This window comes from Hibiscus syriacus, unplaced genomic scaffold, assembly GCF_006381635.1.
Source record: "Hibiscus syriacus cultivar Baekdansim isolate YM2019G1 unplaced genomic scaffold, ASM638163v2 tig00110206_pilon, whole genome shotgun sequence".
NCBI classification, from domain to species: Eukaryota; Viridiplantae; Streptophyta; class Magnoliopsida; order Malvales; family Malvaceae; genus Hibiscus; species Hibiscus syriacus.
In genome coordinates, this window is record NW_024062627.1 from 2,525,806 (window position 1) to 2,669,984 (window position 144,179).

Genomic DNA, 144,179 nt, shown 5'->3' on the forward strand with positions numbered 1-144,179 from the left:
TCAAAAGTTGTCAAACGATCGAAGCCGTCCATCAATTTCGGTTAGAAAATAAACAAATCGGCATGCAAAGTTGGTAATTTTAAAATAATAATTTACTTTTTCCCCTTTTAATTTAGGGCATGAATTAGGGAAAAGGTTATCAAATCGATACTTGATTCTAACCTGATATTTCAATGACTAATTTACAGCTATAGCAATGTTAACCAACATAAACTTGTTTAAGCCTGATTAACATATTTTGTTCAACCAACAACAAGATGTTATTGTATCTTAGGAGATAGACGTTCAACGTTTTCAAACATCGATGAGAGGACAAATATGTCTTAAGAATGTTGTTTATACAAGCATCGAGGTATTGTTGTTCTATTATATAGTTGATTAGATAGATTTCAAAATTGTTGAAGAATGACTCTCGTTGACTTTTCAAATTAGAAGGACATCCTTTTTACAAAAAATTCGAGTAGCTGAATCAATTTTTAAAAGGAATCAATCAAGTTTTTATAAATAAAAGTTCAGTTTGTTAAATAAATTTTCATTTATAAAAATTGTCATATTTTAAAGTAAAATTTAAACTCATAACTTCTGATATCAAGACAACATATATAATTGATTATGTACAAATTTGGACGTCGCGGGGATGCTCACATTCTCCCACTTGTAATTGACTCCAGAACTCGTTTTTAATGTATCTATAATAACCGTGAATCTTAGAATTGTTTTTAAAAAGATATTTTCTTTCAAAAGACGATTTTATAGTTGTTCAGTCATACGCAACATCAACTGATCGATTGCGACTTCATTCTGAAATTTTTAAAATCGAGTTTCCAAATAAGCCTGAAATATTTTTTAAAATTAATTGAGAATTGTCCAGCTTAAAGATCATTTCGACATCAAGACTTAGAACTACAAAGGCTGGGTGTTGGTCCAATTGACCAAAAAATTTCTTCCAAAGCAAAGCAAAGAGAAAATGGGGTGGGTGAAAAACGCTGTAGCAAAGTAAATGTTAGGAGGGAAGTGTAATTGAATATATAGGTGCTGGTTGGAAGGACAGGGATGCAACAAGCAAAGTCAGCTAAACAGCTACGGTTGTGGGCCATTTATTTTCAACCCCCCTATTTGGCAGTTGAACTCTCAAGTATATTGTTTAATATAGTACAACCCTAGAAGTAGGACACAACATAATGTAATCTCATATAGAAATTAATTAACGAGGGTAGGTTGTCGTATCACAATCATCCACACCAATAACTTGGTTTGTGTCCAACTCTCTACGTTTATTCTTAATTTATTTCTGATTCGCTTGTCATATGATTTCATCAATTAAATTCATGCACTAACATTAAATATCATGGAATCAATAAGCTTCCCCCTCCATTACTACACCTTTTATAACGCACGTAAACATCCATCCCACCTGTTAAAATCAACCATGGGTTAACTGACCTCATATCATCAATTATTTTAAGGCTAAACAACACGTTTAGTTTTCGTTTTGATATCTAAACTTTATTTATTTTCAATATCATACTTAATGTTTAACTTAGGACTTTAGGTTTAATTTTGATACATCGCCCTTAAAAAACTTAATAGAACTACTGATATGACATTTTTTTTATTTTTTAATGATGATGTGACATGATCTTATTATGACACTTTAACATCACCGTTAAGTTTTAAACAACGGAGTACCAAAATAAAACTTATACTAATGTTAGGTATGATTTTGAAAAAAATATAAAATTTGGGTACTTAAATGGAACAAAAGTAATAGTTTAGGTACTAAATGTGTAGTTTATCCTTATTTTAAAATGTTATGTTACGTTAATGAGAAGCCAGTTTAGAATCCGAACTTTAATTAAATATACTTGATGCAATTAATTACAAATGTTCATAGAATCTCTTATTTGATCAATTTGAAAAGTTCATGCCTTGTGTAAATCACCTCTTAAAGATCAACCCTCAATCTGAATATATAAATGTGTCTTCTTTTACCTATAAACTAGGGGTGTGAAAAAATATTTGAGTACATTGATCTGATTCGTTGATTTTATCTGAAAATTCGAATATTTGATCCATTTTAAATTTTTGGATAATTTCGATCGGATATCAAAGAAAAAAGTCAAATAAACGGATCGGGTACGAATCGTGTAAATTGCAATTTCAGATTATTCGAAAATCTGATAAAAATCTGATAAAAAATCTTATAATCTATACGACTTCCAAAAGTTGTTGTGTGATCCAAGCAACTTTCAATAAATACTATAACAAATACCCTAATTAAAAAAAATTCCTACATGATCAAAATTTTGTTTTCAACATATAATTAGAAAAATTATCAAAATGAAGGAGATGAAGACGATGAAAGGATTGTCGATGGTGATCAAAAAATATTTATTGGCTGTATTTAAATTCATATACGTTTAATGTATCTATTACATATTATTTCTAAAAAAACAAATTTAATTATAAAATCTTCGAGAGTCAATTGCATAGAAAGTTTTCAAATCACGACCTTGTGCTAAATTAATCTCTAAACTTTAAAATATTCTATATTACTCCTCATGTGCCGTTAATTTTACTGGCTGTATTTAAATTAACGATACATTAGCAAAATGATAAGAATGAAATGATATTTATAATTAAAAAATTATTGTGAAATATTTTAAAATTTATTAATCAATTTAAAATGAAGATCATAATTTAAATATCGATAAAGAATATAATTAAATTTGAAGATGAATTTAAATAAGTGTGATAATTTGAAGATATCTCGGGTACTACCCAAAATTGGGGGCCCCGCATTTACTGTTGGACGGCTTTGATCTTTTGACATTTCCTTTCTAAAATTTTCTTTTTGACTTTCAAACCCAAATAAAAATGTACGCAACCAAAAATAACGCATCGGAAAAGGAGCGTGAAAGTTAATAAGGAACCAACTCAAATGAACTTTCTAAACTCACGCCATCGTCATGCGGGTGAAGAAGAAGTTTATTAAAAATGTTTGGGTAAACTACAAATTTAGCTCCCCAATTATCTATTGTTTCAAAATCATACATATCGTTATGTTTTGATTTTATTTTGGTCACTCACCATTTAAAAATAATAATGGTGATGGTGATGTGTCATCGTAAGATGATACCACATCATCATAAGATGTTAATAGTTAAGTGATTAAAATGAAACAAAAGTGATAATTGAGATACTCAATTTGTAGTAAATTTTTTGGGTTAAAATTAAAAAAACTTAAAATATTAAATTAAACTCTTAAAAGTTTAAAAATTATTCAACCAACATCGGTAGTAAATTCAAAGGTAAAATTGTAAATAATTATCTTTTCATTTTGGGAAACGTATGGATGGGAGATCATACAATCCCTTTATTACCAAAACGGAGGCGTTGTGAAAAAGAAAAAGACAATAAATGTGGCGTTGCTTGATTTCTATGAAACGGTAAAAAAATAAACTTTAGCTCCAAATCAATAATTAGTCCCTTTATTTTGATAAAGTTTAATATTTTGTTCATATATTTAAGAAACTAAAAGCTAAATCTTCAACAATAATATTTATACTGATTTGCTTCTTAAGTTGGTTTTATCGAATAGGTGTAAATGTATCAACAATTGAATTAGAACTTTAAAAAGAAAGGTAAGAGGATTTACTTTTTAACTTTATTAAAGATTAAGGACTGACATAATAGTTTCACCTAAAAGTTTATTACAAGAAGAAATACAGAGGACATAGAAGTGCGTGTCTATTTTAGGTATAGAAATCAAAGTAAAAGAAAATAGAAGAAAACGGAGAGTTGTCTTCTTTCTCTTCTTCCTCGACTTCTTCATCTTCGTCTGCAAAGGAAACACCGACAACATTGGTTGTGGTATTTACTCCTACATTGATTTTTTTAAAATTATTATTCTCTCTTTTACAATATTTTATTTTATATTTTTTTTACCTTCTTTCGTTGGTGCTTGGTTCAATTTCTGAAGCTTTTTGTTCATGGTGGGTTTTCATTGTATATGTCCAAGAACCTTCGTTCAAAACAATTTCTGGGTTGAAGTAGAGTGGTTTCCAGGGTGAAGCTATGGTTTTTTTTTTTGGAAAAAAAGATCACATCCTTCATTTTTCAAGTTTCACTTCTTTTTCGCTTTGCATTTAATTTTAGAGTAAATTTCTCTTTTCCTGTAGGTTACAGTCTGCTACTTCTCATTTTTATGCTTGTATATACATATATATGGGTTGATGCATTGTTCTTCTATATATGGTTCAAGTAGTTGATGTTTTTTTTTCTTTGATGAAGATGTTTTGGTCTTACACGATTTGATTGTTGCAGTGTCAAGTGGAAGTGAGTCCAAAGTAAAAGAAAAATGTATGGAGATTGTCAAGTGATGTCATCAATGGGAGGGAACGTGGTTTCTTCAGAAGCCTTGTTTTCATCAACATTTCAAAACCCTAATTTCAACTTCTTGCCATTCGAAGCATTACCTCCTATGATCCCTGTAAGTCTCCCATCTTCCCTTCTTCTTGCGTAAGTTGCACTGTTTATTCATTGTATGTTATTTTTCCTGGGATTAAACAGAAAGAAGAAAATGGGTTAAAAGAGGATATGGAAAGCGGGTCTGGTAGTGAACTACAAGCTGAAGACAAGAGTGAAGAGAATGGTGTTGAGAAATCCGTCAAGAAAAAACGTTACCATCGACACACTGCTCGCCAGATCCAAGAAATGGAAGCGTATTTCCACTTATCTCTAACTCTTTTTTTTAAGCCCTTCGTAATGTTTATATAGAGAAATATTTGGTATTTTGCAGTGTTTTTAAGGAATGTCCACATCCTGATGACAAACAAAGGATGAGACTAAGCCAAGAACTTGGCCTTAAGCCTCGCCAAGTCAAGTTTTGGTTCCAAAATCGCCGCACTCAGATGAAGGTGAAATCAAAACCAACTTATTTTCATCTCTCTCTCTCTCTCTCTCTCTCTACATGTACCGGAAAACAGAAAAGAAAAACCCGAATCCCAAGGAAACGCGTTGATGATGGGTTTGCATGAAAAAACCAGCTCAAACCCTAAACTGATGAGAAGGATTCTTTCTTTAATTTTGGGGCCACTGCAACTACAGTCTGTCTTCATAAATGTGGACTGGATTCAGCATTAAACTCATTTACCTGCTCATGTGCTTCTTCCCAAAGGGTTCTCACAGTTAATGCAGATTATGTAATTTACTAATTTATGTATACTCATTTTGGTTCTTAAGGATGTAATTAATTCTTGGTTTAAATTAATTGTCAGGCTCAACAAGATCGATCTGAGAACGTCATACTTAGAACTGAGAATGAGTCACTCAAGAATGAGTTTTACCGGCTTGAAGCGGAACTCAGTAAACTCGTTTGTCCGAATTGTGGTGGACCACCTGTGCCTGGAGGTGTTTCCTTCGAAGAACTTCGTATGGAGAACGCAAGACTTGCAGAAGAGGTTATTCATCACGATATTAATTTTCTCTATGTATTATACATACATTATCAATTAATATAGTGCCGATGTTGATATGTTTTAACAGTTGGAACGGGTCTGCGCCATTGCTTCACGATATATGGGACGGCCAATCCAAACAATGGGTTCATTGATGCCACCTTCATTAGATTTGGACATGAACATATATCCAAGGCAATTCCCAGAGCCCATGGCTCCTATACTGTCTGAAGCAGACTCCTTTCCCGAGAATAACAATCTATATTTAATGGAGGAGGAGAAAACTATTGCAATGGAGCTTGCTATGTCCGCCGTGGATGAACTGGTGAAGATGTGCCGAGCAAATGAGCCTCTTTGGATTCGAAACAACAAAAATGGGAAGGAATTACTTAACCTCGAAGAGCATGCCAAGGTGTTCCATTGGCCATTAAATCTCAAGCAGCGCTCAAGTGAGTTCAGGACTGAAGCTAGCCGTGACAGTGCAGTCGTTATAATGAATAGCATCACTTTGGTAGAAGCATTTCTTGATGCCGTACGCTTCCTTTCCTTGAATTTTTATCTAACAATTTCATTCGATAGCGCTATTGTTAATGACAGAAATCTCGTTTTGAAATGATTTCATTACAATTGTAGAACAAATGGACCGAGCTCTTTCCCTCAATAGTTGCTAGAGCTAAAAGTATTCAAGTTATATCACCAGGTGTTTCAGGGACTAATGGATGCCTCCTGCTGGTATACACTCGCATTTCATGCAATGTCTACATCATATTCATTAAACTTAGTCGTCCATCTGATAAGTTGCTTTTGTCTATTTGAGCAGATGTATGCAGAATTGCATGTTCTATCTCCATTGGTGCCCACACGAGAGGCATATTTCCTTCGTTATTGCCAACAACAAAATCTGGAGGACGAAACGTATTGGGCAATTGTTGATTTCCCACTGGATGGCTTTCATAATAACTTACAATCTTCATTTCCCTTATACAAGAGAAGGCCCTCTGGCTGTTTGATTCATGACATGCCTAACGGCTACTCTCAATGGTTACTTGGGTTGAACATGCAGAGATAGAGGAGAAACCAATCCATCACATATTTACTCACTTTGTTCACTCTGGAATGGCATTTGGAGCAAATCGTTGGTTAGCTGTTTTAGAGAGACATTGCGAAAGGATTGCTAGCCTCATGGCCAGAAACATCACTGACATTGGAGGTTCAAAAAATTCCACTTTTTTTTTTATGATTTGGTTTCCATTACAATCAGATTTTACGGCCATATATTCTTTCACTTTCAGTGATACCTTCTCCAGAAGCAAGGAAGAATCTAATGAGACTAGCTCAAAGGATGATAAGAACATTCTGTGTCAACATCAGCAGCTCCAACGGTCAGTTATGGACGGCTATTCCAGATTCCTCCGACGATACTGTTAGAATCACTACAAGGAAAGGTCAGTGAACCAGGCCAGCCCAATGGACTCATTCTTTGTGCTGTTTCGACTACTTGGCTGCCATATCCTCACCACCATGTCTTTGACCTTTTGAGGGATGAACGCCGCAGAGCTCAGGTTCCATTTAGTTTCCTCTCTCTCTCTCTCTCTCTCTCTCTATATATATATATATGCACACAAACACACACATATTGCATATGCATCTTTTAGCTTCCTCTCAAAATGCTGTATTTTAATGTAACATTATGCAGCTGGAGGTTCTTTCAAATGGGAATGATTTACATGAGGTGGCTCACATTGCTAATGGCGCCCACCCTGGGAACTGCATCTCACTTCTTAGAATCAATGTAATAATTTCCTTCTCGGATTGTTAAATGTTACATTTCCACATATTTCCCCTCTTTTATATAAAATTAACCCTATAGTTTCTAAATACGTTAAACGCAGGTTGCGGGCAACTCCTCCCAGAACGTAGAGCTGATGCTGCAAGAGAGCTGCACAGACCGATCCGGTAGCCTCGTTGTTTACTCAACTGTGGATGTTAATTCCGTTCAGCTTGCGATGAGCGGGGAGGACCCATCTTGCATCCCATTGCTTCCCTTAGGCTTTTTCATAACCCCAATGGAACTCATCAAAGATGCCCACAATACTGAAGAGGCAAATGGGCATATGTGTGCAGGCAGTTTACTCACCGTTGGACTTGAAGTTCTTGCCAGCACAATTCCATCAGCAAAGATCAATCTCTCGAGCATTGCAGCCATCAACAACCATTTACGCACAACCGTTCACCAAATCAGTGCTGCTCTGAGTAGTAGCAGTGGCACCCTTAGCTGCCCCGATAAAGGGAATGGTCCAGGCTCAGGTTCTTGCAGTGAGGCTGCTAATGCACCAGAAAAATAGGGTCTTGGTTCTTCGTGAATTACCCGTAACATCCCCATTTTTTAATGGAGTTGAAGATGGGATGACAAATGGGGGAAGTTATTGGTAATTTGTTGAAAATCAAGTAGTGAAATTGTCTAGGTAGTAGCAGGTTCAGTAAATTAATGTGGTAAATAAAGATGTAATATTTGTTGTGGGTAAAGACTGTAGCGGCAAAAGGTAGAGGAAGTCAAGAGCGCACCTGTTGTGACCCTTGCTTTCTGGTTGGGTTCTCACCAATTACAGGGGTGGTAGTACTGGTTCGGGTATTGACTTCTGCGTTATTGCCCTTCTTGTTTAATTTGAATGCCTGCTTTTAGACTTCTAATTAATTCAATTATGTTTGCCTCTACTTAATTATATACCTGCTTCTCGATCCATTCCTGTCTTCAAACATCTTAAGTCAGTTGATGGGGGTGAAGTTAGAATATTCATAAATCACATTTCATGTATGGACAGCGTTGAGTTGTATCTATGCAATTCTGTAACATCTGAATACTCAACTATCCCTTCAAATTTTCAATTAATTAATTTTTCATATTAAATTCAAGTCTTATTTTTCGGTCCAAATTAATTAAATGTCTGCCAGAGGCCCAGAACCCATTCAACACGTAACTCTTAAGAGAACGATTGCCTCATCCATCCCGAATCTATCCCTGAGTCGACGTCCACTAATAAACTACAAAATTGTGCCAACCCAACACATGTTTGCATCTGCTCCTTAACTATAAAAGAAGTTTTTAATATTTTTTTAAATTATGTTGATTTTTCGAGAAAAAAATATACTACTTATTAAAGTAACGTTAATTATTAATTTATTTTATTTTGATACTTGTATTATTTATTTTTTTCATTTTACATAAAAGACAGAAAAATTAAAGAACTAAAAATACTTTTAACATATTTTTTCACTTCCAAATTGTTTCAAAACTACTTAAGAATTCACCAAAATTAACGTCATATGATTCCAATTAAACCCTCAATTCTTCCTCCCAATTCCCATTAATTCAACAATATGTCGCATACATTTCTTTCAAATAAAAATAATGATACAAACTTTGATACATCTTATAATTGGTAACTAAATTCAAATAAATAATTATCTTTTACACATAATTGTTTCAAATTAAATAAAAATGTTTAAATATGGTTTTATAGAGACCGTTCACAGATAACGTGATGTCATTTGAAAAATAAATAATTATCTTTTTTATTTTTAGAACATTTTATATTTGTTTATAATTCTAATAATTAATAATAACATGTGTAATTGTCTCGAGTATACTCAGGGATAAATTTAGACGGAGAGCCGTTTCTTAAAAAATTTAAATTTTTATATATTTTAGATATTTTTTATATTTTATATTAAAAATGAGTAAGGATGTAAAGGTTGACCAGATGAGCAAGAAATACGTGCACCAATCACGGAATTTCCGCCGCTTTGCACGTATTTTTTCATCCGAATTTTCTAAAATCAAATGAGGAGATATGAAGACAAGACATTGGGAAGGTTCTAATTATTCATTTGTGGTAAATACAAGGGTAAATTACACCCATGACCACTTAACTATTGCCCGATTTTATTTTGATCATGTTGATCTTTAATTTTGTCAATCATATCCCTTAACTATTTAAGTATTGACAATCAAGCCATCAAATGTTAGAATTTAATGGAGGAGCTGAAGTGGTTATTGAAATAATGGCATAATTATAAATTTAATCCTCAATATTTACACATGCTATCAATTTTTTTAATAATTTTAATTCAATTTAATAAATTTAATCTCCAATTAGATGGTGATACATGTAAATATTAAAGATTAAATGTGTAATTATACTATTTTTAATAGCCACGTCAGCTCCTCCATTAAATGTCAATGGCTAGTGGCTTGAAGGATAATACTTAATAATTAAGTGATTTGATTGACAAAATTAAAAAGATTAATGGTCAAAATGAAATCAGACAATAATTAAGTGATAATGGGTATAGGTTACCCTAAATATAATAATAAACTTTGTCTACACAACGTGGACCTGTTCATAATCTTTTAAATATGTATGAATAAGAATCCTTGTATTTTCAAGAGAGTTTTGCTCAATCATTTTGTGCTGCTTTAGTCTTGACTTTCTTGTGTTTGGTTATACAATAGAAGCGATTGTTTTAAGATTTGAGGTTTCTGGTATATGAAAATGAGCGGCAAGGAACCAGTCAAGCTAGACGATGAGCAAATCACCGAACTACGAGAAATCTTTCGATCTTTCGATCGAAACAACGATGGCAGCCTAACGCAGCTGGAACTCTGTTCGCTTTTGCGGTCCTTAGGCCTAAAACCCAGCTCCGACCAAGTCGAAGCCTTAATACAAAAGGCCGACACCAACAACAACGGGTTGGTTGAGTTCTCGGAGTTTGTATCTCTGGTGGCGCCGGAGCTGATGTCGGAGAAGTCGCCCTACAGTGAGCAGCAGCTGAGGCAGTTGTTCAAGATGTTCGATAGGGATGGGAACGGATATATCAGTGCTGCCGAGTTGGCGCATTCGATGGCGAAGCTTGGGCACGCGCTGACGGCAGAGGAGTTGACGGGGATGATCAAGGAGGCGGATACCGATAGAGACGGGATGATTAGTTTTGAGGAGTTCTCACAGGCCGTCTCTAACGCTGCGTTTGATAATTCATGGGGTTGATTGAATTTTAAGCCGTAAAGGACTAGTTTGCTATGTTGGACTTGTTTATGTTCCGGTTACCCGCGTAGTTAATAAGGGACATTTTTCAATATTTTTGTTTTAATCGCATTTGTTATTTCAGGTGAATAAGTTCTTGGTTTTGGAATCGCTTAATGATTTTTTTTATATGATGATAATAAGGTCTTGTATAGGGATGTCACATATCGAGATATATTATTAAGTTAATAAGATAAGTTTTAAAATGGATAATAAATTATGTTAAAATATTTTTTTTGATATTATATTTTTAAAAATTATATAATAAGCGTTAAAGTTTAATTTTATTTATAAAATAAATATTGTATCTTTAATTGCCATATAAGAGGTAAAGTGACATTAAATTAATAAAAAAATGCCATTTGACCCTTTAATTGTAATTAATTTTTTTGAGATTTTTCAATATTTTAAGTAACAATTAAAAAATTATTTTTTTTTAAGAATACATAGAATTCATAATTCATTTAAAAATTATAAAAGTATTTTTTAAAATTATAACTTTATGAACTTGTTAATTCATCAAGTTATTTTATAAACAAATTTTATTTAGTTATGATTAAATTTTATAATTTTATAATTTTCCAAATCCACCAATTTCAATTATCACAAAGTGAAGTTATTATTATTATTTTTTGTTAAGCAATGTGATTCAACTATTTAATTTTTGTTTAATAAGTTTATATATAGTTTTAAAATTTTATTTAGAATTTCAAAAATAAATTGTGAAATTAAATATATTTTTAAAAACGATTTTTAAAAAAAAAATTATTACTTAAAATATTAATTTGATAAAACTTTACTTAAATATTAATTTAATAACATTTAACAAATTTCGAACCTAATTTAATTACTAACTGCATACTTCCCTTTCTCTTTAACGGGATAACTTATTTAATCTGGTTATATTTAATAAATTTAAATATAAATTTTAAACAATGGGTCATTATAAAATAATATATGTTCAAAAAATCATCAATTATTCTGACTATAAACGCTCAAACACTGATACAGACGTCGTACTTAAGCTTAAAACCTTTAAGATTAATAACTATCCTTTTAACCATTGGGTAACTCGATTCGTGCTCATTTACTAAGTTGTATACAAAGAGTTTTGGATTTAATTTCCTTGTTTTCCGACAAGGGTTACAAATTCTAGGTCTTAATTCAATGACTAAACACACAACTCTTGTATAGTTAACTATTATCCGACCAAACAAACTTTGGTCTTACTTCAAATAGACAATACTTCAACAGTTGAGTGATGCATGAACACCCCAATACTCCAGAAAGAACTTGATTATAGCTGCGGCTTTATCTTGATTGATTGTTCAAGCTGGCTGAATTTAGAATTCGATATGAGAACAAAATGCCTGCATTTTTTAGATGTCTACCGAATGCTTATATCACTCACTCGCAAGAAAACTATAATAGACCTCATAATTCTACTAAAATGCTCTGATAAAAAAAAATAACACGAGCATGGACATATTTTATTTAAGACGATAACAATGCAAGAACAGTGCACTAAACAATCAAGCAGTCCATTCTCTAACCAACGGAATGCCAGAAAAAAAAAAGCAGTTGTTGGCAAGGAAAAGACTTATTATCCCATATTAACCACTTCAGAAATCATGCAGAATCCAAAGCAACGAGTCTCTTCATAATAAGAGTCTTGCAGCACCCAGTTTAGTGCTTCTCATGAAAGCTTGATAGTTTTCAAAGTCCAAAAATGCTAACAGATATAGGTTTTCATCTGCACTACCGCAACATCCACTGCATTATATCCTTCCTAATAACTCCATCGCCTCTCACATAGTTCAGCCTCGATATGTAAGGTCCATTAGTGCTTAAATGCCTGCATTGAGTCATGTTTCCAGCAGCACTTGGTCGCCGCATCATCATTGCAATTGTAGGGAAGGAATTGGCCCACATATTTGTTGATGATCTATAAAGGTGTCTATCAGCTACATTGTTTCGAGGTGACTTGATGATTCGTGAAATTTTTAACGATGTTGAGTTCCTCACGTGCTTTGGAATGTTCATGAATGCTCTGCCAGCATCATGGTGGGGTTTCTTGTGAGTTGGAGCACGGATCTGCAATGACGGTTTCATTTTATTGAGCCAGCGGAGGATCCAGTTACCAAGATTCCGACCAACTTCCATGTCTCTGTGCTGTATGCTCCTGTTAACCGTGAGTGCTACATCAAATATGGCACGTGTTCGTCTGCTGGAAGAAAAAGATAACAGATTACGAAAGACAACAAAAGTCAAAGAATGTCTTTTAATGTCCTAATTCTTCAATGTTAGTAGTTGCAAAACATTTGACATTCAGGATTGTGCTCCCACTTGGAAATGAAGCTCACAAAGAATTGGTAAGTCAACTACTACCTGTCACAGAGTAAGAAAGGTTCTACCTTAGTGGCTTCATTTAGCAAGGCAAGGTTGATACCCACGTATAAAACAGGCTGAAATTGGAAAAATTAAAAATTGGAGGAACAACAGGATCGCAAAATTAAAGCTCCTGTAACTCTGATGGAAATCTAGGAATGAATCAAACATTACGAGAATGACAACATGTTTCACTAATATCTGTAGCTCATAGAAATGATGGACTAGTGGGATGTTTAAATAGTGTAGTAAGGAAACTCAAGGAGGTGTATATTCTCATCCTGCACCTCATTAGCTAAATAATCAATTCACTAATTGATTGCCGAGAGAAAATATACAACTTGCTCCATGTCTAGATATCAATCAGAAGTTTCAAGTAAACATGGACTATTTCTATACATTTTCAATGAACATCCAAGCATCTAATTGGAAAGGCAAAAGAAAAGAGAGGTTGATTGATGTACAAATATGATAAAACTTCTAAGTCACATTCTTTCAACTTAAAAGAGAAAAAAAATTGACCCTTTTTGACATATGTAACTGACTATTTAGTCATAACTGTCAGAAAAATATTGATTGTTATGGTATTCTGCCTTCGTAGTAGATTGATATGTTCGGTTAACACTCATAGGCATGTATGTAGGGAAAGTTTTGTTAAATAGAACAAAAAATACACAGTATTCACATGATTATCTCAAACTGAAATCATTTCTCAAAAACTAATGTGCTGGTTAGAAGAATATGACTCGCTAGCAATTCACGTCAGTAGACGTTGGGACTAACTCTGCCTGATTATGTGACTCTTCATCACGAATGCATTTACAATTTACCTCGTAAGAAATGATGAAACTAAACCCATACTATACCAAAAAATGGAATCAAGTACAGAAAATAATGGGAGAAATGCAAACCATCCCCCAAGTCCTGTGACAGCTTCAAGTTGTCCATTTGTCCAAACTAGAGTTTGTGACGAATGCAATTCTATCAATGATTATTATTTTTTAGATTAGTCTGAGTGATTACAATGCAGCATCTATTCGAAAAGACTCTCCAACATTTGTCACAGTTTGCAGACTTCAATTCTCCGAATTTCTTTAGGAAGAAATGCAAGTAATTTTAAAACATCAAAAGAACATGGAAACAGACACCCAGCGGAGCAAATATTGAGAAAATGCAGTTAATAACTAAGGATGAAGTTTTTGATGAATATATATTCAAGCGCCCACTGAGAAATACCTATTCAATTAAATTTCATAACATTCATTTCAGTAACTCCAGCGCCCACTGATAAATAGTACTTCAGGGTGCAATAACAAGTCTTAATACAACGCTAAAGCAATCAAAGCCTGAAAGATATTATGCAATAGATAAAGGAACAGTAAAAGAAGAGAGAAATCTCTTTACCTTTGAGCAAATTGTTGGAATCTAGGATGGTTGCGGCTAATAATCCGTCGCTGAATCTTCAAAGCAAGCCTGTAAGTTCGTTTAAGCCCCAAGAAATAAGCCGTTCCCAGTGCGATCTCCCACAGCACCATTTTTTCCCTCTTTAGTCTCTCTTTCTAGCAAGCTTCATTCCTTTTTTTTACCTCTCTTTATAAATCTTTGACCATGGATTTTCTTTTGCAGCAAGTTAAAAACTGAGGGCATTGGGAGGCGTCAGAATTTTCCAAACTCTCACTGATGACTCGATCTTATTATTATTTCTTAATTAATTGTTTGAGATCAGTGCTAACATCACGATCGCTGCCGTTGAGATATTTCTAGAATATTTATGGCCCAATTTTAGGTGAGCCTGTACCATTTTTGGGCCCAATATTAGGTGTTTAGCTTTTTTTTTAATAATATGAGATGTTTACGAAATATTTTTTATTCATAATTTTATTAATCGATTGATAACCCACATAAATCTTGGATGTGTCTTTTGAGCCCGAGATTTTTAAGAAGAATAACATTTTCTTTTACCATTTAATTCACTTAATGAGTTCTCTTAAGTGTTTAGTTAAGTCATGCGATAAATGTACAAATTGTATCGATATAAATTTAAAAAATATAAAACATTAAATTATTTTTAATAATAATATTATATATAAAAAAATTATTGAATAAAATTATAATAATATTATATTATATTATTTGATTTGATTTATTTAGTTAAAAATATAAAGTTATATAGAAATACATTTTGTTAAATTGTGATTGTTATATGATTTGTTTTCAAATATAAACTTCATTCATTATTTTTTAGTCTAAAAATTCTCAAAATTTATGATAAAAATATTATAATTTATATATATGATGTTGAAAAAATTATAAATTATAATTATAATAATTTGATAAAAATGTATTACCAATAATATTATAGAAGTTTTATGTTAGTAGAAGAATGTGAGAATTCTCATTGATAATGAAAGGTATTCAAGACTTGTAACATGTGAACAACAAGAACTTTAAAGATGTGCAAGAAACAAAGGCGGTAAAAGTGCAGTATAAAGAAACTTGATGCAGAAATTATCTATACAAAACCGATCCTCATTCAATTCAATCTTATTTCTATGGTTGATTCATATTAGTTTATATGGTGGACTAAAAATGAATAACAAATTAACTAATTCTTGATAATTGTTTAACCGCAAGTATATTGTTAACATTCTCCCTGCTCTTCCCTTCTTGAAACATAAGAGCACAAGATACAAAGGTTAACAGAGGAACAAGTTTTAGTGTGTGTTCGGTTACCGAGTTTACCGTATAAGTGCTACTCCAAATCCTTATTTCGTAGGATTACTGCTTCGGTTGGACGGGTTGTGCGAGTTGATTATAATACTCAGGCGGGTGGTAGGGGGAAGTTTGGTCGACTGGCTATAATTGTCGACCTTAACAAACCTCTTAAGTCTTGTATTGGGAACGATGGCTTTATCCAGAAGCTGGAATATGAAGGTTTAACCAATATTTGTTTTTCCTGTGGTACATATGGTCACTCCTAAGATAACTGCAGTAAAAGGGAGGTCAATTTGGTTACTGCTCAACAGCCAGAAGCTGTGATATTCCAGAAGTTCGGAGCTCTCCAACCTTTGAGTCTCGGGGTGTGGAATTATTTGGTCAATGGATGGTTGTTGAGCAGCCAAAACACAAGGCGAAGGGTAAGGTTAAGGAAGGTTCCGCTGCTGCTAGTACCTCTCGTGGGGGTGAAGCTTCTAGATTTGCGGTTCTACAAGATCATGGTAAGGAGAATGAACAAGTGCATAGTTTAGACAAAGATACTGGTAAGGATCCCAATGTGGAAATAGGGCAGTCATCTAAAGGCAAAGAAACTGTGGGTCCTCCTAAGCCTCTCTAACAGCAGCGTGCTTTCAAGCCTAATGCAGCTTATTTAGCCTCGAACCCAGAGAAGAAGAAGAAACAAGGTCCTAAACAAATGGAGATCCATTTCTATCTTTGATGGCATATCAAAATATTACGACTTCATTTCATGCTATGGATCATGTACCTGGTGATCACTCAGCGTTAGTTATTAAGGAGCAAGGTTGTATGACCAAGGGTGGTAATGGGATCCGGATTTCCAAGAAACAAGGCATGGTTGCTATGAGTTCGAGCGATAAGAATCGTTGTGGGCGTGGTTCGGGTGACGAAAATTCGAATCTGAATATTCAGACCCATGCATGGACGCAATCCCTGTCGCATCAAATAGATGTCATTGTCGCAGGGAATGGAAAAGATGCGATTAATGGTCGTTTGGTGGAAGCCGGTCTAATAAGCGATGATGAGTCTATGGAAGATTTGGATGCCACGGACGTTCAGGATGTTAGGTTCTAGCTTGAACCTTATGGTTTCTCCTCTATATTTAATTTATTTAATAATGACTAGTTGTATGTTTTGGAATTGTTAGGGTGCGGCGAGCCCTACTTTCTGTCGTTATTTACAGGGTTTTGTTCGGGAGTTTAAACCGAAGCTCATAGCGCTTTTTGAGCCTCGTATAAGTGGTACGAAAGCGGACAAAGTTATAAAGAGGTTATAAGGCTATTACCAAGTTGATTGTGAATAGTTTGAAGCCACTTCTTCCGTTATGGGTATATGAGAATCAAACTAGTTTCGTGTCGGGCCGTTCAATTGTGGATAACATTGTTATCACTCAAGATGTTATTCACTCCATGAATAAAAAGAAAGGGCTAAATGGTTGGATGTCGATTAAAATAGATCTTGAAAAGGATTATGATCGTTTCGAGTGGACTTTTATTGAGGACAATCTAGTTGACCTGGGTATTCTTGACTCTTTAATCCATATTATCATGCGTTGTGTTTCTTCGGTTTGTACTCGTATCTTGTGGAATGGGAGCATGACTGAAGAATTACACCTTCTCGTGGTATTCGTCCAGGGGATCCGTTTTCGCCTTATTTGTTTGTGCTTTGCATGGAAAGGCTAGCCCAAGCCATCACTCAAAGGGTGACCGATGGTAGTTGGTGTCTGTTCTGCACTTCGTCTTCTGGGCCTACTATTTCCCATTTAATGTTTGCCGATGATATGATTCTCAAGGAGAAGCTATTCTTTTGGTGCTTTTGGATTTTTGTAGGGGTTCCTTTATTGCATGGGCATGTCTCAGCTGCTTCGTATCAGTATTTGGTTCAGATGGATTGAAACATGTTGAGCGGATGGAAAATGCGGTCTCTTTCTTTTGCAAGGAGAGTGACTACTGCAAAATCTGTTTTAGCCGCTCTTCCTATTTACACGGTGGAATCGGCCTCTCTTCCGAGGCGGGTGTGTGGAAATAGAGAGCCTTATAAAACATTTTATTTGGGGAATCCAAGAGGGCAGTAGAGGCCTTCATCTTGTCAAATGGAGCGATATTTGTGCATCGACTAAGCTTGGTGGTCTTAGATTTCATCATTTAGTAAAACATACTGACGCTTTTTTAATGAAATTTGCGTTTAATATTTTGACCGAGCAGGATCATCTTTGGGTGAGGTTTCTTCGAGCTAAATATCACTGTAGGGATGGAATTACAGACTCTCTTCATGGTTCTAATTGTTCTAAACTATGGAGAGGTTTGGCTTGTATTTGGCAGGATGTTCATCAGAATATCAATTGGTGTGTTGGCAATGGTCGCTCGATTGACTTCTGGTTTGACGCTTGGTTGAATTAGTGTGGTCCTCTTATTAACCATGTCACTGCCGCTGGGGCGTTAGGGATGAGTCGGGTCACGGTTGCTGATATGTCCGATGCTCTTGGAAACTGGCGTTGGTCTCTTTTTGACCAATTCCTCCCATTGCACATTTTGTTGAAGATAGCGGCAAAAAAAGGTCCTAAAGCTTAATTTAAGGATGATGCGGTGGAGTGGCAACTTAGAGAAGATCGTCGGTTCACTGTTAAATCTGCCTATGATTTCTTGGCTGGTCGGACGAATAATGCTGGGGCTTGTTTTTTTTTTATCATTTCATGGGTCCTCTAAAGATCAAGTTGTTTTTGTGGCTTGTTTGCCCTGACCGGGTTTTGACTAATGCTGAGCGCACCCGGAAACATCATACAAACGACAGCAGGTGCCCTATGTGTTTCGCATCCGTGGAAGACTTGAATAACTTATTAAGGCTTTGTCCTTCTGCTCTTTCAATCTGGGTGTCTTGTATTTTTCGAGAACGTATTCAGGATTTCATGGCGATGGATTTGCAGGGGTGGGTAGCAATGAATTTAAAGAATGCTAAGGATTATGCTATTCGGGATAATAAGTTAATAACTGGGATATTTTATTTGGAGCGATTCTATGGAATATTTGGCTCTATCGAAATTCTGTAGCTTTCGACTCCCCGTTGGATGATAGTGGTTCAATGTTGGAACGGAGTAAACAGTTGCAAGCTTCTTTTTGTCGTGCATGGCTGCTGCGTTCGAACCAGTTGAGCTTTAGATCTCTTGAGGTAGTTGGATCGAAGCGTTGGCAGTCTCAACCGTTTGGATGGATTAAGATTAACTCGGATGGGGCTGGGAAAGTGGATTCGGGTCAAGCAACGTGCGGGGGTGTGGTCAGGACCAACGGTGGTGTTTGGCGGATGGGTTTCGCTAAATACATTGGTATTTGTTCGATTTTGGAGGCTGAACTTTGGGGAGTTTACTTGGGTCTGTCGCTTGCTCGGGAGATGAATCTTAGTTTTGGTTGAGTCGATAGTATGGAAGCTCTCAAGGCAATCCGAATGGCTGGAGAGGGTATTGTTTTTTTGACGATTATTGAACATATTACTGATTTGTTGCGGCTGGAATGGATTGTGGAGCTGCAACATGTATCTCGCGATGATAACAAAGTAGCGGATCGCTTGGCGAAGATAGCCACTGCAGATGTTTCGGATTTAATCACATTTGAAACTCCCCTTTCGAGGTGTTGCCGCTGTTACAGGCTGACGCTGTCAGCACGGTCTAAGTTATTATGCTTTCATGTTTCACCAAAACAAAATATATGGAAACTTTTTTTTAGGAAATAATTAAAGAAACTTCAAACATGCTAAAAATGTAAAAAAAAATCAAATATATTTAAAATAATAAACAATATAAATTTAGCTATAATTATATATTTTATTTTAAAATTTAAATTATGTTTTTCAAATTGTAGTAACTAAATTAAATCAAATCAAACTCAATCAAAACAATAAATATTTCCTATACAAATATGGTAGCATATCATTCCAATCCTTCCGAATAAAAATGAATCCATAATATTAATTGGTATCTTTATTTTTATATTAATTAATTTTAAAATTACACTTTCCGTTTTGTTAAAAAGACCCGGCGAATAATTAATGCTTAGTTAAGCTAAGCTGCTCTGCTAAACGGCGGCTTAAGGAAAACCTAAAACAGAACCAACTCTCCGATAGTTCTTTAAGAAAATACTGAAATAAGCAAAGGCCAAAGCGCATCTAATTCTAAGCCTTGTTTCTCACTTTCCTCTAACTACAAACATGCAAAGACAATCCTTAGGCTCGCCTACCTCCAAGCGCGACATCCATGGACGAGAAGAGATTAACGGTGCCGATGATCATAAACTCCGAGTAATCATCGACGGCGAGGACCGCAAAGACAGTAAGCCTCGCCGATTGTCGTTTTCGCCTTCATCGCCGTCGTTTCCGTTGACTCCTAAGTCTGAGAAGCTAATTCATCTCATTCCTGTTCTCACTCTCCTTTGCTTCCTCATACTTTACCTTAATTCTCACAGTCCTTCACAATCCGGTACATTTTTCGTTTTCTTCAACAACCAGCATCATTAACAAGCTAGGTTATTCAAGTGTAATCTTCATGGTTTATTCTTATCTTTTTGTTTCAGATTTGGCAGCTTTTAACGGATTCAAGTATTCCTCAAAGCATCTAGGTATAATGTAGCTTCAGCTAACCTTTTATCTCTTTAGTTCTTGTATTTTCGGTTTAGCGACTTCTTCTTTTGCTGCCTATTTCGTTTTATGCTTTCGTTATTCACAGATTCACGTGAAATCGGCGATTTAGGCCGATTTATGGAGACTCAGAGAGACAATGTTTTGGCTGTTCGAAGCCAAAGGAATTTGCAGGAACTTGATAAGTACGTTTCGAAGTATCGTCCGCATCGGAAAATCGCCGATTTCTAGGCGACCTCCTTGAGTTTTGCATCGATCGGTTTATCTCTCTCTCTCTTACGATTCCGGTGTTGGCTCATGCTCTAGCTGACTATAAGCCAACACGTGCCGGTCATACTTGCACGTGGGAGGCATTTTTTTGGTTGAAGATGTAAATTTAAATTGCATGTTAATTTGTTGGCTTGTGAAGCAAATATCTTAGCTGGCGCTACGTGTGTAGCTCTTGATCAGTTGTTTTACCATCTTTGTTCACATAAATTTATGTTTTCTGTATATAAGTTATAGAAGAAAATAAAAATCGAAGAAACTTTAGAATTATTGTTTTTAAAATTTCAAATTGGCTAATGTACGCCTCGGGAGGTGTAAGTTAGTGAGGGACTAAGGGTGGAATCCAGCTGGAAACTCGGACCGTTATTGCTCCTCGTGATGCGGTTGGGGATGCCAGCTAGAAAGCTGTACTGATTCCTCCAGCGGTGAATATCTTTGCTCTTCTTGTTTTTTCTATTACGCGTGTAATTAAAGTATGTTTAGTTATTTTCTTATAAAAAATTGGTAATTAGTGGGTTTTTGGTGAATTTTAAGTTTTTGTTGGTGGAGAAAGCAATGCTGTTTGGATAAAACACGTGTCAAAAGTTTAACATTATATTAAGTCAACAACAAGCCACAAAAGTTGTCGGTGGTTACCAGAGTCCTATTGGCTCAATTACCTTGTATTCCTTTTCTTTTCTCTTTCGACGTTACTGTTTGGTAAAAATCATAATAATTAAGGTGAATGTGCTGGGTGGTAATTAATTTAAGATGAATTTTAATTAAAATATTTTTGTTTTAAATTTTAAAAATTGTATAAATTTATAATATTTTCAGTTGTAACAGAAAATATTATATTATAAGGTTTTAGATTTTATAATAAAAAACCATTCAGTTTATAATAATTTTAGTTATAATTAAAAATGTTATAAGAAAATAATAATTTTGATTCAACTAAAATTATTACTATGTGTAACTTAAAAAATTACACTCTTAATAACATTTTACATAAACAAGTCGTGTTTTAGATTATCCTACAGAAAATATCATTATCAAATAGAATAATTTTTTTTGAAATTATATTTTTATGTTTGGTTTACGAAAAATATCATTATCAAATAATAATTTATTACCAATAATACTATTTTTTTGTTTAAATGGAGGGAATGCCATTAACTCTAAATTCTTAGGTACTACTCAATTATCGTCACTTTGGACGAAAATAACTTTGGAATAATGAATTCTTTTTATATGGATCATTCTTAATTTTTTTTCTTCATGTTTCACTCAAAATTATAAACATAATAATAACAATAATAATAATATAAAAAATTTTGATTTAATAAAATATTAATAAATTTGAATAGTTAAAATTATTTTATATTTATAATATTTATAATATTAATTATTTATAATTTTATGAGGTGAAAATGATATATTGTAATATGTAATTACTTAAAATAATATATAATTTTAAATTATTAAAAAATATATGATAATGAAAATTATTTAAAACACAACAGCAGAAATATTAGTTGGTCATTTGTCACTTTCACGGCCTTCCTTTTTCTTAGATTAAATATTAAACAATAAATCCTTTGAAGATAAGGTTGTGGGTAGGGTGGGTTGCTCACCATTGTACCTCAATGACGATGTGTTTCCTTTCCTTTTTCTAATTTGTGTAGAATTAATCTCTAGCCGCCGCAATGATTGGAGCTTTTTACTCATAATATATGGATAAGTTAAATACCACTTATTTTTATGTTTGAGATCAAAAATGTTTTAATTTTATCAATTTTAGCACGAATATTTATATTTCACTGTAATTTTGTCACTACGCCGTTAATACGTTAACGGGACAATGACATGATAATTTTATTCCGTAACGGCGATAATATGACTCCATAAAAACGATATCGTTTTGACACTACCGTTTTAATGTTCAAAAATCTCAAAACGACGTCGTTTTATTAATTAAAAAATATTTTTTATGAAATTTGAACCATAGACATTTTAACTATAAAATTAAATACCCAACCATCAAATTAACTTAAGAACTTGAAACAATAGTGACAAAACTATTATAAATGTTCATTATTACGCACCATTCACGACCATCACCACCGAGTCATTAGACTCTTCAGTCTATCTTCGCTATCGAAACCTGCTTCAAAAGTTTAGCCAACATAACAAACGGAACAATTCCTTTTCCTGCAACTCGCTTCCTTTTCCTTCTCTGGTGTTGACGAGCAACTACTAAACAGCTGGCGATTTGAGTGAAACGGATTTCCACAGGGAAACTCTCGTGGTTCATCTAAACACTTTGCTGATGATTTGAGTGATCCCCTTTCACCGGTGTCACTCTCGGCAACTGAAATTTACACCTGGGTTTGTTAATGGGTCCATTAGAGACTCGGTAGCATTTCTAGATCAGACACGAAAGGTGAAATATCTTATCAATGAAGACTTGTAGATTATTGTCTTTCTGATTGATCAAGAAAGTAGACATTTTCGGTGCAGATGGTACCAGCTGGACATTTGTCAATGAAGAAATTGACAACCAAGGAGCAAACTGGAAAACTCTGGAGGTGGAAGAGAAATCATCACCAATGGCTACTTCAATTCAGATGGAAGTAGCAGAAGCCATGGAAACTATCAGAATGGATCAAACACAGCGATGAAACGATCATGAGATCAAAGCGTCATGCACTGACCCTGATTGACCGAATATGATAAAAGCTTATATCGGCCAGTATTTTTGTTCTGTGTATGCATCTTGACTAGCAAACTTGATCTGCATGGCTCACCGGCAAAAATAAATGCAGGTCTCGCTGACAAAGGGGTGAGGCAAAGACAGTGGGGAAATGGGTGGCCGAAATTAGACTCTTGCAGAACAGAATACGGGTGTGGGTAGGGACTTACGAAATAGCTGAAGCCGCCGCTTATGCGTACGATCGTGCTGCTTATAAGCTTAGAGGGGAATACGTGAGGTTGAATTTTCAAAACCTCAAGGATCCAAGTAAACTAGGTTCTGATGACGGTGCTCGGTTGAATGCGCTAAGAACTTAGTGGATTCTAAGATTCAGGCCATTTATGAAAAGCTGAAAAGAGAGAGAGCTAAAAAGAAATCTAAAAAGGTCTCCAATAGCCCTCCTACTGCTGCTGCTTCCTCCCCTGAAGTTAAGTGAACCGTGTTCGTCGTCTTCATCGTTATCGCCGGCGATTTTGAGTGACAGTTTAAGCAACGACTGACTGTCACCGAGTTTATCTAAAGATGGGTCTTGGAGATGTGAGAATTCGGCGTCCAAATGATTATCTGATAACGATGGTGAAAAAACAACAATACGATGAGTGTTGGCTTGCAAAGTGAAAATTTTCAGCAGATAAACACTAGGAGAGACTTCTTTTTCTTTCTATTTTATGTTTCAGTAGTGTGAAAATGGTAAATTTCGTTGTTGTGTATAGTGTTTTATGGTAGGAATAAAATTTTATCAACAAAACGACGTCGTTTTACCATGTCATCGTCGTCACGAAATAAAATTGACATGTTATCGTCCTGTTAACGGATTAACGGCGGAGTGAAAAAATTGCAATGAAACATAAACGTCTGTGTTAAAATTGGCAAAATTGAAACGTCAGTGATATTTTCGAGCCAGAGCTTAAAGGTGAGTGGTATTTAACATAGATTACCCTATATTTTAAAAACAATATCTATTTATATTACTTGTGTGAAAATATGTTTTGTTTATCGAATTTTTATAATTAATATGATGTATCTTTGTCCTATATAACAAGTTCAGTTAATAAATTAAAATATTTTAATTGAAAAACAAAAGATTACTTTTAGGTAAAACCTTCAACTTTGCCATTATTTCCCAAAGTTTCGATGGTCGCTCAGGATCATGTAAGGGCGTAGAAGCCCAAGAGACCCTGATCTAACGGGGTAGGCAATGGTGACCCCACACACTAGCGTCCCAATGGTTACTCGTAATAGAGCCTCGGCATCAATGGGATGGAGAACCTGCGAAGCTTCCCTTCATCCCAACATGGTTGTCCAAGGTGCATGAAATGAACTGGGTTACCAGGGCTATCACCGTAAGTCACCAAGAACGACACAACTTCAATCCCTCCCCACCGATGTATACATCACATAAAATCAATTGTTACGTGAGACTTGCACACATGTTCTCTTATTTATAAAAACGATTTTTTTTAACTAAATACATTTAATAAGACTACATAAATATGTATTCATGTTTTATGATAAATTAATATATTTATTAAAATATTTTAAAACTAAATAGACTGAATAACATAATATAAATATGCGTTCATATTTTATAATAGATCATGACATAATATCTATATTACGCTTTTGAATTCCGTAACATCACTATAAAAACGATCTTATTTTTCGTTGATTTATAAGTCATTTTCTATTGATCACATTATTTTTCTATAAACAATTGATGAAACTATGGCTTTGAAGCAAAGAAACATAGTTTATTAAGGGATATTTTCATGTATCCTTTTCTAAGTTGTACAGCCAGAAACTATGGCTCTCCCTATCATCAATGACGGGTTGTTATTTTCATATATAGAGAATTATAGTATTAGTTTTGAAGCTTGTTTCTGCCTTGGGAACATGTTCAGATACCACCACCACAAGACCTAGGGTCCAATCGGCTTATTATCAGCAGCACATCCTGCATGAGCGGAACATGTTGTAGGTTCGTTGCCGACGAAGACATTATCGGCCGCCGTTGGATCGCCGTTATGGCAAGGGCAAGGTAAACAACAAGGGAGACAATCACAGATCATTACTTCTCTCCGGGAGACCGAAACTAAACTGCCTGCACTTAAAAAAAATCATACACTTAAGATGAATTTATAATGCAAAGAAGATGAGGGTAATTAAGAGGACTAACTGGATGAAATAAGCAACACGACGACCCATAAACCAAAGTTGAACGAAGCATTCCCCATTGGTATATTATATGGTATTGAAGTCCAAGGCTGCTATGCTTTTATTTATGGAGTTGTAGAGAATAATTTTATGGTCATTGCAATCGGATATAATTCTGAACTATTATAATCTAATAATCATTAAATTAAGTTTTAGAAAATGGCGGCACTAAGGATTCCCCCTTCAATCCCAACCTCTGGCCTTTTTGGTTTGGTTTTTATGATGTCGTCACTCAGGTAAATGATTTATATTCTTATTAATTTGTTCTTATTTATTATCATTGTATCTGTAGGGCTATTTTTTTTATTAATATAAGGTGATTATAAGGTAATATCAATTCATAATTTTTCTTAACCATCGACAATATATACACTCAGCAAACGTAATTGCTCGAACACAAAATCTATAAAGAGAATAATACCCCTTGATCATTGAGGCCACTTGATAGAATGATGTATCGAATTGGTTTTGAATCATGTTAATCTAGATCTGATCAAATTTGTGTTTAGCCATTTCATTTCGTTCAGTTGCTCGGATTTGAATTGAGCAAGTTCGAATCAGAAGTAACAACACCAATTATCATACATTTGATCCTCACAAGACTGAAAAATAATTACCTTTGCTCCATATTATTAAAAAAAAATAAGATAAATTATATTATTACCTCAATAAGTACTTTTGTTCAGTTTTGTTCACTCAATTAACTTTTTTGATCAAAGTTGAATATATGATCACTCACCGATAAAAAACTAACAAAACACTCACCGTTAAAAGATTAACAACACTATCGACATGATATTTTTAAATTTTTTCAATGATGACGTAACATTAACTTATAGAAATATATCAACATCACCGTTAATTTTTTAATAGTGACTAAAATGAAACCAAAACTAAACGTTAAGTATGATTTTGAAAAAATAATAATTGGATGAACAAAACGAAACAAAAGTGATAGTTTAGGTACTAAACATGTAGCTTACCAAAAAATACTAAGAATCTAAAGACGCCATCTCCAAATTGATATAAACTGACGCAACATATGATCGATCATGAACCTTTAATCATTTATAACATGGTTCAAATTTAAAGTTTACACCAATTCCATGTATCCTAAACACCTTTTCTAAGAACTACAGTTCAATCGGAAGAATTTATATCAGTCAATGGAATGTAAATAGAAAATTGAAAGAGCATGTAATGCAAAAGGATTCCACTTTCTTGCAGAATTTCAATCGCAAGTGAGGAAATAAAGAAGTCACTGCACCACCACTCCATGCTTGGTTCTCCACTGGTATTAAAAAAAACTATAGAGTGCCATGATCAATGATAAGGATGAGAACATCGATTTTAAGCTCACCCAACGATCTGTTCGAAAAGTGGAGGTAAATATTATTAATGCTATGCTTGCCAAAATCCGAACCCAAGGCCTTATTTCTTCTTCTGTTGGTCTGAAACTTTGGCTCCCATAATCTTACAAACAGGCTCATCTTTAGACTGCATAAGCTTTCGAGCAGGATGAACCTTGAGGTCTCCCATTACCAACTTCTGACCACCATCCAACTCACTTAAATCAACATCAATGTATGGAGGAATAATATCCACCGGGCATAAGAACTTAACGGTCCTCTTAATAGTGTTCAAGTACAACCCTGTTAAATATTTAACATATATGCATGGAAGAGGATATTAGTTATTAAAATAAGGGGATGCAACAATTAAGATTCATAAGGATAAAGTAAACTTGCGAAACATATTAAGACTCCATTAATAACTTCAGAAGCAGCTGAACGGGGTATGATAGGTCGACCAGGAGGCTGCCCCAACTCACCCTAGAGCAGATTTACAATAACCTTTAAATTCAGGATTTATAGAATGCATCGTAAGATTTTGAGACAAATATTTAACTCCCTCTAGGCTACAATACATGATAATGGTAATTAAAATAAGCCGAATATAATTGAATAGATAAAAGAAACATCAGACAATATGCTACATCTGAAACCATACCCAGTAGTACTGTACTCGTTCCATTCCATCTCAAACTATTAACTGTGATAGTGTGAGGCTGTGAGCACCGAGTATACTACTAGAGACTAGAGAGTGAGGAAATAATGCCAAAACTTAACAAGTTTTCACGTCAAGAAACAACGCCAAAACCTAGCAAGTTTTCCCATCAAGCAATCGCCAAATGTCTATCTAACTGAACATCCTTACGTAGCAATTCAAATAAATTTTGGTCAACAGAGCTGAAATTAAACACCAAAAGAATGCAATTACCAATCGTATGAGTGAACATTTCACACTGAGGGTTCAGTGTCATCATATCTTTTGGCCAATGGAATCATGAACAAACATATAGGATTTAAGTATATAATCCAATGAAATTATACTGACCAAAGAGAAGTTGATTGCAACATTTTACCTTTCCTTAGTCCAGGGCATACATCTTCTCCTCTAAAAACAAGAGGAATATCCACCTTCAACAAAGCATTGAAAGGCGCCCGTATGAAGGTCACATTAAGAGGTGCATCAGTCCCCGCATGTAAGTGAAGCTGAAAAGTGAATGTAAAGATATATAAATATATTCAAATCCAACGGAGAACACAGCTGATTAAAAAAATATTAATAAAATTTAAGAGAACTGAAAAGGAAAAAAAAAACTCAATTACCTTCCTAGGGAGAACCCGGACTTTTTCAATCAAATCACCGGTCCCAAACTCCGATCGAGCCTCAAGATGAAAAAGCCTAGACACGAAAAACGACTCGCCCAGATGCTTTACAAGTTTTCTGATCTGATTGGTCTGAACAGAAATGAGCCTCTTGTTGCCTCCGTGTTGCCCATCTTCTTGCTCGAAAACGATGCTGGGGACCCGACCCACTTTTCTTTCTTTGGAGGAGATGTTTTTGCCGGAGGTGGCGCGTGGGACAGCGAGTATAGTCTCGGCGTATTTGGGGTCGGGCCTGGGGAAACCTTCGAGGTAGATCAAAGGCGATGGTGTATGTGAAAGGTCGAGGGGGAGAGCAGGAGAAGAAGCGGAGGTGGAGGGTTTTGTTGGAGAGGGCTCGGTGGATCAACAGAGCCATAATCAGTGTTTGCAGAGAGCTTGGGTGTGGATTTGGGGGGTTAAGGGAGGTTTTCGCTGCTTTAAAATTATGGCCTTTTAGGCAAATGGGCCGATACAATATGATGCTATCAGGTTTCCGCCTATGTGAGATTGGTTGATGTTTAAACTCCTTGATTCTCATCTCAACTTCTGAATTTTGATTTATTGTATTAATTTCATCCAAATTAATTTAAATTATAAATTTTTTTTTTGGAATATTGATTTTTGAAAATTTAAAATTAAAATATCTAATAAATTAAGAAATAATTTATTTTTTAAGATTTCTAATGTGACTTGTTGATAGAAAAAATGGATTGCTTTGATTATTGATGATTCACTCCTTATTTGGATGAAAACCCACAAAATGTAAGAATAATTATTAGTCGGTGATTCTTCCATGGAGAAAGAAGAAAAAAGAAGATGTGAAAGAGAAGCTGAATAATGTGGACAAAGAGAGAGAGAAAAAAAACCCTTTTCAGTCGTAGTTAAGTGACCATAACTGATAATGTCAAGTATAAAATAATTATGATCACTTGTAAGTTGGTTTATTAAATAAATTTAATCATCAGTGCCTATTCTTCACTCGTTCAGCTTCAAGAGACATCACCTTTGCAACGCTACCCCTCACAAGGTCCTACTTTGAGTAGGCCACTCAGCTTGAGTTATTCAAGAGAACTATCCCGAACAAGGACGAACTTTGGCGCAAGTTTTTGTTCTGAAAAGGACTCGATTAGCCGTGCTGGTGCTGATGCAATTGATGCAGGGAAGCCAACTTATGTTTCACCTGGAAGACTGTATTCTATGCTGGTACTATGGGGTCTTTGGTACCATTACTGCGTTGATTGCTGGAGCTCAGATGCCTCTATTTGCTCTTGGGGTTTCTCAAGCTCTTGTAGCCTACTACATGGACTGGGAGACAACGTGCCGTGAAGTCAAGAAGATCGCCATCCTGTTTTGTTGTGGTGCGGTTATAACATTCATTGTTCATGCAATCGAGCACCTATGTTTCGGTATCATGGGAGAGCGACTCACTCATTGTTGTGGTGCGTGAAGTAATGTTTTCTGGTAACATGTTATCTAATCTTAGCAATCACTTAACATTGTGCTACTACGGTGTTTGAATTCTTATTCTATTCTCAAATCTGAAATTTGCAGCCATTTTGAAGAATGAGATTGGTTGGTTCGATGACCTAAACAACCCAAGTTCCACGCTTGCATCGCGCCTTGAAACCGATACAACTTTTCTAAGAGGTGTAGTCGTCGACCGAACATCGATTCTCATTCAGAATGTATGTTTGGTGATTGCAGCCTTCATAATTGCATTCATCTTAAACTGGAGAATCACACTTGTTGTCTTGGCCACTTATCCGTTGATCATAAGCGGTCACATTAGCGAGGTTTGCACGCCCTTCCCACCATGAATTTATATATACACAATGCATATTTAGTAATATACTGTTGTTCTTCCTATGATTCAGAAACTCTTCATGCAAGGCTATGGTGGTAACTTGAGCAAAGCATATCTAAAAGCAAACATGCTCGCCGGTGAGGCTGTGAGTAATATACTAATATGCGCACCGTTGCTGCGTTTTGTGCAGAGGAAAAGATCCTCGATCTCTATTCCATTGAGCTCATACAGCCTTCGAAGAGTTCATTTAAACGAGGTCAAATTGCAGGGTAATTCTATGACGTTTCCCAGTTCTTCATCTTCTCATCTTATGGCCTTGCCTTATGGTATGAAACTTGAGCTATAATGTACATACCAGGGTTTCAAAAATAGGTCCGCGACCGTGATTTCGGCCGCGATATAGCGGTTTCGCCGTCGTCCGAGTTACCCGTCACGACCGCAATAACACCCGCGACGGTCGCAATCACGGTAAATCCGAAATAACCGAAAACGCGACCGCGACCGCGATTTGAAACCCTGGTACATACATACACACATATATAGACACAATCAGTGAATATATGTAATTTGTGTAGGTATGGTTCTACTTTAATGGGGAAGGAGCTATCTACCTTTAAATCCGTCATTAAATCGTTTATGGTTTTGATTGTAACGGCATTAGCCATGGGAGAAACTCTGGCACTGGTCCCAGACCTTCTGAAAGGAAACCAAATGGTGGCGTCTGCGTTCGAGATCATGGACTGGAAGACGCAGGTTGTCGGGGATGTCGGAGAAGAACTACGTAATGTGGAAGGCAGCATTGAGCTAAGGGGAGTTCACGTTAGTTATCCATCAAGACCAGACGTAGTCATTTTCAAGGACTTTGATCTGAAAGTACGTTCAGGCAAGAGTATGGCACTTGTGGGGCAAATCGGCTCCGGTAAGAGCTGGGTTCTTGCTCTTATACTTCGGTTCTACGATCCAACATCCGGGAACGTGATGATTGATGGTAAGTTTATTTCAGAAATCTCCCGTTTCACTTTGATTCACATCTTAATATAAGATTCAGTTAATTTTAATGATTTTACCTGATCATACAAAAGTCAAGGGTTTTTGTAATTAAACTATTATTTTGATTCCGTTTTGGTATCTAAACTTTATATTTTTTCAAAAGCATACATAACGTTTAGTTTGAATTTCATTTTGATACACTACCGTTAAAATTTTAACGGTGATATTGACATGTTACCATAAGATAATGCCACATCATCTTTGAGAAAAATTTTCAAATGCCACATTAGCAATTCTGTTATTTTTTTAACGGTGAGATACCAAATTAAAACTTAAAGTTTTAAACTAAACATTAAGTATGGTTTTGAAAAAAAAGTAAAGATCAAATATCAAAACGGAATCAAAATAATAGTTTAGATATCAAAACGGAAGCTGCTCTCAACCTGGCGTTGAGGGCAGCCTACTATCTTACCTTCCTTTACCCCATTACATATGGAAATAAGGGTCAGCTAATTTTTAAATCCCTTCGGGAACCAGCCCTTTTTGCCACATCCATGTACGAAAACATCCTATATGGCAAAGAAGGAGCTTCAGAATCCGAAGTGATCGAAGCTGCTAAACTTGCTAACGCTCATACTTTCCTTTCATAAGTTCCCTCCCTCAGGGTTACTCCACCAAAGTTGGTGAACGAGGGGTGCAACTCTCCGGCGGTCAGAAACAAAGAGTAGCCATCGCTCGAGCCGTTCTCAAGAACCCCGAAATCTTGTTGCTCGACGAAGCCACCAGCGCTCTCGACGTGGAGTCGAAGCGTGTGGTGCAGCAAGCTCTAGACCGGTTAATGAGGAATCGAACATCGGTGATGGTGGCGCACAGGCTGTCCACGATTAAAAATGCGGATAGGATATCGGTTATACGGGGAGGATGAATAATTGAGCAAGGGACGCATTCAAGCCTAGTGGAAAACAAAAACGGACCGTATTATAAGTTGATCAACCTTCAGCAACAGCAGCTGGAACAATAGTGTCAATAAGAGAATAACAAGAAGAAGAAACAGGTTACGCAGCTGCTTTGATTAATATTTTTCATTTAATTTTGCTTCGCCGAATATGAATTTATCTGAGCTAGAGGCATTGTTTCCATTCGAAGAAAATAATACTAATATACATTGCAGAATACTGTATCAATACTCTCTATAAAATTCCAATATTACTTTAATAATAATATCATACTCTATAGAAAAATTTTCACATTAAATATTGATATCGGTTTTGAATATCGATACTCATTTATGAATATCAATATCTTCCCTTGAAGTATTGATACCCTTATACTTTCAAAAGTTTTTGACAAATTCTAGTGTACTAAATGGGTACTAATGTTGGTGCCTCAATTTTAATATCGATACTCACATTTGTTGTATAGAACGTCTATACTCCTCAATGACTATCGATATATAAAGTTTCTCACCCACATTTAATGTAAAAAAATAACTCTCCAACGATTATATTCAAATCCCAACAACTTCATGAGTTGTAAATCAATGGAAGAATAAAAATATAACTGCCCACAGCTTCTACAAGTAATAAGGAATATCAAGATGATGAGTATTAACAATCAATAGAGTAAGTTATTAAAAGTTTTCAATTAACATTTCTTCTCTCTTTTAGGTTATACGTTCAACACCTGTTAAAAGTAAAATGTCCATATTTATAGTTGTTCATTCATTCAAATATTTTAGACGTGTGCTCACTTTTATACAAATTAAGTGAGATTTACTTATTTTTTTCTCTCTTTTGAGAGAGTTTAAGTTTCGTTATTTGAGCAGCAATTTCTAGGAGTTACAAGGTTAAGTATTGTCCACAAATGTATTTTGAAAGGAAAAATTAATATTGTAAAGTTAAAGTAAGGAATGTAGACTTTAACGTAAATGTCGAATCATTATAAATCATGATGTATATTTTTCTCTCATAATGTTTCTAAAGGCCAATCTATCTCCTCTTGATTATTCTAACATTTTTCTTAAACAATAAATTAGCTTAAATAACGTTGTTTTATCCTTAGAGTTTTAAGGGTTCGTAAATTTTTGGTTTTGAAGTCGGAAACCGATGTGTTTTGACCAATCAAATCAAATGTGAAATCTCTAATATAAAAATCGATTGTTCAGTTCAAATTGTTATATTTGCCGTGTTAGTTTGAATTGAAATCGCAGAGTCACCCACATCCTCGTTTTTATCAAATTGGTAATTGTTTTACTGCAATTTCAAAGTCACATGTTGGTTGAACAGAAGGAGAATCACAGACAGGAATTAAATAAAAAGAGAGGCTAATTTACAAAAAAGGAAAGGCTGCTGCTTTGTTGGTTGGGTGATGTACCTATAAAGTAGTGAAAGAGCAGTTGGAGACTGCTGCAGATTTTTTGGTGGAAATTATATGAACATTGACCATATCAGAAATTATGGATGCCAAATATTGCTGGAAATTGACAATTTTGCTGACTCATATGGTGAGGCCATACACTTAAGGAAACTGCTTAGAAGTCAGTTGTTAAGCCAAACATATACAATATGATACTCCTGCATCCCTCAAAGATTATTAAATATAACAATATAATAGTTCATTTGAATGAGAAAAAGATTTACAGTGAAAATGTAATTTACATGAACAAGAAATTATAAATTTAATAGAAATATAGTAATATAATAAATAATAAAACTATTTTTTTATCAATTTAAAAGATACTCAAAACTCTATAGATTGCATTTGCTTAAATACCGTATAGTAATCTCTTAAGGGGTTGATATAAGATTATGTGTTAGGAGATACGAACTTAAAAATTTAGAGGATATGAAATTGTAAAATTTCAAGAGGATGATATTATATCATCAATAGAAAATATTAAAAAAATACATAAATTGTATGAGTATTTGAAATTTTCAGAAATTACGATCGTACTCAATGCTCCTCAATCAATCCTTAATTTTCCCAAGTCTTTCCCATTTTACTATATATTAATTAGATATATGAAATTACTTGATATAATCTATCAACAAAATTGAATATTAAGGCATGCGACTACGGGGGAAAAATTGACTTGAGATCATTATCAATTACTAATATTTAACTTTTGCTAGTCAATAATGTAATCTACAACATATCGAGTTGTCAACTCTGTATTATATAACTGTAAACCGAGGTTAAGGTTTCTTGTTGGCCAAAAATAAGCCCTAGCTAGGCTTCATAGTGACACGTGCTGAATAAAAATTCAACCAGTTTCATCCTTCAAATAAATTACAATTTTGAATATTTACCTAATCCCGGTTTTAGGGTTTTTCATAGTATAGTAGGTGATCGTGTGATTGAGTCGAGTAAAAAAATTCGAGTTATTCGAGTTGATGAGTCTTATTTTATAACTCGAAGTTGACTTTAAATTTTTTTGAGTCGAGTCGAGTTGAATTTTTGAGTTTCTATTTAAATTTAATTGTAAATATTTATAATATTATGATATTATTTGATTCCAATTTAAATGGTTTTTTATAATCATATATAATACATATATATTTCTTCATTTTTTATGTGATACTCAAACTTGAAAATCAATTCACTAATTACTAAAAATTTCTAGTTATTCAAGTTGTATTCTACAACTCTATTTGAACTTGAATTTTTTTCGAATCGAGTTTATGAAATTATAACTCATCTCTATAAGAAGATATCTAGATGTTCACGAATGGACGTAATATTTGATGTTTAAGTGTGAATTTATAAAATTTTAAGGATTTATAAGGATGAAATAAATTATTAATAAAAAATATATGTAAATTATAATATGAGAATTTGAAATTCTTGCCGGTCTTTGTTTTTCCTTGGGAAACTTGTAAAAGATATTATAATCCAAAAAGGAATGTTAATGACATCAATGGTTTGAACTTTGAATCACGTAGCGCATGCATGCACCTATAAAAACGACCTGCATCTCTCGTCTCCCTCACAATATACACCTTAATCAGCAAGAGGAGATTAATTTACCTTTGTGATCGGCTGAAATGGGTAGGTCTCCATGCTGTGCTGAGGATGCCAACGTGAAAAAGGGGCCTTGGACTCCAGAGGAGGATCAGAAACTGGTTGATTACATTAACACAAATGGCCATGGAAGTTGGAGGTCTCTTCCAAAGCAGGCAGGCTTAAACAGATGTGGGAAAAGTTGCAGATTAAGGTGGACTAATTATTTGAGGCCTGATATCAAGAGAGGCAAATTCACTGAAGAAGAAGAGCGACTTATCATTAACCTTCATTCAGTGCTTGGAAACAAGTATATTATAAATATTTCTTTTCTTCTTTTTTTCTTAGATCTCATGCTTAGGTTTCTTAAAAGATACATGGTTTTGTTTTTTTGCAGGTGGTCTAGGATTGCTACTCATCTTCCTGGACGAACAGATAACGAGATTAAAAACTTTTGGAATACACAGATTAGGAGGAAGCTATTGAATCTGGGAATTGACCCTCACACCCACAAGCCAAGAACTGATCTTGATCACCTTTTGAACCTTTCACAATTGCTTTGTGTGGCTCAATTAGGCAACTTGATGAACCCTCTGGACACTGCTTTTAAACTTCAGGCTGATGCTGCTGAACTAGCCGAAACCCAACTATTGCAAAACTTAATGAAGATTATGAACACGAATCAACGAAATCCCACACCTCAAAATATCCCTATTAATGCTGGTGCAGTCCCTCAAACATCAAGTGATTACCAGGGAGTGGAAAACCCATTGGGATATGTTCAAGGTGGATTGATAAACTATGAAAACCTTGACATTAAGAATCATCAGATATTGAGCAATTCCTTTGAACAAAATGAAAATCAACTTCCTGGGTTGGTTTCAATATCTCCTGAGATGGAAAACATGGCCGAGACCGCACAAGATTCCAGTATCTATGAAGCTTGGGAGAAGCTACTTATGGAAGATAAAGCCGATGGTGGTTCCTACTGGAAAGAAATCCTGGAGTAGGTTTTCTCCTCTTGGATTCTTTCATTCATTTTTCATTTCTTTAATTTGTTGCTTAATTAATTATATTCAAGTTGTTTATTTCTGTTGCAGCTTCAATTCATCAACCTCGTCACCCATCTCATGGTAAAGCACCTTTCGGCTTAATGGAGGAAAAAAAGTTTTCATTCAATATTTTTTCCATTTTATTTTGTCAGGGTTCTTTCATTTATTTTATTCGTCTAGGAAGCTTATAATTGAGCTACCTCTCTGTATATTTTAGATTGTGCTTTGTTTTTTGTTAAGCAAGTTCAAACTTTTATTCAATCGATAATAAATTTGCGATATAATATTGTATGTTTTGAATACATATATAATATATATTGTATTTTTGTAAAATATGTATTTTTATTAAATTGATGACGGCTACCTTATGTGATCTTTTTCATATAAGTAATCTTTAAAATTATTTAATCCGTAAGACTTTAAGTATAATGATAGAAAATATTTTAACATTCAATTTTATAGTCATTTTGGATTTTTTAAAGCATTTTGACCATAACATTTCATTTTAATACAAAAAGATAATTCCATGGATGGAAACCTTTAACTATCAACCCTCTAAAATTAGGGTCTTTTATCTTAAAATGCTCTGAAAAAGAATCAAAACAAAAGTGATTATTTAATTAAACGTTGAGATAAGTTTACTCTAAAATAAAATGATAGAGGTTAAAATATTCTAAAAGAATTCAAAATAATTATATCAATGTATTTTTCAACATTATGTTAACCTTTAAATAGGAGGTTATTACAACAAAAGTTTTATCAAATGAGTTAAGACATAATCCATATATGTGATAATTAAGATTAATCCTTTTGTATATGTTGGAGCAAAGTAGGAAAAATATGGAGAAAAGTGGAGGAAAAGAAGTAGAAGTAGAGAGAATTCTGACTTTGATTGACTGTTTTTATATCTATTTGATGAGTACAAGAGTTATTTATATAGGAGTGAGGGATGCCTTATAATAATTGTGATACAATGAATAGTGACAACCATTTAGCATTTCGACTACTCCTATCAACTCTAGACACTTCATATTCTCTTAATTAAACTTGACATATTCATGAACATAATTTATTGAGTAAGCTAAAAGGTCTTATTTACTAACACTCCTCCTTGAGACTTTTGGCCATCATACAAAGTTTGAGTCTTAGAAACTCAAATATACCTTTTGGTAAAGCCTTTTAGAATGTCAGCTAGTTGGTACTCTGAAAGACAATGGATCAACTTCACTTCTTTGTGTTACGGAGCTTCTTGAAGTGTATAGAAATTAATCTTTATATGCTTTGTTTTGCTGAAGCAAACTAGATTCTCTGAAATGTCTGTTGTTGATTTGTTGTCAACTAGAACTTCAATAGCTTCCCTTTGTTTGTGTCTTAAGTCCGTCAATATTTTCTGAGCCACATAGCTTGATTCACTGCTGCAATATACTCAGCTTCAGCCGTGGATTGAGCCACAATTTCTCTCTTCTTTGAAATCCACAAAAACACTCCAGACCCAAGTGAAAAATCATAGCCAAGAGTACTTTTCATGTCATCCACTGATCCACCCCAGTCACTAACTGAATATGCAAACAATTTTGAGTCCGCACATGGATTAAACATAACTCCAAAATCTGATGTTCCTGTTAAATACCTGAGCACTCTTCTTGCAGCACCCATATGAACATCACTTGGTTTAGTCATGAACCTTGAAAGCAAACTTGCTACAAACACTAAATCTAGTCTGGTTGTTGTGAGGTAAAGTAAACTTCCAACTAAGCTTATGTATTCCTTAGCGTCAACTTTCATCTGACCATCAAACTTGTCAGCTTCTCATTTAATATAAGAGGTGTACTAACCAACTTGCAGTTTTGCATCTTGAACTTCTTAAGAATATCATTGGCATACTTCCTTTGAGAGATAAAAATTCCATCATCTCCTTGATGAAATTCCTTCCCCAAAAAGTAATTCATTAAGCCCAAGTCTGTCATTTCGAACTTTTTCTTCATCTCCTCCTTGAATGAAAGTATCATTTTTGAATAGTTTCCTATGACAAGAAGATCGTCAACATAAAGTGAAACGATGAGCAAATCATTATTGCCTTGATATTTCACATAAAGAGTGTGCTCATTTTTTCTTCTCTCAAACCCCTTGTCAATGAGATAAGAGTCAATTTTCCTATACCATGCTCGTGGTGCTTGTTTTATGCCATAAAAAGACTTTTTAGCTTGCACACTTTTTCTTTTCTTTTCATTTGACAACAAATCCAGGAGGTTGCTCAATGAAAATTTCCTCCTCGAGTTCACCATTGAGGAAGGCAAACTTAACATCAAGTTGATAAATCTTCCATTGCTCATGTGCTGCTAAAGAAATCAAAGTTTTCACTGTGTTAAGTCTTTCAACATGAGCAAATATATCTCTATAGTCAATTTTTGCCTGCTGGGAGTATCCTTTGACGACTAGTCTAGCCTTGTACTTGCTTATAGAGCCATCATGATTCAATTTGACCTTGTAGACCCATTTCATGCATATCACTTTGCGATCGTTTGGTCTATCAACCAACTCTCAAGTTTGATTTTTCTTGATCATGCTTATTTCATTTTTCAACGCTTGCTAAGACCTTTTGTCTTCAGAAGCCTACTTATATGTTTGGGGCTCTTCAACTCCAAGGTAGCATTTTCATATTCCTCCAGATCTAAGAGAAAGGTGGCATGTGATTGTTATTATTAGCTTCTTAATCATTCTCATTGTTATGTTCATCAATCACTACATCGTTGGGATTAAAAACCAGCATATAGTTCCTTTTTTCAACCTTCTCTTCATCCCAATTCCAACTTGCATCTTCATTAAACTCCACATTTCTACTGATCGTGATCTTCCCAGTGTCAAGATTGAAAATTCGGTAGCCTTTTGCTTGAGAATCATATCTAGTTTCTTCATCATTCTCATTGCTATGTTCATCACTCACTACATAGTTGGGATTAAAAACAACACATAGTTCATTTTTCAACCTTCTCTTTATCCCAAATCCAGCTTGCATCTTCATTAAACTGCACATCTCTATTGATCATGATATTCTCAGTGTCAAGATTGAAAATTCGGTAGCCTTTGGCTTGAGAATCATAGCCAATGAAGATTCCTCTTTCAGCCTTTGCATCTAGTTTGCTTCTCTTTTGAGATGAAATATGAGCATAGTAAATTGAGCAAAATACTCTCAAGTGTTTCGCTGGTGGCTTTCTTCCAAACCATGCTTCAAACCGAGTTTTATCTTGAACCGCCTTTATGAGCAATCTATTCAGTAGATATATTGTTGTTCTCACAACTCCCGCCCAGAATTTCTTTGGTAAATTCTTCTCTATTAGCATGCATTAAGCCATCTCCATAATTGTTCTGTTTTTCATTCAGAAACTCCATTTTGCTGAGGTGTATAACTCACTGTAAGTTTATGCTAAATTCCTTCATCTTGACAGAAAACACCAAATTCTGTAGAAGTATACTCTTTGCCTTGATATGATCTGAGTTTCTGTAGTTTACATCAACTTTGGGTTTCTGCGAGTGCTTTGAATTTTTTGAAGATATTGAAAACTTTTTACTTTTCTTTCATGAAATAAACTCATGTCATACGAGTGAAATCATCAATGAAGAGGATGAAATACTTGTTTCCATCAAGAGACAAAGTTCTGTGAGGTCCACAAACATTTGTATGAACTAGTTGTAATTTTTCTGACGCTCTCCAGACTTTCTCCTTCGGGAAAGGTAACCTATGGTGCTTGCCAAGTTTACAAGGCTCACATAGATCATTGCTTAAGGAAATTGAAGGAAAGTCTCTCACCATATTTTTCTTGTGAAGTTCACAAAGAACACGCATATTTAAATGTCCATACCTCCTGTGTTATAGCCATGTATCGTTCGAGTGAGTTGCATGTGCTCCTTCTGCTGTAGAATCTCATTTCAAATAAAAGCTTTTGTTTTCCATGGGGACAACTGCAATCTCCTTTTTCTCCGGGTTCATGATAGTATAATGGTTATTTTCAAAGACAAATGAATAACCATTTCTGACCATTTGAGCAACACTAAGTAAACTCTCATTCAAATCTAGAATAAGGAGAACATCGTTAATGCATTTTGTACATTTCTTTGTTTGTACAGCAATCGTGCCCTTTCCAATGGACTTTACCACATCTCCATTCCCCATGCGAACTGGAACTTTGATTGAAGAGTCAAGCTTTACCCATTTATTTGTTCTATTCTTGATTATAATGTCTAAACCCAATAAATTGAATTTAGCGAAGAAAGAAAATCATCGATAAATTTTAACCATTATGCTACAACGGATTAATTGATATGGGACTGCAAATAATCTTATGTATTAGTAGAAAAATCCCAAGTAAATGGAATTGTTATTATAATTCGAAAATAGTTTAATTAATTCAACCTCTTACTTGCATAACCATGGAGCTTATTCCCAGGTCGTAAGTAAAGAAAACTTGAGATGGCTTAAAGTGTTCAAGCAAGTGTCTCTTGCCTTGTTAAATTTGTTATGCTCTGCAATGGTTGTCGTAAGAAAAATAACTTGCTTTTCTCATAAAACTACAACAGCAAATATGAGCTTTACTGCAAGAGAAAAGTTGATATCCTTCCTGATTTAACGAGTATCATTGCATGATGTGATTTTCTATGATGCACTATGGCATCTAAGGATGTGAAATTTGGCTGAATAAGAAAGCATGGTATGTAATCAAAGTTGATAGAAAGAAGCAAAGCCAAGCCTTAAAGTGCAACAGGGAAACCAAAACCAAAGCACAATCTTTGCAGCCTTAAATCCTATAGGCGTCTAACAGATTTGGGGTGAACAAAACTCGGTTCAAAATCGATCAAATTGACCAATTACTTTCACCCATTTGAGACATCTGTCTTTCTTTCTATATAAATTTGGGATATTCTTTTCTTTTCCCTTGAAAAAGAAGAAGAAGAAGTTATGGACAACGAATCGCTTTTGCTTCTTTTTCAACTCGTATATCTTTACACCAAGCAATTCCCTTTTCTTTTTCATACTTGAAGAGTTTTTTTTTCTTTCAAGTCTTTTTCCTTACTTGATCACAAAACAAGACCCCCAGATAGGTCTAATTCTTCAAACAAACAGAAAATGGCGTTGAGCAACAATGTGATAGGTGCAATCAACTTCGTTGCTACGCTGCTCTCGATCCCGATAATCGGTGCCGGAATCTGGCTTGCCAATCAACCAGACAATTCGTGTATGAAGATCTTTCAATGGCCCGTTATAACATTGGGGGTCTTAATCTTGGTTGTAGCTCTAGCAGGGTTTATAGGAGCGTTTTGGCGCACCCCTGTGCTCCTTATGGCTAACCTTGTTGCCATGCTCGTCCTCATCATATTGCTTGCATGCTTGGTTATTTTCATCTATGCTGTAACCATTAGAGGCTCGGGCCACGCCGAACCTAGTCGGGCGTACTCGGAATATCATCTCGAAGATTTCTCGGTATGGCTTCAAAGAAGAGTCCGAAGTTCTTACAAGTGGAAAAGGATAAAAACATGTCTGAGCTCAACACAGATATGTCCTCAACTGAACCAGAGTTATTCATCAGCTATAGATTTCTTTAATTCTCATTTGTCTCCCATAGAGGTTAGATTCTTCTATCATATCTTATTTTAAGTTAATATCGCTTTAATTATTTTTCCGTTGACAAAATTCTAATCATATTTTCACCTAAATCATTTTTCATAAATTTTTGTGCATGTGTTTTGTTTACAGTCTGGATGCTGTAAGCCACCAACAGCGTGTGGATACACATTTGTGAACCCAACAAACTGGATTAGCCCCATTAGCAACATAGCAGACCCCGATTACGTACAGTGGAACAATGACCAAAATCAACTCTGCTACAGTTGTAATTATTACACCTGTTTTGACTTTAAATTAATAGATTTAAGTCAGAGTTTACTATTCTGTACATGTCCTGAAATGTGAGTTAATTACAACACAGTAGTCTGGTCACCGGTACCTTACATCATTAATTGGTTAAACCAACTCCCAACTAACCACAATTCATATGTTCTTAAATGATGTCAAAGTGATATAATTAGCAGAAAATAATTTCATTTTAATTCCAGCCCACGTATGTCAGCTTTTAATAATCCACAATTTTTATGTACAACCTTTTTATATTCCTACACTGGACAATCTTAATTAAGGTTGATTCGATTAAAATTGAATATCTAATTATGAAAATTCTAAAAACATAAACACCCCAGCGTACATGACAAGTGGGACAACTTTTATGGGGTGACTCTTGCAGGCTTCATAGTGGTTACATGTTCCCCACCCTAAACCCTATCCAATAACAAAATAACAAGTGGTTCAACCAAAACCAAAGGCCACCCAAATGCATATAATAAAACACAATGAAAACAGATCCTATTTAAAAATTTTAAATTATTATATATTTTTATTAGTAATTTATTTCTATTTTTTAATATTTATAAAAATAATAATTTAAGTATGAATTTGAAAAAATAAAGTTTAAGTACCAAAACGGAACAAAAGTAATAATTTAGGTACTAAACATGTAATTTACCAATTTTTTAAACAACTGTGGCATTTCGTAAAGGGACCTAACATCAGTATGCCTGCCTACCATCTTCCTTCTTACCACACGCATAAAACTCCTTGGCAAAACTAGGGTTGCCCAATATTTTACAAGTTGTGGATACCGCAGTGTCCAATTCTATATGTGAAATACTTAGGGTTAAATTATGATTTTAGTCCCTATATTTATGAAAGCATTCTAATCAAAAAAAATAACGCTGTTAATTATTTGGATTAACTCTTAAGAGGGTGACAAAATGGCTTTAATTACGAAGAAAATGATTCGTTAATCATTTGTAGAGTAATGGAGGTTTCCATTCAAAATGTCCTATAAGCTTAAGGATATGGCATTGATTCCCTCCACAAGTGAACCTCCCTTAAGAGAGTATACATAACACATTGACGACAAAGAAAATGATTCATCAATCGTTTGTAGAGTCATGGAGGTTATCATTCGAAATGTCCTTTAAGCTCGAGGATATGGTATCGATTCCCGCCACAGGTAAATCTTCAAAACGAGTCTCCACGACTCTTCAACGATTGACAGATTATGATCTCTTTCGTCAAGGTACTCTCACAACACCTTTTTAACAGTGAAAGATAAAATTTCGAGATAAAAAACCTATAGATAAGCATTACTACTACTTTCTACACCACATTAAGGAATACAAAGTAGATGAAGTGCAGACATTCGAAATAAATGATGGCAATGAAAAATATCAAACATTTGTCAACAAAGATACTAAAGTAATACATAATAGTGTCACTTATGTCCGGAATATGCTTTATAAAGGACATTAGGAAAATATTTTGGCGAACCGATCACCAAGGACAAATGAAATAATTATCAATGTGACATTGGTGCTAATGGACCCATGCTCAAATTTATAAGCATGAGATAAGGATTATTTAAAACAAATAAAGGACAAGGAGGGTAAGATGAAAGGGACCCTGTTTTGATGTGAATTGTATTCAATAAAAGGCAAGCGATGAATCAAAAGGTATATTAGGATTTGGTATGTATTTCATATAAACAGCAACGCCATCAAATCAATTCAAAAGGGTGGTTCAGGATATCCCCTTAAGCACTTATTTGTTTTTATCCTATATGCTCATATTGTGATATCCTACAAAGCTGCCACTACCACCGCAGCCACTAATACATACCTAAGAGTTTTATATTTTGTAAGTGAATCTAATTCTATATATATATTAATTAAAATTTTGATATCATTCGAGCATTTTACCAATGGTATTGATCGATAAATATTGGTGCAAGTGAAATGCATCGAAACATATTAATACAATTGCAACATAAAACTGATAAAAAGTATTTTAAATGAAACAGAAAGCAAATTCTAATACCAGTTTAAAACAATACAATTAGTATGGATACGACATGAACTACATCGATCAAACTTCTCATAAATTTGGTTCTTTGTTCACCAAATTACGGACAAAGTTTTAATTTGTCAGTCTTATATGGTTTTGGGTTAGGATGCTTATTGTCATTTTATTTCTATATCTATTTTCTACAATTTATGTTTCTATATCTATTTTCTACAATTTATGTTTGAAATTTAGATTACTCCTTTCAATAATTGTCTCTAAAACTCAAATCCAATTTTTATAAACAATTATTTCATTTGATTTTTTGTTTGATTAAATTTAATTTTAAGTCCGTCTACTATAATCAAATTTGGGATTCAATTTGAAGACTATTAATTCGATCTAGTTTTACTTTTTTACTGTTTGAATGTCTTTATTTAACTTATATAGTATAGTAAAGATTAAAATATAGATTTAAAGTGAGTCGAAATCAAAAGAGTTATTAGATTATTCTCTCACATTGGTAGTTTAGCATGAAATGATGATAATTTTAAAATAAAAGTATTTGTACTTTAGTTAGAATCATGAAAAAAATAAATCAAAGAATGGGGTTTATTGGTTTCGCTACCTACATACCAGCAAGCCCCGCTAGCTGCCGCCTATGACCACGTGAATCTTTAACTACGGAGCGTATTCCGCAAATACTTACCAACAAACACGTCTATCTCATCTACAACCTTACAAGCGCATTTTACGATAATATCTTATGATTTCGTGTTGATGCAAGTGTATATTTGATGATAACTAAGTTGATATCATTATTTTTCTTAGAACGTCTCATCAACATTAATGTCACGACAACTCCTGATTGACATCTCCGGGACATAAGAAAATAATCATGCAACAGAGAACAAGAGTACGTACAATCTCAAACAATAAACTTATACCAAAACCATCTAAAATCCCTCTAACCATTATTACTATTGTTGTCTATTTCACTTATTAATAGACTCACTTTAAGAAAGCGTAATAATTTAAAGACTTTATTAGCATATTAACCGATTAAGCATTTTAATTAAAATATTTGATTTTTATTTCCCTTAAAATGTGGTCACGGTGTTAACCACTTACTCTAAATAATAAAATGAAAATATATTATATGAAATTAACTTAAGGCACCAAATTGATAATGTGGGTATCGTCACGTGATTTTAACATGTGAGATGGTGTAAACCACAAAGAACTGCCAGGGCGGCAAAGTCTTATGTCAGACTTGTCCACTGTGGTGGAGCAATGTGGAAATCACAGTGGCATCTAAGTTTATATATATATAATAAAAGAAAGATTATTCATATTTGAATTTGAAACCTAATTTAAATTAAATTTTAAATGATATGTTTTATCTATACATACGAGTCCTCTTTTGACGTACCTGTCGTAGTCGTCCTCTTTTGAAGTCTCCGGCGATCCATACCCACCGTCAAAGGTCTATATAGATCCGATGATTCCTGATCACACGCGCGAGTCTCTCCCCTTCGCCTTTGAGGGGCATCATCCGTTTCCACTTATTTCTCATTGTTTAGTCCGCATATCGCCTGCGAGTGACCATAAACCCACACTTGAAGCAAATATTATGAAGTCCTTTATATTCCAACTGTTGGACGGAGCCATTGATTTTGGTACACGGAAGCATATATAGGCTTGTTGAGATCTACCACCATTGCCAATCTTGTAAATTTACCTCGCACACATTCGTCCCCATGTAGACCAAACCCTAAATCTGTGCTATTAGTCAAACCTACATCAATACCCTCATTTCGACTCTTTGTTCTTGTTCATTGATCCTCAACCGCCACGGGTGACCCCGACCTCACAAGAATCGGAGGGGAGGATATTCCAGCCGTCCTTACAATCGACTGCATGGGATCGTTCAAGCAAAATAAAACCCTACCCAAGAGACAAAAACCCTCCTAAATTTACGGAATCATTCACAATTACACATTATAACGGGTCATGTAAGTTAAAGATTTGTTTAGTTAATCACACTTCAAAAATGTGATTGACAAAATGTGTATGTATCTCATGCGACATGAAGATAATTAAATAAATATGTTAATTTAAAACTAATTATTTTAATAATGATATTTTATTTAGAAAAAAAATAACATGTAACCGTAGGCTCCTACTAAAAGCAAACCGCAGGCGCAGCATTTGCTGACCTAAATCATAAAAAATATCAAATTGCGTGGAGGTCCCACCCAACGAACCGACCTTACTAAATTGTACTACTTGTCTTGGAGTTGTATTTTCAGAGCCCAGAAATCAATCATCAAAACCATGCTCTAAGCCACCAGTTAGCATATCCAAGGGTCAGAATCGTACGGCAGTTTGAGGGACCCATTCGAAGGAAAAAGAAAATACCCACTTGCCCAAGCATTCACTTCCCCCAAGAGGCGGCTGACCCATTCATCCTTCCAAGAATCAACGGAATTTAATTTTATTTTATATTTTAAAGTTGAAGGTTACTAAGATGCATCATTGATCAAATAATAATTCATTTTAAATTTAGATTAGTAATTATATTTAAGTCATTTAAAGTATTTCTATTATGTTTTACAGGAAATTTAAGTTGTTTTTAAATTATTTTTTCAGGTTAAATGAATATATTTTTAATTTTATAATTAAACTTTATAATCTAAAAATGAATACATTTTAATGTTATAAATAAAATAAAATCTATTTTAAAATAATTTTTATACTATCTAATATAAATTAATCAATTAAAATCAAATAGTAATAATTATATTATAAAAAACAAGGGTAAGCTACAGGTTTAATACCTAAACTATTAGTTTTGTTCTATTTTGGTACCTAAACTTATTTTTTCAAAACCATAGTTAATGGTTTAAGTTTCAATTTAGTATCCATCTGTTATAAAAATTTAACAAAATCATTGACATGATATTTTTTTTAATGAGGAAGTGACATTATATTACGGTGACACGTTAATAACAATGTTAAGTTTTTTATATCAAATTGAAACTTAAACTAAACCGTATGATTTTAGAAAAAAAATTAAAGTTTGAATGTCAAAACAGAATAAAAATAATAATTTAGGTATTAAACATGTAATTTACCAACAAACTAATATGATTCCACCCGCTAACAATAAAAAGTAAACCCACACTAAAACCATTGCACATTGGACACGTGCGAAAACTAAATAGCCCCAAAAGTAAAACTCATATCTCACACGTGCCATACCACCAATTGCATATATGGGGCCACCGAACATTTGATCAAAATCAATTTTATTTGTACGAGCCTCCATTGCCGCCTTATTTTTTTATTTGCAACTATGTTTTATTTTATTTTTCGTCACTAACCATTCTAGGAATATAAATGAATTGAGTTCTGATAAAACAAAAATTTATTCGTTTCTATTTATATATTTTTAAATGTATTTGTCCTAAATTTGTATTCATCAAAATTTTAAGTATCGTATTCATATATTTATTTTTTAAAATATTCATATCTGTTCATTAAGAGTTTGTGAACATATTCGTTTATTGTTTGTATAATATTTGACATACAATACTCTTTTTTAACTCTTTTATTTGTAAGGCAAAGAAAAATAGTGAAATTATACCATGACATAAACAAACTGAAAAATATCTACTCATCTCCATTTATTTATTAAATAAATATAAAATTATTCCTATCATTTATTTAATTTTATAAACGAGAATAAAAAAATATTATAGAAATGATTCATTAAAAATATTATACAAATAATTCATGAATAATTTATCAAACACTATCTTTATTTACGTAAAAATGCAATCATACAACATACAAAGTAGAATCATTTTTATTTATAAACACATACATCGTCCTAAATAACAAAGTAATATTTACATACTTCACTCATTCCCCAATCCCCTCCTAGAAAAAGAGAAAACAAACGGAAACCACCCTACTTTTATCTTATAGAAAAAGCTATATGTAAGAAAGGGGGCTTGTTATCCCACTAGTGCTGCTTCTATTTACACCATAACGGAGAATGGGAGGGGACTGTGACAGTGCCCGCTCTTTTTCGTGAAAGAGTTGGGGGAGCATTGTGACCATCACTTTGTGTATATATATGTGTGTGTCTCTAAAATTTAAGGCTAATATTGTATGATTAGTCCTCCCATTGGGGCTCGGTGGGGTATACCCTTTCTACGCTTGCCACTTCTGTAATTAACCGAATTCGGAGGGGGTGTTGAAGGACTAAAGCTTAGCACTTTGTTGTTGTTAGACTTGCCATGGCTACTGCTGCTGCTGTATGAATCCTCCGATTCAGATTCCATTGACATTTGCCTCTTCTTCTTCTGGAAATTCTTTGATGTCCCAACTATCTGCATTTCAGTTTACATACTTCATCAATACACACACACAAAAAGGATCAAATTTTAAAGTATAGGGACTGAATCTTAAATTTGATCTTTGTTGAAAGAACTGGATCATAATTTGACACCTTCAACTTTCGAAGATCCTACAGTTTCTCGGCTACCAAACAGCACCATTTGTCTACCAAGAAAATGGTTGAAGAAAAGTTTTTTTTACCTTGCAACCAAGAGAGCAAAAGCGGAAGGAATCCACAAGGCTTCGATCACAGACATCACAAGTGTTGATGACACCTTTTCCAGGCCTTGGTTGAGGCCTTTCATTGAGGAAGACACCTTAGCACTGTTTATAACGTACGTTTGAACTCCAGATATATCCAGGTATTTTTGTATCCGAGACTCTATTACATCATGGTACGAAGATCTCCTTATCTGTTTAAACCAGAGTAAACAGCTTTAGTAAAATGAAATCAACAGACGAATCCCATGAGAATTTCGTTGGGGGTTTTCAGTTTTAGCTGTCAAGTAATGCATTCATTCACGAGGAAAACATTTGTCTTTGTCGTTAGAAACAGAGAAAATGGCTTTGAAGATTGAGTCAGTGCCTGCTTGGATGCCCAGAAAATGTGTAGGAAAAGAAAATTGAAAGGCTTGCACAAGTACACACATCTCAGAAGCTTTAGGGAAATGTGATTTAAATTGAAAACAGAAGAATCCCAGAAATGGAAAGCAAAAAGCCAGAAATGGAATGAAATAACGGGATTCCCTTCGTCCTATAAAAGGAAATTTAAACAAATTTCAAATGGAAAAAAGGGGGTAAATTTAAACAATGGTTGATTACCTGAATATAACGATGATCCCTGTGATAAGCCAGACAGCAAGAACAGAGAGAGCCATTCATACAATCCAAGCAATACATATTACATTCACTCTTGTGAGAATCAATATGAAGCTTGCATTGAACGAAGAATTGCTCTCTTAACAAAGGTTTCAGCCATGGCGGCCACCTGTTGTCTTCTTCATCAGGCCCACCAGCTCCCTATAAAAAAAACCAAAAGAAATTAAACACCATTCCATCAACACACATTTCCGTTGAATACCCATATAAAAAAAAGGAAAAAATAATGCATCTTTGTCGAGGAGGATGGATAATACCATGATTCTTCTGTTCTTAGGCTTTATTTCACGGATAATGGATTCTTGATTGTCGATCGCCAGCTTGCAACTCGAGAAAGTATACTCTGTTTTTTTTTCAAGTGAGATTTTAGAGAGAAACAAAACAGAAGAGAGAGATTAAAAATGAAAATGGAGAAGGTGAGAGAGAGAGAGGCCGTCTTATCTATACAAAGTCACACCCGAACCTAAGTCCGAAGCTGAGCTTCGTGAATGAGAGATGCGTTGAAGTGCAAGGAACTGGCTAGCTTCGGCAAATTCTTCTTCCTTTCATTTTCATTCACTCTTTGGTCTTATCATTATGTAAATATTTTATAAAGTATGATTATTTATGCGATAATAGACCGCCATTATTGATGGGCAACATTTTATATACATTCATTCATTTCAATGCTGATTTATCATATTGGGTTCAGTGTTTGTGATTCTTTCTCTTCACTTCTTTCATTTCATGCGATGAGAGGATAGATATGAATCTATTTTCAGTGATGAATTAACATCGTAATCTTTAATTTAATTTAAAAGTATTTAGTATTTTTATACCTATTCTAACATGAATGCAAGACTATTATTTTTCTAATATATATAATTAAATTATTTAAAAAAACAAAGTCATTTTCTCCCTTATTTATTTAGAAATTATTCAATAGAAAAGGAATTCTAAAGTAAATATATTAGACTTGTAATTCTTATTTGAACCTAAATTTAATTAAACTATCAAATTTAAATAGACTGGAACTAAAATTTAAAACTATACTCATTTCTCAATTTTGAATAAATGCGTTACAAAGAAAAAAATATGTTGTTCATTGTCGTTGTCTTAATAATTGACATCTGACGGCGTATTGTGTGATGAAATTCTGACCGCTACTACGGTTTAGTTGACTTGTATTTTCTTTTTGTTCAATTTTATTTATGTTGTATTTTTTGCATCGAAATAAGTGTATTTCGATCTTCTTCTAGCTAGATATTCGTTGTTCTTTTATCGTTGACTTTTTCATTTTTCTAAATTTTTAGTTCGACCCCTAATGTTTGGTGTTTCATGGATGTTACCCAATGTTGTTGAGATTGTATTCCTCATTTTGTACTTAGATAAAAATTTCATCTATTTTTAGTCTTCTTTTTCATAATTTAGCCAATTATATTAGACTGAAAAAAAGAAAAGAAATGAAGACAAAATGGTTGGAAAGGAAACCTAATTTACTAGAGCTTAGGCATTTAGATTATAAGAGCTTAGAATAGGGAGAGGTTGATATCGAGGTTGGCCCTGATAGCTTGGACTTTGGGTTTGGTCGGCAAAACCATGCATTCAAATAACTTTGGAATTATTGCACATTTAGATCTAATATTTGTATGAATCAAGTGATCTCAGTAGTTAAGAGGTTGACTGTTATTTTTAGAAGCTTCAGATTCGAGTACATCATCTATATGGGTGTTTGAGCATTCTTTGTCAATGATTAAAATTTTTTAAAAGAAACATTACATTATAATTACCTTAAACTATACTAATTAAAATTATTTTTCCCCTTGTGATATGATTTAGGATCAAATTAAAAAAATATTTTGTCGTATCATAATCAAATCCGCTTATTGATATTCAATTCTAGTGACTCACAATAGGAAGGGGTGTGAAGAGTGTTTTTATTGGAATTTTAGAAGTGGTAGTAAATAAAGGACAAATTTACTAAAAATATTGGCATGCAAATGGTGCTTGAATAATGTGAAGATTTAGGTAAAATGACTCAGCCATGACATCAATCATTGTCAGGTATAGTATTGGAGTTAATTCAAGGCTGCCAATTAGTTGATCGAAGACCCAATTCATGAATAATCACTTCCAAATGCCACCCTAAACTACTTTAATGAATGTTCTTTGTTCTCATATGTAATGAGGTAAGGGGAGGTAAGATAGTAGGTTGACCCCAACACTAGGTTGATAGCAGCTTCCGTAGGAGACCTCCAAATTATGAAATGCCCTCCATAGGACTAGATCCCATGAGCTCAAGGTTAAGAACCTTGTACTCTACCAACTAAGCTGGATGGTCATTTCAAATGCCACCCTAAACTACCAAATTGGCAATTTGCTTCTTTTTCCATTATAGTTTCATTATATCTATCTACATTAATTTTTTTAAAGATCCAATTATATGTTTAATTGAATAGATTTGATTCGAATTTCATTAGATATAAAATTCAATTCAATTATCTATTCAATATTTGATTTTTGTACTATTTTATCTCATTATTGATCCGATCCAAAATTAATCTACTTTGCTTTATTAAAATTTGGATCGGATGGTTCAATATTTCATATTAATTAATGTACTCCTTTGTTCGTGTCATATTGCGACAGAGGTGTTGGGTGACCAAAATGTAATATCCTAAATTTTGGATTGGTGACTGAAAAGTAAATTTTGAAAATCTAGGGATTAAAGTGTAAATTTGTAAAAGCTTAAGAACTAAAAATATAAACTTTAAAAAGTTATATTTTGAGTCTATAAATGAGTAGTTCAGCCCAAGAATGGAATTATAATGGTTTCAGAATTTGGATTTAAAGTTGGTATAAAAGTTTATTAAGCGGTAGAGTCTGGTAAAATATTTGGATAATCGCATCGAATCAGAAGTTTACAAAAAAATCAAAGGAAAGTAGTTTGGGGCTATAAATATTATTAATATTTTTAATTAGTGGAATTTGATGTGAATTAGTGGAATTTGGAAGAATTTTCATGTTAAAGTGGAATAGTAAAATTTAGTGACTAAATTGAATTTTTGGAAAATTGGAAGGAAAAAGGTTGAAATTGATAAATGAGATTTTTATATTTATTTAAAGATATTAAAATGGAGATAAAAGGATGATATGTTGACAAAAATTAGGATTCATTAAGAGTAATTTTGACTTTTGGGATAAAATAAATTTTGATTCATTTTAAATTAGACTTTTAAGGAGATATTTTGTAAGAAATTTCAAGAGAACTGTTCTCTTCTCCAGCAACCTGCCATGACTCCATGGCCAAGGTGAGCAATATTTTTTGGGGGTCCATTTTAGTGAGAATTTGGATTAAAGTGTGAAATAAAAAAATGTTCTACACTTTCTCTACAAATTGTATAAGTATTTCATTGTTTCATGCTTAAATAATGAAGTAGGTATTTACGGTTGTTGAAGAGAAAGCTATATTTGATAGAATTAAGATTAAATTTTGATTTTGGGAGTGTTATGGAAGTATAATCAAGCGTGAAAATTGATTGGAATCAAGTAGAAGTTCATGAATAAGGTTTGACCACTAAGGGTTTCATGAAGAAATGTTGAGTTTGAAGTGTATTTGATATGAAAATAGATTGGAATGGTTGAAATTGATGTGTAGGTGTTGAAATTGAGCTTGAAACAAATTTAGAGACTATTTAGTAAAGATTCAAAGTATTCGACCTATAAGGAAAATTATTTGAAAAAATTTTCAAAAAAATTCTTAAAGGCTTATAATGATTTTGGAAGTGATCATATGTACCTGAAATAATGTTTTGGATTAAATTAAAGCATGAATAAATTAGAGGGCCATTTCATAAATTAATGAAATTAGAAGGATCCATGAGCACAAATGAGAAAGTTATGGTCCCATACTGAAATTTATTATTAGTGTGATGAGACGTTGAATTTAGGATTGATTTAGAATGGTTGGACTTTAATAGAAATGAATGTTGGATGATGATTCAAGCTTGAAAACAAATTGGAGACCATTAGGGGACTACTTTGTAATTTTCGGCCATAAGGAGGAATAATTGGTAAAATTTAATAAAAATGTCATAGGGATTAGATTAGATTTAAGGATGATTTTCACACCTTGGAATTAAGTTTTGGATCATTATGGAACCATGATAAGATAGGAGGCCATTTTTGTAAGTTTTGAATAATGGAAGGATCAAGTTGTAAGCAATTGAAAATTGAGACACTATTCTGGAAATTAATGATGGTATGTTGATTTTGGATTGAAATGAAAAGTTGTGTAATTTTAGAGGGTCTATTCAGGAGTTTCAAAAAATTAAGTGGTGAAATTTGCAAAAGTATAATACTAATATATTAATTGAGAAGTGTTGGATATAGTAGAAAAATGATAATAGATATGGATTAAAGTGAATTATTAAAGGATTTGAAAAGATAATTTGATAGAGTTAAGGTCGATTTCAGTTTAGTAATAAGTTAGTATCTAACGTATATGAATAGTATTTTTGGAATTTTGATTTAATTAGAATTTATTATATTAGTACGTGTACTAGTATATGTTTAAAATTATATATGTCAGGAAATCAATTAACGTGCAGATCACGACCGAAAACAAGCTCCAAGTGAATTAAAAGAAGGGGATAAAGCTCGAGAGTGAAGTGATTGTAGTATTAAAGCTAGTGAGGCATCAGGTGAGTGCAACTAACTTTTTATTAAAATAATAGAAGGAAGACTTGCGTTGAATCAACCTCTACTGATTTGAAATGAAAAGATTATCAAATCGTATTTTGATTTATTTATAATTTTATTTATTCCACGATCAATAATTATTTTTGGGTATGAATTGTCCAATACCGATTTTATTTATATTCAATCATATGAATGTTTTATATGTAAAACAATATATTATTTTGACATAAGCCCAATGTGTATGGATTGAGAGTTTGAGGTACAAATGGCAAGCCATGAGGTGGAGTGATTATATGATATATGTTATTGCACCCATGGTGCAAATCTATGAGGCACTTTCGAGTGCAAATTTATCTACGAGATACTTTTGAATGCATATAGTGCACACACTCGACGAAACTCACGTACTTAATATTCTCAGTCAAAATACATTGGGCTATGAATTAAATACAAGAAATGTACAAAATTTTATGACTGGAGTACGAAAAACGCAAGCTATATGGATTGAAAAATAATAAGTAGATAACCAAATGCGTAACTTGACTCAATATGTTTTATATGTGAAATAACTTTTAAAATCTTTATGTTATGAAATTTTGTTATTTTTAATAATTTTATATACTGTGATTTTATAAGATAATTTAGTTACTATTTGATTTTATTAGAATTTGTTTGATGCCTCACTAATTGAAAATTTAACGTGTGAGTGATTCACACGTAGGTAACAAACAAGTGAGCTAGGTAGAACGCGTACCAACTTCATTTTAGGGATATCAAGTTTGACACCAAAATCAGTAAGGACATCCTGTTTTGTTATATTTGTAGTTAGTGGCATGTATATTAATGAAGATTTAGCTACTCTAATATTTATTTTAGTTATATAACGATTTGTAATATAATATCTAAACTGTTTTAAAACAGAAAATATTAAGTACTAAAAATAATATAAAGGAATAGTACAATATTAAATTATGTTTTTAAATATTACATTATGGTTTTATGCGATTATTAGTTAAAAAACGCCAATAAGATTTGAAATAACAAAATTTTATTGGTTTTGAAATAAAAAAACGTTTTATACAATTGGTGTGACATCTTTAACTTGTATGCGATGAATATAGGGTTAAGGGTATACAAAATTATTTGGGTATCCCGAGAATATAACATGGTTGTGGACAAATTTACCAAGATTATAGGCCTAGATTCTTCTAAGGTTTTATTCTTTGATTCACCATCGTCAATCCTTCATGACCTATTTGATCCAGACATTTCTGTCCCTTTACTAGAAAGATGCTATTTAAATTTATAGTTTAACTCGAACCCATTAAGTGATTCGTTAAAGGAGAATATTGTTCTTTTTAAATATCTTAGGTTTGAAATATATATATATATATATATATATAAAATATATTATAACAATTAAAAATATTTTGAATAAAATTACTTTGCAATATATTATCTTTAACTCTTTCAATTAAAAAATCAGAATATGTCATTATAAAGTGTAAACTATTATATTAGTTGTAATTTCAAAAAAAAATACTAATGGATTTAGGCCTAAAATGTGTATTTTTGGGTTGGGTAAGGGATAAAGGTCCTGACTCGTTTCGAAGGCAGGGCTTGGGCCCAGATGATTTTATGGCAGCCAATCCAAATGTCAATAAATCCAGACCCCTTGTTTATTACCTTACATTGTGCGTTTGCTCATCAGCAGCTTATATCTCCATCGCCAATTGACATGGGTGAAGCCAAACAAATCCTGATCTTCACCTACGGACACTGAAACAAGGACACGGAAACCATCACCTTCACAAATCTCATCGTCAAAAAGAAGCCGTCTTTTTAGGTTCTTACTTTACCCACCAACCCTACCCACTGGTCATAGGACCACACGGCATCCCCTACTCATCACCTCCCTGGCCACGGCCACCGTGTCAAGGGGCGAGTTATACTCTGTTTCGGGCAGTGGACTAGTCCGACTGGACCAACTGGAGGGAACCAGCATCGGGCATTACGAGAGGTTGCCTATTCAAGTGTGTTAAGGAGGAGACAAAGAAGGCGTTTTGGTTAGTGCGGAGGCGTATTTCGCCATAGGAGCTTCGGCGAGAGACTTGGGAGAGGAAAGGGAAAGTGGGTTTGATTGAGTTTGGAGAAGAAGAGGGAAAAGGGTATGTTAGGATAGAGGATCGGCCACATGGATTTGATTTTCTTCGTGATATTACTTCATTTCTTACCAGTAATGACTAATGAGTGTCTTTGTTTCTCTTTGGTTTGGGTTTTCAATCTAATAATTGCATGATTAGTGAAAGGGTTTGGTTTTATGTTAGACTCTTTCTTTCCCAGCTGCTGTGAGGATTATTATTATTATTATCATAAAAATTGATTAAAATATAGTATTTATTTATTATTTTTTAACCATCGATAATATATATTCGCTTTATCTCTTTCATAAATCAATCACCAAAACTTAAGATGCAATTAATAAAACTCCTGCCCAGATTATTAATGTAGTCTGATTTGTTGAATCAACAAGATAAATACCTTGTAATTCTCAACCAAGCTTATTCAAAACCTGAAACTGACAATGCGGTTGTTGAACATATCCCGAAACAAGTAGATTATCAATACTTTTGATCTCGCCTCTGGGTGCGTTTAATATGATCATTTAAGAATGTTTAGTATTTATTTGAATATTCCGAGGTTATTGCAAGGGAATATTTCTTCAAAATCCAACCATAGGCGATGGTTCTTTTCGGTGCTTCTAGTGGTAATCATTTCAACCACCAGATGTGGGACGGGTATTTGTGTACAAACATTTTCTTTTCATTTTTCCACTTTAGGTTCGAGTAGCGTCCTTCGTAGGTATAGGATCAGTTTTTTCTTTTAATTAAAACCTTAATTTTAATATGTATTTCATCTTTCATAGAAACTTAATAATTATAAACAATTTTTTTTTATCTCTATTCGAGTTTAGATAAAATTACTGTTTAATGTTTTATATAAATAATGAAATTTTCCCATATTTTTATTTTAGAGTATATTAAATTTTAACGTTTCGATTTTCTGTCAAAATAAATTTTGTTGAATGGATATCATTAGTTGACTTTCAGTCAATACATGTTTTTATAAGACATTTTCGCATATGTTTAATTGCTGACGGTATATATCAAATCATCACTTTAGGTGACATGACACATACCACTTCAACAATTGACATATTTAAAAATATCACCTTAGCAATATCTTTTGATTGTTAGACAACTTATTATTTTCATCCAACATGATCAATTTTGACTAAAATTGAAATATTGGAAGGCTAAAATACTAAAAAAAATAGAATACAAAGTGATCATTGATACAAATGTTGGGGGTAATTTTATGATTATGCCAAAGATAAACCCAAACCTGCATACAATTCAAAGGCAAAGGGAGTCGGCATGTGTAGTTGGATACGTCAGAGATGATGAAGTGTGAAGAATATGGGGTGGAAAGAAAAAGGATCCACTAGCCAAGCAAAGTGTAATGGAGTGGACTCGCTAATGGAGGGATATGAGATTATTGGAGGTGCTATATTGCATGTGCTTTCCCACTACTCTCATGCATGCGCCATGCTTATTCCTTTCTTTTTCTATGTTTTGTTGGAGATATCAATCCTTGAAATGAACAAAATATTTCAGACCTGAAAGTGCAGAAACACACAGAGATGATAATGGCTTCCAGATAGTTGTTAACTCATTTTTGCTCAAGAAAATCATCGGATAATGCTGTTAATTTTCGATATGATACGGCAGAGATGGTATAGAAAATAGAACACAATCTTAAATTGGACCCATCATCTTCAGATCCTGTGCATTGTGTACAGAAGAGACCTCAAAATGGTTATCAAATCTCATAATTTAGCACTATGAGGTAATGGTGTAGTATTCGCAATTTGGTTTTGGGTGACATCAATTTAGGTTTAAAAATGTTAAATAATTTTAGTTTGGGCAGTTCTAGTTTGAACTATAAGGTAGTATTTGTTCATAATTTTTCTAAGTCATTATTGACAACACCCACACCCACAGGATATCTGGAGAGAACAATACTTCATTTAATCATCGAGACCACTTGATGAGTCTAAGATCATATCTTATTTTTAAATGTAACTATACAAAATAGATGGTGCAACAAATTAAAAATAAAATGTTAAAATCTTATATCAACGGACGTGTGATGATATTAACTAAAAAATATATCAAAATTTATATTAGAACAATACTTAAATTTATTGATATCGATTTAGAATTGATATAAATCACTACAATATTGATTATCATATCTGACTTGTTTTGCATCTGAGTTAAGTTGAATTTAATTGATGATTTTTTATGGGCTAATCAGATTGAGTGAAGGTTTGAGTTTAGGTTGATAGGTTGAATTTTTATGGCTATTTTCTGCCTTTGAGGGTACATAAATTGGTTTCGGTTCAATTTGGGTATTAAGAAAAGAAAAATGCCAAGTAAGATTTTCTTAAAATAAGGTGGCCATATTATCATATCCACAAGTAGGGATGGCAAACGGGCGGGTCGGGTGCGGATACCCCTTCCCCATCCCCATACCCACCTACTATTTTTCAATCCACCACCCGCCCACCACCCATGATGGGTACAAATTTTCAAATTCACACCCGCCCACGCGGGTACATTTTCAAATCCATCCCCACACCTACTACCCACTAGCGACATACCCATCTAGACCCGCCTGACAACAAACTAATGAGATGTTGGAGTTGGTTCGCAGACAGTTCGTGATGGGGTAGCAGCGCATGCTTCAATTTGTCAGATGAGTGGCTCTATGAATGTTATGGAGACATATTGTAGGGAGCATGTAGTCGCAGAGCTGGATTGTTTGTGTTGCTTTCGATGTTAATGCTCATAGTGCGCCTAATATGAGTTTTGAGGGGCTAAAGAACATGGAAACTGCTGCTTTTGATGTTAATGCTTATAGTACGGCTAATTTGTGTTTGGATGGGCAGCATGGGCTAAAGAACATGGAAAGTGACGTGGTTAGTGGGATTATGGGTTTAATCAAAGAGCCGAATATTTCCCTAATTAAATATCAGATTAAAGACTAAATATCCTTAATATTTAGTTAAATTATATGTTATATGTTATATAATATTCAAATTTATAAATTAGTCTCTAAAATTACACCTAAATTCATAATGGTCCAAAATTTAATAGATATTTAGCTGGACGGGCGGATGCGGGGCGGGCGGATGCGGGGTGGGTAATGTCTCAAACCCATTACCCGCCCACCACCCACGACGGGTACCACTTTATAAATCCAAACCCGCCCACTACCCGCTAAAATTATGCCCATCCCCGCTCCAATTGGAGGGGATGCGGTGCGGAATCCACGAAACTGTACCCGTTTGCCATCCCTATCCACAAGGCTAATTAAGGTATTCCAAAGAATTAAAGTTGCATTCCTCGTTGTTTTGTGCTTGGTTGGAGAGCACCGAATTTCACTTGGATGGAGTATATATATATATATATATATATATATGGATTGTTGGATCTATAAATAATTTTTAGGGGGAAAAATATCTTACGTTAATAACATAAAAATTTTATATAATAGATAATTAATTGAAAAATTTTAAATTTTAGAATAAACACGTAAATTCACCAATATTTATATATGCGCAAATGAAAAGTTGTAATTGTACTCCCTAATATTTCCCCACCCCCCCTAATATATACGGTGATGAGCTATTAATCTTGTAAAGATTGTATAGAGAGAAGTAGGAGTAACTGTATGTATAAAAATAAACCAACAAGTAACTATATTACATAGATGGTTTGAAAATAGAAACGAGCATTCTCATGAATGTTAACTCAAACATCCTCCTAATCAATTTAATTCCCAACTATGAAGCTGTTGAATCTATGTTTCATTTTCTTTAATGACTTAAGAAGCAATAATGGTTTTCCTTACACTTAGCAATAAACAATACTACTGAGAATCTAAGCAGATAATGAGATCAACAAGTTGCTACTAATTTTGTATGCAAACAGCCAATATCAAATCTGCTTTAACATGCTATACTTGCCATTGGTCTGACTCAGACATCCATCATACCAGAAGGATAAAGAAGAGTATGTTCTTTTGTAGGCATTATTACTTGAAACAAAATGTGGCATTAAGTTTAAATTTAAATAAATAAATGAATGAATTTGGGCGCCAGCAAAAGCACACTACTGGGTCTACTACTGTGACTGTGTGAGTTTAGACTTGTGTCTTACTGCCGACTTGACCATCTTGTTTGTGGGGCTAACCACAAAGTTACCTTTTTCATGTGCAAGCTACCTCCTATTACCCCCATTGAATGTAGCAGTACCACACGCGTATTTCGCTTTTAGGCTCCAAGCCAATCCCTATATATACCCACCTTCACTTGCACTTTAAACCAAGGTGGTCTAAAACATTCCCATGACTATCAACAAGATATTTGGCGCAGTTTTCTTTGTGTTGTTAGGTGTAGGCATCTGTTCTGCTACTAGAGCTCTCCTCACTCTTGATGAAGTAGCTCACCTCTCAGGTTTTGCTCATGGTGGTGGCACCCTTGGTGTTGGCTTCCATGGAGGAGGTGGGGGTTCAGGAGGTGGTGCTGGTAGTGGCTATGCAAATCTAGGAGAAGCGGGAGTTGCTGGATATGGAGGTGGAGGAGGAGGTGGCAGTGGAGGTGGTGGTGGTGGAGCTAGTGCAGCTGGAGCTTCTGGATATGGAAGTGGAGGTGGTGAAGGAGGTGGAGCTGGTGGTGGGTATGGAGGAGCAGGTGGATATGGAGGTGGCGGCGGCAAAGGTGGTGGTGGAGGTGCTGCAGGTGGATATGGAGGAGGAGCTTCTGGATATGGCAGTGGAGGTGGTGAAGGAGGTGGAGCTGGTGGTGGGTATGGAGGAGCAGGTGGACATGGAGGTGGCGGTGGAAGTGGTGGTGGAGGAGCTAGTGCAGGTGGATATGGTGGTGGAGCTTCTGGATATGGCAGTGGAGGTGGCGAAGGAGGTGGAGCCGGAGCTGGTGGGTATGGAGAAGCTGGTGCTGGTGGAGGTGGTGGTGGTAAAGGTGGTGGTGGAGGTAGTGCAGGTGGATATGGAGGTGGAGCTTCCGGATATGGGAGCGGGGGTGGAGAAGGAGCTGGTAGTGCAGGTGGGTATGGAGGAGCCGGCGGACATGGAGGAGGAGGCGGTGGTGGAAATGGTGGTGGCGGAGCTAGTGCGGGTGGGGCTTCTGGATATGGAAATGGAGGTGGCCAAGGAGGTGGAGCTGGTGCTGGCGGTTATGGAGGAGCCGGTGGACATGGAGGTGGTGGTGGCAGTGGTGGAGGAGGAGCAAGTGCAGGTGGATATGGTGGTGGAGCTTCTGGATACGGAAGTGGAGGCGGTGAAGGTGGTGGAGGAGGAGCAAGTGCAGGTGGATACGGAGGAGGTGGAAGCGGCGGTGGGAGCGGCGGTGGAGGAGCATATGGTGCTGGTGGGGCACATGCAGGTGGATATGGAGGCGGAGAAGGAGCGGGAGGAGGTTATGGTGGAGGTGCAGGCGGTCATGCTGGTGGTGGAGGTGGTGGTGCATATGGTGGAGGAGGTGCACATGCAGGAGGATATGGAAGTGGAGGTGGTGAAGTGGGTGGCTATTACCCTTGAAAGTATCTTCTCAGCATTACGATGTGCAAAGAGTATGAATGTTGTTATTACTGGTATTAAAAAACAAAAAATAAGGGTAATTTGGTACTCAAAACCAAAGTACTAAAAATCCAAGTGAATGATGTTAGAAGTTGTATCAATTGCTACTACTGATTTAAATGTTCAAATGCATTTATATTTTTATTAACCTAATACCAATTGGATGCATGAGGAATTATTATTACAAGATGAAGCTATCATTATTGCTAATGGAACACTGAGCTTTATTACCGGAAATTGTTGAAACACAAAAGGAAATAGTAAGTAGACTAGTTTTGTAAGGGATACGAACAACACTGGTTGGTTAAAAGAAACAAAGCCTTAGCCCATAGGCCATATACATACAGCTTCCTCATGTTTACATCCTACGCCGAGTCATACTATGCGGTAGCAAAAGAATGAGCTCATCATCATCGTACTTCTCCAGTTCTTGCTCCTCCAGGATTCGCTTCAATGGTTCAGAACATATCACCAAAGGAGTAGGCACCAAACAGGCCGGGGACTGGCTCGGGGTGTTCTCTCCGTCATCGATCATCGGACGCCCTTTGATCATGTCCATGTCCCCTTCCTCACTCATCATTACCATGTTGCAGGGTATTTTCTTAGCAAAGTAGGCCCTGTTCTTTCTCAAATATCGGTCGCTGCATTCCGCAAATGACTAGAATCAACATAATTAAAAACAAACAAATCAAATATTATGTTGTGTTGTGTACTTAAAACTCACTTGTCGAAAACTACCCAAGTTGCTCGATGGCTAATGATCCTTTCCACAACAAGCGATGGTAAAGGATAACCCATTACAATTTCCTTTTGTAGCGTAACCTGTTGAATTGCAGTTATTACTGTCAACTGCAAAAACCAAACCAGAGTGTGAAGATGAACCAAAGAGTTGAGATGTAATTACCCCAGGGTCTCTACAAAGGTCCAGCACTGCTTGTAGCTTTAGATATTTGGCATCATTCATACACTCGTTCTTTCTCTAATTAGAGACAAGTGCTCAAACTCCAGCATCCATACATCCTGCCAAGTCTTCGAAGACACTGCAACATTCACAACAACTTAATACCCAAACCACAAAACTCGATCTACTTAACTCGAATTCGACTATGTCTGTGGTGAGAAAATGCTTACAAGGGATATTCAACCATGGCATAAAACCCAAGAGGGTGACGATGTGACCGGAGGCACTGATGTTTTCAAGCACCAACTCGAGCAGCAGGGTGGTAAACTCCTTGAGGCGATCCATAACTATGACAACGTGTTTCGGAACGTTTACAGAGCCTGGGGAACTAAGGTCATTCCCCAGTTTTGATTCTTTCGTCTTTCTCTTTCCCCTGCTAAACCTGGGCGCGACGGACAATATTTACGTTGACCTCTAAATCTGATAAAAAGACCCATATCGGAGGGAAAAAGGGATTTGTGGACATGCCCTTGTTTTCCATTTATACTGATTTTCCAGTAATTTGTCTGCAATGAAATGATCAAAACCATTGACGGAAGCCACGATAGTTGAAAATAACTATGTTGTTGGCTTTATAGAATTCGTCATTTGAGTGGAATGGATATACAACACCACCAAGTGTGCCAAAATAATGAATTACCCTTCTTAGATTTCAATGAAACCTTCCAATTCGAATCATTAAGGGTATGAGATAAAGCCTAAAACCACCTTGCTTCCTTCAAATAAGTCTTTTTTTTTTAAAACTTATTCAACTTTATTCTTCTCTTATTAGTCGTTCATTTTCACTAAAATATAATTGGACCCCAACCATCTATATACATTAAATTATGGACTTAATCATAAAAACAAGTGTACAAATTATACTTTTTTTTTTCTAAATAAGTGTTTAATTTTTTTTCCGTTCAATCCAGATGTCTAACGTTACAAACGTTACCACTTTATGTGTCGTCCGTAAAAAAACTCCATTAAGTGTCACGTGTATCCAACCCTCTCAATTTTTTCAACATAAACATAAATAATATCTTCTAATTTAGCCAATATTTAACGAATTGTGTTAAAAAATTATAAACTTAAAAGTTTAATAATGATTTTTTATAGTTAAATGATAAAAAAATTATAATTTACTCTTCAAAAAGAATTTTGGGCCTGAAGGTTTTTTCTGATTTTTTCCACTTATCGAAACCCAAATTGTCCAACCCTTATAAACCCTGAGATCAATTGCTCGATGTTTGTTTGAAGCTTCCTCTGTCCTTTATTTTCTCTCCACAGCCGGAACTCTTCTTTCTCCTTTTACCTCTCGCTGTAGGTATTCAAAGGAGGTGTTTCCTTATTAGGCGACAGCCATGGAGGATGACGAACAATCACTCTCAAAATCAAGAACAGAAAGGTCCAAGAAAAGGAGCATTGAAGAGGACCTCCACGAGGCAATGGAACCAGTAAAACAAAGTCCTGGAGCAAAACATGAGAATTTGCAAGTCAAAATTCAGATTCTCCAAGAGCAATCAAACAAGATTCCACCTTTACTTGCTTATTTCCCATATGTTTATAATCCTTGCAAAACCCAACAAGAGGGAGGAGCCAACAAACCCAAGGTCAAAGTTTTTAGAAACATGGCTCAGAGAAAGAGTAATAGGCTGCAGGTTGTGGTTAGCCCCGGTGGATCGAATGTCGATTTTGTGGGATCGAGTAGGTGAGGCTGCTGCTGCACAAGTTTGCAGGTACTCACTTGGTGTTCTTGATAAGGAAGCCGGGACTCTCAAAATTATTTTACTTTGACCTTCGGTTTGTTATAATCCTATTGCTACTAATAAGGTAACATTTCTGTGTATTGAAGTGAACTACGTTATTCTTATTTGTTTTTGCTTTCTCTGTTTTGTTTTTATGTGGCGATGAATGAAAATGGAAACTTGAATTGTTTTACTTGCTCTGCATTGGATTGTAGAGGGTTTATACCTTAAATCTTTTTATTTTATTACCTGTATAACTATTGGATTTCTAGTTTTCTGATGGAGATCTTTGTGATGAGCTAGTTTATTTATCAATTCTTTAATTATTGAAAGGGGAAAAGGGGTGTGGAGAAGTAAGGGAAATTTTATTAATGTTGCTATTGAACAAGATGTTTCTTGTGGTTTTGGTTAATCTGTTGGCTTGTATGATATTATTGTAGATATTTAGATTGGAACCAAGAGTTAGGACCTCAGAGACTGGTAATGAAGATGCTTCAGTTTCCGCAAAGAGTGAACTTACTACCGATAAAAAAGACATGCTAGACAAGCTGGGAGGGCTTACTGAGCTTTACGGAACTAAGAAGGATAGGAAGAAGGTTTGGCTCTTTCTTGTTCCTTGATTCTTTAAGTGGAATTGTGGTGTTACCTGTAACTATAGATTCATTATGTTTGACCGGCTTTCTTTTATCTTTATGCTCAAGTGGTAATGCAATCAACTTTTGTTGGTTTATTTTTAGGGTTAAATACACATTACTATTGTGAACTTACATGTCTCTACATTTCTTGTTGTAGAATAAAAATTAGTATGTATAAGTTTCATTCCATCACACCCTTTAGCCTCCTCACAAGAACATAGTCCAAGGATGTCATGCTTTCTGAGACCAATGGTTAATCACCGAATTTCACCTGAGGGAGCAGCCAAAAGCAAGACTGCAGGAGTCTCATCCCACCAAACCGTATGAAACTTAAGCCACTGTTTTCTATTGGTTGGACTTACGGGGGATTCATTCCCGAAGTTCACCAAAAGCCTTTTGGCAAGTGGACAGTTAGAGCAACTCTCGTCGCTCAACGCTCAATGTCATTTTCCCTCCTATTTCTTCAATTTCAAAAATAGAAAAAAAATCCAATTTTTATTCCTTTGTTGCTTTTTTTCATCCGTGATGATTTTTCTGGATGTTTGCATGTCATCCTTGGACCACCAAATTGTGGTTTTTAGTACCAGTATGATAGAAGTGATGTACTTCATGGGGCAGAAGGGTATTTAAGTTTGTTTTAGTACAATTAAAAGGTTCAACAGCTGTATGTATAACTTCTGGTTCTTGTATAATGCAGAGGAAGTAGCTTTTGACAAGGAAGCTTTGGGAAACACCAGTGCGGTTATTGCTCGTAATATCCCTCCACACGATGTTTCTGCTGCTTCTCCCCCAAAAGCTTACCCTCTAGACAAGATTATTCTCAAGGGAGACTGGGATTTTCTTGGTGATATTTATAAGCTTCTGGAAGCAGGCGAAAAAGTAGCTAGCAATGCCTATACACATTTTGTTTGCAACAGAATCCGAAAATTGGATGCCACTCAGGTAAGATTATATAAGAGAAAGACGTCTGATGTGTTAGCCTGAAATTAATTTTTCGAGGGATTATATACTTTCTGAAAAGACACACACGCATAAGAACTCATTGCTCTTGATGACTGATGATATATTGTAATGATGCCTTTAACTGCAGGATGAGACACAGAAGTGGCAACTGTCTTGCGTGTTTTCATATATTACTCATCTTGTGAAGTTCAGAGATCAGTTCTCCATGGGGCAGACTTCTTCTGCAAAGAACCATAATATCCCGAGCATCATACGCCACAGATTTATTAACATGTCTACTGATCCAGGTTCAAAAGTACTGGCCAGTGAGAAAATCGATCTTCTGATTAGTTATGTATTTTTGCTCCCTTTACATGCCGATGGATTCCGAACTGACCCATTGGATATAGTCAAGGATCTTCGAATCAGTAAAGTAGATTTGAGACGTCATTTCCTGAACTTGGGGTGCAAACTCGGCCATCAGAGCAGCGTATTGTATGCTACACTTCCTGTCCCTCTAAATTTTCCTTCAGAGAATTTCAGGAAGAAGCGGAGACAGTAGATGGATCGGCTGCTGCAGATGTTATTGCAGCTATGTAACACGTAGGCATCCATGACAAATTTTTATTTATTGATGATGTTTTCTATATTAATTTATTTATTTGAGGTAAAGGGTTGTTGAAGATAAGGTGGGATGATATACAAGTTGATTGACAACTGATAAGGGTCAGCAACGTTTTGATTTGATTTTTATATCAAATTATCATCAACCTGTGACTTGGTTAGTCAAATAATCCAGGCGAGAAAGAAATTTGGGGAAATGTAGACGATTGAAAATTAGTTTGAGATAGATCATTTATTACAATGTGTTTGAAATTCATTGTGTAGAAATGATGAGTTTCGTAAAATATAATAAATAATTAAAATTTCGTTTACTTTTGAATTTTACTTCCTTGCTGCATGCTAATGGCAATGCCCCAACTTGTTATCTATCTACACAACAATCATATCCTACCAATAATGGACTTAAAGAACAAGCAAATGCCGAAACCAAAAGTTAAACAAATTAAAGTGGCAACGCAATGTAGTTCGCAAATTTAACAAACCTTTCCTAAATACGCACAACATCAAACCTTGATTGGTTTACATCTCATACAGATACGAAGGGACTACACTAATAAGACACCACCTCTGCAAGTGGTATAACAAGTAACAAAAACAATTGGACGCTGTTTCTTTTAAAATATTATTTCCTCTCTTCCGTGAAAGAATTTTATGATTAACTCGCTTTACATTCGCTACAGAACATATAGGCCGGTAATATCTTTAAAGCCCAGAACATTGAATTAAAGGATTCTGTCCTGCAGATCCGACATGAGAGTGGATGCTAATGAGCTCAGTTTCTTTCCAGTCTCCCCGGCTATGTTCTTAAGGTTTGATATATCTTGTTGTGCCTGCAAGTGATTTCATGATGATGATAAATCAACTTAACCCCGATGTAGAAAATAGGTAATGTAAACTCCCAGATTGCATATGCACTAATAAAAATTCAGGTGATGCATAACAGATGCAATATACAAAGCAGACCTGGAAAGAGAGTCGGTTGACGAGATCACTAGCAGCAAGGTCAATAGAACTATCGGCAGACTGACCGAAAAGATCAGCACTGGAGATGGCTGTTGAACCCTGAAAAAAAAAAACAAGGTGGCTATCAAATATCAGAACACCACATTTCACGTATAAATTACCACTTGTTACTGCTCTCAACAGATAAATGGATTACCAACTACTTCCGATTATCCCTAAACTTGTTAAAGATGATTAAAGAAAGCGTATTCCGAAAATTAGATGTCAACTAGAAAACTAAGGATGTTATCTTTCAAGAAAGCAATAGCTACTGCACGTACTGAGAATTTCTGCAAAGTAACTTGTGCATCATTGTCTACCCTGGTATGATCACCAAAATACTGGGCTGATGAAATAGATTTTGCATTAGAGAACTTTCTCCTAGCTTCATCAGTTTCCTGAACCTGAGATTAAAATGAAGCAGTAAGAAACAAAACCAAGAGGAAAAAGAAGATAAAAGCGGAAATGATAACTAAGATTGACCCCTTCCAAGCCAACATCAAACAAGGTGACACTTCCCAACCCCAATTCTCACACATTACTCTACATGGACATCTCCAATATGGGAACTAAAGTATATTTGGTTTGGTAGGTAAAAGTGACATATCCAAGTAGACTGAAGGCTATGTACCAAAACTTGATATTCAAGGGAAAGTTTAACTCTAGGCCCTAGCTAAAAGCATAACCAAAATAATATACCATGTTCAATCTCTTCATGTCAGACATCCTCGTAAAGTTGAAAACATCTCTAGCAGTATAGATTTTCGATTGATCTTAAGTGATAAGAAGAATCATAAAGTAAGATGTTCTAAAACCAAAAGAGATAATACAATCAAACTAACCAGCCTTTTATACACAAAATATTTAAGCACTTGGCCATGTTACTTACTTGCACTTTTGTGCTATTTGAGCTTGATTTCTTCTGAAAACCACTCTCCATTCCAAATTCTTCAAAGAAGCTTGATGACTTTGGTGGAGCAACATGGCCAAGAATTTGTGGGCCGCCAGAATTCAACTCACTAGATTGATCATTCTCTAGATACTCAAAACGAGATGGAAAAGCTGAACCAACGGGTGCAGTGTCCTTAGCTGGGGAAGCAACAGGGACAACTCGTTCTTCAGGCTTTTGATCATAGAGATTTTTACTTGGCTGCAAGTAAAGAAAATTATGTTATCAAGAAGCAGGGCATTTAAAATAACTCCAAAATAAGAAACCTTTCTAATCAAGATATCCTTATGATCCTTCTGCGGTAAGTTCATTGTTCAAGAGGGTCTGGAAGGAATACCTTTGAAGTAAGCTTTCTGACACCAAGTCCTCCAGTTTTTCCAGTTCTTTTTGCACCTAGAGGCTTCTTGACAGTGCTGGTAACAACTTTATGAGAAGCTTTCGGTGAAGGAGGAAGCTCTGGTTTTTCTTGCCCGCCTAAAGAACTTTCTTTAGGAGCTTCATCAGTCTTGCTATGAAGAAGTCCATTGGGTGCTTGAGGTGACTCAGAAGCAACAGGGGATGTAGGTAAACCTGCCTCTTCTGCCATACTCTTAGCAGCCTCTTTAGATAATATTTGCCTATATAAATCGGCAGCTCTTGAAGTGTATTTGGCCTCAATTTTGCCTACATCAGACCATCCATGCTGCTTAAAGAAAACCTGAGCACGGTTGTTTCCTCCATAGATCATCATTTTCAATTGTTCAAGAGACCAAGAATCTAAATTTGTAGACCTGCATAAAATATTCGTGCTTTTCAGAAAGAAAGAAAAAAGAGAAACACAAAGACTTGAGAATATAAGCAGCAGATGTAACGTGGTATGATGCAATTGACATCAAAATATTCAAGTCTTCACTAATTAGTACGTTTCACAGTAAACACCAAATATCTAAAAGGACACTTCTGTTGGCCAGTAAAGACGCTACTCTTGACTCCTGGGAAAGAGCACCGACAACATGAAATAGGGAGGCAACATGCACACTACATTGTTTACCCCCAAAAACTCATAGACAGGTTAAGTTAATAAAGATTAATCTCTACAAAAGGGTTTCTTCAATCAAAACCCCCCACCCCACCCAAAAAAAAAAGGTCCCTCTCAAAGTAAATTTCAAAACTACATCAAAGAGAGAACAAAAGCTAATGCAGGAACAGCTTGCCCCATTTAGGTGTATAAATCAAAAGGTGAGGTTACTACCACTCATAACAAAAGCCCAAAAGAATATTTCAGTTCAGGATTCTCTCCAGCACTAGAAACAAGAGTTCACAAAACATCTTTGTATGTGAAAATTAATAATTTAGGAGCACGTAAAAAGAATAAAAAAAAACAAATTTTCTCTCATCATTTATTCCTTCAATTGAATTTCAGGAAACCCAAAACTGCAGAACGTAATCTGCTCAATCAAACGTTTTCCATATTTTAATTCACAAATTTCCACACTAGACATATCAGTTTTATGCATAGTATAATTGAGAACATGAAAATTAGAAGGCATTACTAATTAATGCAAAACATGAAAACTAGATCCGAAAACATATTAAAAAAACAATAAGAATGAAACCTGACAAAGCTGATGTGTACACCGAGACTCCGATGAACAGCCGAGCAGTCGATGCAAAGAAAGATCCCGTAAGTCACTGATGCCCATGTTGGATTCTTCGCATTACAATCGAAACACATCTAACAGGAAAATAAAATAGTCGAAGATCAACTAAGGGAATTTCAGATCTGAATCAGATCTACAAATAAAGAAAGGAAAAATACCTTGTTTTCTGATTTCGCTTTCAGCTTTCTGAAAACAGCATTCTTATCGGTCATGTTATCGGACAACGCCATCGATGCTTTCCCTTTTTTCCTTCAAATTTTTCGAATTTCAGAACGAAAAATGTATTCTTTATTTAAATATTTAAATGGAATTTACAAAGAATGAAGGGAAAATCTCTATACTGAAGAGGGGTGGGATCGATAATCGAACACCTCCTCAGACTTCAACAATAAGGGATATAGAAACCACAAAGCTAATCAAATGCTATATGCAATTGGATTTTTGGTTTTTTATCATGTAATGTCGATTTTAGCCTTTTATTATTATTTTAGTTTCTGAAATGACGCAAAAGACCTTGAAATGGAGTGAGTGAGTGTGTGGTGAGAGAGGCGAAGCTTCCACCGTGGGTGGTGGTGACGGTGGTGGTTAAGTGACGGTTTTATTATCGACCGTGAATTGGATGTAAGAAGCTTAACTAAATAAGTACACATCTCATCGACCTCAATTCTATTTGATGGCTCAACGGCTATTCCTTCGGTAATTAACCAACCAACCCGTATCCAATGCTAAATAAATAAGCGTATAATGATAAAAATAATTCTTAATGCTTGCATAATTGATTATCTTGTTTATTTTTTATTAAAGATTTTGTATATTTTTAATAAGAAAAATTTATGTTAGATAAAATCTTTTATTAACGGACAATTAAATATAAGTTATTAACGTGATATTTTTGTATGTATTTAATTCATGATATGAAATATGTCACATCATTTAAAATGATGATATATTCATTTGACATGTCATCAGTAGAGCATATGTAAAAATGTCACGTCAACAACACGTGTTAATCGTAGTTAATTAATAGTTTTCATCCAACAAGAGTTATTTTGACCAAAATTTGAAACGTTGAGTGTTAAAATGCTCCAAAAAAAGTATAGAGGTAAAGTGATCATTTATGCGCTGTTAGGGGCTAATTTTATCATTATACCATTAATAAATATGATTAACTACCGAATTGATCGTTTTTCTTTTATATTTTTACACTTTTTCTTACCAAATTCGAAAAGTTATGTTTCAATCAAATTGATAATTATTGATTTATTAAATTTTAATCACTTACATTATTGACTGTTACATTTCATTGAATCGTTAACTCAAGTTAATTTGATGACATGACATTTTAGATAAAATGGATTAATTTTTTTATTTGACTCTTGAAATTTAGATAGAATACTAATTTGACCTTGGACTTTAGATGAAATCTCATTTTAACCCCTCAAATTTAGATAAAAAATCAATTTGACCCCTAAATTTGATTAAAGTCTCTCTTCACCGATCGCCACTCACCACCATCACTGTTGATAGCCATCAACCATCATCGTTGGCGATCGATGGATCCTAAAATTTACAATTCACTCGTTTTTGACCTCTTAAACGTGAATATGATGTTTATTTCATCAAAAAAAATCCTTGGACTCAACAAATTTATTCTAGAACCCTTCGACTTCCTCAAAATCAAACAATAATAAAGACACGAAACAACTAAATATATATCTTGATCAAAAATAGAAGATTGGGTAAAGTTGATCTAGGAGAATCCATTGATGTTTTGAGCTAAGATGGTGTACTCAAAATCTAATCGTGTTGTGTATCATGAACCTTATAAATACAATGCATTGTGTGTTGTATGTTGCTTGTTGAGAATGTTTGATTGCTAAGCATGTTTGGTGATCAAATTGTTGAATATGTTGTTAAACATAAGTATGAATGAAGTTACATGCCCCATGTCACCCATATAACCTTAGAAATAGAGTAAAACTTTAAATCGAGTGTGTTAAGGGGTATTGTGAATGATTTTCAAGCTTAAAATGTTCATTTTTTGATTCGAGTATAATATTGTTCTTGAGGCATTGATACCATATGAAATTATAATTAAAATATGGGCAAATCCCATTCATAGAATATTGATATCGAAAATCGATATTGAGATTAATTGATGTATTTCTGTGTGCCAATTCGACGATATAGACACTATTCAAGAGTATTGATTCCTCTGCTTAGCAGCGATACTAAAGGCTAATAAAGGCTTAGATTCCCTTTAAATCAATAAATGGAAATGGATTGTGTCTATTAAGAACATATGAGGTTAAAAAGAAGCATTAACTAATTAAAGGACCAAAGTACCCTTAAGAGATACAAAATACCATAAAATTATCGAAATACCCTTAATGTTTGAAAATAAATGTTAATGGTATAAAGATAATTGGTATATAGAACTTACTAATAAGCCATGAGACCCGTATGAGAAGAATTAATGATATTACTTTGAGAGTTAGATGTATATATACTCTTATGTGATTAGGAGTACGAAAACTCTTCACCTAAAATCAATCTTTCATAACATATGATTAATCTTATAAATGACATTAAGTCTCAATGTTTGGCCTTAAAATGCAATTGTTGGTATGTTGGCCTATGAGCACCAAAAATTGTGTGTGACAGTATACGGTTAATGAGACCAAACAACCGCACTTAAGTCTATATGGTAAAATAATACTTAATGGTTAGTAAGACCAAACAAGGCTCTTAACCTTGTGGTCGTGGGATCGAGTCCTATTAAGGGCAATTCATAACGGATGTCTTCCACGAAAGCTGCTCTCAACTTGGTGTTGGGAGCAACCTATTACCCTAACTCCCTCTTACCCCATTACATATGGGAATAGGGTCAGCTAATTTTTTTTAAGACCAAGTAGCACCACTATTGTTGATACTTGATTACTTATATGACACTGGATATCATTATATCATATCACTTGATAGTTTAGTGAGATAACGTGATATTGCTGTGTTTTCATGTAGTTGTGATTGTATAATTGTTATTGTTGATTATTTTCTGATGTTAGGTTAAACCAAATAATTTATCATTGTTGATACAATTTTATGACTAAGTTTTAAGAACAAGGATTAGATTATACATGAGACTTGTAGTATCGAATAACTTTTCATTGATTGACTATTAACGTGATATACCTTTGGATAGTGAAACAAATTGATACTCGATGCTCAAAACTTATATTTCTAGCAAGCTTATGTTTATGAATTTCATGGTGTATATTATATTAGTAATATACAATTAAGGTTGTAAAGCTCAATATTCGGTTGTTTATGTTCGCATACAAGCAAATTACTGTTGTTCGTGAAGCAAAATCGTTGCAATATTTCTAACATCCATATCTGAGTAAAATATCTAATTACTTTAGTGAACATATATATTTATAGGACCGTTATGTGTATTTTGTCGGGAACTGTGATTATATTTTGAACTTATTTTGATTTATACTATATAATGGTTGTAAAAATATTGTACGATCATTATGAAAGTTAATATTTTGGTATTAGTCAATGATTTTATATGTTTTAATCATGAGAAAAAAAATTAAAATAGTGATCGTTTTGGTGGCCCAATGTAACGTGTTAGGCTCATCTTATAATAGATGAATTATGTTTTTTTGTTTTAGTGATCAAGTGATATTGGCATCCTCTTGTATAGGATTAATATCGTGCTCCTTTAATTACAAAAATAAAGTATTTAAACAAACCAATGATATTATAAAAATAAAAAATATATATTGAAAATTAAAATAGTGAAATTAAAACTAAAATTAATCATAAAAAATACCAAAACCATAATTCAACCCTTCAAACCAGACGATCACGGATCTATTCTAATAATGATTAAAGTGGGCTTTTGGCAAACGATTGGGCCAGGACAAACGCCCACTGCAAGCTTGATCTTATATTTAGTTGCAGACAAGAATGTGTGACTGTGAGATGAGGATTGAGACGATATATCATCAAACTATAAGGGTAAATTACACATTTAGTATTTAAATGTGAAGTGGGCGGATGCGGGTGGGTAAGATCTCAAACTCATCACCTACCCACTACTAATGGTGGGTATGACTGTTTACATCCACACCCGTTCATCATCAACTAAACTTATACCCATCCCCACCCGAGATGCGAAATCCATGAGATATAACCTGTCTGTCATCCCTAATAACGTCATGTCAATATAGATTTAATGGATAATGATCAAAATGAAATCAAATCATAATGTTAAGTATGATTTGAAAAGCAATAGTTGGATGATTAAAACGGACCGCACAAATAATTGACAGGCTAAATATCTAGTTTACCCTTTATAATCACACAGCAAAATTTAATTTACTAACTGTATATAGATTTATACATCATGGCTGTATTAAATATAAATATTGTATAATTTATATCATAATGGATTAAAAGTTTAAAAACGCTCTATCATACAATAAAACCCAATTTTTCAATCGTTGTCTACCCATTTGTAGATGGGCCATAAACATTCCTTCCTCCACAAACAATTAATACAGGAAATTTTGTGGTCGGAATTTTAAATTTATTTTGTCTTCCACCCCCCCCCCAAAAAAAAAGAGATTGGACCACCCGGATGGTGCATATTATATGATGTTCATAACTCATGAGTCATTATATGGGTGCATTGTCCCATTAATTACTTGCATATATAGTGACACTTCACATAATTTATAAGCAAGTAGGCTAAAAATCCTTTGGAATATCTCTTGTCGTAAATAAATCACCTAGGCTACTATTTTGTATTATATTTACAAGTTTGATATTATTTTTATTAGTTTAGGGTGAATACGAGATAATATATATTCAAAAAAATTTCAATTATTTACAATGAACGTTCATAAATCTTTATAAATATCGTGTCCGAATTTAAAACATTAAGACATAATAATAATTTCTTAACCATTATTTGATTCTTACGTTAGTGTGATGTCAAAGCACAAATACATGTTTCTTTCTTTCTGAACAAGCACATGCTGAAAATGAACTCGACACCACAAATTAAACTGATAATTAGACATGTATTTTCATTGTGGGTGCCAAGTACGAACATCACTCTTCAATGTTAGAAAATGAACCGAATAGGACAAGCTAATCATGTGTGGAGATATATTTTATTGGATAAACTACATGTTTAATATCCTAACTATTACTTTCGTTTTATTTTGGTCATTAAACTATTTTTTTTAAATCATGCCTAACGTTTAATTTTAATTTTATTTTGGTCACTTTGTAGTTTGTATTGAAAAATTAACGATGATGTTGATGTGTCACCATGAGATAATGTCATATCATCATTCAATTTTTTTTAAAATGACACATCAATGGTTCTATTTATTTTTTAACGGTAGATGATCAAAATAAAGCCAAAATATAATGTTAAATTTTTTATGTTTTTATATAATTTATTAAAAAAACAAAAAAAAAACATTGCACAAAAACTGGACCTAATACTACTAATAAATAGTATTTTTGATAATAAAAAATAGTATTTAATTTTTTTATCATTGTACTTATAACAATTTTGTTAATTTCCTTGTACAATTATTTATTTTATATAAAAATATTAGTTTAACATAATACAATATTTAAAAATTATGATTGAATTTGATGTTATTAAACTCCGTGATTCCAAATCAATTGGATAAATATGTAAAATTAAAAATATAAAATATAAAATTAAAAAATATAGATTTATATTATATTTAGAAGTATTTATTATTATTATATTATTTATATAATTTTAAAATATATTTTGTATGACCTACAAAGTTAGAACCGAATGGTGATTTTAAGGAAAGGCCAATAGTCTGAAGAATAAAATCTACTGTTACATAAAAGATTCTTTCAGAAGCGGCGGCGACACTAAGGTCATTTTTTTTAGTTTCTTATGTTTTAAAGTTAAAAGTAATAAAATTATATTTTACATCGTTGGTGGTTGCCTCCCTACAATTTTTAGATTTTTATAGATTTTAATTTTTTTATATTTTATGTTAAAATTCTCTTTTCGTCATTCTTAAAATCCTTTAAAGTTTTATAAATTTGCCCCCTCTAATATAATATAATGCGTCCGTCTTTAGTTCTATTAAAATATTTAAATTACAATTAAAATAATGATACAATTATATTATAATTTTTTTTCAAAAAAATTATAATTCAATTTTACTCTTGATCATTTGTTTTTATTAAATTTATTCTTAATTAATAAACATAAATAAAATTTAACAAAAACCTTTATTATTACATCACAAATTTAATTGTTGAATTGTTTGAGTGTTATTTGTTTTTTTTAATTATATATTTAATTTTTTCAACTATCACTTTTGTTCTGTTTTGATCATTTAATTATTTTTTATTTACCAAATCTACTCTTTCTCTTTCTCTGAGGCAGTTACCAAATCTACTCTTTCTCTGAGGCAATTCAGGAGTTACAAGCAAATCGACGGGATCTTTAGGGCAATTTTGGTGGTTGTTCACGACCATCTCCATGCCCTTTTGTTCCCATTTTTCGTTATTTCTTTTTTACTTTTACTAATTTTCAATTTTAGTTTTATCATAGTTTAATGTTAATGTTTTCTCTTAGCCCTTTTTCTAGTAAATGATATCATGGCTACCAACGTTTGTGGACTTTCGGTGCAGGTTTTTTTTCTTGGTTTGCATTTCAACATGCTTCCATGGATGGAATTGCCTTTCAGGGGAGATCGCCTTCTCCGTTTGTCGTTTTGGATATTCTTCAAGTTTTTTTCCTCCATGGTTGGTGATCGGAGTAGTTGGTACGATCAATTTATATATGTCACTGCTTCATTTATTCATATTTTTTCTTATCAAACTATCACTAGGCGATTATTGTAAGATTTTATGATAGTTCAGACTATGTTTGTTCAGCATGTAATTGACATACGTTGTTGATACGGTTTTCGATAAATAAATATTTTCTCGTATTACTTAAAAAAACTATTTTTTGTTTGAAAATCATATCTAATTCCACGTTTTAGTTTCATTTCAGACACTTCATTAAAAAACTAACAATGACGCTGACGTGTCACCTTAAGGTAATTTTTCATCATTATTTTTTTTATAAAATGTCAGGCTAGAAATTTTGTTACTTTTTTACGGTAGGTGATCAAAATATAACATTAACAACAGTTTTGAAAAAGAATAATAGTTTAGTGATTAAAACAGAACAAAAGTGATATTGAGGTATTAAACATGTATTTTTCCCTATTTGTTTGGGATAAGACTGTCTTTTTGATATACGAAAGGGTAAACTACCAAAGATCACTAATGTTTGAGTAAGTTTTTGTTTTCTCCACTAGATTTTTAAAAATTGAAAATTAGTCCCTAACGTTATAATTATAACAAAATAGTCCCTCACTGTTAACCGCCGTTAACGTGGGTGACGGAAAACTACCGTTGACTGTTTACCTGACCCATCGACCGGTTACCCCACTACCATCCCCATTCACCATCTACTCGCTTTCTATTTTCTCCTCCTCCCTCACTCCATCATATCTGCCAACCCCTCTGCTTCCATCCCCAGAACCTTATCGCTAGGTACAAGGACTCAGATTCTTTCAACCATGTTATTAGAGAAGAAATAAACAAGCTCACACGCCGAACTTGACTCCTTACCTCGATCCAAGGTCTTGTCGATTCGTTTTCTGTTCAAGAATTCAATTTGGGCCGGGACGGAGTATAGCCAGTTACCTCGACCTTCCAATGCTCCCTTCTAGATTCAAAGACGAAAGGATCAATGTCTTGGGATTTGGTAAGCGACCCATCTTCAGATGCTTCCTCCAGAGCTTCTATGAGCATGTTTTCTTGCATTGTCGGAGCGTTGAAGGCTATATCCGAGTCCTCCCTCAAACTAGAATCGTTTCTTCTTCTGGTTTTCTTTTCTGCTATCAAAGGTGCACAATGATATTGGTTTCCATAATGAGAAGTGCATGAATACCTACCTCTTTTGCACTCTGTCTATAAAAAATCTCGACTAATAAAACCAAAGAAACTTTCTAGTCATGTAATTCAAAGAAGCCTTGAATAAAAGTAGAACAAGTTTCAAACCAAGGAAGTAATGCTGTTCAAAGATTCAAGCTTTAGCTTTTTGTAAATAGCAAACCACTTTATCTGCCTAAAACATTCAAGAATCAAAATAGCAGAAACGAATATTGCTGAGCCAAGAGTCTGCTTTTATAAGATCAAAGATGAAATGGTCATACAGAAGGGGAAAGTGAAAACAAAGTATCCATCTAATTAGAAATGGTCATGTACTATTTCGATCTTATACGACAATGGTAGTGATGACAATCTCGAGCGAGTTATAAAAGAGTTCAACGAAGAAGGAGATTACAACATCGAAAGAATTTTCTGGGTTCGGCCTAAAACCCAAGAAGTTGGATTCTCTCACACTGCAGTTTATTTCAAAGATTCATGCGCATGGATGATGTATGCATGTCGATGTCGACGAGTTCATATTCTCACCATCATGGCTTAAGAATTCATCTTGACCATCGAAAACAATGCTTAGAAGATCTATGTTATCAACACCATCCAATTGATCAACCGGTTAAGTTTTGAACTTTCGATCAAGTGCAACGATTTCGGGCCGTCGAAAAAAAAAACACCCAGAAAAGGGGGTAATACAGGGATACAAATGTAGAAGACAAGCCGAGCAACACCCATCTTTGGAAACTCACCCAAGCTGTTAATTCCAAAGCCATGTCGCTCATGCTCTTCATGGAGCGTGTTTACATGGGTATCGTCATCATCCTCGTCAAGCTCTTTATAATAAGAGTTGATCGGTAACAACTTAAGTAAGCAGTCAAAGGGCCAAGTAAACGTTTAACGGTCCAACACAACTTTTCGTTATACATGTTAAGGCGTCGAGTGATTATTTTGTTACAAGTTATAACATTGGTGTCTAATTTGTAACTTTTAAAAGTTCAATGGAAAATATGGAAAACTACTCAAACATTAGTGACTCTTTATGTAGTTTACCCTATTATTAAAAAAGTATTTTGTCGTTTCCTATGTTGTTTTGCAATTAAAAACGTGAGAATGGTAGGCTCCATGGTAATGATAAAAGATGTGTGGCTCCAACTCCGACTCAGCTGGGAAGGTTTACCATTCACAATCTGCCATTCACAATCTGCCATTGCTTCATAATTACTATTCTATTCTATCCTTTTCTTAACTAAAATTTTAAATTCATTCATATATTTCAAATAGTTAAAAAAATTAATGTTCTCTCTTAACATTATGAGTTTAAGCATTTATATTTACATGATATATATATATTCTCAATAATAAAGAAAAATTATAGATAAATATTATCTTATAATTACGTCACATTATTTTAAAAATTAAGATTTTAGACGAACCACCCATAATTATCCAAATTTGTCCAAATTCACATAAAAGCTATTTATTAATTACATTATATTAAAACAAAGCTTAAGGGGAAAAACAAAGCTTAAGGAATATGAACAAGATGAACGCACCATTGCAAGTTGCAATGCTTTTGTCGTAAAAGGAAAAGAAAATAGTGCAAATTAATGATTGGCTTTGATTTTTTTTATAAAAAATAACTAAAAATTATTAATATTATTGAAAACATAATCCTTTTTTTTAAAAAAGAGTTAGTTTTATTAAAAAAATATTTAAAATATTTATAATATAACGTTATAACCATAAATTAAACATATAATTAACACATTTTCTATCATCATTACACAAAAAACTAAATGTTTGAGATCATAAACAGACTATATAAAAAAAAAATTTAAAAAAACTAGCCAAAAATTCTAACGAAAGATAGATACAAACATATTTAATTGCATTGGTAAACGAATTACAAAAGGAGATCGAGCTACTGAAAGACCACCGATAAAATGTAAATTAGAGTAAAGTGAAGTGAGAAAATTATCTAATAACGCATATCGCATATTCAAATTCAATCCGAATGTCCAAAGCAGGAAAGATCAAAATGATAACAAATAAACGTTATATTAATCAGTTGTGGCGATGTCAAGTCTAACAATGAGAAAAAATGAAAACAATGATAAGATAATTGAAAACGTGTTAAGGGACGGAGAAAAACATATTATAAATGTAGAAAAAATGTACCATAAATACATAATTACTAAAATCTAAAAGCAAAGGAAAAACGTGTCAAATTCTAAGAATATATTATAACATAACAAAAATAAAATTATATAATATTACATTTTTAAAATAAACATAAAGCTCAAAAAATTAACTTAAACTCATGTATAGGGATGGGTACGAGACCCGAACTCGACAGGTTCTGAACCGATCCAATCTTATTGGATCAATTTTATTTAAAAAAATTGAGTTTAGGTTGGTTCAGGTTTTTTTAGAGGATATGCTCGAGTTGGTTCGGATTCAGGTTTAGGGTGAAAAAGACTCAAAACAAGCCCAAAAAATAATATAATTATACTTTATATATTTAGATATAATTACAATAATAACCCTCTCTATATTATTTTTTCAATTAGATCCCTATTTTTATTGAATAAAATTAATATTTTTTATAAATATATTTGTTTTCATTCAGGTTAGGCTAGATTTTATCTAAAAAATCCGATCGAATTTAAAAATTAAATCACCTTAAATTTAGATCAAATCAAATTTCAAATGAATTGTGTATATTTTTCAAGTCGGTTTAGATCGGCCGAAAACTCGACTCAACCTTACCCACGCGCACGATGTATTCAATGTTTAGAATCTACAATAATGCAAATTGGGAGTTTAGGCGTGTAATTGCTAAAAATATTTGGATGCTTGTGGCTTAGAAAACAATTATATAAACTGTAGCTAACTTTAATTATTAATGAAATAGACTGACAATCGTATTTTTCACACGAAAACAATAATAATATTTAATAAAAACAAACCTAATTTCACTGTAAACAATAAACCAAACTGTGCCTCGCTTCTTTATAATAAAAAATAAATCAAGTAATGAAAATCAATACACTCTGTGGGCGAAGTATTCCATTTCAAATTTTAATAATTATAATATATTTTTTATTTCAAATATTTGAGCCACGAAATATTTTGGGAATTTGTCAAAATCTAAACGAATTATGGCCAAGAAACTCGCAAAAGAAAACGAACAAAAAAATTCTTGGCCCGTTGTTTTAGAAATCATTCTTGTAAATTATAATGCTGAGGGATTATTTTTTGACAAATTGGAATATAGAATAATATCTTCTTTTTAGTTATAATTTCCTTTGATATTGCCATTGCCGACGACAAGAGTAAAACATGTAGATGGAAAAATATTTCTATTTTTACTTAAATATGAATTTAAATGGTCTAATTGTAGTTTTAGTTTTTCTATCATGTTAAACCTTAAGATTTGATCCAATTACTCTAATTTTATATAATTTAGTATGTGATTATTAACAATCATATACGTTTTAAGGTGTATGTTCAAGATTTACGGGTGTCTTTTTTGATAATATTATATGTAATGTTCGAACTTGAATTTTTTTAACCATAGTGTGTCTTGCCATTATGTCATGCACTTTCTGGTAAAATTATCATCAGTTTGATCATAATGCTAGCATTGTGGAAAAAGATGGAGCTATATTATGTTAAGTTTGAGTGGATTATGAACTCATCAAGTGATTAAAAAAAGTATTGTTCATAATAATTAGTTGATAGTGAGACGATGCACTTGATTCTTTAAGCAATGTCATAAGTTCGAACCTTGACATTTATGAATGGAGCAAAATGAGTTGGTAGTGTCGTCCTCATAATGGGCATTTGCAGAATACGATACGATGTTAGTTGGTTAATAGATCAAATACTAATGATTTATTAAAAATGTTATTTTTCTTAGAAGTCTTATATTCAAGCAACTGTATTTGTGGGTGTGTGCGCCTTATCAATGGATAATAAAGATTCTTAACATATGTTATCTTGTAATCACCGTAGACAATTCAAAAAATGAGTGGATTATTCTTAAAAAAGTAAGTGGATTAAATCAGTAATTTTAGCATGTAAGGACTAAAACAGGAATTGTACCACTGTTTTGTCGTTTTCTAATTCATCTCTTTTTCCTACCCACCACTGAAAATAAATAAATAAATAAAAAAAGAAAATTCACTCCGAATATAAATCAGGAAAAGAAACCGCAAATGATCCCAAAAAATATCCATTTCCTACTTTCTCTACCTGCTTGTTCTTCTTCTTCTTCGGAACCACAAACAAAATTACGAAAAAGTGACAAAAATCTGCCGAAATCTTATGTAATGACGGACTATCAGTTACCGCCGGCGCTGAACTTTTGGTCGGACGATAACGCATCAGTTATGGACGCTTTCATGAGCTCCGATATCTCTTCTTTGTGGCAGCAATCCTCTGCATCCACTTCCACACCCGTCGCTTCTGTTGGAGCCGACCCTTTTAAGTTCTCCGTCGCCGCCCAATCCCATCCCTCCGTTTCTCCCTGCAATCAAGACTCCCTTCAGCGGCGTCTCCAAGCCCTCCTCGAAGGCGCTCGCAATTGCTGGACTTACGCCATTTTTTGGCAGTCCTCGTACGATTACTCCGGAACCGCCTCGCTCGGCTGGGGCGATGGGTATTACAAAGGGGAAGAAGATAAAGGAATATCAAAGTCGAAAGCTTCTTTATCTGCAGTCGTGGAGCAAGACACCGTAAAAGAGTCCTTAGAGAACTCAACTCTTTGATTTCGGGATCCACCGTCACTGCCGATGACGGCGTCGACGAAGAAGTCACGGACACCGAGTGGTTCTTTTTAGTTTCCATGACACAGTCTTTCGTCAACGGCAGTGGCCTTCCGGGACAGGCCTTTTTCAATTCTAGTCCGGTTTGGGTCGTTGGATCGGACAGATTAGCCGGTTCGACGTGCGAGAGAGCGAGGCAAGGCCAGGTTTTCGGTTTGCAAACGATGGTTTGTATACCGTCGGCGAATGGGGTTGTTGAATTGGCGTCAACGGAACTTATAAACGAAAGCTCAGATCTCATCAAAAAGGTTCGAGCTTTGTTTAACTTCAATAATGGAATTGAAACTGGTTCCTGGTCTATTAATAATACTACTGCCGATCACTGCGAAAATGACCCGACTTCGCTTTGGATTACTGATCCTGATATCGGAGCTGCACTTAATCAAAGTAATAACAACAATACTAGCAATCAGAACCCCAGTTCTAGTAGTTTATCCTATAATCCCAGTTCTACTCATGTTGGAAATCATCAGCAGGGCACGAGTTTTTGCTTGAATTTCCCCAATAATGGCTTTGATGGAAATTCCCCTTCCCACTTGTTGAAACCAGAATCTGGGGAGATACTAAACTTTGGTGAGAGTAAGGGAATTGGTAATGGCACTTTGTTTTCAGGTAACTCTACGAAGAAGAGATCACCTACTTCGAGAGGGAGTGATGAGGAAGAGATGGTTTCGTTTACTTCTGGTGTAATTCTGCCTCCTTGTGATGTGGCGAAATCAAGTGGTGGAGCAGGGGATTCCGATCTTGAAGTTTCGGTTTTAAGGAAACTGTTAGTAAAAGGGTTGTCTTGGAGCCTGAAAAGAGGCCTCGAAAACGGGGACGAAAACCAGCCAACGGACGAGAGGAGCCTCTGAATCATGTTGAAGCTGAGCGACAACGACGAGAGAAGCTTAACCAGAGGTTTTATGCTCTGCGTGCTGTGGTTCCGAATGTATCGAAGATGGATAAAGCATCCCTCCTTGGCGATGCTATTTCATATATTAACGAGCTTAGGAGAAAGCTACATGATGTGGATTGGCAGAAAGAGGAGTTGCATAAACAATTAGAGGAGACGAAGAAAGAACTTGCAAGTAAAGACCAAGGCCACACGATATCGAACCACATCGACAGCAAATTGGCAGAACTAGATATCAATGTTAAGATTATTGAATCGGATGCCATGATTCGAATCCATTCCAATAAAAAGAACCATCCAGCAGCGAAGTTAATGTCTACCTTGGAGGAGCTAGAGCTGGATGTGCAGCACGCTAGTGTGTCTGTTGTTAACGAATTGATGATACAGCAAGTAAATGTTAAGATGGAGAGCCGGTTTTACACACAGGAGCAGCTCAACACAGCTCTAACATCTAAAGTTGGCGAGGCAAGGTAGAGAGAACTGAGCATAGTTTGATCTGTTTCGAACAAGTGGGATAAACCGGACCCGGAGTTTCATTGGTATCAACAGCAGAAGCAGTGTAAAGTATTGGTGTATTTTGTTCTCGGTGGTGTTTAGGATAATTAATAGTTTGAGTGAGTGAGAAATAGGCTTGGTTTTTGTGTGAATCATGTAGTATATATTATAAATGAGAATGTGAATGAAGTTCTGGGTTTGTTGTTCACTGATATGATAGGATATTGGATGCAAAATAAAATCTTATTGGGGAGTTTGCAGTCGTCAAATTATTAGTGTCTGGATCCATTTGTTCCTGCCTTCACATGCGTTCTGCTGTTGCAGCTGTTCTTTTGCATTATCCTCAAGGGTTGACGTTCTGGGTACCACTATGGGATGTTGAAACATTTATGTTTCTTTGAACCATTCTTATATAGGGGAGGGAAGGTGAATTTTGCTCCTAATAAGTATTGAATCACAACTTAAAAGAAATGAGATGTATCAACTTAAGTTTTTAATCACCTACTCTAATGATTGTTGATTCGACTCAATAATTTTAAATTTTAAAAAATATTATTTATTAGTGTAAGATGTATAAGACTTATGATCAACAGTTGATACATAGAAACATCTTCTAAGTTTTTTCCTTCATCAGCTCATAGTTTTATATTAAGATCCATAGGAGTAGATAATGGTTTGTAGTTAAGCGTCTCATGCTTATGTAAAATATTTTTTTGTATATTTCTATTGTCCCAAAAACAATCATTCTTTCATGTGCTCTACTTCAAGTCCAAGAAAATGTTTAAGTTCTCTAAGTTCTTTCATATGAAATTGATAGAAAGATTTTTCATTGTTTTTTGGATTTCTTCGTAATAATCTTCATGATTATTAAGTCGTCCATATATGCTAACACTATGATTAGTTTTTCTTAATTTTCTTCAGAAATAAATTAGAATCTAAAGAGTAATTTTGTAACATCCCTGAAACCAATTTGATAATTTTAACTTTCGATGATCGAAGATTATATTTTATATTAGAATCAAGCTTTCGAATCAATAAATTTAAGTTTAGAATAGATTCTAAAATAATTAGGTTAATTTTGAAAATCTATAAATAATGATAAAAAATGCAAGAAATTGAAATTAGTAGCTTTGAATGCAAGTAAAGTTTGAAAACATATTCATGTAAAAAAAATTGTTAAAAGGACCAAAGCTTTATATATGTGTCATGAAATGGTAATTTGTAACCATTTTATTAATTATGAAAAATAGTATTTTTTTTTACTAAATTAGATAGTTATTCACATCTAAAGTTTTGGTGGAAAAAGAAGGTGAAACTTCATCTTTAACCTTTAGATTCACTCCATTTTAGAATCCCTTCAAGCATTCAAAGCCTTCCAACCTTGAAATTTAGCCATTATAATTCAAGTCTAATCATATATTTGGAAAGCTCTTGTTCCTAGCTTTCGTTTGGTACCAATTTGATTAAGTTCGAAGCCTAAGTTGTTCTTGGGTCATAAATACTAAAGATGAAGATTTATGTAATTTAGTGATCATCTCATATAATCCAAGTGATTCTAAGCTCTATGATAATTTTTCATGATTTTCATGACTTTGGAACATCAAAGCCTAATTCCTTCAAGTTAGAGTTATTATGGCATGCAGTAAGTTTAATGCTTCGTGGTTCTTATGATTATTGATAACTTGCATGTTTATTTTCACGATGGCAAGAATTGGCTTAAGAAACGTCCAAGCAAAGAGGAAAGTCCAAGGTCTCAAGTATTGGCATTATGATTCGGGATACTTTGTGAACTTAGAGTAGTCGATGAGTGTAGTTTTACGTTCAGGTGATTCGATGTCATTTAGGTTTAACCCTTGTTATCATTTGATAGGTGTAATTATAAGTCATATTTCGGTTCACATAGAACAATAAATGACAAATTAAGTATCAATGTAAACATAGTAAGCTTATGTTCTACGATATGACATGTTTTGTGATGATATAATATGTGTTAACTCCACTGGTATAATTACGTGTTAAGTTCAGTGATATCAAACTGTTTCAAGCGATCCTAGCTCCCAGACATTCTAACTTAACATTTTCATATTAATTGATTGTCTTGATGACCCATACCTACCAATGATAAGATAGTATATGTAGTCAAATCTCTAAATAGAGTCTTCTCTTGAACAATCTATTGGATATATGGTCTTTTGAGACCACTCGATTGTATTATTGGGTTATCTTATCCCTCTAATCCATTACTTTGTCAAAACAAATATTCAAATACCCTATTTTATGCCCCATCCCTAACCAGCTTCTAAATCCTAAATCAACCCGAATGCATATTCACACTATGATTCGCATAGTGCCCTTATAACACAAAGCAACGACCCTTGAGACTTGAGTCATATTCCAAGAATTTTCCAACAAAAATCGTAAGTTGCTTTGCTACAACTTCTGACATGAATCCATAAGATAGATCATTAACCAAAACCCAGAAGTCAACCATGTTTAAAGGCACACCCATAGGCTCCTAATTGGTATTTAATCCATAGAGAATCAACGATTGGAATTGGAATACCGTGTGTCATAACCATTTTTTTTAAAAACAAATACCTTTGCATAAAAAACGATTACGACTCTAATTTGGAAGATTGGGTGATTTTGAGTTGATTTGAATTAAATTGAAAAGAGTCGCCATCGACCTTTAGGTTAGGTAGGTCGAATACCTAAAAACGTCTTTTAAAACAATTTAAAAAATCAATTTTAAAGACAAAAATGGTCTGCGTTTACCAAATGTTCGATTTGATGGGTTCGGGAGTCGGTTACGCGTGGGGAAGGATTAGCACCCCACAACGCCCAAAAACTGGTACTGTGTCGCTTACATGTTGTCGTAAAATGGTGGAAATTACAAATCGAATATAAAGTTAAAATATGATCCGTTTATTGAACATTAATTAATTTGCTTCGAATCAATTAATTAGAGAAAATTCCTTAATTCGAAAAGAAATCTCGAAATTAGCAATCCTCCATCGAGAAAGCTAACTCGACTATTTCTTATCAATAAAAGAATATTCCCTCGTTAATAAAAATATGAATCGACTAAAAATGAAAATCGACTATTTGCACTCGCATTCAATGAAATAAATTGATAAAAAAAAGATCGAATATACATCGTAGAATGAAAATTAATAACTTACATGAAATGAAATAAATTATTATTTAGAGACATTCATTGCAATGTTCGATTTAAAATGAAATGGATTAACAAAAATAAAATCAAATTAATTTCAAGTTCACATTTGTTCGAATGTCATATCGGATTGTACTACTTCGATCAAGCGATACTTTCCATGCACGTTCTACAAATTTGTGTTCTCAAAATTATTCGAATTAATTATGAAATATTTAACCAAATACGAGAGATACATAAAGTGCTGACACAAAATAAATTAATATGAATATAAAATCATGGAAGAAAAGCCAATATATATATATAAGACACAAAGGTGGGCTCCACACGAAATACACATAAATACACTTAACATAACACTTATATACATAAAAAAATAAATAAATCCCGAATATCATTCAATTTGCAAATTAGAAATCTAATAGGAAAAATAAAGTAAATAAATCACATTGCACATACAATTTATATATATATGGAAACCATAAATAAATAAATATAATTTAATCGATGTAAACATGATCTATGCGCTAATATAAATATATTTACCAAGCAAGCATACACGTTATAATTTAATATTAAGGCCTAAATGAACAAACATCAAACCTGGCAAATCAAAGTATGAAAAAGTAAAACTAACTGCAAGGAATAAAATAAACACATCACAAATTAATAAGTGAAATCAAACATTTACTAAAAACAATTAACAGTGCAAAATGACTAAAATATAAGAATGATGAAAGTTAAAGTTCGAAGTAAAATACACAACATTTCAATTAAGGACTGAAATATAAGAAAATAAAATACTATGATACTAGCAGAAACTTACCCAAAGATAAAATAACAAAAAAAAGGACTTAAATGAAATAAAACACAACCATGAAGGCCGAATCATAAATAAACCAAATGTAAAACAGTGACCATAATAATATCTTTACAAATACCATGACTAGATTCTAATATTAACAGAACCTGATAACACATTAAATCAGTGACTAAAAATAAAATATTTACAAATGTGATGGCCAGATTCGAATATCAAAGAAACATACATGAAATATTAAATCAGTGGCTAAGATGTAACATTTATAAATACTGAAACCAGAACCAAATATAAACAAAAATGTTATAATACCTAGGATAGTGACTAAAATGTAAAAGTGAAAAGATAAAGGCTCAAATCGAAATAATGTAAACTTCATTCCATGGCTAAATCGTGCGGTTACAAAGAATCAGGGACTAAAAGCGTGGTTTACCCCTTTCATGCTAAAACACGCATACCCTGAACCCTTTTACACGACGTCGTTTTGGGTCCATCATAACCCAAAATAGGGTTTTGAAACCCTTGTTTTGCTCATTCTCAGCCGCTCTCATCTCTCAAAACAGAGAGAAAACAAAGCTCTCAAGGTTCTCCCCCTCTCCCTCGCCGCAACAACAGAACAGAGGCTCCCCGGCCACCATGACGGTGGCCATGGGGAGCAAACCGACCCCTAAAGACCCTCAATCCTCTTTCTTGTTGCCGAAAGAGAAAAGAAAACCCCGGCCACCGTGAATCGGTGGCCACGGGGTTATACGAATAAAACCCTAAACTCTCCTCTATCCTCTGTTTAAATCGCTCAAAACCCTTGAAACACTCAACCCTAAACCAAAAACGATAACCCCTTTTGTTTACCTTCGGTGCGGTGGCCTAGCTTTGGTCTCGGCGAAGCCCACGGCAGAGGTATCACGAAAGGTAATCTCTTCTTTCCTTTTTCTTTTTATTTTTTCATATTTTTTGGGTTTTCTCGGATTCCTTCTGTTTTTTCAAACCTCAACCGAATCCCTCCTTTCTCTACTGCATGTGCTTTAATCCTGCATTTGGTTGAGATGATGAGGTCTAGGAATAGGGGAATTATGGGTTGTTGATTTAGGGTGATTGAATCCCGGATTTTCGGGATTATAGGGATTTTTTATTTAGGATTTGAATATATATATTTTTTCTGATTTGGGTTGATGGGGTTGCTGTTTGATTGATTTTTTTACTGTAGATGACGATGGTGGCGCGGGAACGGCGGCTGGACCATTGGAGTGGAGCGAGACGGGCCGGAACAGTGACGGCGGCGCGGCTGTTCACTTGCTGCTGGCGGCGGCGGCTGGATCATTTAGGGGATTAGGGTTTGAAACCCTAATTGATTTAGGGTTTGAAACCCTAATCTGATTTAGGGTTTGAAACCCTAATCTGATTTAGGGTTTGAAACCCTAATCTGATGGGTTGATTGTTGGGCTCCGGGATTGGGCCTTTGGCCTGCAAAAATTGTAATATGTAATTAATAAACATAATAATAATAAATAATAATAATAATAATAATAATAAAATAACGATAAAAAAACCCGGACAAAAACGGGTGTCTACAGCTGCCCCTCTTTGCACATTCTTGTGTTAACAAGAATAGGGCAAAGATGATAAGACAACACGTTTTTGTCTGGTTCTCTTCCATTTATACATAGAAATTGGATAATATTGGTTGTTGGGGACGACACTGCTCATACGTGATGAAGAGTTCTTGTCGTCTAAGGGTGACATGGTTCCTACGTGATGAGGACATCTGGTCGGGGAATGACACGGCTCATACGTGATGAAGAGTTCTGGCCATCTAAAGGTGATAACACGGTTCCTACGTGATGAGGACGGCTGGTTATCTATGGTTGACATGGCTCCTACGTGATGAGGAGATCTGGTCGGGGAATGACACGGCTCATACGTGATGAAGAGATCTGGTTGGGGAATGACACGGCTCATACGTGATGAAGAGTTCTGGCCATCTAAAGGTGATAACACGGTTCCTACGTGACGAGGACGGCTGGTTATCTCTAGGATAATGGTTTCAAAGAAAACCAACTCAAAGATTGGATTTTGATAAAAATTGTCTCAAGGGAGACGAAATTCATTTCAAGAGAAACGATCTCAAAGATTTTTGCTTTATTTCAAGTGAAATAAACTCAAAGATAAGTTTTTCCAAAGCAACTGACTCGAAAGAGACAAAATTCGTTTCAAATGAAACAACCCAAAGACGGCGTTTAAAGGGAATTGTCTCCACCGAGACAAAATTTGTTTTTTAAGGGAAACGTTCTCAAAGATCGGTGTTTCATGAGAAATTGGCTCAAATGAGACAAAATTCATTTCAAGAGAAACGATCTCAAAGATGTTTATTTTGTTTCAAGGGAAACAGATTCAAAGTTGGTAAATTTTATTTCCAAAGAAATAAACTCAAAGATTTTTCTCAAAGACTGTCTCGAGAGACACAAAATTTTGTTTCCAAAGAAAGAGATTCAATGATTTTTCAAAAGAAATTGTTTTAAGGGATAAAACATTGTTTCCAGAGAAACAAACTCAAAGATGATCTTGTTTTAAGAGAAAATGTTTCAAAAGAAAATGTTTCAAGTGAAACGACTCAAAAATGGTTTTATTTCAATTGAAACAAACTCAAAGATTTTGTATTTCTAGAGAAACTGCCTCAAGGGAGTCAACATTTGTTTTAATAAAAACAATCTCAAAGATGGGTAGTTTTAAAATAAATGGTCTAAACGATCTCAAAGGTTGGTATTTTCAAAAGAAGTTGTCTCGAGAAATTTTTTCAAAGGAAACAAACTCAAAGATTTTCTTCTCAAAAGAAATTGTCTTTAAGAGATAAAATTTTGTTTCAAAAGAAATAGACTCAAAGATGGATTACATCTTAAGTAAGACCAAATTTGTTTCAAATGAAACAATCTCAAAAGTTAGTTTTTAATTAGAAACTGTCTCAAGAGAGACAACATTTGTTTTTAAAGAAATAGACTCAAAGATGATTTTGTTAAGAGAAACAAACTCAAAGATTTTCAAAATGAACATATTCAAAGATTTACTTCAAGAGAAACGGTCTCAAGAGATACAAAATTCAATTTAAGAGAAACAGATTCAAAGATTTTTGTTTCAAAAGAAATTATCTTAAGAGAGACAAAATTTTGTTTCAAAAGAAACAAACTCAAAGATTTTTGTTTCAAAAGAAACTATCTTAAGAGAGAAAGAATTTTGTTTCCAAAGAAACAAACTCAAAGATTTTTTTCGCAAAATTGTCTCAAGAGATACAAAACTTTGTTTCAGACTCAAAGATTTTTCACGAAATTGTCTCAAGAGAGACAAAACTTTGTTTCAAAATAAATAGACTCAAAGTTTTTTCAAAAGAAACGACTCAAAGATTATTTATTCAAAAGGAACCAACTCCAAGATTTTTATTCAAAAGGAACAAACTCAAAGATTTTTTTAAGAGAAACTGTCTCAAGAGACAAAAATCGTTTTAAAAGATTCAAATATTGTCGATTTTGTTTATATGGAAATAATCTCAAGGGTGTTTTCAAAAGTGTTTATTTTGTTTCAAATGAAACAATTTCAGGATTTGTTAAAAGGGAAAACTGTCTCGTGCGAGACCAATCAGCTTTGAAAATCTCAAGTGATATTAATTTTGCTTTAAGTACCACAACCTTGAAATTTGTATTATGAGAGAAAATGATGTCTCAAGCGAGACGAAATTTGCTTTAAGATATAGTCTCAAATGAGACAAAATTTGTTTTTAGAGAAATTGTCTCAAGCGAGACAAAGTTTGTTTTTGAGAAAACGATCTCAAGTGAGATCAACTTTGTTTAATGTGAAACAAATTCGAAATTTGGATCTCAAAGGGAAAAGGTCTCAAGCGAGACAAAATTTGTTTTGAAAGAAACAACAATCTAAGGTGAGATTAATTTTGTTTTTAGTGAATCAAATTTAAAATTTGTATCTCAAAGGAAAAATGTCTCAAGCGAGACGCAATTTGTTTTAGAATTCTCAAAATTTGTGGAAAAATATCTCAAGCGAGACACAATTTGTTTTAAAGAGAAAGTTGTCTCAAGCGAGACAAAATAAAATTTGTTTTTAAGAAAACTATCTCTAGCGAGACGCCACTTTATTTATTTATATATATATTTTAAAAGAAAATAATCTCAATAGCTCAAAGTTTGTCTATTGATTCCTGCATGTTGAGGAAACGTTTTCAGAAGATCTGATTGTTGACTTCAGGGAGCCAAAATATGTGGATTGCATTGTTCTTTCAAGCTGAAACATCTGGTTATTTCCGAGCTCTTATTTCCTGAAAAGATCAGAATGATGCATTTTTGACTACTCTCTAGGATGTTATGATGGATGTCGATTTTTTTTTATCGAATTTGTCCTCCAGTGAGGAGAAAAATGTCTTTAATACACATGATGATAAATGTTTGATACAAATTTTATATATCATGTATGTATGTGTGTGTATGTATGTGTATACTTTTCTCGATCTAGAAGGAGAATGATCGCGAGAGCAGTCTTTACTCTATCATTGATTCAACTTGTCCGTATTTCCACCAATGTGTACTCTTACAAACCTTGACCTGAGACCATTTGTTTATTCCATCAAATTTTGCCCTAAAATTTAGCTTCTCTTGCCCCAGCTTCGATCTGGAGCTTCAGATAGATATTTTTTGAATTCCAAGATACGCCTCCAGAGAGATTATCTTGTTTGAAAATGTTTTTCTTCTTCTTTTATTTTCAAAAGTCTGAAAATATCAATAGTTTTGAAAAATGTTTAATCAAAAGTTTTGAAAATATTGCCCTTTTTTAGGTTTCACAATTGACAAATCATAGAACAAGAGTTCATTGGATATCAAAGAATTAATTACAATTGTAATCCTTCAATGAATTATAGCTATTTGACAAGTGTCAAGATCAATGCTATCTTTGAGAGATGGTTAAGTAAGGAAGGATAAAAAAGTCTCAAGTGGTTATTTTTGGTCAAAAGTATAGTGTTCTCATTTATTTGATGTTCTCTGATCTAATGGAGCAGCTTCTGTACTCAGTTATTGGAAGTGTTCTCTGACTCCCAACTCTCATGTTCTCATTCAGGTTGTGTGATGCCTCATCAAGGGATTTGAGCAATCGTCTCCTATGTAATAATCTTCATATTCGAGCCGCCCTTTCAGGTTTTCAACTCGAATCCTCCTTTGGTTTCAAGACGTTACTCAGAATTTTACGTCTTTAACCCCCCTTTGTTATTTTTCTCTATCATGCATTAAAGATTTTGGAAAATCTTTATAAGTAAAATATTAATCCTGATAGGCGGGATGAAATATGAGGATAATCTCTTCCGCTTAGAAATCCATGTATGATTAGAAGGGACTTGTAAGGCACGTAATGTAGGTCATAGTTCAGGGTTATGAAAGAAAGGGATAAAAGGCCCAAACATGTGTTTTAAGGGTATTTGAACCAAGGATCAATTAACTCTGATGCCTTCGATCTTGTTTTGCTCAATTTGAATCTACTCGCATGTCTTTCTCTTGATGTTTTATGATCTTCGAGTCAAGTGATTCTAGAGTGATTGTGTTTGATTAATCTCACGGTTTGAAGCTCAATGCGTCATTTGAGTCAGGAGACTCTTTGTCTGTGTTCTTTGTCCTCTTTTTGTTCTTTGCTTTTTCTTTGATTTTTGCCTTGATTTTTCTCTTTGCTCTTTGTTTTTTTTTTCTTTGGTTTGATCTTTGCACTCTGCGTCTGGTTCACCTTTCGGTATCTCATTTGGATCAATTTTCTTCACTCGGATTTCCTTCACATTGCCCCCCCAGTGTGGAGGGTGATCCTTGGTTAGGGTTGAATCAAAAGAAAATATCATTCAGGTTCAAAGGGGACACAAGGGATATATTTTCTCATTTTGTGAAGGGATAAAGAAAGAAAGCCGTTCATCATCTCATACACAGAAGTCCTTGCAGAAGAGGTATCCCCAGGGGGATAGATTTTCAGGATTAATTTTTATTTAAATGAAAACAGTAATTAATGCATGATAGAATTATTTTGAATGAATTCTATTTTTTCTTCGCTTCTTGCTCTCAACATGTCTCAATTGCTCATGCTCGTCTTCAGAAAATTGATGCGAGATGCCCCACACTGTGTCTTCTTTGTAGGAAGGTTTATGTTCAAGTGAACATCTTGTACTCAATGTCTGTAGGTTTTATTGGTAGAAAATGTTGGTTTTACGTCTAAGAAGACGATGGTGACTTTATTGGCTCAAAGAAAGGTATGGGTATGACTTTTGTGTCTCAGAAAAATAAATACAGTGTTTCAAGGTGGAAAGAATGTTTCAAGGTCTCAAAGAGATAGAATGTCAAAAATTAGTTATTTGGTAGTGACCAGGAATTATTTCGGGTAAAAATCGAGAGATTTTATTTTAAGGTTTTAGACAGGATAAAATAGGTCTAATCTTGCCATATGTCAAAAATCTATAATTCTTGAAGAATTAAAAGAATATGTAATTCATTCGATATTCAAAGAACTAAAGATTAAAATTTGTTCAATTATTTAACCTTAGAAAGTAGCATCATTTCAGTCATCAAAGATTAAAAATATTTAAGCAAATATTGAAGAAAGAACAAAAACGAGTTCAAACAAAACAATCTCTATGGATGCAAGTGGTTGATGCAATGACTTCTCTGGCTTAGTATTAGGATACCCCTGAATAAATCATATTATGGATTTTGTGCTTTAGTGTCTTGCAGTTCTCAGTGGAATGTCTGGAGCTTCTTAGATGGAAATGGTGCACTGGATCAACATCGTAGACCTTAGGGAACGATGACTCTTTTCTCGAACCATCCTGGAAGACTCAATCGAACAAACTTCTATCGTGTTGATTTCAGCTTCTTGTTTATATTCTCAATATGGTCACGTGATCAGGATTACTTCCACTGACTTCTCCACAAATTGATCTCATGTTTTTATGAATGATGCATATGAAAATGCTTAAAAATAAAAATAAAATATATATGCAACATAAAAAGATGCAAATGCAGATGGAAAAATGTTGACCCCAACGATGAATATCATAGAATAGTCTTCACCAGAAATAAAAGTTTTCACATTACAAGACAATCCAATTTACAAACATGTCTTCGCTTAGATGGTGAGCCTGGAATGGATCACTGCTTCATCTCGGATCTTCGTCCTCAATAATGATGCCCCTCAAGCGCTCTGTAATCTGACTCCGTTAATGCCTCGGTGGTAATGAGGTCGGTGTGTCGCTCTTTGATAACTAGCGATGAAATGATTGTAGATAAGACTCCACTGCTAGATTACTCCTTGAATCAGTGGATCATCATCTCAGTATTGAATGATGCACGATCTTCGAGCTCACTGCTTCGTCTCGGATCTTTGTACTTGGAACCGATGCCCCTCTATGCTCTGTAAACTAACTCCATTAATACCTCGGCTATGCTGAAGTTTGTGCTTCACTCCCTGATAGTTAACGATGGAATAATTGTGGATGAGAATCTACTGCTGGATTACTCGTTAGATCAGTGGATTATCATATCAGTCTTGAATGATGCACGATCTTCGAGAAAATCTCATTCTTGTACTCTGGACTTCTTTTTAGCCCTCGATGCATGTCTGTGCATGCGATCGCTTGATTGAAAACTTTTATCTCTTCTTGTGAAAATTTTCTCTCGAATATCCCCTTACGGATCAACACTTTTGCATTATGATGATGCAATGCAATGCAATGCAAATGACAAAATGACACAAACAAAAGAGAAGAAATAAGTTAGTATACACAAACAAAAGAGAAAAATAAGTTAGTACATGTAAAATAATTGATACAAATAAAAATGTAATTCAGAGATGGATATAACACCTACCCCATCATGATATCTACCCAAACATGCTTTCAATTAAATAACAATCCTACCCGGACATGCTATCTACCCAAAATGATCTATTTTCAAGAAATTGGTCCTAACTGCATGGTATCTAGTTCGCATGCTTTATTCGGAAAAAAAATATTCTACAAATTTAAATGGTTAAGGTTTAGAATCGTTCCTCCTTCGTGTACACCTATTTTGGGTACCTACTAACGGACAAAGGTTCGGTACGACTATACCTAGGGTGATCGTTCGACGATTCACTATATGCTTGGTTTCGGCTCTAACGGAAAAAAGGGACTCGAATTGTCCTTGATGTCGGTGCCCCCTTGGGCTGCCAGACCCTCGATCCTCACCCATTACAGGTTTCAAACGGAACGAGTTCAATTCGAGGGGATTCACTGTCTTATACCCGTACGAGGAATAAATCCCTACGAAGGTATAAGGTATGTATCCCATGGGTTATTTGCTAAAACTCATACGAAGAATAAATTCTTACGAGAGTGAAGCATTCACCCCAACTAATTTGGATCGAAGCTCGTGTCTAGAGCTTATGTTATGCCAATGCGAGTGATGTGTGTGAGGAGGAACATACCTACCTTTGACTCAAAATGAAAAGAAAAAACTCGACAAAAACTTGGATAGAGCTGAAAGCAAAAAGATAAGATGTTAGTATGATAATTAAAAATGAAGCAATTAAACATTTCAATAAACGGATCATAAGTTAACTATGTACTCAAACTTATAATTTCCACTAAGACGACAATGTGTAAACGACATACAGCCTGACTCTCTAAAAAAAGTCCCCAGCAGAGTCGCCAAGCTGTCATAACCATTTTTTTTAAAAACAAATACCTTTGCATAAAAAACGATTACGACTCTAATTTGGAAGATTGGGTGATTTTGAGTTGATTTGAATTAAATTGAAAAGAGTCGCCATCGACCTTTAGGTTAGGTAGGTCGAATACCTAAAAACGTCTTTTAAAACAATTTAAAAAATCAATTTTAAAGACAAAAAATGGTCTGCGTTTACCAAATGTTCGATTTGATGGGTTCGGGAGTCGGTTACGCGTGGGGAAGGATTAGCACCCCACAACGCCCAAAAACTGGTACTGTGTCACTTACATGTTGTCGTAAAATGGTGGAAATTACAAATCGAATATAAAGTTAAAATATGATCCGTTTATTGAACATTAATTAATTTGCTTCGAATCAATTAATTAGAGAAAATTCCTTAATTCGAAAAGAAATCTCGAAATTAGCAATCCTCCATCGAGAAAGCTAACTCGACTATTTCTTATCAATAAAAGAATATTCCCTCGTTAATAAAAATATGAATCGACTAAAAATGAAAATCGACTATTTGCACTCGCATTCAATGAAATAAATTGATAAAAAAAAGATCGAATATACATCGTAGAATGAAAATTAATAACTTACATGAAATGAAATAAATTATTATTTAGAGACATTCATTGCAATGTTCGATTTAAAATGAAATGGATTAACAAAATAAAATCAAATTAATTTCAAGTTCACATTTGTTCGAATGTCATATCGGATTGTACTACTTCGATCAAGCGATACTTTCCATGCACGTTCTACAAATTTGTGTTCTCAAAATTATTCGAATTAATTATGAAATATTTAACCAAATACGAGAGATACATAAAGTGCTGACACAAAATAAATTAATATGAATATAAAATCATGGAAGAAAAGCCAATATATATATATATAAGACACAAAGGTGGGCTCCACACGAAATACACATAAATACACTTAACATAACACTTATATACATAAAAAAATAAATAAATCCCGAATATCATTCAATTTGCAAATTAGAAATCTAATAGGAAAAATAAAGTAAATAAATCACATTGCACATACAATTTATATATATATGGAAACCATAAATAAATAAATAATTTAATCGATGTAAACATGATCTATGCGCTAATATAAATATATTACCAAGCAAGCATACACGTTATAATTTAATATTAAGGCCTAAATGAACAAACATCAAACCTGGCAAATCAAAGTATGAAAAAGTAAACTAACTGCAAGGAATAAAATAAACACATCACAAATTAATAAGTGAAATCAAACATTTACTAAAAACAATTAACAGTGCAAAATGACTAAAATATAAGAATGATGAAAGTTAAAGTTCGAAGTAAAATACACAACATTTCAATTAAGGACTGAAATATAAGAAAATAAAATACTATGATACTAGCAGAAACTTACCCAAAGATAAAATAACAAAAAAAAGGACTTAAATGAAATAAACACAACCATGAAGGCCGAATCATAAATAAACCAAATGTAAAACAGTGACCATAATAATATCTTTACAAATACCATGACTAGATTCTAATATTAACAGAACCTGATAACACATTAAATCAGTGACTAAAAATAAATATTTACAAATGTGATGGCCAGATTCGAATATCAAAGAAACATACATGAAATATTAAATCAGTGGCTAAGATGTAACATTTATAAATACTGAAACCAGAACCAAATATAAACAAAAATGTTATAATACCTAGGATAGTGACTAAAATGTAAAAGTGAAAAGATAAAGGCTCAAATCGAAATAATGTAAACTTCATTCCATGGCTAAATCGTGCGGTTACAAAGAATCAGGGACTAAAAGCGTGGTTTACCCCTTTCATGCTAAAACACGCATACCCTGAACCCTTTTACACGACGTCGTTTTGGGTCCATCATAACCCAAAATAGGGTTTTGAAACCCTTGTTTTGCTCATTCTCAGCCGCTCTCATCTCTCAAAACAGAGAGAAAACAAAGCTCTCAAGGTTCTCCCCCTCTCCCTCGCCGCAACAACAGAACAGAGGCTCCCCGGCCACCATGACGGTGGCCATGGGGAGCAAACCGACCCCTAAAGACCCTCAATCCTCTTTCTTGTTGCCGAAAGAGAAAAGAAAACCCCGGCCACCGTGAATCGGTGGCCACGGGGTTATACGAATAAAACCCTAAACTCTCCCTCTATCCTCTGTTTAAATCGCTCAAAACCCTTGAAACACTCAACCCTAAACCAAAAACGATAACCCCTTTTGTTTACCTTCGGTGCGGTGGCCTAGCTTTGGTCTCGGCGAAGCCCACGGTAGAGGTATCACGAAAGGTAATCTCTTCTTTCCTTTTTCTTTTTATTTTTTCATATTTTTTTGGGTTTTCTCGGATTCCTTCTGTTTTTTCAAACCTCAACCGAATCCCTCCTTTCTCTACTGCATGTGCTTTAATCCTGCATTTGGTTGAGATGATGAGGTCTAGGAATAGGGGAAATTATGGGTTGTTGATTTAGGGTGATTGAATCCCGGATTTTCGGGATTATAGGGATTTTTTATTTAGGATTTGGATATATATATTTTTTCTGATTTGGGTTGATGGGGTTGCTGTTTGATTGATTTTTTTACTGTAGATGACGATGGTGGCGCGGGAACGGCGGCTGGACCATCGGAGTGGAGCGAGACGGGCCGGAACAGTGACGGCGGCGCGGCTGTTCACTTGCTGCTGGCGGCGGCGGCTGGATCATTTAGGGGATTAGGGTTTGAAACCCTAATCTGATTTAGGGTTTGAAACCCTAATCTGATTTAGGGTTTGAAACCCTAATCTGATTTAGGGTTTGAAACCCTAATCTGATGGGTTGATTGTTGGGCTCCGGGATTGGGCCTTTGGCCTGCAAAAATTGTAATATGTAATTAATAAACATAATAATAATAAATAATAATAATAATAATAATAATAATAAAATAACGATAAAAAAACCCGGACAAAAACGGGTGTCTACACCGTGGACCTCCTATTTCTATACTATCTGCATCTACCATATGATAAAGTCAGAAGAGAGACCTATCCCTAGATTTAAGATAGATATTCCACCAATTGGATACCAAACATTAGCCAAAGTAGCCCTGCATCAACTAAAAATTAACAATACTCGATAGTGAAATGAACCCAAATTCTCATAACTGACAATCATAGAGGGTGAACCAAAACCAGAACCAATACTTCCTCTTCATCGTCATCGATCGATAAACCCGTCATACTCTTCTCTATGTCTGCTATCTTCAAACCACGACTTCACAAAAGAAAAGTAGACTAAGAAAAGAAAAAACCTATATGTGTCACAAAGTGCAAAGAAAAGTGTCACAAAGAGTAGAGATAACAATGTCGAATTTAACAAAATTTTGACGCTATTAACAATGGAACTTGCATTTCTTTAGAAAAATCAATAGTGGGAAAAAAATACAATATTCAATCTAAACACATGAGAAAAAATACAAACAAGAAAGATCAATCTACTAATCATTGTATAGAATCCAAGTAAATAAGAATAGCATAATAGAGGAGAAAAAAGTGGTAAGAACTACATCGCTGGATAACTAAAATTAACCAAAGATGTAATAAATGGACCAAGCATAAAAGATTCAAATCCAAGTCCACCATCATTAAATGAATCGAACAACGTACTCTGAACGATCTAAAAGATATTACCAAAAAAGTTGTAAAATGCCCTACAACATCGATGATTGAAGAAAAGCATGTCAAATATTGGTTATCCTCTCAATGTAATCTCGAACTTAACGATCAATGACTAGATGACTACTAATTTAAAACATTGGTAGCTAGATTCATAAAAAATTTAATCTGTGACAAACAGAATAAACCTAACAATTTAGTGACTAACGAGGTAGTTTACCCTAAAAAATCCAATAAAAAAGAAATTAAGAAGTTTAGTAATGCATTTGTGGCAGAAAAATTATTTTTAAAAGTGATTCTCGAGAGTAATTTTGAGTTGTTTTGTTCAGTTAAACTGAAAGTAGAAGGGTAGTATAAAAAAGCAGGTAGAAGTCCAACAATTTCTTTTGAGATGGTGGATTTGGGTGGTAAATGAATGGAGCCATAAAAGTAGAGGCAGCGATTCTACAAACAAGGAGAGCATTTTCATTTATTCCATTATAATGTTTGGGTGGTAATTGAATGTTCGACCACATTCAATTATATATTCTTTTGTTAGTATTGAACATTACTATTATAATCATTTTTGGTCAACCGAAAGAAAGGTACTCCATATGTAGAAACGAAGTCATTGTAATGGTCAAGGTCATGCATCAACGTACTCTCATCTTATTCCTCATCTTTTCATCTTAAAGCTCCAATCCCTCCTCATCCCAGGGCTCCTCACCAGCCTAGGGTTACCGTCACTCAGCTTCGAACGCTACCTATGGGTTGTGGAGTTGTACCATTGTTATCTTATAGCTTTATGCATATTTAGATGAATTTGAATTTTTTTTCTAACTAATCGTAAAAACCTTATAATTGACATAAGTCATAGTATTTAATATTTTTTTTTAAAAATAATCTAGGGTGATCATAATTTTAATATATGAACATGAATTTTCTTAGTTTATTTATAACGTACACATATTTTGCAGACATAATTACTCCAATATAGATCCTCTAAAGAGAACAAATTTCTTTTTACTATTGAGACCACTATATAGATTCTATGTGAGTATTTTATAATTTGACATAACGACAAAATTACACCCCCAATGTTTGTGCAATGATCACTTTGCACTCTATTCTTTTTTTAAAAATATTTTATCCTGTAACGTTTCAATTTTTAAAAAAAATATTTCTTGATAGATAAAAACTGTTAATTAACTAATGATCAATCTATGTTATTGACGTGACATTTTTAAATGTGTCTCTAATCGGTAAGGACACATACTTTCCATATATCAAACATTGGTTTTTCAACATTAAAGAAAGAGAGATTTTACATTTGAAATAAAAAAGTAATGATCATAAATAGTTAAACCATGACTAGGAGTACTTAATGAGTTGAGTAGCTCGTGAGCAGTTTAAACTCGACACGATTAAAATTTAATTCGAGTTTAGTCGACTCGAACTCGATATCTTAATGAGTTGAGTAACGAGTTGAGTCGAGCAAAGTCCAACCCAAGTCGACAAGTTCACGAGCAGCTCGTTAATTTTTTTATATAAATTTTTAGTGATTATCTTAAAAAATTATTTTATTTAAAAAAGTACTAATTTACTAATAGATAACAAAAAAGATGATAAATTATTATTCTATTAATTTTCTAATAAACAATAAAAATTATTAAATTATTAATTAATAATTATTATTTTACTACACCCAAAATCAAACGCTAATTATTATTTTAATGCATTTGTGATTTGTTACTTTGAAGTTTAAACTTTAAAATTGTTTCATACGCTCTTTTTGATATTTTTATTAAATTTATTAATTTATATTTATTTTAAGCTTTATATAACATTAGTAGATTTTACCTATAATTAAAAAAATAAGGTAAAATTTTCGGCGAATTTAACGAGCAATGAGACAAGCAATGAACTTGACAAGTAACGAGTCGAGTAACAATTTTTTTAACGAGCATAAATCGAGCAAAATTTTAACGATCTTAACAAGCAACGAGTCGAATAAAACTTTAATAAGCTTAGCGAGCAACAAGTCTGATCGAGTAATAAAAATTTGTAACGAACATGAGTGAAACACTGCACAACTCACAACTTGATTGATAAGTACCCCTAACCATGATACTTGTCCCTCCACTATACCGGAATAAATTTCAATCTATTTATTTTTTATACGCTGAATATAAGAATTATATCCATCAAGTTAAACCTCAATCAACAACTCATATATATATAATTTGAACATATACAGAACTGCATTATCAACGCCTTCCCTTCCTTAAAAGTTCCTTTTAGATGTAACAAATATGATTCAAAAGGTACCCTACAGAGCTGCATGGATTTGAATTTCCTATATATCTAATCTAAAGCTAAAAGGATGAGGAATCCTCAAATTTTACTTCCTTAGGACAGAGTATTCATGATGCAGGCAAAGGCATTCTCAAGAAATTTAACCATCCCCAACGTGATCAACCATGCAGGATGAGAAAGCAATGATTAAATGTTGATGTCACATAATACCATCATCTTTCTTGACAATTGAAACTCGCGTGCAATTTTAATCTTCCACTTTCTGTAAAGCATTCTATACTTAAATAAAGTTTGCACACAATAGTTCTTCATGTTGGATATATATACTATGTAGCCATCTGAAAATGAAAATGTTGTAAAAGTTCACAAAACAATAAAAGCTCTTCCTAAATACAGAAACAAACCGACTCACCACACCATAAGTTGTATAGCCAGCAAAGCTTCGGGATCTTCAGCAAACCAAACAACCGCTATCCACCGTTCGATTTTGTAACAGTGATACATTTATTCTACAAAACAGCTCGGTAAAACCAACTCAACTCTTCTTCATTCTTGCATCTGCTTTCCAGTCTCTTCGACCGAGCTTAGGTTTCCTAGTTTCACTGTTGTGCAAGTTACCAGAATTCTCTAAATTGCACTCCCTTCCAGCAGATCCTTCGTCCCTGATCCCAGGGGGCAAGTGTGATATTTGGCTTTCAACAGTGGTGTCAAGAGTAGACTGGATAGAAGCATTAAGAGTGTCTTGACCCTTGAATATATGAGCTCTTCTAGCATCTTTTTTCCAATCCCGTTTACAATAAACACGTGCCGTCCCATTGTTAAAGGTCCCATTTAGTTGCGACTCCACTTTTGGTAATGTTGGTTGGCTTAGGACATGAGATTTCTGCATGTCAGCTTCAAGTCGCTTTCTGGCCCTATATCTACGCTGCCGTTCTCTGTTCTTTAGACGGCGAGTCATAATGTCATTATAGCTTTTGGTGTCGGTGTTGGTGTTAGTTAATAAAGTACCTTGTGTTCCACTAGGATTCATATTCGGCCCGTCTTCCATTTCGAACAAATGTTACATCAGCATTAACAAAACTAGTTGACAAAGGATCCTATACGATCTGGATACAACTTAGGTATGATGGAAAGCATTTCTCAGATCTGGATACAACTTAGGTATGATGGAAAGCATTTCTCACTTCTTACCATCGAGGATTTTCAGCAACATCAAGTCAGGTGCCAATTACCATTATGTCAATTGAGCCATCATACTGGATTCTGTATACAAAATAAAGCACAACATTTAAGGCATTAAGCTAAAATGCTAAATAGAAATGTCATTTTATTGGATATGATATACGCTATAATTTAACATGACACAAATATTTCCATAAATTTGGCAACCGAGCACAATTTCTTATCCTAATCCTTCTCGATATAGGTATGGAACTTTAACACCATTTCAAGGGTACATTATACCATATTAGCAACTGTTCCCAACCAAATATGATTCTCACAAATTTAGAGCCTGATTTGTCTCTTTCTTTTTTCTACATTAAGAAAAATGTTTTCAGGGTATCGTAACCATTAACATGATTCGTAAACATTTTCACAATCACCTGCTGGTACAAAACCTGAACTATCTTTCTTCTTAATAAGGAATATGAATACTTCCCGTAGCAGTAATAAAATTGATCATGTAACTAATTTAGTCGTTAAATCAAATAAATTACAACCATGCTCCTACTTTCATAGCTTATTTTGTATGTTTTATGTATCATTGAATCACATGTGATCAAGGAAATGAAGAATCTAATGCAATATTCATTCTTGGTCCTGACAACTATGGTCTATCAACAACCCAGCTCGATTTACTGAAAACTATGAATAATGAACAACTCAACTCAATTTATAACATGAGCCTTCAACATGTAAGCTCATCAAAGAATCTAAACCCTCAACATCAATCTCCTAGAATACATGAACAATAATAAATCCATTAATTACGTTCTTTTTTCAGACCCATCGGCCTCTTACAATAAGCTAATGTATTGTTTCAACTACACATTTACTCTTATTAAGGATAATGTATCATAAATCATGAAAAACATGAATGAAGAGTAACATGAACAATTTGTCAAAAACCATTAATTTAAGGATCAATATTGTTTGAACAAGAAACGATGGAAGTAAAATAAGAATAAACCTATCTATGGGCATAAAAGAAAGCAATAACCCCACTAATCAAAACAAGCATAGAAAGGGAAAACCTTTAAAAAAATTCACATTAACGATCACCTTCAATGTTGTTCAAGGGTGACCCACAATCCTAAAAAGTACTAATTTCTGAGTTTCAAAACAAAAACCCTTAAAGGAAAACATCTCAAAGCAATAGGGGGATGCATTATTGTTACAGCATGGCCGAGAAAAATAAGATAAAAAAGGGGAGAGAGAGAGAGAGAGAGAGATCGTAACCTTTGGAACGCAGATATCAATTGCGAAATTGATTTGAGAGACAGAGGAGAACTAAGAAAGCGGAGGTTGTCGGATTAGGGAAGAAAAGAAAGAAGAGAATGAAGGGGAAAGGAGGGATTTTAATTTGGGAGCTAATTTAGGATGTTTATTTTTACGACAAATTTAAAGTCTAACATTTTATAATAAACCAAATGGTCTAACCCGTGCTGTATTTATGAAATTTTAAAATTTTTACTTTTAAATTTTTAAAAAATATTTTAATCTCTAAAATTAAAAAAAATCAAATCTCTAAAAAAAATTTAGCACAAATTTTACCTTGTCGGCCGTCTTCGTCGTCTTTGTCATCTTCCTCATCGACCATTGTTATCGTCTTTACCAACTCCATCGTCGGCCGCGGTCACCCTTGCATTTGAGAAAATTTTTAAGACCATGGTTTGATTTGAATTAATTGCAACAAGTGGAATGCATATTTGTAGATTTAGCATTGTGACTGAGGTCAGATTATATTTCTCGATCTAACACTAGTAGCATTAAAGCGCGCTCCCTGTCCCGCGCTATATGTTGATTTGGCGTCACGTGGGGTATAGCGCGTCCCCTGATCTGCGCTATACGCCACGTAGGGATATAGCACTGCCCCTGCTCAGCGCTATACCTGGGTATGAATTGGTATGCACTATACATTTTATCTGAATAATTACATATAGCGCGGTGAAGGTACCGCGCCTTATATGGTTATAAATACCCTTCACTCCCGGTTAAGTTTCTCACATCTCCTCACATCTCTCCTCTCAACTTATAAATTAATACAACAATTCCGTCAACGAGTAATAATTCTGGTAATTTTCTCATATTTGATTTAGAAGTTCGTGAAATTTTTCGTTATAAATTTCGTTATAATTTTTTTATTATACTTATTGTTTATTATGATTATTTGAAAAAAATTTATACTAATTATTTTCAATTAATTTTTGTGTTTGTAAAATTGAAAAGCATGAGCATATGTCAAAATAGTTTGCGGTACAGGTAATAATATAAAATTATATTATTTAAATTATTTACGTTAATGTGTAAAAAATAAAAAATTTATTGTGTTATATTTTGGTTTATATATAATTTATTTAATCAGGTTTGTTTCAATTTTTTTTACAGATATAATATTGCTGCACTTTTAAACTCAAAGAATTGCACGACTTTCAACAATTGTTTATTGTGATGGTGAAATTCGAGAAGATGAAACCGGCGTTGTTTTCGTATCAAATGAGCGTGTTAAAATATCATTCAAGAGAAACATAACTCTTGAGGAGCTGGTAACGAAGATTTCGATGAAGATTAATGTTGGAAGTAGTAGAAGAATGTCGTCGTTGCAGTACATATTTCCAATATCATTGTTGTCATTAACTTATACAGCGTTCGAACTTTCGAACAATTATGATGTTAAAATGATGGTTGAAGCTCAAAGTAATTATTCAGACGCCGCTATTGAGGTGTATGCACATTTTGTTCAAGTGCGTATTGTTCGGGGTCAATCATTAAGCTCTCGCTATGGGCTGGCTGAACAAGTTGATCAAGTTGACAGCCCGACTACAGTAATGTGTAATGATTTTAATGACATAATGGGGAGACATTTATCCGCAACTCCTTACGATATGTACCGAGATGGGTCCACGAACAGTCCATATGGCAACACCGCGTCCAGTTCAAGGGGAAGACATTCATCTGTAAATTTCTTTGACCATATGGAGATGTCATCGACGCAACCATCTGTGCAGTTTCCATTTGACACGATGACTTCAAGCTCCAGGGGGAGGCATTTGACTGCGAGCTTTTTTGATCTCAATGTCGATATGCATTCCAGTTCAATAGGAAGACGTGCAAGTAGTAGGTTATTCGACCTAAATGTGGAGAGCATGGAAGAACCATCATAAAATATTAGTGGATGGGGGTATTTGAGAGAGTATTCCTTAAATAAAGTAAAATACTTAAATAAATTAAATACATAATATTAAAAATATTATAAAATATACCTTAAATAGAGAGAGTATTTAAGAGAATATGGTGTGATGAAAGTAATAGAGGATGAAGGTATTTATAGGGAGGATTGGGGGTAATTAAAGGTATAGCGCGCCCCCTGTACCGCGCTATACCTCACGTGTTAGATAAACAGTTATAGCGCGGATCAGGAACCGCACTATACCCACGTGTAAGTCATATCAGCGTATAGCGCGGTACAGGGGGCGCGCTATACCCACGTGACGCCAAATCAGCATATAGCTCGGGACAGGGAGTGCGCTTTACTGCTACGGGTGTTAGATCAAAAAATATAATATGACCGATGTTAGATCGATAAATATACCGATCACCGATGATTTTTCGAGAAAAGCGCCATAACTTACAGCCTGTGATCGGCCTTCAAGAGAACCACCATAGAAGGCTGATATTGATCCTTTGATTGGGAATTGGTTCATGTCAACCCCCCTGTTTTCTTGTCGTTCAATCGCAATGACAGCATCATTTTTCCAACAGACATGCAGCGATCTACAAATTGGAATTAGGGTTTGGTATAGGGTATTCAAAGTTTTGGGGTCTTTTGGTAATTTGAGAAAAAAATTTAGTTTTCTTTAATATAATAATTATTTTTTATTTTTATTTAAAATAAAAAATTTAAATTTTATAGACTTGACACGTGTCAAGATAATAATTTTTTTTACGATTGTGACAGACAATACACTTAAATAATAACGTTGATAACATTCTAAATTGACCGTGAAAACTTTAGGCACCTTTTTTCAGGTTTAATATAAAAATAAGTGTTCAAATTTATATCGTTTTCCCATTTACATGCCTAAACTATTTTTCGGTCAATTTAGAATGTTTCCAACAATATCATTTTAAGTGTCCTGACTGTAACGATCGTTAAAAAATCTCGTTAAATAACACGTATTATGTTATGATAATTTTAAAGATTTTATTTATAAAGAAATTTTAAAAAGGTTATCATATTTAAAAATATTTTTAAAAAATCTTCCAACCCGTCCCCTCCCGCCCCTCTCTCTTCCCACTTCCCTCTCTCTCTCTCTTCTTCTACCTCCGATCTCTCCTCCGATCCCTCCTCCGATCCTCCCCTTCCTCTTACTCTCTCATTCATTGTCTCCTTGTCCCCATGCCCCCCTTTATCCAATATTAGCATTTGGTGACAACAATTGAAATGATTTCAATATTAGTGAAGGTGATTGTGTCATTGGTGGAAGTACGATAGACAACAACTATGACAAATGAAGGTGTCTAGCATGGGTATAGGAATTAGAATAAAAATTTTCACAGTTTTTAGATTTTTTTTTTTAAAGATTTATGAAAATTTTGATTTTTAAAATTAAATATTTTTTTTTCTAAATTATCAGAATGTGACTTATGTTACATAATAAAATATTTTAATGCTAATACAATTGAGACACTTAAATTATGACGTTTGTAACATTAAACACATGAATTGACCAAAAATAGTTTAGACATATAAATGAGAAAAACGATATAATTTAGGCACGTAAATAAAAAGAATAATATAGTTTAGACACCTACATGAGAAAAATAATATAATTTAGACACATAAATGAGAAAAATATTATAGTTTAGACATTTTTTTATATTAAATATTTTTTGAATATTTTATGTTAAACCTTTTGGATATAAGGCTTATAAAAGTTATAATTTAAAGTTAAAAGTTACAAGTTAAATTATATAAACACAATTTATGTACGGGTAAACTATTTTTTCCTCACTGAATTTTATTTTATTTTCTATTTCATTCATTTTTACTTTATTTCTTATTTCATTCATTGTACTTTTAATTTTTTTTAATTTACTCACTAAACTTTCGAATTTCTTTTGTTTTGCTCACTCTTAATTATTTTATTATTATTTTGATATGGCATGACATTCTTTGTTATTATTTAATATAAAAATAATTTAAAAAATAAAATAAAAACATATGGTAGCCGTCCACCGTTCGTCAACATTAGACGTTATCATCGATGATTGTAGATGGTGATCATTCAGTCCCAGATTTCATCAGTTGCTTCGTCTTGATCCCCTAAGTCCGAATCCAACCTCAATTTTATCATAACATGCTCTGAATCCCGTCGACCGTTATAGATGGTGGTCGTTTGGTCCTAGATTTCATGGGTCGCTTTGCCTCGACCCCTTGAATCCGAATTTGACCTCAATTTTATCGGAACATGCCCTAAAGTCCACGATAGGAGATCAAAAGTGATGAAACCAAAATGTTTCAATTGAGATTCACAAATTTTGGGATATTTTTGGGTGAAACAACCGCCAGATTTGAACTCACCTTGTCAAAGCTAATCTCTCGGTATAATTTGGGATCAAACGATTATCGATTCCGAAAGTTATGGGAAAGAGTGATAGAGGTTAGGTTGAGACAGGTTACTAGGGTTTCGGAAAATCAATTTGGCTTTATGCCAGGAAGGTCTACTACGGAGGCGATTCATCTACTTCGACGGCTTATAGAGAAATATAGGGAAAAAAATAGAGATCTTCACATGGCGTTCGTTGACTTTGAGAATACGTATAATAGTGTTCCCCGCGATACAATCTGGAAGACCTTGGAAACGAGACAGATCCCAACTGCGTATATCCGGGCAATTCGTGATATGTATTGTAGATTTACTACATACGTTAGGACTACAGTCAGCGACACCGAGGTATTCCCGGTGGAAATCGGACTCCACCAGGGGTCGGCTCTTAGCCCTTACATCTTCGCATTGATTATGGATGACATCTATTGTGCGACACCAGACGGTGTTCCATAGTGTATGCTTTTCGCTGACGACATTGTCTTAGTGGGTGAAACAAAAATTGAGTTGAATAGTAGACTGGCTACCTGGAATACTGCTTTGGAAGAAAAAGGTCTAAGGATCAATATTGAAAAGACAGAGTATTTATGTTCAAACTTCAGTGGGAACCAAAACGATGAAGATGTAGAAATATGCATAGAAGGACATGTTCTCCCCTCAAATGATTGTTTCAAGTACCTAGGGTCTATGATACATAAAGATGGGGGTGTAGATGAGGACGTTACACACCGTATAAAGGTGGGATGGCTAAAGTGGAGGACTGCTACTAGAGTTTTGTGTGACAAGAAGGTCCCTCTAAAACTTAAGGGAAAATTTTATAGAATGGCAATAAGACCAGCGCTGCTGTATGGATCAGAATGTTGGGCAATCAAGAAGGATCACGTAAGGAGGATGGAGGCCGCAGAAATGAGAATGTTTCGATGGACATGTGGTAAGACTCTGTGGGACATGACACCAAACTCTTCTATTAGGATGTCCTTGGGGGTGGTGCATGTATCCAAAAAATTGAGGGAGCAAAGATTACGGTGGTTTGGACATGTCCTTAGGCATCAACCGTTGGATACGGTCAGGAGGGTAGAGTCGCTTACAGTCGACGGTGCCAGAAGGAGATGACGACCAAGGCAGAAGTGGGAAGACTGCTTGAGATTTGATTTGAAGGATTTAGCCCTTACCAAGGACATGACCTCTGATAGGAAAGTATGGAGACTTAAGACCAGGGTAGCCGAGTAGTGCGGGTCACAGCCATAGGGTGTAACATCTCTGTCTTTTTTTAATGCATTCATAGTAATTTTCAGTACTTCTACTTTTTATACGTTTCTGTTATTGAAATCTATAAAGGCTTAGAACTAGGGTCACGAAGTACTGTTACCTTAGCTTAGCTTTTAACCATTTGACTTTATTCCTTATCTTAGCTTTTAACCATTTGACTTTATTCCTTATCTTAGCTTGCTATCGTTGATTTCTGTGTATACCTCTCTTCATGTTTCCTCTCTTTATATTTAGTCGGGCCTTACGTTTTCTGTCTATATGCAGAGATTTTTACGTAGGAATTTATTTGCAGGGATTTATTTATTTATACATGCATTGCATTTTATCTTTACTTTTAATTTTTTGACTGCCAGAGGTCTTCCACGGAAGCTGTTCTCAACCCGGCGTTGGGGGCAGCCTACTACCCTACCTCCCCCTTACCCTATTGCATATGAGAATAAGATTTTTGTTGTTGTTGTTGTATTTTTATATTTTAATAATAAAAAATATCATGTCATAGAATCATAATAATAAAATAATTTGTAGTAACCAAAATATGAGTAATTTAAAAATTTATTGAGTAAATTTTAAAAATTAAAAATATAATGAGTAAAATAGGAAAGAGTATAATACTCATTGAGGAATGGGGTAATTTACTCTTTGTGTATTAAATAATAATCCGTATTATTTATTTTCCATTTATCTTACGCATCATTTCATCATTACTAATTATTTGGATCCACACAACGCAGGAGAAAAAAAAAAGTAAAAAATGAAGATGAACGGATGGATTCATTTCCATGTTGACCCACAGTGCACGTTAGTCTCCTGCAGCAGATCCCTCACTAGCCCTAGGGTTTACTTTCCTTTCAGGCTTTCTCTTCCTTCAGATTTTTCGTTTAATTTCAGTTTCCCCCCCTAATTTTACATAGAGGAGGAAGATCTTCGTGCTGACTTCAAAATTAAAAAACCTGGTATGTTTTTCATTCTCTTTCGTTCACAGTATCATTTATATTTATATTTTCTCTTTTTACCAACACTTCTAATCTAGTTGTTGTGAAATTTATTGAATTTTATGACGTGGGATTTTCTTTTCGGGGATAATTGTTTTATAAATGTTTGATCTTTGTTGTAGTCTGCTAATCTGAGATTTGTTTTTTGAGTGGGAATTTTGATGGATTGAGTTTGGACATTTTATCTTTATGATGCAGGAACCTGAGTTAAGTTTTTGTGGCAATTCCGAGGGGACAAAATTGATGAAATTATATTTTAGGGTTTTTTGGTTTGGAGAAAAGGTTGCGTTTTTTTTCTCGTTGAAGATCAGACTTAGGGTTTGGTTTTTGGTGGAGATTTGAGTTTGGAATCCCAAACTTCGATGCTTTTTTATTACTGCACCCTTCTGGATATCTAGAGAAAGTCGACACTGTTTAGCAATCCCTTTTTTGCAGCATATTGTTGTGAAAAGATTTCTAGTTGGTGTCGAGCTTGAATTTTAAGGTTCTGGGATCTTCTGTCGAAGCTTTTGAATGGTTTGACTTTGTAAGTGTCTGGGAATTTGGGATTACTTTGCTGTAGTTCACTTTGCAGTTTAGTTTTTTGAAATGGATAATTCAAAGAATCGGCTTAATGATCATCTTGGCGTGAACAAAATGGGCAAGAATATAAAGAAGAGCCCATTGCATCAACCTAATTTTGCTAATAATGCAGCTAGGCAGCAGCCTCAGCCCCAGCCCCAGGTTTACAATATTAGCAAAAATGATTTCCGGAATATTGTTCAACAGCTCACCGGTTCGCCTTTGCATAATGATCCTTTGCGAAGGCCCCCACAGAATTCTCCCAAACCCCAAAGTATGAGGTTGCAGAGAATTAGGCCTCCACCATTGGCACCAATCAATCGGCCTCGTATTCCTCCTCCCATTCCAGCCCCTGCTCCCGCCCCCGCTCCTTCTCATGCACCAGCTCCTGTTCCACCTCCGGTTCCTTATAACACTGGCTTTGTTAGACCTGGTCAATATGGACAGCCATTGCCTACAATGTTGCAACCTATGGTTCCTGGAGATGCTCGATGGGCAAACACAGCTGAATCTCCTATATCAGCTTATATGCGATACCTTCAGACTTCTCTTATAGATCCAAGTCCAGTTGGAAATCAAGGCCATCCTCAACTACACCCTCGAGTTCCAGGGCAGCCTAATGCTCCACCAACATCTTCCGGTTTACTTCCTACTCCACCGATGCCGGCAATCCCTTCCCCAAGAGGAGTAAATGGTCCACCAATGATGCCTAATCTCCCTTCTCCACGAATGAATGGTCCCATTCCACGAATGCCCAATCTTCCATCACCAAGGATGAACGGGCTTGGTCTTTTACCTTCACCGACTTCTCAGTTCCTTTTGCCATCACCTTCTGGCTATATGAATTTGCTGTCCCCCCGCTCACCTTACGGGTTGCTTTCTCCCGGGGTTCAATTTCCTCCATTGAGTCCCAATTTTGCTTTCTCCCCAATGGGTCAGTCGGGGATTTTAGGTCCAGGGCCTCAACCTCCACCTTCTCCTGGTCTTGCGTTTCCATTGTCTCCTGGTTTTTTCCCCTACCCAAGTCCAAGATGGAGGGATCAATAATCCAAGTTGTATTAGTGTTGTTCCCATCAGTTCCATACTCATTGAGGAATTTGGACTTTCTTCATACTGAATCATATCCTTCTCATTCAAGTTTGGTCGGAAAGTATAATGTATACTGCTCGTGTAAGTGTTTCTTTCTTTATTTGTTTTGTGTCTTTTGTAATGTCCATACCCATTTCGCAAGTTGTTTGCACTTAGGCTACATAACAGCTGCAATGCTCTTTGTATTCTTGAACACGTTTTACATAGGAAATAGTGAAGATTGGATAACTAAGTTTGAACATCCTGACAGCAGCTGTAACTTGAAAGGAGCATAGGTTCGTGCGTAAAAAGAAAATATAGGTAGGCAATTTAGTTTTTTTTATCTCTTTTGTAATTGTACTGTTGTGGATTCCTCATTAGTTTTAGTTGAATTCTTGTTCATTAGTGAGCATGTGGCAATAAAATATTCAAGCACCTTTCATTATTTCTTTTTCCATGTTATTCAAAATAAAAGCACATGGTGTTAAAACTCTACTTCTGCTCAAGATATTTCAGTGAAGTATGATGATGCTCAACTGTTCCCCTTGTTTGCTGATGTGATGCCAGAGATATGGTTATACATTTTGGGGCTTCCAATTACATCATCATGCATGTTGTTATAATAATAATCATATATCATGCATTTGAAGACCTAATAATATATCTCAGGACTCGGATAAATGAATTTCAAGTGGAGTGTGTTAGGGAATTTTTGTTTGAAGAACGATTGTTGAACCATCTTTCTTTTCTGCATATACATGTGTACGCACATACTAGTTATCATTTCCATGGGTCCACAACTAGGTCGTTTTCTGATGTATATATACATATAGGGTTAGGATCCATTTATATAATGTAAAACTATAAAGTTTTACACTGATCTAGGATCGTTAGATTAGATGAGTAGAAATAGACGGTTGAGGTCTAAGATTTTCTCACTTCTTAACGTTAATCTCAGCCGTTTATTTTTACCTGTCTAACGATATTAAATCAGTGTAAAACTTTTTAATTTTAAATTGTGTAACTGGATCTTACCTCGTGTGTGTGTGTGTATATATGCTTGAAAGTTGGATTAAGGACTTGGGATAGAAACAAAGCTTTAGGGGGAAGCGTTTATATCCTTGAAGTAACGTCATTTATTACCCAGCTTTCCTTGGGGGGAAGGAAAGGAAATGGAGCTTGGTTCATTAATGAAGCAAAGGGTTTTGATATTTATCATTGAGGCATTCACAAGTGTGCGTCTATGTATGTAGGTAAACTTAAACTGCAGTCAGTCAGGGCCACAGATTGCTAATGGAGCACTAAACTTAAACTTGGACCCAATCTATGCCTATCACCAAAACTTGTCCCCAAGCTGCCATTTTACTTGATTCCAGTTTGTGTGTTGAATGACAACATAGTATTAAAAAAAATAGAAGGAAATAAAGTTCATTTTTGTGTTTATGTTATTTTTCAAAAAAGAAAATCCCAATTGTGCTCTCAATGTTGTCAAATCATTTTAGTAAATACATTGACGATTGATTGACTGTTAGTTGATCATTTAAAAAAGGATTTAATTAAAAAGAACTAAATTTTAGAGTGTAGATTACCAAATAAATTTTTTTAAAGGTGTAATTGAAAAAAAAAAAGTGATAAACTTCGAGAATTATTTCTTATCATTTTAACTTTTTTGTATTTAAAATAGAATAATTTCATATAGATTTTAATGTAAAAATAATTAATTTTATATAGATATTAACGTTTTTATTTATTCATATGATGTTTATGTTTTTTTTTATATTTTATCATATTTATTTTGTTCATATCATTATAATTTGTGTAATTTGGAGCAGTTCAATTTTAGTTTTATTTTGTTCAACTTACGTATTAGAGCATAATATTGAAAAGTAATTAATCACAGCTATTTGATAATAGTTATAGATTAGATTGTTACATATATCATTGTGGATTTTTGTTATACCCTGTTAAAGATCTTATGCACACTTCATCTCTGCTCCTCACAATCGTAGTAAGATCTTGAAGTATCTCTAATCTTCTGGCACCAAGGAAGCTAAAAAAATAAGGAAAATATTTTCGGAAGACGGATCTAGCAAATTTAATATCCCTCGAAAAAAAATGGATATTAGACCACCATCAGAATCAAATTCACTGTCACTGTCATGTGATCATTTGACCACCATCGAACGTGCTTCTAATGAAAAATTAGGTTATAATGAGAAATATGGATTCTCCATGAATTGAGTTAGATTGCCAAAAGAAGAATCGGAGTAAGAGCATGGTAATGATCATGAAGAGGATGAGCCTGCTATTACGGTTGTGGTGGGCTTCGCCCTATGAGCAACGACTTATTAACCTATTAATTTAATTAAAATTTATCCATTTTTTCACTAAAAAAATTCCAGATTAGATACCCGACCCACTAACTTTTACAAGTTTACGGATCAGGCCTCATTCGACCAAATCTCACTAAAACATGTACCCACTACTCAATTTCTTATTTCTTTTTTCAGTTTAAATATTTTCTAAATCTACATTGTTATTGCATATTTGAAATGTTTGATGTAAAGATAAAAGATTTAACCTCAGAATGATTAACAACAATCATTGATGAGTTTCAAAGAAACCAACTATATTTCTTTTGTTCAAATTTCACTTTTTAAATTATGTATTTTGGATCTCTAAATTTTATATTTAAATATTATGTAATTTAAACTTTTAAGATTTTAAGTTTGTCCCTTGTTAAAGTTTTTAAAAATTAAAATTGATTTGTTTGTAAAAGAAAATCCAAACTAACGTGTACTTGGATTTTGCAAGTACCCAAGTTTCACAGGCCGAAGCACAGGCCAACTGTTTTCAGTACCCCGAAAAAAGATACTACCCAAACATGCATGTTCATTGAATTTTATTATTTCTCTTATTTCATTTATTATATTTTTATTTTTAAATTTATTAATTTAACTTTCAAATTATTCATGTTCTAATCACGTTTATTTAATAATTAATTTGTTATTATTGTGATATGACGTCGAATTTTTATTATAATTAAAATATAAAAATAATTTAAAATAAATAATGAAATAATTTTTTTATTATTAAATTTTAAAAATTTAAAATAGAGGTCGAATTTAGAACATGTTCCAAGAAAATGAAGGTTAAATCCAGACTTGGTCGTAAAATCGAACGACCACCATCTACAATTGTTGACAGTTGCGTTTAACGTCGACAAAAATAAACATCCAACTTTTTGTTTTTATTTTATATTTTAAATTATTTTAATATTAAATAATAGTGTTCTAACTTTTGTTCTTATGTTATATTTTAAATTATTTTAATAATAAATAATAGTAAAAAATATTAGTCATACAAAAATAATAATAAAATAAAATAATTTAAAACGACAAAAATAAGAGCAATTAGAAAATTTAATGAATAATAATAAAATAAAATAATTTAGAGGGAACAAAATATGAAGAATTAGAAAAATTAATGAGTAAATTAAAAAATTAAAAATACAAGAAATGATGTATCTTACCCCGATAATAAACACCCCTAATAATGTACGTTCGGATGGTCGGGTATTTGGTTTTGAAACCCTAAAAACGTTTCCTTCCGGCCATGAAGGGTGGTCGTAATAGCCGTTTCTCCGTTGTTGAACAGCCACCTCATTGACCATTTTTATTCACCCAATAACTACCCCTACCCCACCATTCTTTGCTTCAATCAGTCAACCTCATTTTCTTTTCATAGAAAAGTAACTCAGGGCGTGCCATATCTCAAAGAAGTGGCAATTGCCATGTATACTTAAATGAACCTACCAATTAGCTTATCCTATTTTCTATTTTCATATGTAATGAGATGAGGGAAAGTAAGGTAGTAAATTACCTCCAACATTAAATTAAGAGTAACTTCCGTAGAATATCTCCGACAGTCAAAATTATAAATTATCCACCGTGAGACTCGATCCCACGACCACAAAATTAAAAGTCTTACACTCTACCATATATATAGCACACATAGAGTGGCCTCTGTCGTAATCTTACTAGTAAAATAATATTATTTTTTAAAGATTTTAAATTCGATCAATTACATATGTAAAATATATATTGTGAATATATGTTAAAAGAATATTATTTTATCGTGAGATCCTAAATTTGCAAGATATATATACATTATCAATAAGTTAGAAAGTTTTAAACATATATCAAAGGGTAAACATTGTTCTTTTTTTTAGTCTGAATTAATAACAGAATACCGAATTAGTTACGAGCACACTTTGTTAATAGTATTGAAAGATATATTAGATTCTTGAGCTTTTTAAGGCAAAAGTCAAAAGAACATATTCTATGGGATTGGAGGGAGCTGACTCATATTAAGACACCCTTTGTCTTAATCAAGGGTATTTATTTGATTATAAATTACAAAACAAAATGCTCTCAAATTAATTCCCACTTTAATAGCATTTATTTATCTAAACTCTTTTCCAATATAATTTATTGTAAAAAATCATCTGAAAACATTATTGATTCTTACCACAGTTTCACACAAGGGCTTCCCGGTAATTTCATATAAAAAGCCAATTAAAATTAAAAAGAAAGAAAAAACACATAATTCAAAGACAATAAATAAATGAAAAAGAGATGAAGCGAAATAAGAAAGGGACAATTTTTATTTATTTTTTCTTTTCTTTTTGTCATATCACCTGTTATTTATTACAGTCGCCATCACGCGCCGCCATCCCTTCGGTGACGGACGCCAGCTTCTGCAAGTTGAGCTTCACCACTGTATCCGCGAACAACCGTGTGTCTTCCTCCGTATTCCCTTCGGGGACATCAACGACGTAAGATTCCAAAACCACGGTCCAGATCTTCCCGTCGCGTTCGAAGCCATGCACCGTCGTCACCGACCGGTAATTCCTCAACCGATGTTCCCCTCCTATAATAGTAAAACCGGTTACCTTCAAGTCATCGTCCAAAATATCGAGCCTCTCGGTGCTGGTGGCAGCGGGCAAGCCGGAGATCACGTTGACGTCACGCGTGCAGCCGACGACCATTTCAAAGCCATCTGTGACGGCGCAGCTCTTGATGAAGTGTTTGTAGGTTTGGGGCTTGTCGAAACGGCGGACTATGGACCAAACCGCGTCGCATGGAGCGCTGATACGTTGGGCTAATAAGGAGGAGCATTTGTCTGAGCCGACGGAGTAGGTGTGGAACTGAGTTATGCTGGGGATCAACTCGTGGAACTCATCGTGGGTTAAGCCGGTAGGGAGAGTGAGGTGGTGAGCGGTGGGTCCGGAGTCGGGTGATGGGTCGGGTTTTGATTCAGCCATAGAGGAAATAGAGTGAGAGGAAAATAAGAAGACAAGGGTTTGTTGGGTGTATTTATGGGAAAGAGATTATGGGAAAGTGTAGGGGTAAAAGAGGAAATAGGAAATTAATTTATTACAAAATAGAGAAACTGAAATGAATTTTAAAAATTAAAAAGTGGGGTGTCAAGCAGGTGAAGGGGACAGGTGGGTTTGGGCTCAGAGAATTTGAAGTTGATCGCTTGACAGATCAACCTGCCTTTTAACATTTTTTGGGTAAATTATTCAGTTGATTATATTTTGATATTTAATAAATAAAAGCATCCATTCAATTTTTTATTTTTTATTTTGATATCAATCCAAGCATTTTTCATTAAATCAATAATAGTCAAACAAACATGACCTATTTTTTAATTAAGATAATATAGTTTAATCTTTTCATATTTATAAATTTAATATTATTTTAAATAATTTAATAAATTTAATCTTTATAACTATCTATTATTTCGTTCATCATCACTACTTCATTACAATGAATTTCCCGGTAAACAACCTTTTGTCTTCACCGACGATAAATTCACTCTCAATATCATTTGTAAAATATTAGAATTTCGTAAGTGAAAAAAAATAATAAAATGATAATATTATGGAAAAAGACGCAAGTGATGAAATTTAACGTGGTTTAACTTTATTTATCCTAACATATGAGAAGAACAATAATACATTATAAATGTTCAGATTATAAAGGGTACAAATATGTCATATATCCTAAAATTTGGTATCAATACAAAAAACCGGAACATCCCAAATCACTCTCATTATATCCCTACTGTTTGGTTCAAGTTTTCAAAGGGAATTAGAATCCCTCATGACTTCAACTTTTCATCAAATGAGGGAAAGTGAATTCCATCCATTCTATAATGGAATTAAATTCCCTTGTTGGTGGGAATTGAAATTTGACCATACTATCCTCATTAATCTTTTGGTAACTTATTCATATATTGAATAAAAATATTTTTTTATTATTTCGGGTCAGATTTCTAATTCATATATTCGGGTCGGGTGAAACTTTATTTTGGTCGGGTCAGGTCGGTTTTTTTAAGTGTGATATTCGGGTCGGGTCGAGGTCGGGTTTAGGGTGAAAAATACCCAACCCGAAAATATATATAATTTTACATTATATATTTAGGAATAATTACAATAATACCCCTCTATATATAATTTTTTTCAATTAAGTCATTGTTTTTATTGAATAAAAATAATTTTTTTATTATTTCGGGTTGGGTCGGGTCGGGTGAAACTTTATTTTGGTCGGGTCAGCTTTTTTTAAGTGTGATATTCGGGTCGGGTTTGAGTTTAGGGTGAAAAATAACCAACCCGACCCGACCCAAAAAATATATAATTTTATCTTATATATTTAGGAATTATTACAATAATACCCCTCTATATATAATTTTTTTTTTCAATTAAGTCAATGTTTTTATTGAATAAAAATATTTTTTTATTATTTCGGATCGGGTCGGGTTTCTAATTCATATATTCGGGTCGGGTCGGGTGAAACTTTATTTTGGTCGAGTCGGGTCTCGGATGGAGGTTCCCTTGTTCTCGGGCCGGGTTGACCAAAAACTCGACCCATGTCCATCCCTAATTGAGATGATTTTAACTTATGATGTTTATTAACATGATTTTTATAATTTATTGAAATGAATAATCAATCAATAAAATTAAAATTTAATATTTTTTAAAATTTTATAATATATTGCTACATGTAATTTATAAAACAAACTAAAATTAAGCAAAAAAAAAAACAAGAAGGGCAATCCTGTCATTTTACATTACTGAAATCAAATTCATCTGACATGTCTGCGAACCAAACAGAATATGGAATTGTATTCCAATTCAATTTCCTGCCAACCAAACAGAATATGGAATTGGATTCCAATTCCTTCACAAATTCCAATTCCCTCAGATACATTCCAACGAACCAAACGCCACCTTAGGTTAAGACCAACTCTATATTTATATAGTCAAATACTTAGTTAGCAAGAAAACTAATTCCATAAGATTTTTTTACCTAAAATAAGTATTTACTTAATGAATAAACTCAATTATCAATTAATCTTCCACCACTATAATTGCAATAAAATCCAATTTAATTGTCAATTAAAATATGAGTCAATATCTAAAATTCTCCTCCCTAACACAAACTATATTCTCATATTGGTCTTCAAAACTTCAACACCTTCAATTTTTGTATAAGCTAAAAATATGTTGAAGCATTATCGTCAAGTCTTCAATAACTTTAATTTTTACATAATATTTATTGAAGTATTATTAAATGAATTAAGAATTGTTCCTCTATAACTGGAAATTCGTTGTAGTAAAATTAACAAACATCCTCTGAAATCTCATAAATTAATTCATGGCTTTAATACCATTTATTAGGAATTTAAGAGCATAAAAATAACCAAAACGAGATCAACATATAAAATAAGACATATAAAAGAGACAAAATTTATCGTGATTTGGTTTACTTGCCTCCATGGTTAAGAAGAATAATAATCCATCCTAAGACCCGATATTTATACCAAAACACAGTGGATTCAAAATCACTCTCCTTATAGATTACATAATTGATCTCTGCAACGTAAATCTCAAAAGTTAGAGAGACTACAAAAGGATTACATCTCTCCAAAATAATTATCTCTCATGATTCTAAAGGTTAAGAGATACTCAATATTTATAGAGTCAAATATTTGGCCGTCAATACATTTAAGGGTAAACTACACATTTAGTATTAAAACTATTTATTTTATTTTATTTTGGTATCCAAACTTTTTTTTCAAAATCATACCTAACATTTAATTTATTTTCATTTTGGTACCCCACCATTAAAAACTTAACGGGAATTTTAAGGTGTCACCATAAGGTAATGTCATGACATTATTGAAAAAAATAAAAAAATGTCACATCAGTAGTTCTGTTAATTTTTTAACGACGGGTACCTATAAAAAATGAGGCCCCTGAGATGTCGCTCAAGTTGCTCCCCTTATAGAAGGCTCTGCTATTTATTTATAGGTCGAGAAGAAGATAAAAACGTCTAGAAAATATCTCATTAAATATAATTAATGAGTTATCTCAAATAAGTTGTAAATCAAATGTTTGTAACAATTAAATCAATCATTGCATAATTACAATGACAACCTAGACAATGACTGAAAATCAGTAGTCAAAACGCTCCCCTAATTTCAGTAATAGACAATGAAACATCCATACCAAACACAACCTATAAATATCATAGAGGTTCTCCATTCCCAACTCAATAATTTAGAAACAACATAATATTTTCTCTAAAAATATTATACGTGTGCAATACATGTCGAAGATCCATAATTACCACAAACCATGAATCACGAGTCAAGGATTGGTTAACTGGAAACAAATGCATATCTACCAATGCTCAATAAAGAAGAGAGAATATAAACCATCGCTAAACTCTTTTTCTTTCCCATATGAGATTTACTTTGTATTCTTAGCATTTCTAACAATACTTACATGTTATTTGTGTTTTGTTTGAGAAAAAATGAAAAACGATTAAACTTTTCCTTAGAGACTTAAACTTAAGTCTCATATTCTTCACCTGAAATCATTATTTGATGATAAGAATACGAGAGCGTAAACATATATAAGAAAAATAATGTAATATCCTAGTTTCTATGATGTTAAAATCTGGTTAAATTTGATACAAAAATAATAGTTTGAATATTGAATTTATTATTGATTATAATGATATTAAAGGATTGCATGAAATATGAAAATGTCGTTTTATCGAAGAAGTATTTAAATCGAGACTAAGGACTAAATTGAAAAGAGCATAAAATGTTAGGAGCAAAATGATGATTTTACCCAAGAATCTTGATTATGTGGTAATTGATTATTTTGACCCTTATGAAGTAATTATTCATGATTTCTACCAGTGATGGATTGATATGGATAAAAAGAAACCAAATTGAAAAGAAATAAAAGTTCAGTATCAAATTGTAAAATTGATAAAAAAATCAAGAAATTGATATTTGGATTATAGTTCCAGTTAACTAGTGATTAGAGAATACCATTAGATATTACTATTAGATATTTTATATTAAAAAATAAAATAGAAAAAATTAAAAAATTACTTATGTATATTACATTAAACAAAAAGAAAATAACATTAGATATTCTACAAATACATGCCAGTATTCATCTTTCATGATATAAAAAAGAAAGAAGAAAAGGAAAATCTATGATGAGAAAAATGATCCCAAGAACTTAATGATCACAGTTTTATGTTTATCTTGAAAGCGATTTTTGATTAATCAAAATTAGTAAAAGAGAAAACTATCAAAGAAAAGAAAAAGAAAAAGAAATCATCCTATTAAAAAGAGAAGATGGAAGAGTGTAGATTTTATAATAAAGCTTTGATGACAAGCTTATGCTGTCAAGGTGAGTGCTCTATGTTTTGATTTTGTGTATGTTACAATTGAATGGCTTGATGTTACATATTTTATGGATATGATTTATGATGTGATTATAAGCATGAATGAATGATAAAAATATGATGTTACATATTTTATGGATATACTTTATGATGTGCTTATAAGCATGAATGAATGATAAAGTATGATATTATAAAAGCTTATACAATTTAATATATATGACATAAATGAAATATAAAAATATCAGGATTCAAAGTGTGTTCATGTATATGATATGAAACATGATTACAATAAATATTAAAGATATAAGTGAATATGAAAGTGAAGTAGTGTATAAATGCATGATTTGCACTAATAAGCTATATATGTAAATATATAGCAACTAGGGTATAATATAGAACCAAGCATGTTTAAAATATATGTATGACATGATCAGTGAACTTTGAATACAACAATTATTCTGGGTATGTGGTACTGAAAGAATAAATGATATAATACAAGGCAAATATGAATTACGTTATGAAACATGTACGCAATGACAAGTTATATATAATGAAAATGTTTATTTATTGTCTATGTAGAAGGTGGAACTAGTTAGGTACAATGGCATGTCATAAAATTTAGCTCGAGTCCTTGTTTGCACTTTGGTGCCCTTTATTACTCTTTGGAGCTCTTTTTGTGCTATGATGCTCTCGATGGGAGCTGCTTTTCTTTATGTGCCCCTTATATGACAATTATTTTCCTTTATGTGCCACTTGCACTTGTGCCCTTGTTACCAAGATGGTAGTTTTTCTATATCCGACCTCTCTCAAACTTGTTTGCATATGTGTCCTAGTCACTCGAGATGGCTATCTACTTTTCTCTATACGTCATCTTCTAATAATGTTTTCACTATAGTACCTTGTTACTCACGTACCTTTGCTTTGTGTAAACTAAAATACATTGATCGTAATGATGATAAGTTTATAAAAACGATGTAAGGAAATTCAAGATATGTTCCATGTAAGAAATGATAACGAGTAATGTTCATGATAACACATGACATATGCATAAAATGCAAAGAAGATAAGAGTATTTTATGAATAACAAATGGATTATAAGTGCATTAATGAGACAGAGATGGAGAAATCTTTATTTTGGATGAGTATTGTCGACCCAAATGTGTTTTTATACAGTTAAAGACATGTTTAGTTGGATAAGATTTAGAGGTTAATTGGACATGTTTAATTAAAAACATTTAAAAGTATTTTCTTTTGAAATTTCAGGATAAAAGTATTAAAACTAGGTAAAGAGATTCAAAATCATCAAGAAGTTATGCAACCTCTAAATTTTTTGGACCAAGAATTTTGAAACTCTTTGGAATAAAAGCAATCAAAAAGAGAATGTATTATAAATTTTAGGGTCTAATAATCATCGACAACGATGAGTATTTGTGACTAGCGGTGGTGATGAAGGTGCACGAATCCAATGGTGGTGAGCGGTGAGGATTTTGACGAGAGTTAAGGGTTAAATTAATATTTTATTTAAAATTTAAAGGTAAAATTAATATTTATCTCTAAAATTTGAAGGTCAAATTGATATTTCATCAAAAGTCTGAAAATCAAATTAAAACTAATTCTTTTCACTAGCTTGTTATGTCATCAAAGTAACAACATTTAACGTTTAATTGATAAAACGTTATAAATCGATAGTATAAATTATCAGAATATTAACTTTTTTCTAAAGAAATAATCAGTGAAAAAAATATAATAAAAGTGATTATTTTAATACTTTATCATTTATGTTTTTTAAAATCAATATTAATTTTATGGATTCATTTGTTGGCTTCTCCTCCTATCGAAGTCACATCTTTGATGGCTTAAACAAATTTGAATTTTTAAACCACAATCTCAATTAGGTGGGAGCAGTGCCTTTCCTAAAAAATAATACCAAATTAAACTTTTTTATGAATTTAATTTTAATGAAAACAAATATAATGGATATTCTCCCACCAAACCTAATCCAGCTAAGAAAGGCAATTCTTTCATAGTTTGGGTACTTTTAAGTTTAATAATGATTTGGCTTCATCCCAACTATATTTGACCTCCTCTACAAAGCAATTCTTATACCAAAGGTTTATATATATATATATATACTTCTTTTTCTTTACTTGCATGATTCAATAATATTTTCTGGGTTTTATATTTTCTTTTGTTTATTGTAATTTTCTTGGCCATTGCATTGGGGGAAAACGTTGCATGTCTATTTTAATGTGAGATATAGGTGCTTTTAGTCCCATTGATGACACATGATGTTTACTTTTCAATTTTTGTCTAGCTTTTAGTCCCATTTAGACATTTATGCCAAGGTTTTTTAGGTTCTAATTTTGTATTTACAAAACTGGTTTATTTTGTGATGGTAATATAATATAAGTTAAATATAAATTTTAATAAAATTATAATAAATAGCATGCTCAGCTTATTTTTTATAGAGGGTTAAAGTTGGGTTTTCTCAATCAATATATTAAAAAAAAATTGATTTTATTCACACCAGATGATGACACATAATTTTTTAACGTCATATTAAAAATGATTTTAAAAAATAATATTATGGCTCAAACATAAATGTGAAAATAAACGGGTCCTCAAATATGTAGTTTATCCATTTTGTTTACTCCAACCAACTGTCCAAATCTGATAATTGGCCTTAGTATTAAATTAAAAGTTGAATTTATTCGTGACCGCATAGCGCAGTGGAGTAGCGAATCTGACTTCGGATCAAAAATCATGGGTTCGACTCCCATTGTGTTTAAATTTTGTTGACGGCCCAAATCTAGACTGTGAGCTTGGGTATTAATTTCAAATATAAACTGTTAACATCAATCTTGAAGAATGGAGACCCTGTCACCAGAATTTAAACATCAACAGAAGCAAATATGATAACAATTTTAAGTTTTTAACCACAACAACAACGATTGATTAGCCTAAACTAGACCTTGTCACTTCATATGCCAAGAAGCATGCTGCGTTTGCAGGGATGCTTCGTGCCATGGCGGGGCCGAACCCTTTGTAAAGCCCTTTCACTCCCTCTGATGCTAAGATGGACCTAAAGGCATGTATGGAGCCTTTGTATTTCGGATTTTTGTAATCATCTACTTGGATCACACTCTTGACAACATCAGTTGGGTAGACAGAGCCCCAGAACGAAGCTCCCGCCAAGCCTCCGGCTACAATCAACGATCCTCTTCCCAATTTTGATGTGTCAGTCCCTCCTGCCATGTACTGCTTCAATGCTTCGTAAACACCAAACATTGCAGCATTTCCGGGAACCTCACGAGCCAAGGTGGGAACCAAGCCCTTGAAGAGACCCCTTGCACCACCTTCGGATCGCAGCACTTGCCTGGCTACATCCATTGGCCCTCCATACTTCACTGCCACAGTAGCTGAGCCAGCGTCGGCCACCAACGCACTCTGGGCTTGCAATCTGCTTACAACATAAGAATGTTAGATCCAAGCTGCTCATGCAGTAAGTGCACACGTATTAATTATTTGACCTTGTATTTTAACAACAAATCTATTAGTTTGACACAATACTGACACTTTAGGAAATCGATTAGAACGTTTTCAAAAATTGAGATCGATTTAAATTTTGGACCATAATCTGAAGACATATAAAGCAATTAACACGAAAAGGGAATATGAAAAGCCATTAAGCTGACCTGCATTTGATCAATTCAGTGGGGCAAGCTAAGAATGAGACAGCAACTCCAGCCCCAGCCCCAGCAATGACCTGCTGGTTAACCGTGAGGGGGGCGCCAGGCTCTGATCTCAGTAATGCCTCCATTTGCCCTCTCACAGTGAAGAGGACAGCATTGAAGGCTGCCACAGTGGCTAGTGGAGCCCCCATACCCTTATACAAGCCCCTGGGGCCTTCAGCAGCTACAGTCTGCTTCACAGCATCCATAGCACCAGAAAACTTAGGCGGTTGACCGGGGAGCGGAGCAGGCTGGCTCTGAAGCTTCACCTTGATGGTATCAAAAGGGTGCCCAACTATCAACTGTGCAGCTCCTCCCACGGTTCCAGATGTTAGGTCCTTAGCTACATCTCCCATCTGTGCAGATGTTAAGCATGCATGAAGCAATAATATAATTAAGATGCACCATTTATAATACAATTAAAACTCAATTACAAGACATCAAGGGAAACAATCTTCATTGCAACTAGTTCTTGTTGTTGATTTAGTTTAAGGTTGAATGCTTTAGTTACAACATCACAACCAAGGAGTTTTGCATCTATTTTTAGAACTTGAATATCATTAAACCGTAAAATCAGCAATTTCAATCGAAGTTAACAAACAAGGGGTAGTTCCCTGAAAATGGGAACTGGAAAAGACAAAAAGATTATGGCAAATGGATGAAATTCAAACATAACAGAGTTAAAAACCAGAAGTTGTCTTATACTACACATATTCGAAGGGATTTTACCTTTAACGTTAGAAAATGAAACTGAATCGAATTTGATGGAGTATTAAATCCCAACCCAAGTTGTCAAATCTGCTTCAAAAGGGAAAAAGAAAAGAAACCCCATTACTGAGATCCAAAACAAATTCTGCAAAACTCAGAAACGAACCAAAAAGGAGACGCAGAGCTGACTCAATACCAGAAAGTGACAGAGTATTTCCAGCAAAAGGCACCCTCCAAGTTCCTTTCTTTTGAGGGGTTAAGAGGCTTAAAAATGGAATCTCAGGGTAGGATTGAGGGCCACAAGAGGGTGGTTGGGTACCAACAACTCTGGTGAAGAGTGGATTTCACACAAAGAGACAGAAATTAAGAGATTTGTGGCTGTGATGGTATTGTTTGTTTGCTTTTGATTTACAAGCAGAGGCCAAGAAATTCTCAACGATCCTCTTTGGATCCCATCAAAGGGCCGTGGTTGGTGAATGGTGATTGTACAGCCGTGAAAGCAGAACACATTACACACATATATTGGCTATAGCTGATAACACAAGAGAGGCCTTCATTTTCTCCCAAAACATTGGGAAATGATGGTTCACACATTGCACTACCAATCTCCTTGTAAGAAGGCCCACGGATTGGAATTTGTCACTTTGTGCAAATTTAGAAGCTTGAGTTGAATTCCATGTTTTGGGCCAGACTTTATGGAATTATTAGATCAAATAATAATTAAGTAATTGCATTTTGATGTGTAATGCTTACCAGCTTAGAGAGTTCGTTACGTCTGACTCGAAAGCCCTAAAACAAGCCCATTAATTTGAAACTTCTCTTGTGACTTTAGTATTCCATTATGTCTTATATGCTTTGAATACTGTATTAATTCAAAATTCATATCTTATGAAGGTACGTGTGGTTAGTCTCATTAAGTAATGATCTGATCCGATATTTTTGATTATATGTTTTAGAGGCATGATTTTTAGTTACCGTTATTTTTGTGATCTGTTTACTTATTTTTGAATTATCGGAATGTTTTTTTATTTTGATATATCATATTAGTGTTTTTCTTAAAATACATGTTACTATCATGAGAGGGATATGTTCGAAGGAAGTATTAAGACATAGTTTATAACTTGTAAGAATTTACCGTAGGCTCATCTGCTTTGTGCATTGGGTAAGTCATTATCGTAGGTCCTTATGCTATATGCAGAAGGTCCTTACCGGGTGTATGGGTAGAGGTGCAAAAAACTCGACTCGACTAAAAAAATCAAATTTTTCGACTCAACTCAAATTTGACTTTGAGTTATAATTTCATAAATTCAAACTCGAAAAAATTTCATGTTCAAATCAAGTTATAAAATGAAACTTGAATAACTCGAAATTTTTAGTAATTAGTAGATTGTTTTTCAAGTTTGAGTCAAGTTACTCGACTTTGTATGATATATGTATATCACATATAAAAAAAATGAAGAAATATATATGTATTGTATATGGTTATAAAAAAATCATTTAAATTGGAATCAAATAATTTCATAATATTATAAATATTTATAATTAAATTTAAATAGAAACTTAAAAATTCAAGTTGATTCAACTCGAATCGAATTTTTCAAACTCGACTCGACTAAAAAAAATTTAATGTCAAGTTTAAATTATAAAATATGACTCGTAAACTCGAATAATTAAAAAAAATTATTCTGACTTGTTTAAACGCTCAACCCTATATACAGGTGGGTATATGGTTAGGAGAAATCTACTCATTTCTTGTGATCGGATTGGTGTTTTCTGAATCCATTTTTATGGGTCTTTTAATATCCGTTTTTTTTTGGGTACTTTAAGAAGCACATTAGACTTTCGATCTCATTTCCCCATAATTTTACCTTTTCAAGTATCATCAGACTTTAGACTTTAGGCTTTGGTTTTAATATGTCTATTTTGATGACATGTGACTCTATTACTGATTTTATAGTTACATTTGAATTCAGATAGATATGATATGAGTGATATCTTATTTATGCGATGTTTATTTGTTTTTCTATATTATTATAAATATTTTGGATCTTATTCAATGAACTGCAAAGATTCTATTATTTTATTTTATTGATAAAAAAATTGACTAGATTCATTCACAATGTTTAGATCGAATCTAGGGGTTACAGAAATATATGAAAAATATCATCAGTTCACAATATCATAAACCCAACAGCCCAAACTAATTTAATTAGTTCATTGCTGAGTGCAAATCACTCAAAGTTACAGACCAAATCATCGAATAGAATCAAGAAGAAAGAGGAAAAAAAAAAACTAAGGAGAAAAGTCGATGTAATTCTCCTCCATTAAGCCTTAGTCAAGGACTTAGTGCAGAAAAGCTCGTCTTCAGTCCTCTTGTGACGGCTACCCCTCACGATGAGAAAAAAAAATAGTATTAGAGTTTGTCGCTTGATACCCTAATTATATACATCTCTCTTTATTTAAGGAGATAATTCAAAATCCAAAAGTTCGTTTATCTCTTATTTCAATTATTCCACCTTATCTTCAACAAGCCAGGGACATTTCTAGGTTACTCTTGCCCTTGCTTATTGAGAATCGTACATGTGGCATCGAAGGCGGCTGGAACGATGAGTCTTGACTAATGGCTAGTAAATTCTCTTTTCATTGCTTTCCTTGACAGCTCTCTTCCCTTGAAGTGTCCCTCCACACTCGATAATACTGCACATCAAAACCGCACAAAGCAACAATCCTTCCCACCAAAAGAAAATGAAGTGCAATTGACAGAAACTTCGATCACAAGCATAAAAGAGTAAAACATGCAACTAAATGTTTTCAAGGGTAAACTACATATTTAGTACTTAAATTATTATTTTGGTTCGTTTTGATACCCAAACTTTAATTCTTTTTCTAAATCATACATCACGTTTATTTAAGTTTCGATTTAGTATCACATTGTTAAAAGCTTAACGGTGATATTGACGTATCATTGTAAAGTAATGCCACATCATCATTGAAATAAAAAATTGTCACACCAGCAGTTCTTATAATTTTTTAACGCGGGGTACCAAATAAAAAAATTAAAGTCTAGGTATAAAAAAAGAACACAAATAATAGCTTAGGTATTAAACATGTAGTTTACCCTAAAATAATAGGTGTTGCAGAGGGGTTAATAAATGAAATAAGACCCTGAATTCGTGTTGGATGATGGATTTCTCTTTGGTTGTTTATGCTTGTTTGTGTGTGATGATTGATGAGCAATATTAAGTGTGAAGGGGACAAGGGGGGGACCGAGGGAGTAAGTAGTTAAAATAATCCCACGTCTATATGTATCTTAGCTGGCTATGGGTTCCTAGCTAATCCAAACCTCTTCTATTAATTTAATTTTTACCAACATATATGTTTGGCATACTGTCAAGATTAATCTACAACATTTATTAAAATAATTATTTTTAGTCCCTATTCTTTTTAAGCCATTTTAATCCCTCCATCGTTTCATTTTTTTTAGGAAAAAGACCCACCTATAGATGTAAATTGTTAGTTAACAAACGGTTAACATTCCAAAAAAGGGTCTTTTACCTTAAAATGAAATGTTGAGGGCTAAAATGCTCTAGAAATAAAGAATAATAACCAAAATGATTATTCAGTCAAACGTTAGAAAACCTTTGGTCTTAAAATAAAATTTTAGAGACCAAAATGCTTCAAAATGAATAAAGACCAAAATGATTATTTTAATAAACATTAAGCTCTAATTTTGATATTGTGACTATATGTTTTAACATTTGCGACTCTTTCTTTGGTTACTTATTGATTAATTGCACACTTTTTCACAATTTAATTAAAAAAATTTATTAGTTTGAGATGATTATTTTTCAATCATTTGACAACATACTCTTAAATACACATGTAGACAATATGCTCACACTCGAACTTAAAGGAATATCCCTCTAGTCTTTGAGATCGTTTGATTCATATAATTATTATGATTATTATTATTATAATTTTTCTAAGATAAATAATAATTTTATCATTATTTCGATTTAACTTGTTTAGAAGTTTCAATATATTTTGGGTTGTGATCTAAATTAGTCTCTTTCGCGTCCCTGATTGTAATGTTGGTAGAACTTTTTAATTGATAATCAATTTTTAATGAAAAAAATATGTTAAAGGAATATAACATTCTTACTTCTGTTGAAAGTTGGTTTTCGGATGATATAACTTTTTACTCGTCTAAAACAAAGTTATTTTAGATAAAATAAATTATAAATTACAAATATTTCTTATCTATCCATTTAATGATTTAAAGAAAATTAATTTATCGAGTAGATTAAGATTAAAAAAATATTTTTTACATTGCTATATTGTCAAAATTTTGAATCCAAAACTTTAATCAAACTCCAAACTTCTATTTAACATTTCAATCACTTTCAAATGGTTTTAGCAATGTCAACCACGTGACCTGGTGTTAACATTGTAGTTTGTATGAATCCATTAAGTGATCTTAGTAGTTAAAAGGAATGTTGTTTTCTTTAAAGATCTTAAATTCAAGCAGCTATGTTTGACGGTACGTGTGGGTTATCGATAATTATAAAATATTTAAATAAATAATATTTTGTAACTACGCTAAATTATTAAAGAAACATTATTGTTTGCATAACTTGAGAGAAAGGCTACTTTTCATGACCAAAGTCATGGTAAACAAGTAAATTATTGTGATAGAACACGTAAATTATTTTGAGTTTCACTAATAAAAATTGGTTTAATCCTCACATATCTATTTAAACATGTATATATTTTTTACTTCAATATTTTATGACACATTTTCTCAACGATATCAAACATTTGTAACGTATCAAACCATATTTTCATCTAACTTTTTAAAATGAATTTTCAAAGCTAAATTTTGGACAACAATTTTTAAAGCAATCCAAATAAGTATAATTTTAAAGCAACCTGAATAAATTTTCTAAGCATATTTACCTATTAATAGTTTAAATACCAAACGTATAATTTACCTAAAAAAAAATAGGTGTGGGGGAGGGGGTGAGAGACGCTGTACTCGTAAACTTTTTTGCTTTTGACAGTGTAAAAGAGAAAGGAAAGGGGAGACAAATGAAGTTGGTGTTTGGTGGGAGCGTACATTTTAGCTAAAAATAAGGTTAAAAGGATAAACCATTGGATCTTGTAATTGTATGAAAAGCAACACCAATTTGCATCGAATTTAGGAGGGAAGTGGATGTGGTCCAACACCTTATCTCTCTGCAAAACATTTTTCCACTGTCGTACATTTTCTTACAATATTTATTATGTCTTGTAGAACGAGATTTTTATATAAAAACATATCACGTAGAGTAAATGTATGTAATCATGCGTGCAAGCACAAACTTGATAATGATGAATTCCAATAGTCTAAATAGACATTATTTCATAATCTGATAAAGACTTTTAAAATATAATGAAAGTTTGGTAATAATCGTGGCGAATGAAAAATGTCGTTAACTGATTCTCCAAGTATTAAAATAATCCTATCGAATCAGAGGATCTTAAAGGAGAAAATTAAGGAGATGAGCTATAAAGTTAAGTGTTTCCTCTAAATGCGAGTCAAACAACACAAAGTATAACATGTAATCAATCCACTGTAAGAGCTAACTTAAACAAGATATATTTAGAACACATAAAATATAATATGCATGCAATGCAGTATATTGTCTCATCTACAAAATTATACGATTACTCGGTGATTGAACATTATCATCAAGGATATATTTGTAGAAAATTCAATGCACCGAAAGGTGCAAGTTTAAATTTGAAAGAAAAAAATAAACAAATGCACCGAATGATGCATAGTCAAAAAGGTGCAGCAATTTGTTGAAAAAATGAAAGGGGAAATTATAAACTTTAGTCACTAAACTTTAGGGTATTTATAAATTAGTCCTTATGATTCAACTATAAATACTCTAGCTCATTTAGCTTCAAAACCATCCCAAAGCATTCTAGCTTTCTTCCAATACTAGAGAATTTAGAGAGTTTCTTGAGAGTTGTTTTCTCCTTTTTATCAAGAGAGAATTATTATTGTTTTCTCCTTGGTAGATCGAGAGAGGTTGTAATTCCTATTTTCTTATAATGAAATTCTTCTACCGTTGCCCGTGGTTTTTACCATATATTATTTAGGGGTTTTTCACATAAATTTTGTGTCTCTTTTATCTTCATTTTTATTTTCTCAAATTATCAGTTGCGATTTTGCTCTATCCGATAGCCGTCTTCCGCAACAATTGGTATCCGAGCCAGATTAGAGTGTGTAATATCTACTTATTATCTTTGTGGTTGCCACCAAAAGGTGGATCCTCCAACATAAGAAAGTAAGAAGGTATTACCCATTCTTTGAAAGTTCCAGAGAACTATTCACGATAGTGAAATAGTTTGAGCTATCCGTAATAGAAACTATGGCAACGAAATTTGATATTGAAAAATTAAATGGGAGAAATTTCTCATTGTGAAAATTGAAGATGAATGCCATCTTGAAGAAAGGCGGTTAGTCTAGCAGCTATCAGTGAAAGGCCGATAGATTTCAAAGATGACAACAAATGGATCGAAATGGACGTGAATGCTATGGCAAACTTTCATCTATCATTAGCAGATGAAGTATTGTCAAGCATCGAGGAGAAGAAGATAGCTAAGGAGATATGAGATCATCTCACCAAATTGTATGAGGCCACATCGTTGCACAATAAAATTTTCCTTAAGATGAAATTGTATACTCTCTGAATGCCAGAATCTACTTCAGTGACAGAGCACTTAAACACACTGAACACTTTATTTTCTCAGCTTACATCCTTAAGTTGTAAAATAGTAGAACAAGAACGTGCTGAACTTCTACTTCAAAGTCTACCGGATTCGTATGATCAACTCATCATCAACTTGACAAACAGTAATGGCACCAGTCTAGTCTTCGATGACGTTGCAGCTACTGTTCTACAAGAAGAAAATCGGCGCAAGAACAAGAAAGACAGACAAGTAAATCTACAACAAGCAGAAGCGTTGACAACGATGAGAGGAGATCAACAGAACGTGGTCAAAGCAGCAGTCACAAACATGGTAGATCGAAGTCGAGAAGCAAAAAGAATTTAAAGTGCTACAACTGTGGAAAGAAGGGTAACTTGAAGAAGGATTGTTGGAGTCTAAATAAAAACTCCAATCCACAAGGCAATACCGCAAACACTTCAGATGATGGAGATGCTCTATGCTATGAAGCGTCAACCACCGTGGAAGGCAGAAAAAGATTTGCAGATATATGGCTCATTGATTCAAGAGCAACATATCACATGACCTCAAGAAGAGAATGGTTTCATCATTATGAACATGTCTCAGGAGGATCTGTGTATAGTTGCAATGATCATGCCTTAGAGATCGTTGGCGTGGGGACCATCAAATTGAAGATGTATGATGGAACAATTAAAATTGTTTCGAGATATGCGGCACGTGAAAGGCCTGAAGAAAAATTTATTATCCTACGGATTGTTGGATAATAATGCAAGTAAGATTGAAATACGAAAAGGAATTATGAAGGTGTTCCGTGGAGCGCTTGTGGTGCTGAAAGGCGAAAAGATAGCTGCAAACATGTACATGCTGGAGGGAGAAACTTTGCTAGAAGTAGAAGCCTCTATTGCCTCATGTAGTTCAGATTTTGAAATGCTATGGCATCAGAAACTTGGACACATGTCGGAACATGGAATGAAAATCCTTGTGGAGAAAAAGCTACTTCCAGGCTTAACAAAGGTAACACTTCCTTTGTGTGAGCATTGCATAACAAGTAACCAGCACCGGTTGAAATTCAACATGTCAAATTCTAGAGCCAAAAGTGTTCTAGAATTGGTTCACTCTGATGTATGGCAAGCACCAGTTACATCCCTAGGCGGAGCAAAATACTTTGTCTCATTTATTGATGACTACTCTAGGAGATGTTGGGTGTATCCTATTAAGAAGAAGTCAGATGTGTTTTCAACTTTCAAAAACTTCAAGGCGCGGGTGGAACTTGATTCTGGAAATAAGATCAAGTGTTTCAGAACAGATAATGGAGGAGAATACACAAGCGAAGAATTTGATGACTTTTGCATGAAATAAGACATCAAAAGACAGTTCACAATGGTAAACACTCCTCAACAAAATGGAGTGGCAGAGCGGATGAACATAACTTTGTTAGAAAGAACAAGAGCAATGTTGAGGGATGCAGGCCTAGAAAAATCATTCTGAGCAGAAGTAGTCAATACCGCCTGTTATTTGGTGAATCAAGCTCCATCAACTGTAATAGAGTTGAAGACACCAATGGAGATGTGGACTGGTAAACCAGCTGATTATTCAAACCTCCATGTATTTGGAAGTATTTTGTACGTGATGTACAACTCCCAAGAAATTTTAAGGTTGGATCCAAAATCCAGGAAATGTAAATTCTTGGGGCATGCTGATAGAGTAAAGGGGTATCGCTTGTGGGATCCCATTGCCCGCAAAGTGATAATCAGCAGAAATGTTGTCTTTGTAAAATATAAGCTACAAAGAAAAGAAGATGATGATAGCACTGAAAAGTCAGAGACTAGACAGATACATGTGGAAAAGGATGTTGAACAAGAATATTCTTCTGAAGTAGAACCAGCACATGATGAACAAGAACCAGAGAGTTCTGAAGCTCCAACAACTCATCAATCAGATCATGTGAAAAAACGTCCCAATTGGCACTCAGATTATGTTATAGAAGGTAATATTGCATATTGCCTTTTAATAGAGGATGGTGAGCCATCAACATACCAGGAGGCAATAAATAACTCAGATGCTTCGTTATGGATGATGGCGATGCAAGAAGAAATTGAAGCCTTTCATAAAAATAATACATAGGACCTTGTGCCACTACCACAAAGAAGGAAGTCAATTGGTAACAAATGGGTCTTCAAAATCAAGCGAAATGGTGACGATCAAGTGGAGAGGTATCGTGCAAGACTGGTGGTCAAAGGATATGCTTAAAAAGAAGGTATTGATTTCAATGAAATCTTTTCTCCTGTGGTTTGACTAACAACAGTTCGAGTAGTTTTGGTAATGTGTGCTACATTGAACTTACATCTAGAGCAACTAGATGTTAAAACAACTTTTCTTCATGGAAATCTTGAAGAAGAGATTTATATGCTATAGCCTGAAGGTTTTGAAGAAAAAGAAAAGAAGAACTTGGTTTGCAGGTTGAACAAATCTCCGTACGGTCTAAAGTAGGCGCCGAGGTGTTGGTATAAGAGATTTGATTCTTTCATTATGTGTCTTGGATACAACAGACTTAATGCAGACCCTTGTGCTTATTTCAAGAGGTCTGGTGATAACGATTTTGTTATATTACTGTTGTATGTGGATGACATGTTGGTTGCAGGACCCAACAAAGATCATATTGAAGAATTGAAGGCACAACTGGCTAGGGAATTTGAAATGAAGGAATTGGGATCATCAAACAAGATTTTAGGGATGCAAATTCACTGAGACAGAAGTAATAGGAAGATTTGGCTTTCACAAAAGAATTACTTGAAGAATATCTTGTCACGATTCAGCATGCAAGATTGTAAGCCAATTTATACCCCTCTTCCTATTAACTTCAAATTATCATACAGTATGAGTCCTAGCAGTGAAGAAGAGAGGATGGAGATGTCTCGAGTACCGTATGCATCGGCAGTGGGAAGTTTAATGCTCGCTATGATAAGCACAAGACCAGACATTGCACAAGCAGTGGGAGTGGTTAGTCGGTACATGGTGATTCCAGGCAAAGAGCATTGGAATACAATAAAAAGGATCTTGAGATACATCAAAGGGACCTCAAATGTTGCATTACGGAGAATCAAACTTACTAATCAATGGGTATGTAGAATCTGACTATGCAGGGGATTTGGATAAAAGCAAATCTACTACAAGATATGTGTTCAAAGTTGCTGATGAAGCTGTAAGCTGAGTTTCAAAATTACAGTCAGTTGTGGCTACATCCACAACAGAAGCAGAATATGTAGCAGCTACACAAGCCAGTAAAGAAGCAATTTGGTTGAAGATGCTATTGGAGGAGCTTGGGCACAATCAAGAGTATGTCTCTTTATTTTGTGACAGTCAAAGCGCCTTGCATCTAGCAAGGAATCCAGCATTTCATTCAAGGACAAAGCACATACGAGTTCAGCACTATTTCGTTCGTGAAAAGGTGGAAGAATAGACAGTAGATATGCAGAAGATCCATACCAAAGACAACATAGCATATTTCATGACAAAGGCGATCAATGCTGATAAATTTTCTTGGTGTCGATCCTCTTGTGGCCTGTCAGAAACGTAAGCAACATGAAGGTACAAGGTAGAAAGAATGGTGTGAAAATATGATTGTTCCAATCAAATCTTCAAGTGGGAGATTGTAGAAAATTCAATGCACCGAAAGGTGCAAGTTGAAATTTGAAAGAAAAAAAATAAACAAATGCACCGAATGATGCATAGTCAAAAAGGTGCAGCAATTTGTTGAAAAAATGAAAAGGGAAATTACAAACTTTAGTCACTAAACTTTAGGGTATTTACAAATTAATCTTTATGATTCAACTATAAATACCCTAGTTCATTTAGCTTCAAAATCATCCCAAAACATTCTAGCTTTCTTTCAATACTAGAGAATTTAGAGAGTTTCTTGAGAGTTGTTTTCTCCTTTTTATCAAGAGAGAATTATCATTGTTTTCTCCTTGGTAGATCGAGAGAGGTTGTAATTCCTATTTTCTCATAGTAAAATTCTTCTACCGTTGCCCGTGGTTTTTACCCTATATTATTTAGGGGTTTTTCACGTAAATTTTATGTCTCTTTTATCTTCATTTTTATTTTCTCAAATTATCAGTTGCGATTTTGCTCTATCCGATAGATGTCTTCCGCAACAACAATAGCCTATAATTTGATTATTGAAATTTATCATCCGATAATGATATACCAATCTATTATTCAATTATGAATTTTACCATTCGATAAAGATACATCAGTCTATTATTTGATGATTCATCCATTTCACAAACTCATCCCAATGCAATGAACATATTGAGTGTCATTTATAGTAGATATCAATGAAACACACATAATCATTTAACGGTTACGGTACACGATAAATGCATACATTAGTGGATATAAATCATAGTTATTTATATACTATATGTAATTACAATCTCATGCTCAGACAATCATACATCAACAAATACGATAAGTAAGACAGCATATCATATAATCGATACTTAAGCATACAACATACATAAACACAATTAATCATAAACACATGTAGCACTAGGCGAGTAACGCACAATTAGCAAGCTATAAACTCGTGCTAAATAATTCATTTCTCACGCTAGATAAAACTAGGGTGACAGTTTGGATTGCTCGGACAAAATCGGGTCACATTCAGACATAAATAATCACATATAAGTCAATTTCTCAATAACAATTGCATTAAAAAAATCTAAATAATCATGAGAATGATATATTGAGGCTTTCAAGTTAGAATTTAACGAAACCTACTCAAAAACTGATTTAGGACGTCGAAAATTATCAGAGTAAAAAGTTATTGAAAAAAAGTTAATGAGTCAACAGTTAGATCAAAAGTCAATGGATCGACTCAAATCATTTCGTTTTTGGTTAGATCATATCAATTCAGGTCTAGTTTGGGTTAGATCGATCTAAGCCCTTAACTCGGTTAGACTGGTTTGTTAGAAAAACACACTCCCACTCGTAGCCACGGGGCGTGAGACGTGTGGGGTGCCCTATGGTGCTCCAAATTTCACGAAAAAATCCAGATTTACAATTTAAGGTGGGAGGAATCCCTTACCGATGTTGGTTCGAGGTGATGAGTGGCAAGCATGATTTTCACAAAACTCGAAAGTTTTCTCTCTTCTCTCTTGCTAACGACGACTGACGAGGAGACAACGAATGATGGGTCTCGTTCGCAAAGATGCGAAGAAGACAATGACATAAGCGGTGAAGGCTACAACGGCAATGGTTCGATGAGGACCCTCCGATGAAGTGATAAAGAAAAAAAGAAAAAATAGAAAGATAGAAAAGATGAAGCGGAGCCGCTGAAAACATAAAATGAGATGAAAAAGTCCTTTAGGGTTGATAATTAGTTTAAAACAATGGTTAATCACCTTAGAAATCCCTTAAACTTGTTAAAGTTTTTGGAAAATGCTCCAAGACTTATCACTAGTTCAATTTAATCCCCAATATCACTGGAAAATTTCAATTAAGCCTCAAATTTTCCTTTTAAATTCAATTCAATCCTTGAATAAAAAGGTGAAAACTTTTGACTCAAATTTTGGGTTATAACATAATATATAATATATTTTTAATATCATAATAAACAAATACTAAAATTAATAAACTACTAACACTTATTTGATCGATGTATTGAATTTAGACTATTTCCTAACTTAAATGAAAAAAAAATATTTTCTTTATGTTATAATTTTACCCAACCTCCTCACTATTTTATAAACAGTAAATCACTAGATTTTAAACACAGACAAAAGTTATCGAAGGTGACTCAAATGCACTTCCCATTTTTCAGATAATTTTTTTACGATTGTTACAGAAAGAATAAAGCTTTTCCCAATACAGAAATGTGTGAGGTTAAACTAGAAAATTGATAGCGCATTTTAGCATAAACATTTTTACTTTTTCAAAGACCAAGAATTTATACATTTCAATATATAATTTAGTGGTTTTGATAATTTTAGTTTGTGTTTGAAATTTGATCTAAACTTTTAAAAAATGGAGGTTAAAATGTAAAAGCAAAAAAAAAATTTTTATGATGTCCCTCAAAGACACGTTTCGCCAATCTCATCTTTTATATGAACTAATAAAATAATCTTTACTATAATGATACACCCTACTAATACAAAAAATATCATTTTAATAAATATATTTTCTTTTAAAATCTGTTTTCGTCTTTTGAAATTTTATAAATTCGTCACCTCCAAAAATTTTAAAAATTTCACTCTCTAACATAAAATTATGTTTTCTTATGTGTGTCCAATCAAAAAGAAAATATTTTTTGTAACCATCATTTTCATTGACCTAATAATACCTTGTCAGCTAACAAAAACTGATATAGTACTTCCTTAGGAAAACCATCCTAAATCTTGGCTTAGATTTTATCTCCTCTTAAGCAGTTTAGTGTAAACTTCTGTACTTTTACCTGCAGGCTAATTACTTTTTTGTGTTAACTGTCAGACTGCTGAATTGAGCAGTGATAACAGCAAATCTCCTGGTTCTAAGGCGTGTGACCTTATTTTAACAGAGCCACATGATACACATGAAGCCTTCACATGGCTAACTCAGCCAAATTCAATTTGGGGCCATCAGTTTTGTGGGCCACTGTGTTTGTGGACTGGAATGGACCACAATTATATATATGTATGTGCCTCTATGAATATTAATTACTTCTCCCGTTAGATGGTTTGACAGACAAATACACATGCAATGAAAGCGTTTTGAGTTTAAAGATTTTTCAAGGAATCATAAGATTGCTGTTCGGTTCATATTTGTGCTTATGCAATCATATGTTGAGCATCACACGTTTTTTTTTTCTATGAACAATACATGACATAAAAAGATACTAATATAAGAAATTGTCGGAAAATAAGTGTCGGCCTTTATAGACTTTATAGGTAAGTAGGACCAGCTGCAAACGACTAGCCACCAACTCGTAATCACGGTTAGCCACACGAAAAAAGGCTAGCTGGGTTCCAACCAACTGGGCGGATGCATTTAGCTTCTTAGAGGGTTGGAGATTAAGTGTATGCCTATTATCTTAAATAAATTATTAAATATGTTAGAGGAAAAAATTATTTATTCATTCTGTTTCAAGAAATAATATTAAAATCTTTTAACCTCGTTTTTTAATTTTTAGATCCCCACTATTAATCAATATGTATCATGCCCCCCTCTTTTGGCTAGGTGCATTTCCTCTCACATATTTGATCCCCATGCCACCCTACTAAACGAAACATTGAAACCCAAAGCTCTCTCTATTAATTATTCGACAGACAGATAAATATTAACAGGTGAATTATGGCCTTTGGTTTCTTTTTTATCCTCAAATATATGGTTTAGTATATTTATTAAAAAATATGATTTAGTATAATTTCATATTTTATTTTTATAATATGAACGGTCATTCTAAATAATTAATAACGGTATTTGGTTAATTACAATGACCAAGTGTTGACATCATTTTTTTTGTAAACATGCCTTTGAAGTTTAAACTCATGATTCTGTCTAACTTTTCTTTTGAAAAGACGTTTTCTTTAAACGTTGGAATGTTAAGTTTCCGAAATATAAATCACATTTTAACTTGGAATAGTTAATATATATATATTCAAAAAACTAAAGCTTTGGTAAGTACTTATGTATCATTTTATTAAGTTTTGATCATTTATGTTATCGATTGTTATATTTTGGTCAATAAACTGTTAATGTATATTAGCTTTATGACATAGAAGTTAGTCAAAAGGGATTAATTGTATTTTAGATTTAATAAATTCATGTATTAAACATGACTTAATTATATTTAAATATATCAACTGTGATTTGTTGAAATTATGAATCAGAATAACTTAAAATAATAGGTTTTCCCCATTATTCTTAACAAAATTGAATTATTTTTTTCATTCTGCAGTGACTAGAATCCTAAGATTTCGATGAGCACTTTAGAGCAGTCATGAGCTTCAGATTTCTAGTTAATGAATGATTAAAGTTGAGAAAATCTGGCTGAATGATTTTCCAATGAAGGGGAAAGGATTTCGAATGAAAAAATGAAATAAATTAAAAATAAAATAATGATAATAATGGATACAATAGTGACAACTGTTTTTGGCAACCGACGGTGATTGAAAGCGATGGTGGTGAGTGCAGTCGGCAGGGATAGACGGGTGGGTGGGGACCGTCGTCCCCCTAAAATTTTCAAATTCCTATATATTTTAGATATTTTCTATTGAAGATATGTTTTCGCCCCCTAAAATATTGTAAGTTCACCCCTATTTAAAATTTCATAAATTCGCCGCTCCTAACATAAAATCCTACGTTTGTCCCTGGCGGTCGATGATGGGATATTTTGGTCAAATTCAGGGGTTAAATTGATATTTTATCTAAAGTTTAGTGGTCAAAATGATATTCTATCTAAAGTTTAGGGTCAAAATAAAATTATATCTAAAGTTCAAGGGCCAAATTAAAAATTAACATCTTTTAGCTAACATGTCAAGTCATCAAACTAATATATGTTAACGGATCAGTGTTCAAAATGTAATAACTGATAACATAAGTGACTAAAATTTAATAAATCGACAATATTTTGAATTTGGTGAGAAAAAATGTACAAGTGAACAATTCAATAGTTTACCCTTTATAATTTTAACCAAAATAACATGGATAGTTTGAGCACATGTAAAGGGACTAAGCGTATAATTTGATCATATTAAAATTATATGGATAGTTGCATGCGATATAATAGAATCACATAAGTGGTTAAAACGTCTATATGAAAATTAAAATGGTAAATGAACATTTAATGAATATAATATTTAATACCCATCTGTTGCCTATGAATTAAAATTGCTCGATGTACAACAATTAATGCACGGTTGTAGAGTATATGTATGGTTGCTAGTGTACAACATATTTTAAAAGTCAATTAAATTACAGTAGTTTATGAATTTTTATTATCTTCTTAAATACTTATTTTGAGTTTGGTGATGATGGCAAATTTCAAATCCAAGCATTAATTTCTTTCACAAAACAAATAAATAGCTTTGAATTTAGAGTTGAAACAAGAAAGTTTGTTGGCTAAATAATTTATATTATTTTAATTCGGAACCACGTGACAATAATGTGTTGTTAACGAGAGACAGGTCCATGTTTACAAACTAAATAAATTGGCATGCATAAATATAACTTGTTAAGGATGAGTGGGTAATTGTCCTTTATTCATAAATTTTCAAATATATATATATATATATAATAAAGTGAAAATAATACTATTAATTTGATTAAAATTTTAAGTAATTCCATTTAGTTTATATTTAAGTGTAACGCAAAGAAATTAAAGAATAATCGGTGATAGAATAATAATTTTGTCAACGACTCGTGCAAATCCCCAAGTATGCGAACATAAAA

At 33.8% G+C, this 144,179-nt stretch overlaps 13 protein-coding genes, 1 long non-coding RNA gene and 6 pseudogenes across 20 annotated transcripts; 11 read left to right on the top strand and 9 right to left on the bottom strand.

The window, feature by feature from the left end:
* Nucleotides 1-3,793: 3,793 nt before the first annotated feature.
* Nucleotides 3,794-8,146, top strand: LOC120113387 (homeobox-leucine zipper protein HDG5-like). Its single transcript, XM_039134566.1, is given in 14 exon segments — nucleotides 3,794-3,873; nucleotides 4,327-4,492; nucleotides 4,573-4,724; nucleotides 4,802-4,919; nucleotides 5,280-5,462; nucleotides 5,548-5,991; nucleotides 6,093-6,191; nucleotides 6,280-6,498; nucleotides 6,501-6,669; nucleotides 6,752-6,900; nucleotides 6,902-7,021; nucleotides 7,156-7,251; nucleotides 7,352-7,840; nucleotides 7,871-8,146. Coding segments are annotated over 12 exon segments (2,334 nt in total). The 5' UTR covers nucleotides 3,794-3,873; nucleotides 4,327-4,360; the 3' UTR covers nucleotides 7,805-7,840; nucleotides 7,871-8,146.
* A 1,776-nt stretch (nucleotides 8,147-9,922) lies between these two features.
* Nucleotides 9,923-10,545, top strand: LOC120113390 (probable calcium-binding protein CML18). The gene has a single exon (XM_039134568.1). The coding sequence runs from the start codon at nucleotides 10,007-10,009 to the stop codon at nucleotides 10,502-10,504; it is 498 nt and encodes a 165-aa protein (XP_038990499.1). The 5' UTR covers nucleotides 9,923-10,006; the 3' UTR covers nucleotides 10,505-10,545.
* A 1,612-nt stretch (nucleotides 10,546-12,157) lies between these two features.
* On the bottom strand, nucleotides 12,158-14,585 carry LOC120113388. The gene is made up of 2 exons (XM_039134567.1): nucleotides 14,333-14,585; nucleotides 12,158-12,764 (listed from the first exon to the last, which is right to left on the bottom strand). The coding sequence occupies exons 1-2, from the start codon at nucleotides 14,461-14,463 to the stop codon at nucleotides 12,299-12,301; spliced, it is 597 nt and encodes a 198-aa protein (XP_038990498.1). The 5' UTR covers nucleotides 14,464-14,585; the 3' UTR covers nucleotides 12,158-12,298.
* A 5,144-nt stretch (nucleotides 14,586-19,729) lies between these two features.
* LOC120113393 lies at nucleotides 19,730-20,948 on the top strand. 2 transcript variants are annotated; one of them, XM_039134570.1, is made up of 4 exons: nucleotides 19,730-20,129; nucleotides 20,224-20,268; nucleotides 20,376-20,531; nucleotides 20,867-20,948. In XM_039134570.1, the coding sequence occupies exons 1-3, from the start codon at nucleotides 19,862-19,864 to the stop codon at nucleotides 20,516-20,518; spliced, it is 456 nt and encodes a 151-aa protein (XP_038990501.1). In that variant the 5' UTR covers nucleotides 19,730-19,861; the 3' UTR covers nucleotides 20,519-20,531; nucleotides 20,867-20,948. The 2 variants fall into 2 exon arrangements, with proteins under 2 accessions (XP_038990501.1, XP_038990502.1); XM_039134571.1 differs by lacking the exon at nucleotides 20,867-20,948 and having other exon boundaries at nucleotides 20,376-20,753.
* LOC120113395 lies at nucleotides 20,180-20,514 on the bottom strand. The gene is made up of 3 exons (XR_005515297.1): nucleotides 20,374-20,514; nucleotides 20,330-20,331; nucleotides 20,180-20,264 (listed from the first exon to the last, which is right to left on the bottom strand). It is a non-coding gene; the product is annotated as an uncharacterized LOC120113395 (long non-coding RNA).
* Nucleotides 20,949-23,252: 2,304 nt separating the features above from the next.
* On the top strand, nucleotides 23,253-24,027 carry LOC120113394 (annotated as a pseudogene).
* A 2,594-nt stretch (nucleotides 24,028-26,621) lies between these two features.
* LOC120113392 lies at nucleotides 26,622-28,599 on the bottom strand (annotated as a pseudogene).
* A 356-nt stretch (nucleotides 28,600-28,955) lies between these two features.
* On the top strand, nucleotides 28,956-31,929 carry LOC120219288 (annotated as a pseudogene).
* Nucleotides 31,930-35,007: 3,078 nt separating this feature from the next.
* Nucleotides 35,008-36,356, top strand: LOC120113391 (transcription factor MYB39-like). The gene is made up of 3 exons (XM_039134569.1): nucleotides 35,008-35,313; nucleotides 35,401-36,009; nucleotides 36,104-36,356. Exons 1-3 carry the CDS (start codon nucleotides 35,048-35,050, stop codon nucleotides 36,138-36,140), a joined length of 912 nt encoding a protein of 303 aa, XP_038990500.1. The 5' UTR covers nucleotides 35,008-35,047; the 3' UTR covers nucleotides 36,141-36,356.
* Nucleotides 36,357-41,126: 4,770 nt separating this feature from the next.
* LOC120219289 (protein TORNADO 2-like) lies at nucleotides 41,127-42,020 on the top strand. Its single transcript, XM_039216113.1, has 2 exons — nucleotides 41,127-41,675; nucleotides 41,805-42,020. Exons 1-2 carry the CDS (start codon nucleotides 41,178-41,180, stop codon nucleotides 42,018-42,020), a joined length of 714 nt encoding a protein of 237 aa, XP_039072044.1. The 5' UTR covers nucleotides 41,127-41,177.
* Nucleotides 42,021-48,065: 6,045 nt separating this feature from the next.
* Nucleotides 48,066-49,665, bottom strand: LOC120113399 (annotated as a pseudogene).
* A 10,695-nt stretch (nucleotides 49,666-60,360) lies between these two features.
* LOC120113398 (glycine-rich cell wall structural protein 1.8-like) lies at nucleotides 60,361-61,690 on the top strand. Of its 4 annotated transcripts, XM_039134576.1 has the most exons (4): nucleotides 60,361-60,636; nucleotides 60,730-60,912; nucleotides 61,027-61,404; nucleotides 61,558-61,690. In XM_039134576.1, exons 1-4 carry the CDS (start codon nucleotides 60,408-60,410, stop codon nucleotides 61,617-61,619), a joined length of 852 nt encoding a protein of 283 aa, XP_038990507.1. In that variant the 5' UTR covers nucleotides 60,361-60,407; the 3' UTR covers nucleotides 61,620-61,690. The 4 variants fall into 4 exon arrangements, with proteins under 4 accessions (XP_038990507.1, XP_038990505.1, XP_038990506.1 ...); XM_039134574.1 differs by having other exon boundaries at nucleotides 60,361-60,912; XM_039134575.1 differs by having other exon boundaries at nucleotides 60,361-60,861; nucleotides 61,054-61,404.
* A 326-nt stretch (nucleotides 61,691-62,016) lies between these two features.
* On the bottom strand, nucleotides 62,017-62,669 carry LOC120219290. Its single transcript, XM_039216114.1, has 3 exons — nucleotides 62,563-62,669; nucleotides 62,383-62,480; nucleotides 62,017-62,299 (listed from the first exon to the last, which is right to left on the bottom strand). The coding sequence occupies exons 1-3, from the start codon at nucleotides 62,620-62,622 to the stop codon at nucleotides 62,017-62,019; spliced, it is 441 nt and encodes a 146-aa protein (XP_039072045.1). The 5' UTR covers nucleotides 62,623-62,669.
* Nucleotides 62,670-63,867: 1,198 nt separating this feature from the next.
* Nucleotides 63,868-66,639, top strand: LOC120219292 (annotated as a pseudogene).
* A 400-nt stretch (nucleotides 66,640-67,039) lies between these two features.
* Nucleotides 67,040-70,560, bottom strand: LOC120113396 (probable ADP-ribosylation factor GTPase-activating protein AGD9). Its single transcript, XM_039134572.1, has 8 exons — nucleotides 70,474-70,560; nucleotides 70,297-70,420; nucleotides 70,094-70,212; nucleotides 68,836-69,268; nucleotides 68,439-68,699; nucleotides 67,831-67,953; nucleotides 67,511-67,609; nucleotides 67,040-67,377 (listed from the first exon to the last, which is right to left on the bottom strand). Exons 2-8 carry the CDS (start codon nucleotides 70,366-70,368, stop codon nucleotides 67,270-67,272), a joined length of 1,215 nt encoding a protein of 404 aa, XP_038990503.1. The 5' UTR covers nucleotides 70,369-70,420; nucleotides 70,474-70,560; the 3' UTR covers nucleotides 67,040-67,269.
* An 11,845-nt stretch (nucleotides 70,561-82,405) lies between these two features.
* Nucleotides 82,406-84,587, top strand: LOC120113400 (annotated as a pseudogene).
* Nucleotides 84,588-103,241: 18,654 nt separating this feature from the next.
* Nucleotides 103,242-105,654, bottom strand: LOC120113405. Its single transcript, XM_039134582.1, has 2 exons — nucleotides 105,535-105,654; nucleotides 103,242-104,337 (listed from the first exon to the last, which is right to left on the bottom strand). The coding sequence occupies exon 2, from the start codon at nucleotides 104,120-104,122 to the stop codon at nucleotides 103,610-103,612; it is 513 nt and encodes a 170-aa protein (XP_038990513.1). The 5' UTR covers nucleotides 104,123-104,337; nucleotides 105,535-105,654; the 3' UTR covers nucleotides 103,242-103,609.
* A 6,314-nt stretch (nucleotides 105,655-111,968) lies between these two features.
* On the top strand, nucleotides 111,969-114,289 carry LOC120113401 (protein HAIKU1-like). Of its 2 annotated transcripts, none has more exons than XM_039134577.1 (2): nucleotides 111,969-112,126; nucleotides 112,316-114,289. In XM_039134577.1, exon 2 carries the CDS (start codon nucleotides 112,754-112,756, stop codon nucleotides 113,771-113,773), a length of 1,020 nt encoding a protein of 339 aa, XP_038990508.1. In that variant the 5' UTR covers nucleotides 111,969-112,126; nucleotides 112,316-112,753; the 3' UTR covers nucleotides 113,774-114,289. The 2 variants fall into 2 exon arrangements, with proteins under 2 accessions (XP_038990508.1, XP_038990509.1); XM_039134578.1 differs by having other exon boundaries at nucleotides 112,364-114,289.
* Nucleotides 114,290-118,399: 4,110 nt separating this feature from the next.
* On the bottom strand, nucleotides 118,400-119,127 carry LOC120113403 (abscisic acid receptor PYR1-like). Its single transcript, XM_039134581.1, has one exon. The coding sequence runs from the start codon at nucleotides 119,118-119,120 to the stop codon at nucleotides 118,497-118,499; it is 624 nt and encodes a 207-aa protein (XP_038990512.1). The 5' UTR covers nucleotides 119,121-119,127; the 3' UTR covers nucleotides 118,400-118,496.
* A 7,307-nt stretch (nucleotides 119,128-126,434) lies between these two features.
* On the bottom strand, nucleotides 126,435-128,248 carry LOC120113402 (mitochondrial carnitine/acylcarnitine carrier-like protein). Of its 2 annotated transcripts, none has more exons than XM_039134579.1 (4): nucleotides 128,209-128,248; nucleotides 128,041-128,102; nucleotides 127,269-127,660; nucleotides 126,435-127,033 (listed from the first exon to the last, which is right to left on the bottom strand). In XM_039134579.1, exons 3-4 carry the CDS (start codon nucleotides 127,658-127,660, stop codon nucleotides 126,529-126,531), a joined length of 897 nt encoding a protein of 298 aa, XP_038990510.1. In that variant the 5' UTR covers nucleotides 128,041-128,102; nucleotides 128,209-128,248; the 3' UTR covers nucleotides 126,435-126,528. The 2 variants fall into 2 exon arrangements, with proteins under 2 accessions (XP_038990510.1, XP_038990511.1); XM_039134580.1 differs by having other exon boundaries at nucleotides 128,034-128,102; nucleotides 128,209-128,227.
* Between the last annotated feature and the right edge of the window lie 15,931 nt (nucleotides 128,249-144,179).

What these genes read in the sequence shown, in the direction of transcription:
- LOC120113390 (XM_039134568.1), top strand. Translation starts at nt 10,007, where the DNA reads ATGAAAATGAGCGGCAAGGAACCAGTCAAGCTAGACGATGAGCAAATC.
- LOC120113388 (XM_039134567.1), bottom strand. Translation starts at nt 14,463, where the DNA reads ATGGTGCTGTGGGAGATCGCACTGGGAACGGCTTATTTCTTGGGGCTT. An exon ending in TTCCAACAATTTGCTCAAAG is followed by an intron (nt 12,765 to 14,332) that starts GTAAAGAGATTT and finishes TTCTTCCAGCAG; the next exon opens with ACGAACACGTGCCATATTTG.
- LOC120113393 (XM_039134570.1), top strand. Translation starts at nt 19,862, where the DNA reads ATGCAAAGACAATCCTTAGGCTCGCCTACCTCCAAGCGCGACATCCAT. An exon ending in TCACAGTCCTTCACAATCCG is followed by an intron (nt 20,130 to 20,223) that starts GTACATTTTTCG and finishes TTTTTGTTTCAG; the next exon opens with ATTTGGCAGCTTTTAACGGA. An exon ending in GTATTCCTCAAAGCATCTAG is followed by an intron (nt 20,269 to 20,375) that starts GTATAATGTAGC and finishes CGTTATTCACAG; the next exon opens with ATTCACGTGAAATCGGCGAT.
- LOC120113391 (XM_039134569.1), top strand. Translation starts at nt 35,048, where the DNA reads ATGGGTAGGTCTCCATGCTGTGCTGAGGATGCCAACGTGAAAAAGGGG. An exon ending in CATTCAGTGCTTGGAAACAA is followed by an intron (nt 35,314 to 35,400) that starts GTATATTATAAA and finishes GTTTTTTTGCAG; the next exon opens with GTGGTCTAGGATTGCTACTC. An exon ending in TACTGGAAAGAAATCCTGGA is followed by an intron (nt 36,010 to 36,103) that starts GTAGGTTTTCTC and finishes TTTCTGTTGCAG; the next exon opens with CTTCAATTCATCAACCTCGT.
- LOC120219289 (XM_039216113.1), top strand. Translation starts at nt 41,178, where the DNA reads ATGGCGTTGAGCAACAATGTGATAGGTGCAATCAACTTCGTTGCTACG. An exon ending in CTCATTTGTCTCCCATAGAG is followed by an intron (nt 41,676 to 41,804) that starts GTTAGATTCTTC and finishes TTTTGTTTACAG; the next exon opens with TCTGGATGCTGTAAGCCACC.
- LOC120113398 (XM_039134573.1), top strand. Translation starts at nt 60,408, where the DNA reads ATGACTATCAACAAGATATTTGGCGCAGTTTTCTTTGTGTTGTTAGGT. An exon ending in TGCAGGTGGATACGGAGGAG is followed by an intron (nt 61,405 to 61,557) that starts GTGGAAGCGGCG and finishes CATATGGTGGAG; the next exon opens with GAGGTGCACATGCAGGAGGA.
- LOC120219290 (XM_039216114.1), bottom strand. Translation starts at nt 62,622, where the DNA reads ATGAATGATGCCAAATATCTAAAGCTACAAGCAGTGCTGGACCTTTGT. An exon ending in ACCTTTGTAGAGACCCTGGG is followed by an intron (nt 62,481 to 62,562) that starts GTAATTACATCT and finishes GCAATTCAACAG; the next exon opens with GTTACGCTACAAAAGGAAAT. An exon ending in ACTTGGGTAGTTTTCGACAA is followed by an intron (nt 62,300 to 62,382) that starts GTGAGTTTTAAG and finishes TGCGGAATGCAG; the next exon opens with CGACCGATATTTGAGAAAGA.
- LOC120113396 (XM_039134572.1), bottom strand. Translation starts at nt 70,368, where the DNA reads ATGGCGTTGTCCGATAACATGACCGATAAGAATGCTGTTTTCAGAAAG. An exon ending in CAAATAGCACAAAAGTGCAA is followed by an intron (nt 67,954 to 68,438) that starts GTAAGTAACATG and finishes TTTTAATCTCAG; the next exon opens with GTTCAGGAAACTGATGAAGC. An exon ending in TTACTTTGCAGAAATTCTCA is followed by an intron (nt 67,610 to 67,830) that starts GTACGTGCAGTA and finishes TTTTTTTTTCAG; the next exon opens with GGTTCAACAGCCATCTCCAG.
- LOC120113405 (XM_039134582.1), bottom strand. Translation starts at nt 104,122, where the DNA reads ATGGAAGACGGGCCGAATATGAATCCTAGTGGAACACAAGGTACTTTA.
- LOC120113401 (XM_039134577.1), top strand. Translation starts at nt 112,754, where the DNA reads ATGGATAATTCAAAGAATCGGCTTAATGATCATCTTGGCGTGAACAAA.
- LOC120113403 (XM_039134581.1), bottom strand. Translation starts at nt 119,120, where the DNA reads ATGGCTGAATCAAAACCCGACCCATCACCCGACTCCGGACCCACCGCT.
- LOC120113402 (XM_039134579.1), bottom strand. Translation starts at nt 127,660, where the DNA reads ATGGGAGATGTAGCTAAGGACCTAACATCTGGAACCGTGGGAGGAGCT. An exon ending in ACTGAATTGATCAAATGCAG is followed by an intron (nt 127,034 to 127,268) that starts GTCAGCTTAATG and finishes TGTTGTAAGCAG; the next exon opens with ATTGCAAGCCCAGAGTGCGT.